Source organism: Podarcis raffonei, chromosome 3 (genome assembly GCF_027172205.1).
Source record: "Podarcis raffonei isolate rPodRaf1 chromosome 3, rPodRaf1.pri, whole genome shotgun sequence".
NCBI lineage: Eukaryota > Metazoa > Chordata > Lepidosauria > Squamata > Lacertidae > Podarcis > Podarcis raffonei.
This window is the reverse complement of record NC_070604.1, coordinates 48,822,154-48,955,039: the sequence shown is the minus strand read 5'-3', so window position 1 is coordinate 48,955,039 and position 132,886 is coordinate 48,822,154. Positions and strand designations below refer to the sequence as shown.

Genomic DNA, 132,886 nt, shown 5'->3' with positions numbered 1-132,886 from the left:
TAGCTGGAGTATACCATATGTTCAGGAAGGGCTTTGGAGAGGGTTATCGTCATTCTCAGTTCTAACTGATTCTCCTTTTTAAAAGCATATTCTGTTTGCTAGGTTAACACAATGAAAGTTGGAAATGGCAAGAAATAGTTAGATGTAGGATCCTCTATTTCTTTTAAAATGTCCATCAGGCTTTAACACAAGTTCACAGTGAATGTGTCACTGAAAAGCAAGGTCTTCTTCTTCTTCTTCTTCTTCTTCTTCTTCTTCTTCTTCTTCTTCTTCGCCACTCCACTTTCAAAGCTCTTCTATACATACATACATGCAGCTTGTCAAGTGCTTTAGATTGCTGTGTTCATGTCCCAGCTAAGACCAAATACCTGTTTACATGTACTTGAAGGGGTGTGACAGTTGGCTCTACTCTGTTGCTTCTACACCAGGCTTCCTCAACCTTGGCCCTATAGATGTTTTTGGCCTACAACTCCCATGATCCATAGCTAGCAGGACCAGTGGTCAGGGATGGTGGGAATTGTAGTCTCAAAACATCTGGAGGGCCGAGATGAAGGAAGCCTGTTCTACACCATTCCCAACAACATCATCTACATCCATGTGACCGAAACAGATTATGCTTTCTTACTGAGCAATCTACACAGGCAGGAAAGGGAGACCAGGAGCAACATGGGAACAACCATAGAGATGGCAGCAAATATGCTGCACCAAATCATGCATAAATCAGGCAAGAGTGGCAGGATCCAGTCTCAATTTTTCCTGCCCACCATCCCCCCTCTCTCATTATTACTGAGAATGCAAATCATCAGTAAACAATCATGTGAGATCTGGTGTAATTATCTGTATGAATATAGTTAGATAATACCAGAATCCACAAGAAACTTAAGGAGGAGGAGGAGGAGGAGGAGGAGGTAGGAATATGGTTGAAGGTGTGCAGTCCATTCACACCAAAAATGCTACAGATAAGGGTGAGATCAGAGTAATTTTCTATTCATGATCCCTTTTTTTTAGGGACATGAGACCTGGGAAGAAAAACCCCTCTCTCTATTTTTGGGGGGAAGGACAATGATAATATATATAAACAATATATAATATTTGTACCTTCTTAACTTAAGTGACCTCTCCGTTTGGTGCTTTCTTCCTTTGCTGTGTCATTCATTGCATTTCCGCTTCTTTCATGAACTTGGCCTTGTTAAAAGCCATACAACGAAACTAGCTACCATCATTATGTTCACTCAGACTGATAGTTGTGATAGCCAGCACTTACACTGTTCATAATAACTGCCACTTAGACATTGCAGGGCCCCTACTGGCACCATGGTGGGTTTGTGTATATGTGCCTGTGTTTCTCTCTCCCGTACTTTTGAAATTTACATGTCTTCAGAACAACTAAAATTCACAAGAACAAACTAATTAATGGATTGCAGTTTTGACAGCTACAAGAAGACAGATGAGAAAGTAACATGCTTCTGGCAGCGTGTTATCAATTGGGAGGCAACAGTGCATTGCCTCTATGTGGTACAGTGAGCTGGAACAGACACTGACAGATGACACAGTCCTTGACAGTGAAGTCTGTACAAGCTGACAGCTCCACTTGCAGTCAGTCAAGTCCACATTTTGCACTGGAAGTGAACCAACTTGATTTGCAGAATATGCTTTTCTTTATCTGCCTTTCTCAAGGCCTGCTTTAGGGAGAAGGATGCCATTTTTGAGGCATTTGCATTTAGCACTGGATCCCGGTATGCACTGCAGTATGTTAAATACACCCACTTAGCGCCGAGTCGCTGTGAAAGGACTCACAATGAAATGCAATTCATAAGCACTCCAGATTTTGTAAGGTGAGCCTTGATTTCATTTGTCACTTTGTTCCACTTTGGAAAATGAAGGGAAAGCCTTAACCCTTTCCACATCGGATGCTCTTTTATATAAGGGGGAGTAAAAAACAGCAATGTTGTTTTGAAATCTAGCCCTGGTGCACAGCACTGGGATTATATCTTCAGGGGATAAGAAACAGCATGGTGGTTTTTGAAAAGCAGCCCTCGCCAAATCCCTGTCCAAATAAAAATATTTCTTCTTTCTGAAATTTATAAAACTATTTTCTCTTTTTAAAAAGATCACTGTGGTATACAATAAATGAAATATAACAATAGCATAAAATACAACAGAAACAGTCAATGCCCGTTTAATACCTAGGGGACGAGTGTTTTATAAAGACAACGCTATAACCCTGAAGCTGCTACCCATGTGACCACAAGCATGCACCACTATTAAGAAGGTGTCATGGGCTGGCTGGAGGCCAAGGAGAAGAAGAAGAAGAGTTTGGATTTGATATCCCGCTTTATCACTACCCGAAGGAGTCTCAAAGCGGCTGACAGTCTCCTTTCCCTTCCTCCCCCACGACAAACACTCTGTGAGGTGAGTGGGGCTGAGAGACTTCAGAGAAGTGTGACTAGCCCAAGGTCACCCAGCAGCTGCATGTGGAGGACCGGGGACGCGAACCCGGTTCCCCAAATTACGAGTCTACCGCTCTTAACCACTACACCACACTGGCTCCAAAGGAAGAAAGCTCAGAGCCTGGGATTGGTGGTAGGACAATTTATGAGTGGTCAGAGGGAGAAGAGGGAGCAGACTGAGAGGAGGAGGAGTTGGAAGCTGAAGAGGTAACAAGGTTTAGTGAGCAGGAAAAGTCTGTGGCAGAGAGTAGTCCAGAAGCAGAGACAGAAGTGGAGAATGGGGGTGGGGGCAAGAGGCAGAGATGAGTCAGGCTGCTGAAGAAGCCAGGGTTTCTCCTTCTGCTGCTGTGACCAGCTCCCCCCCACCCGCTCTCCCAGAAACAGAAGAGGTATGAAGAGGGAGGGAGCAAAGACAGGCACGGTGATGGAGCCTCATATTGCTTGGGAAGAACCTGGGGAAGGAGGAAACTTAGATAACGGTGGGAAGGTGGTGTCCTTCAGTCTCCACAACTGCTTCATAGGGGCAAGCTCTACTGAGACAATTTGCGGTGCTCACTAGGCCTGGCTTTCTGAGTCAACTTCTTTCCTTGAATAAAGAGTTAACTACACTGATGCCATGTGATGTCCTGCTGCCCTGCTCCTGGCACCTCTTCCTGGCAGAAGGCTTCTTCTGTTGACTTCAGTGACTGAATGGGAAAAAGGTGGTCTTTTATGTATCCTGGTCATGAGTTGTTTAGGACTTTATAACCTAATAAAATAACCTTAAACTTGGCAAGTTCACATCTGTTTGTTGACTCGTGTATCACTTGCAAGAGAAGGAAAAAGCTGACCTCCTTCCTCCTTCATGAAACTGAAAACCTCTCTAGTGTTATCTGCCAGTCTGGAGAAAACCTTCATAGTTCTAAATATGCAGTTTGAATAGTACAACTAAGCATAATGTGTCAGTTCGGTCCCAGTACCTCCCATCAGTCACATACAAGGAATAGATGGCTAGAGAATGGAAGCTATGCTGCTGCCCTCCCCTTTTAAAAAAATGACAAGCTTTGTACTCTCATGCAGGAGCTACCAAGAAAACACTGCATCTAAATATAAAATAAAGGTTTGTTTGTTTTTTTAAAAGGGTTCATAAAAAAGGCAGGTCACAGCCATAGGAAGGGAGCAGCTATTCTGGTGTTTGGTATTTTAGAAAGATATTACTGTATGAAGTGCTCTTACACTGGCCTTCTAGAGTAGAAGACTCCAGAGACTTCACAGAACCTCCCATTCATAAAATAGTGCAGTTGTGTACAGAGAAGTTGTGACAACCATCATTAACGATGTCGCAATGTCTAATACATGCCAGTGACACTTCCACCATGATGTTCCACAAAGTAGTCACGAGAGGAACAAATGCTTCCCCATCTGGGTGAAACTTTGCATTTTTTGATACAAAATGTTGCAGTTTGATTTCTTTGAATATGTGAAATGCCTGCAGTGCAAACGAAGCCTTGATGGAGAATGTGAGATCTGTGTGAAACAATAAGAAACGGGATGTAGAGCTTATGCAGAGCCAACTGGCACAGAGCGTAATGCACGTCTGCAAAGCATTTTGAGGATGAAATCACTTGCATTTGCTGGGACCTTGATGCTACTGTTACAGCAGATGAATCTCAAGAGGTGTCCAGAGCACTGTCTAGTCCTGTTATGTTGGATAAGTTTCAGTTAATAAGGCTTGAGGATGTGGATGTGCTTGGATCAGTCAAGGTGACCACTTGCGCTCTGAACTCTTGCCCCTCTTGGGTAATAGAAACTAGTAGGGAAGGGACAGCTGGCTAGGCCAGAGAGGTGATTAACGCCTCATTTCAACAGTAGGTTAGTCCCTGCCTGCTTGAAGAAGGCAGTGGTAACATCACTCCTCAGAAAACCCTCCCTGGATTCGGAAAATCTAAGTAATTACTAGCAAGTGGCCAACCTCCCTTTCTTGAGCAAGGTTCTTGAGTGGGTGGTTGTGGACCAGATCCAGGTGCTCTTGGAGGAAACTGATTTTCTAGATCCATTTCAATAGGGGTTAAGACCCAGTTTTGGCACAGAAACTGTTTTGATCAAACTGTATGATGACCTCTATCAGGAGAGATACAAGGGCCTTCTATACCATCAACCATGGTATCCTTCTGGAGTGGCTTTCTGAGATGAGGGTGGGTGGCACCATTTTGCAGTGGTTCTGGTCTTATTTGGTTGGTAGTTCCAGAGAGTGGTGCTTAGGAACCTTCAATGTGGGGTTCCTCAGGGTTCAATTTTATCCCCCACGCTATTTAACATCTACACGAAACTGCTGAGTGGGGTCATCTGGAGTTTGGGAGTATGATGTCAGCAATATGCTGATGAGACACAGCTCCTTTACATCTGCAGGTATAACAGTGGATGTACTGGACCACTCTCTTTCCTTGGTAATGGACTAGATGAGAGCCAATAAACTGAAGCTCAATACAGATAAACTGAGACATGGTTAGTGGGTGGTTCCCTAACCTGCTCACGCTGAGGTTACACTCCCTTTGAAGAAGCGGGTCTGCAGCTTGGGAGTCTTTCTGGGTCCATTATTGTTGTTTGAGACTAAGGTGGCCTTGGTAGCAAGGAGTGCCTTCCGGCAGCTTAGGCTGTTGGCTCAGCTGTGCCCCTATCTGGACACAAGCAAACATAATTCACAATTGGTGGTTTTGTACATATATTTTGCCTTTAAACCTGCGCACTTTTTGCCCTACAGTTCAAGAAACGTGAACTGTCTCTTCTTTAAATATTCTGGTGGATCTGTATGTCAAATTGAGAGCATAAACGAACACATCAGAGGTAGGGTTCCATTGGTGTAAATGGTCCAGGATCATTCAATGCACAGTGGTGTGCTCACAGCTTTTCTGTAGCAAAGCTATGTGTTTAGGATGAGAATAGGAGGCAAAATAGGGTTTGGGCTCACTTGTCACAGGGCCTTTGTTGAAATTAGTCAATGTACCCAGTTTACAATTGTAAAGCAGGAATCACACACACACACACACACACACACACACACACCTCTCTTCTGAATGTTGCTCCAATCTTTTGCTTTCATTCAATAGGACCTCCTGAAACTAAATCAGAACACAGCTACAGGTCCTAGTGATGAGTATAATACAGGGTGAATTCCTCCCACGGACTCAAAATGGGGTGGGTGGGTTTTGAGTCCGATACCAGAAAAACTGCCAATATAGTTAAATAGATTTTGAAAAAATTAGAAAGAGGGGGAATGTAGCAGGAGGAAGATTAGTTTTTATATAAATCATGTGAGTCACTTACCTGCATACAGACACACAAAATTGATCAAGGTCACTCACTGAGCATGCAATTTGTAAACTCTGCCATGTAAGTTAAGAAGCTGAATCCCAATTCATGTGCGGGCACAATGAAATATTTATAAGGGTGAGCAGACAAATATTCATGTAGGGAACACATGGGGTATAGACTAATGTTGATATTCAGATTGTGTGTGTGTGTTTCTTATGGTCAGATTCTACTTGGGTTTTTCCACTTGGACTTATTTTAAATGGCTCATATTTATACGTAACAGCTTTATATTTATGTTCTGCCTGGTTTGCAGCTGAATTTAAAATGTCATCTTGAATTTTCAACACATGCTGATTGAGTCAGGTGGCAATCTTTCCCTAAGAAAATCCCATTCTGAGTAACACTAAGACTACTGAGAATGTTGTTCTAACTTTTTAATATGTAACACTGTGTTGTCAGTTCCCCCCTGCCCCCCCGTAGTGTGTACCCTAATATATTTCAATAACTTCACTGGTAATGTGGTTTATCAAGAGAATTTCAATGAATATCCTGCCCAGATTTTCTGCTCATGTTATGTGTGATGCTCCAGTAACTTTAATAGAGTTATGCATTTTTCACCCAATACTAGCGCTCTGGCCTTTGCTCCCTTCCTGATCCTTCAGATTACAGAGACTGAAATAAATCTGTGCCTCGCAGCGCCATGTATCATGAAGCGAAGTGAGGCAAACAGTAGAAGAAGTAGCCAAAAAAAGAGTTGCGTTCTTTTGAATGTTGTATAGTTTTGTAAAGCAACAAACCAAAATACATAGGCAGCCTGCTGTATGGATTTGTGCAGCAACAGCTACAGGGACTTCTTACGCAAATCAAGAAGGGCACAGATCTGATCAGCTCCCATAATCAGACCTTTCACCTGCTGCAAGTGTTTGCACTGATGCCATTCGCCGCTACATGTAGCGCTGGGGTCAAAGCTCAGTGGTAGATAAAGGGAACCGCCAATTGTGATGCTGTCTGTGAGGCAGAGGGAATGGCTGCAGTGGTTGGAAGGGAAGGCAGCACTTTCCACTCAGTGTCCTGTGCTCCTAGAGAGCTTCTTGGACATTGCTGGACTTGTGGGCAAAGTGTGAGGCCAGGATTTCTGGCCATTGCATGGCGCTGTGTCAGATTTGTAGCCTTTTTCTGCACTGGTGAGCAGTGTGTTCTACCAACAACATATGGTAACCCAAGACTGAGGCTCATTGCTCTCTTGGATTTCTTTCACATCCTCCTCAGTAATCGGAGAATAGGCATGTTTTTCACCCTTATTGGACCTAACATTTCTACATCTCAGTAGTCATTTGCATATAATAACCCTCAAGACTTGGCTAGTGGGACAGAGCGGGAGGTAGAGAAGTAAGCCCCATAGCTGATGAGTTTAGCCAATTGTGTGAATGCTATAAGCACAGGGACTGAACAATTTCCCAAGGGCTGGGAGATTCCTATATTCTGTCTACTGGTAGGGCAGGGTAGGAGGTGCCCAGAAGATCTGGGGGGCTGTTGGAGAAGGGGCATGCCCTCAGACTATCCAATGCCTCAAAAACCAATGCTTACATTTCACTGGTCACTTCCACATGAAACATTTAAAGCACAATTAACACACATGGCTTCCCCTTAAGAATCCTGGGGACAATCATTTCTCCCCACAGTTCCCAGCACCCTGAACAAACTACAGTCCCCTGGATTCTTTGGGAATAGTCATGTGCTTTAAATGTGCTTTAAATGTATGGTGTGGATCTGCCCTCAGTGCATTGTTCCTACAATGGAAAGGTGGGCTATATATAATTGAAATAATTAAATACAATTTCTCCTCTATGCTTCAGTTATTGGACTGAAACTTCAAATCCATTTAAAACCTAACAGGGAATATACTATTGTGTTTTATATGAATCAAGTGGCAGGCAAAATAAATACTGGCAATTTCCCCATCATTCTTAGGGATATTCCCCCCCCCCCCACATTGTGCCCTGAATTGCATTCAAAATATTGAATGCAACTTGAGGTTTTTGTAACAATTTGGGCTTAATGATCTCAAAATGTAGTTCATATAATAGTGTTCCATCGTTCAAGAACAAGGTAAAGTGATGCAGTTCCTACTGACTTTGGCAATGGTGGGTTCAAAAGAGACATTTGCACAAATCCTTGAATCTTTGTTCCAGTTCATAAAGTTGGCCTGCCTCCATGTCTGCTCCAGACAGTGAGATCATACAGTTTATTGTCTGAACATCCTCCCACATTAATATTACGTTGTTCGTTCTCACTATAGTACTTGATCTACGATGAATTTTTAAGTGTTCTATGCATTAGCCACAACAAAGGATGTATATATTATGGACTGTAAAATTGCACATCAGCAAACTTGAGTGCTACTTAACCAAAGAAAGGTGAAAGAAGAAAATATAACATACTTATTTACCTAACTTCCTAGTGAATTTAGTGCTATGAGTTTGGGTTTTTAAGCTGGGTGCCAGACCCTTCTAAACCCTGGATCCAGCAAGTGTCAGAATTAAATCAAGGCTTCTAATTCTTGGAATAGCCAGGCTAGCCTTCTGGTGAGCTGATAACTTAATGGGGATTAAGGGGCTCAGTGCTAGACGGCAAATGGGTAGGGCCCCTTCCCTCCACAGATAAAGCCAGAGTTTAGAGCAGAAGGTTTGGGGGAGTGTTGTGACCTAGAGGTGGGGCAGCAAGTTGGAGAGAGAGTCAGAGCAACATTTGAAAGCAATGTTTGATTTCTGTTTGAATCCAAGGCTGCAGCTATGGGAGAAATAAGACACTTTTGGGGGTGCCAATACTGTGAATCTATTCATTGTAGGCTCAGGTTGTAGATATGTGTAAAGAAACCATAAAGCCATCACAGTCTCCGCTGTCCCTCCTTCCAGACACAAATCCTGGATAAGCTCCTGGAGCCCCTGGAATCTGACACTGCTTAAAGATTAGGGTGGTGTGCAACATTTTAAGATAATGGTTGATATCTACAAATTATGTTAAAGAGTATTTAGATATTGGTGGGGCTTGGATAAGTATTAGCAAGAAGACTTTTTGGTCATTTAGCATTCTATTTACGTGTAAGTGGACAACGTTCTCTTTCTAAGCATTTGAAATAATAGAGATGCATTCAGAGGTCCAAAACCTACTTAGAAGCCCTTGAAACAAAGAAGTGGACTTTAACATATTGTGGCAGAATTGAACTGCATAACTACAAGGCAGTAAATGGTCTTAAGTGGAACATAAATAAATAAAGCCACAGCATACAGCTCATGTTGGTTTTTTGCTTAAGGATGGATTTCACCTTGAGTGAGCATTAAATACAAGCAAAGAAATTTAGGCAGCTGAACACACTTGAATACATCCTAGTTTCAGCAGATTCCAGCTAAACTCTCTCGACATTCTTTTTAAATCCAAACAGTATCCTCACAAACCCCTTGCAGGGCCCTGCTGGCATTTTACAGCACAATCCTATGCATATTGGCTCGGAAGTAAGTTCTGGTGAGATCCATAAGGCTTATACTCAAGTAAGGCTGCAATCCTAATGCCATTTACCTAGGAGGTCGCTCCATGGGACTTTCTTCTGAGTAGACCAGGCTAGGAGAATATCAAGATCCCCACTTTATTAGACAAAAACCTTATTCATCCAGTATCATGTTTTCTACATTGGCCAACCAGATATCTACGTGAAGCCCACAAGCAAGGCATGAATTGCCCCAAATATTACTTTGTTAAGTCTCTAACTACTGTGAGGTACCACTTTAGGCATATCATCAGAGTGATAAAGGTAAAGGTAAAGGTACCCCTGCCCGTCCGGGCCAGTCGTGTCCGACTCTGGGGTTTTGTGCTCATCTCGCTCTAGAGGCCGTGAGCCGGCGCTGTCCGAAGACACTTCCGGGTCACGTGGCCAGCGTGATGAAGCTACAGCTGGCGAGCCTGCACCAGCGCAGCACACGGAAACGCCATTTACCTTCCCGCTATAAAGCGGTCCCTATTTATCTACTTGCACTTAAGAGTGCTTTCGAACTGCTAGGTGGGCAGGAGCTGAGACCGAACGACGGGAGCTCACCCCGCCGTGGGGATTCGAACCGCCAACCATACGATCGGCAAGTCCTAGGCACTGAGGTTTTACCCACAGCGCCACCTGCGTCCCATCAGAGTGATGGGCCTGGCCATATAAATCAAGATGGCCAAACTCATGGCAAAATAATCTGTACTGTTGAAGAAAGACTTGGGTAATATCATGCTAACCCTTGGGCTTAACGGCACCTTTGTCTTTCTTCAACCAGAAGGGCATTCCCCAGGAGATTTGTGTGTGCTCAGTGACACTTACATCCAAAGAAACATGCTAAGGATAAGATTTAGAGTATTTTCCCACCAGCTATTTTTCATGCTATAAGTGATGAACTATTAGCATCAGAGGGTGGTTTTGAAAGAAGTGGAATGGTTTCAAGGTGGGAAGAAAGAAGGCCAGGATTTCAGGTAGGATTCTCTCCCACACCTTCCTGGAGCTACTGGGGATTGAACCTGGAAACTTCAGCATGCAAAGGCAGGTGTTCTACCACTGAGCAACAGCCCTTCCTCAGTTACAGTAACTATGAAGAGTTGTATTCAAGGTGAATGTTCCATCAGTGCAAGGGTTTCTCCTTGTGCAGTGAAACATTCTCCTCCTCCACCTGTGCAACCCTACACTTGTTCTGGGTATCCTCCCAACCGTCTGAACCAGATGTGAAGATGGTGTGGGGAACGAGAGTAGGGGAAATAAAACAATAGGATCTTGGGTTTCTTCTGGGTGCCATGCACCACATTGAAATAGAAGTGGTTGTTAATAATAAAACTTTTACTGTATGTTCATTTAAGCAGTGTTCAATATGGGGTGGTATGCCGTACAGCTGCTTCTTAGGTGAATCTATAACCGTCCCACTTCTTTTCAAGCCTAGATAGCTGTGTCTGGCCTATCTGTCTTCTTTCTTCCCACCTTGAAACCATTTCACTTCTTTCAAAACTACCCCAATTACTTCCTCCCCCAGCTCATTTTGGACACTGCATATAATTGCTTATTACTGTCTAGTACCTTTGAGGGGCTATGTAGAAAATTCAGCTTAGATCACATGCACCTCAAATTCATTTTTTATTGAGAGGGAACTGTAATTCAATGTAAACCATTTTGTCTTGGACAATACATAAGTAATCCTTGACATGGCTAAGAACAGGCAATATAAGTTCTGCAAATATACATGAGCACTGTTTAGATATTTTGCACAGTGTCCTAATAACAAAAAACTTATTTTATTGTACATCCAGTGTTGACTGTTATCTGTACTCCCTTTGTGGCCTTTAAACTTCTCAGAAGAATTTTTTTCCATAATGAAAAATAACCAAAAGGCCTTTCATTCATGAAAATATGAGCGGCATCTGAAAGTCTGGAATATGTAGGAGTAATGTCCTGTTGCTCTATTTTGCTTTTTGAAATATCCCATTTAACCCATTTTCCTACTGAATAGAAGGAAGCATGTCCAGAAAACCATGGAAGATGTGGAGCCATATTTTGAATGCCTGAGCAACTAAGCACTGGATGTCAACGATTCAATGATAACTTTAGAGTTTAAGTTATTACACTAGGTGTAAGTTATTAAACACTAGGCAAACACATAGACTTGCTCACATTTTACTAATCTGATGTGTCATGTATTGCCCTGACATTGCATATTAAATAGACATGGGACAAGATGGGGATAGGCTGGGAGGGCTACTGAACATATACAATCAATTTGGACAGAAAAAATGAATATCAGATACTGCAGAAGATATCATTGCATCCCACTTTTTGTAAACGTTAGTTGCGGTTTTATAATTATATATATATTAGGTAAAGGTAAAGGGACCCCTGACCGTTAGGTCCAGTCGCGGACGACTCTGGGGTTGCGGCGCTCATCTTGCTTTATTGGCCGAGGGAGCCGGCGTGCATGTGGCCAGCATGACTAAGCCGCTTCTGGTAAACCAGAGCAGCGCACGAAAACGCTGTTTACCTTCCCGCCGGAGCGGTACCTATTTATCTACTTGCACTTTGATGTGCTTTCGAACTGCTAGGTTGGCAGGAGCTGGGACTGAGCAACGGGAGTCGTCCCCCCCCCCCCGTCGTGGGGATTCGAACTGCCAACCTTCTGATCAGCAAGCCCTAGGCTCTGTGGTTTAGTTAATGCAATTAATTAGTATATATTAATTAACTGTTTGTATTGCAAATATTACCCCTACATATAAGAAGCACTGACTGAAAACTGTTGCCTTCAGGTAAGTCATGTGTTAAAAATCTTGGCACATTGGATATTTGATTAATTGATATTTGATTTGGTATTGTGATTTCCTATGGATATAATGAGGTGTATTTTGGATTTTTGTAATTGGAAACTAATAAAAATTATTGTAAAATAAAATAAAATCTTGGCACAGGATATATAAAGTAAATATAAATTTGATCATAATATTAATTGGCCCAGTAACTGAAGAAGTTGGTCTATATCAACTTTTTGGAGTAGATTTTAGAGAATAGCCTACCACCGTTCCAACAAGACAGATAGTTTCAAATGAAATTCAGTGACAGAAATTCATGAAAGATACCAGCTTTGCACTAGTGCAAAACACTTTCACTTGCACAAGAGCACAGCACCTGATTTTGCTGGTTTTGCACTATACAGCCTTATGTGGTTCAGGATCCAAATAACTCAAGGACCACCTTTCCCCACATGAGCCAACATGAACCTGGAACTTCTCACTTGACACTGTCCTCTGTGTGCCCCCTCTGAGGGAGTCTGAAGGGTTTCAGCACAAGAATGGGCCTTTTCATTGGTGGATCCCCACTTGTAGAATACCCTACTCATGGAGGCATGCCTGGTGCCAAATCAACAATTTTTAGGCAAGAGCTTTTCTTTTTACGCAAGCTTTTGGCCCAACTTTCGTGGGGGTTTGTTGTTGTAGACTTTCCTTTTTTATATATATACTGTGGATGTGTTTTTAGGTTTTTGATCTTGGTTTGGTTTTTTTATAGTTGGCTTTAATGTCTGTATGATCTTGTAAGTCGCTTTGGGTCACGTTTTGTGTGGAGGATAAGGCTACTAAAAATGCAGTAAAGCAACAGTGGCCCTTCAAAAGTACAAGGAGGAAGATGACATCTGGGCTGTGTGAGGAGAATTCCATTTTATTCTGCAGTGGAGGCAGCAATGGTACATAGTTAAGAAATGCTACCTCCTGTTCAAAGGCAGTCCCTGTCTCAAAATCTTTGAATTGCAAAGATTGGCCTCCTGACAGATCAGTTTGGGGGCAATATTGTGTACACCCAAAGCATCACTGCTGGTATGTATATTTTATTTGCCTTGACTGACACCTGCAGTTTGGCATCTGGGGTCTTCATGACTGTACTCTTCTCTCTCCATCCCTCCTGCCCAGAAATGCTGCAAAGTCATTCCTTAAAGGTATTGTGTTAAGATCAAGATGCTATGGGCCATGATGGAAAAGTTGTGTTGCCTGCACAGAGACATGTTGTGTAGTTATTTCTTTCAAGTGTCAGCATGTAGAACTTTTGCACTGCTTAATTCCACTTTGGGGGTACACCAACTTTGTTTCACAAGTACATTGCCTGACATATAATCATTTGCCAGGATAACATTTGGTGGAGGATTATCGACTTTGACTCTCCATTCCAGTCTTAGCAACAAAACCCCAGCTTATGTTTAAACTGTGGTGAGTATCAATCCCTCTTTGCAGGGGCTCTGAAGTAGAAATGTGCAGCTGCGCTCCAGGCCCCCAAACCCCAGCATAACCTTTGGCATTCCAAGGTATCTCTGCATATGTGGAGTTCCACAGCTGTTACTGAGGTTCTTTCACAAGGGCAAGCCTTAAGGGCTGGAAGACACATTGACCAATCCCATCTCACAACAAGCACAGGATTTCAGAACCTAGCAACTCCCTATGCTGCAGATTACCCAGCCACTGGAACATGTACAAAACCCACATTGGTATGCATACCCAGCATAGATCTCCCCAGAGGACGTCCATCTTCACAGTGCTCCCTGTACATCAGTTTTGCTCCAGGTGGACCCTCCTCATGGTCACGCTGTGTGTCTGCCTGAGCTCATCTGGTCTTGATGGCTGGTTGCATAAAAGGTTCCCTTCTACAGTATAGAATGTGATGGCAGTGTGTTGGGGAGGGTGGGTGCGGGTATCGGCAGTACTGCATACCTAGTCCTGTGTCTGCTTGTCTGCATGGAGACCACATGGAGACCCTTGCCTTCACATGCATGTCAAACCATTCTTCCTAAATCACATCACATGTACTATGAAGATTCATCTATTGTTAGGTTGATAGTAAGTGAATAACCATCTTCTCAGTTTCCTTTGTTAGTCCACTTCTGCGCTGGACTCCATTGGACCAAGCCATCTTGCTTGCTCATTGACTTTCTGAAGTCCAACCTGTCCTCACAAAGTGTCCCTGGACTGTCACATTTGTTCATATGAAAAGCCTTGCATATTTTGAGGCTCGCCGTCAGTTGTATAGTCTGAGCACTGAGAGGCGCAGCCAGTTCTATTTGTCACATAATTTCACAAACACCAAATTGGATGAGACATTTAAAATATATATCTGCCAAATCTGAACTATTAATGGGATTTTTCATCTCCTCCTGATGTTGGTCTTGACAAGCCAAAGAATTAAATGAAAAATAGACTTGGCACTGACAAAGAGTTAGAAAAGACAATGTTTTTTGGTGGTTTTTTTTTAAGAGTTAAAGGGAAAATATTAGATTGAGCTTTATTCCTTTGACTGTAGGGGGGAAATTTTGATATTGCATTTCCCCACCCTTTACTGGGATTGATTATCACTTTTGCTATGGTTGTTTTGAACAGTTCCCTCAGACCCATACTACATATTACACCTAGAGCTCTGCAACTGATACTCTCCTTCTGAGTGCAGCTGTAAGAAAGATAAGTCTGATAATTTGATCAGGAAAATGGTGAAGGGGTGAGTGGCATTAAACCAGTTTTCCCCTGCACAATTTTCTTGACCTAAATTATCCCCAACGAGCTGCTATTTGCTGTGTGTTTGTTTGTTTGTGTATGTAACACAGGGACTTGATAATGGAGCAAGTAGGTGTTGGAGAAGGTGGCAAATAGATTGGAAATATAGTGTTCGTTGCTGCTTTCCATATTAAATTAGCGTCCCTTTCCCAAGGCTGCAATTTTTGTGTGTGGGGGGAACCCATTTGAAGATAAGTCCTGGATTTCTCAGGGCAATATGTAGCTTGGCCCACAATGCCAATAATGTCATTTGTAAGATCATTATAAATTCACAGTGCTCCTCCCATTGCTCTATGGGATTGACATATGTATTTTTTACAATGTAATATCTCTTATTTTCCAGGACTTACAATATTTTTTTCACTGAGCAAACATGACTCTCAGTATTTTGTGGTTATGCCCATATCAGATCTGGCTCTGGTGCACCCAAAGCTGAACAAGTCATTTTGCCATCTGAGGTAGAAAATGTTACAGGTGCCTTAGAATGTTACAGGTCCATGGAAGTAAAGATGCAACAGTAAATGGAAGGTATGGATTTGCTGAGCTTTCATGACATCCAAAACCATCAGCTTCCTAATCAGCCATCACTTTCTGCCTAATGGTAGGACTGGCCCTGCTCTTCTTTCTGTATCTTGTTCTCCATTTGCACAATAATTTCTGTTTAATAATAACAGTAATATGTAAAAATCAGCATACCTGAGTAGATCAATGAAGTTTCGATATATTGGTTGCTTTAGTAATCCACTGCCATTGCTATTTTGTTTGTGCTGGAATTTTATAATGTTTTGGTTTTACTATATGATTTTTAAATTTTTGCTTTGTATTTCTGCTCTGGAACTTTTTGGTGAAGGTAAAAAGAGTAATCACTCTTGAAATTGCTGACACATTGAATACAACCAGATTTCAAAGTGGGTGCAAAGCAAAGAGGAAATGTACGACATGACAGAGAAATCCTTGCCCTTTCTTTGCTTAATGCTTTTCCTCACAGCTGCGGAAGACTTAAATTAACACCATCCTGTTTTGTCCTGATTAAGCAGTCCTTCTGGTACATTTCAGGTATTTTCACACTTACATTTACACACAATAATGAAGGGTTAGGCAAGTTCATGAATACTCTCTCGCCACCTAAAGAAGCTTCAGCTTAATAACACTTTCAAAATTACGTGCGGCAGAGTGGATGTTAAAAAGATGGTAACAGGAACTGATAGCGTGCTGCTATTATGCCATTGCCATGGACTAGCAAAGATTATAACAAGGTATAATTGTTGCTTGCTCATTTGTTTGAACTCAAGCAAACTATATCAAATGGCATCTAATTATACCCATCGAATACCATTACAGAAGGCAGCATACGCAGCGGTTGCTCAGTGTAAACAAAGGCCCATATTCGAGGTGTAAACAGACAAGAAGTTGTTGCTGCTGCTAATTAGCTTGGCATTTTGGTGCTTACAACATCAGAAGCAAATTGCACGAAAATTTGTTTGGAGCCCGAGCACACAGTTTACCGCAGCTCCATCTGGTGCATGCCCTCTGATTACCCAGAGTGTTTGGCTGGTGGACTGAAGGACCCCATTTGATAGTGGGCCAAGTTGAAAGGTCTACTGGTGGTAAAACAATGGCCAGCCTTTTACAAGTGGGTCATTGTTGCCAAACAATAAAGCTTTCTGGCTGTTTTGAATGTCAACAATTCAGAAAAGTTGATGTTTTGGAGCCATCAAATAAAATGTTTTTTGTGAAACAGTTTATTATTTCAGGGGTAATTATTTGAATCATTCATGGCAAAGGATGTTTACTAATGAGAGCTTGGCGGCTGCAAATTCCAAAGAGACTGAATGCTCTTTGTGCTGACAAAGAGGCCCAAATCACAAGAGAGCAACTGACTGGACAAATCATTCATCTATGCAAATGCCAGCTGAAATGGTCAGATGCATTTATTACCCTCCTCATTATAGTAAACAAGGCAGGAATCGTGACTGGCAGTTATCAACTTGCCCTGAAGTATGATTTGTTCTCCTACTACTATTTAAATGAGAGGAAAAAAGGCAGGCCACCAGGGACTTTGTCGGTGTATAAAAGAGTAAATGTCACATAGCCCAGTGCTTAAAGACTCTTGATTGACAAATGTTTTATTTGACATATCAAACAATGATGGTTTTCATATCAAACAGCCCACATTTCTGAGCCAGAACTTAACCCCTTGCAGGGTGATCTAATGCCAAAGTGGGGCCTACAAAGTAGGGAGTTACAATCAAAATAGATGCAAACAACTCCACTCCTAAGGAACTAAAAATATATTGTACATCAAGTGACAGGAAGGACAAAATGTTTTTATCAAAGCGCGTGCACACACACATCACACAAACTACAGTGCAAAATATTGGATTTTTTTCTCTCCCAGTGGCTCTGAGTGACCTACTTGCATTCTGTCGCTGTGATGTTGCTATTTAATGGTGGAAGAGCTAACTAGTAAAGAACTGATAAAGTCAGAATAAAAATATGCTCCTTTGGGAGAAAGGGTGGGAAAGAAATAGAATAAAAATAAACATTCAAATTAAAGTCTAATGCAACTCGTATTATCTCAAGGTGAAATTGCTTTTTCAAGCAAGGCTAAGGCTCCCATGTGTGAAGATTAAGGCCCTTGCAGCCAGTTCAGCACTTCATTTATGAAGCATACAGGATTTGGCCTAAAAGCCCCTCTGCTGGTGCCATGTTACAAGTGGCTGACTCCCTTGACAAAGACATTGCCAAAACAGATGCCGTTTGTGTCACTGCTCTTGTGTGTCTTCCCAGCCCTTGCTTGGCATACCACTGCTATGAAAAACCGTAAATCCCGTCCTGCCTCCTGCTATGGCTTCTTATTGGCCATTCTAGCTCACTGAGGCTAGCTCCCCCCCCCCCCCCCAAAAAGGGAAAGATTTGGAGGGTGTGGATGTCATGTGTGATTCAAATCACATCTTCCAGTAATCATGTTCTAGCACTTTACCTCCTGGTTCAGCAGAGCTCTGGTTTTTCTGCAAGCTTATCCAACAGACACGGGTGGCGCTGTGGGACACGGGTGGCGCTGTGGGTAAAACCTCAGCGCCTAGGACTTGCCGATCGCCAGGTCGGCGGTTCGAATCCCCGCGGCGGGGTGCGCTCCCGCTGCTCGGTCCCAGCGCCTGCCAACCTAGCGGGAAGGTAAACGGCGTTTCCGTGTGCTGCGCTGGCTCACCAGATGCAGCTTGTCACGCTGGCCACGTGACCCGGAAGTGTCTTCGGACAGCGCTGGCCCCCGGCCTCTTAAGCGAGATGGGCGCGCAACCTCAGAGTCGGACACGACTGGCCCGTACGGGCAGGGGTACCTTTACCTTTATCCAACAGAGTGGGATAGCATCTGCAATTCAAAGATGCTACTTAGGCTGCAGTTCTCCTGGACCATTGTCAGATGACCTTCTTGTCCACTAAGTGCTAACTGTAAAACTTGCTCCTGTCTGAATACATTGTCTCTAGAATGATGATGCTAAGCCCCTGCTTCCTTTTTCTTGACTGCTGCCTAGGATCTTGGTGTGTGCCTGGTTCTGACTCCCTGATCTGACCCCTCTAAGCCTTGTTTGCTGCTCTGGAACCCAACCCCTGCATCTTTTGCATTATATTTCTGCCTCTGTTCCTCTCAGACAGCCTGCTCTACGCAGTCTCAGCCCTGAAACCTTTCCTCTGATGAGACCTGACAGGAGGACATAGGGTGTAGAGTTATGCTTCAGTTGTATACGTCAATGCTTGTGTGTCTTGCAGCTTAAAATAGCTCTTTGCCATGTCAGACTTGGCAATTTTCAATGCTAAGTAACACGAACCATTTTAGGAAATGTGACACAGCAGATAAGAGCCTGGACCTCTTTTTGCCTGCCTTATGAAGGAAACAAAGCTGGAAAAAACGGAATTGCTATGAAGCTAGTGAGGCTGCACTTATTACATCAAAATATTTAGCTGATGGGTTAATACAGAGGTGTGGAACTGTTATTTCTATCAAGGCCCAAGAAAGAAAGAAAAACAGTCAGGCCCTGCACAGTGTTGTTACTTAATTGTATAAATTATTTTTTACAATCCATAAATAAATAATAAATATTTGTATTGTCTCGGAAGCTAGTGTTGCCATCTCCTGAAACTCTGCAAACTCAGAGCTTCTGCGATTCACTGACCAAGAGGAACAATTCTATGGCTATCCCTGGAGAGCAAAGTGAGTGAAGACACATCTGCTTCTGCTTTCAAGGAGAGTGAGAAAGATGGGTAGGGGAGGGTTGGACACTGTTGCTGAAAACTGTACGGATAGCCTTCCAGCAACAGCACCCAGCCATCTCCACCTCTGATCACTGCGGTGGATACACAACCTGACTGCGGGTGTCTGCAAGGGATTCTCATATGGTGGAGTTAATGTTGTCAGCCTTCATGTCATGTTTCTTCTTTGTAATGCAGAGTTGGTCTGCCAGTGGGTCTGGTGCCTGAATCTAGCTCCCCACAGAGCACATCCTTGGGGATCCTGCCATCTTCCATTCTGTGCACATGACCAGGGCAGTGTGGATGTCACTGAAACAGGAGTGCAAACATGCTGGGAATGAGAGCACATCTTTGTCTGAGACTCTGTCCTGCCATGTGATGCCCAAAATCTTCCTGACAGAGCGCATGTGAAAGGTGTTGTGAATCCCACCATGTGGAACTGAGGAGAACCTATGAAAGCTTGCCTGCCTTCAGTCCCCTCATCACAGCCTTTTTCCTGGCTGTACCCAGTTAACAAGAGCTTCTGCATACCCAAAAGTGTGCACTGAAAAGTGAAAAGGACACATTCCAGCCAGGCAAAAACACCTGTAACCTGGGGAGAGGCCTAAGGTTCCCTCCCTCCCTGCACCAATACCAACAACCATGGCTTCCAAATGTCCAGAAATCTTATAATTCTAATTCTGGATATTGTGCTGTTAAAGTTACTGCACACACGAACTATTACCACAGCTATGATAGCCCAGTCACACTTTGGCTTTCTCCTTCAGCTCCATATCTCTCAGGGAACCTGAGTTCCCTGAGTGGTGAAGGAAGATGCAAGCAAACTGGCCAAGCTGTCTGCCATTGATGCTCCTCCATGGGGGTTGAGAACAAGGGTAGAAGATGTGCTTGGCCGGGGATGGCTTCAGAGCCCAGAGCATCTGAGTGCCAGGAGAGCCAGTGTGGTGTAGTGGTTAAGAGTGGTAGATTTGTAATCTGGGGAACCGGGTTCGCGTCTCTGCTCCTCCACATGCAGCTACTGGGTGACCTTGGGCTAGTCACGCTTCTTTGAAGTCTCTCAGCCCCACTCACCTCACAGAGTGTTTGTTGTGGGGGAGGAAGGGAAAGGAGATTGTTAGCCGCTTTGAGACTCCTTCGGGTAGTGATAAAGCGGGATATCAAATCCAAATCCAGACCCCTTCTGGATGTTGCTTCAACAAAGTTGGAGAAGCCAGAAGTGGGAAATGTGAGTGAGCAAGCCCTGTGACTCCTCTAAGGGAGGAAGGGAAGAGGAGCAAAAGGCTCATTTCCCAAGCAGCATCCAGAGAGCAGCACCTAAGCAGACCAAAAAGCAATAGGAGAGCTAAGTTGCTTTTCTTGCTCCTTCAGTAGTATGCTTTTGAAAGAAAGGTGGGGGGTATATATTGTATAAGGACAGACCACGTTTAATGGTTTTAAGAAGGCAGCTGCTTAATCTTGGACTAAGAACCAAGTAAGGCTAAGTAATAAGCGTTATTAATAGCCCTAATTGCAGTTCATTAGTATATACCAAATCAAAACCAGTGACAAGAAGAAATGAACATTTAAAGACCTATTACTCCAGACAAGATTAATAACTCGGTCTCTTAGTTAATGGGTTTATAATGATTTGATTGGGATAAAAGTTAAACTCAATCAAACAGGAATCTATAACGATGCTGAAGTTGGTTACTAGTTTCCAGTTCTGTACTGCTCAGAAGTTCCAAACCCTAAGAAAGTTCATGTATCCATGAACTCAGAAGTTTATATGTCCCCAAATCCTAAACTAATTGTTGGGGTGCCCTATCTCATATATCTTTATGATCAGAAGATATTTGATCCCAATGATAATGTTACTTACTCAGAATTAACACCTGTGCTAGACAGGATCCAGTGGCATCTCACAGAGGACACTGCCCCCTTTGCTTGAGTGTATGATTTGCTGTGGTCCTGATATAATTGGTGTGGGCACCCCACAATTACTATTTTTGTCAACATATTTTGACATATTTGGTGTGCTTAGATACACCTTGAATGTGCCATGCATCCACAAGATTCAGCAAAACAGCTCCCTAGTCATAAAGGCTGCCTTTGAATTATCACCAACTAATGATATGCCCACTGCTATGAAGCAAAAGGTAAATATGAAAGTCTCTCTCATAGAGCCCAGGAAAACGAAGTGTGTCACTGAACAAAGTGTAATACAAAGATGAGCCTGCTGGATCAGGCCATTGGTCCATCCAGTCCAGCATCCTGGTGGCCAACCAGATGCCCATGGGAAGCCTGGAAGCTGGACATTAGTGCAACAACAGCACAATTAGAGTGCTGCCCACCTCTAATTCCCAGCAACTGGTATTCAGAGACATAATGCTTCTGGCAGTGGGTGCAGAATATAGCCATCATGGCTCATAGCTGTTGTATAGTTCTTATCACCTTTTTCTTCCTAAAATTCCTGTGAGGTAGGTGAGACTTTGAGACAGTTACCTGTACAAACCCATTCAGAAAGATTCACAGGTGAGTAGGAATTCTGGATTTAGGCCTAACTGATCCCAAACCAACATTTAAACCAGTGGACCATGCTAGCTTTGCTCACAGTATTTGCAGGGGATGGGGGTATTGTGTGATTTGTGTTTTTATCTTGTATTTTTATGCTGTGAGCCACCCTGAGATCTTCAAATAAAGGGTGGCATACAAATTTAATAAATAATAAATAAATGCTATTTTTATATGGACTTTGATTTTCTTATTTGTTCAATCACCTGAAACAGAAGGGACAATTAAGTAGAAAGGAGAAACCCTTCAAATACCCCTCAGACTCGAGTCAAGCTCTCCATCCATGCATCATTTAGATGTTTTAGATTACAAGTCTCACCAGCCCTGGCTAACATGGTATATAGTCCAAAACATCTAAAGCCTGGGAAGACTACCTTAAACAATCTAAAACTGTAGCCAACGTGAAGATATTAATGCCAGACTTTATATTATTCTAAAATGTTCCAGGAACAGCATCCAAATTTACATAGCCATTTATTTCTATGGTAGCTGGAATTCATGCTAATTGTACATTAATTCCTGGGATGAATAATTGAGATATCAGACGCAACACCTCAAAAACAAAACAAAAAAACCACCCCTTAAATCTTGTTTAGTACTCAAAGTAACAAGTTCTAAGCCATGAGTTAATCAAGAAAACTATACATAGGTCTTCATTAGCATACCAGGAATCAATCCACAAATGATAAAATCACAGAACATGCAGACTTAATGGTGCATAATTCAATCATGCTTAACTCATTCTGAACACATCAGTATCTTCAGGTTTCATAGAAATGGTAATTTTGTAGATGGGGTATAACAATCATCTGCCTCAGGGAAAACATTCCATATACTTATGTTTTGAGAAGGTTTGTTTTAATTTTCTTGATATTTATAGGGTATGAGTGGATGTGTACATTCAGTCCATAGGAGCCAACTTCCAGGGGCTGTGGGGGCTTCAACCCCCACAATAAAATATTTGAGGGGGCCACAAAGTTGATGGGCATTTCCATTCAAATGGTATGTGTGCACTGTGTCATGTGATCAATTATGTGGGATGGGGCTTCCCTGGGCTCCCACAATATTTTATTCAAGTTGGCACCCCTGATTCCGCCTAAGGCCTTCCATAGTTCTGTTACAAAGACAAGTTAACAACTACTAATTGGAACATATTATTATTATGACTCATGTTAAGTAAGACAGAACCAGGGAGTCAATCTGACTTAGAATAGGACATGTAAACTCAGTCTGAACCTTTATTTCCCCTCCCTCTCAAAAATTGGAACAGAAACTGATCTGAAGTTCTAGGTTGAACTGAAATAAGAATTGAACTTAAAATGAATAATTCAGGATACCCCTTCATAAGAATATAATTGGGGGGAAACTGACACAGTAATTCAGTGACTAGGTCCAATAATAATGAATCGAGCCAATGGCTGGGAATTTTGCCCAGACTTCTGCACTTCCCTGTTTGATGACTGTAGGAAATTCCAGGTATTTAATTCCCCAAAGGATGGTTGTGCAGGCTACTTGTTCTTTGTTCTACTCCTGTGCTCTCCCTCTGGGCTGCATGTAGCCTGAATCCCTTTTACCACACCTTTGAAAGGCAGAGAATAAGCAAACTATTGATTTCAGTGGTGGCTGTTTCTTGCAACTACCAGTCTCCTGGAGGCACTGGAGCATCAGCAGTTTCTGGACAGAATGAACGCCTGTTGCTGGTCTGCTGGAGGACTGCATAAAGGTAAAGGTAAAGGGACCCCTGACCATTAGGTCCAGTCGTGACCAACTCTGGTGTTGCGGCGCTGATCTCGCTTTATTGGCCGAGGGAGCTGGTGTACAGCTTCCGGGTCATGTGGCCAGCATGACTAAGCCACTTCTGGCGAACCAGAGCAGCACACGGAAATGCCGTTTACCTTCCCGCCGGAGCGGTACCTATTTATTTACTTGCACTTTGACGTGCTTTTGAACTGCTAGGTTGGCAGGAGCAGGGACCGAGCAACGGGAGCTCACCCCGTCACGGGGATTCAAACCGCCGACCTTCTGATCAGCAAGTCCTAGGTTCTGTGGTTTAACTCACAGCACCACCCGTGTCCCTTGGAGGACTACATACCTGCCACCAAAAAGCTGAGTTGTCATTAGTCAAGCATGGCCATATCCTGCAGCTGTCTGCCTGACGGATGGCCATGACACCCTCCCCATCAGACATTTGGCCATTAAACTGAACTTGATAACTAGTGGCTTATCTACCACTAGTTTTGTACCTGGCATAAAGCCTTGTGCCAAGCTGCAAATGTTATGTCAGGCCGTTGGCACGTGGGCAGTGTCCCTTGCCACTCAGAAATAGTGCCTATTTTCGCTCTCTAAAAGCTAGGCCCGTTTGGACTCTGTTTTGTGTCAAGTTGCTTTATATAATTCAATCCTTTTTTACGGTTGCGCCGTTGCTGATATCAACATTATCCACAGCTAAGGATGAATCAAGGCTCTGGGTATGGGCAGTCAAAAAGAACAGGGTGCCTTCTGAGGCCTGGAGGCACAGAACCGAAGATCACACAAAATGTGGATTTCAAAATAAATTGCAGTGGCAATGCAACATGAAGCGTAGCTGAGGAAATAGTTGAATGGCTGCTTAATGTAGTTACGAAATCCAATATTTGGATTGTGCAGAATTGGGGAGCAAGGGCAAACTATCCCGAAAGCAGCCCAGAAAAGGCGATAAAAGGCCAAGGGAAAAACTTAAATTTCCTAGGAAAGGGTGTGTGTGCATTGCCACGGCTGCCCAAGCATGGCAAAACCGGTCACAAAACGTTTAAGAAACGCTGCTTGAGAGAGCGCTGCAAACGTAGCCCAGCTAGGGCTCCCGCTGCCAGCAGATGAACTGAGCGGGAAGGAGGAGCGAGCGAGCAAAACCCCGCCCGGCGTCATGGCGCGTCGCGTGAGCTGCGCCCGCCAGCTTCAAAGATGGCGGCGGTAGCTTCGGCGCCGGTCGCGAATACGTCCCGCTGCCCAGAGCTGGCTCGGGCAGCGGAGCGAAGATTATCTGAACAGTAAGCATGAAAATGGGTGGGCAGCCTTTTCCTTTCTGGCCGAGGGCGAGGCCGGAGCCAGCACCTGGCGGCCGCCCCCTGTTGCTCAGAGGTCTGCCCTGGTAGCTTGCATGGGGGTTTTGGAAGCCAGGGGCGAGGGCTTCGAGGCCACTAGTTGTCTTATCTCTGGCCGCATCAGAAGACTTGAGAAAAGGCCAACGGATGGCAGAGTCCCCTTCTCCCCTCCCTCCTTTCTTTTGCAAATAATGCAGTGTTTTCCCCTTGGCGGAATAAAGCCCTTTTGCGAAGGAGCTCTTTTTAATTCCACAGCGGGCAAGATCTTGGCGAAGGAATAAGTTATTTGTGATGGTTAACACGTGTCTCCAAACTACCTTGTGATTAGGTTTTTAATAAGGCCTACCCTTGAATCCTCATGATTTAAAAATTGCGTGTAGTTTTTCCCTATTGGAGGTCATTCCTGCGTTTACTTTAAATGATGTGGCAATGCTTTTTTTTTATTATTGAGCTGCAAGTGTGTGTGAGAGGGAGAGAGGTTAGGCTAGTAATAAAACAGGTTTCCGGGAAAGCAATAGAGTAGGAGTGGTTAGAAGCAGATCGGGATCTACACGCAGCGTTTAGGGGTGGTGATTTATAGTAGATCACCAAAGGTTACCTACTTGGCATTTGGCAACAGCAAGAAGATTTTCAATAGGCTGCTGTACTGAAGAAAACATAAGGTAGCCAGGAGTAGACTGTGTGTTAAAAGGACTGCTAGCTTTATTCAGTTCTGATACTGTAAATGAACCCCTAGTTTCCAGATGTGCTCAAAAGACACCCTGTTCTTTAATTCTAATGGTGTGCCATTTGCACTTTACTGGTTGAATTTCTAGTAAACAACAACAACCAACAAACCCAAACTACTGTAGATCCAAGAAGCCTGAAAACCTGCCCCACCCTGCAATAGCTTGAGTGAGATGGTTGTGCAAAGCCTTGAATTTGATGAGGTTTGGAATGAATGCAGGGAGTGAGAGGATACCAATGGAGAGAAGTGGAAAAGGCAGTGACAAAGTGGTGGGAGGCAGTTACCATATTTTTCGCTCTATAAGACGCACCAGACCACAAACCGCACCTAGTTTTTGGAGGAGGAAAACAAGAAAAAAAATATTCTGAATCTCAGAAGCCAGAACAGCAAGAGGGATCACTGCGCAGTGAAATCAGCAATCCCTCTTGCTGTTCTGGCTTCTGGGATAGCTGCACAGCCTGCATTCGCTCCATAAGACGCACACACATTTCCCCTTTTTAGGAGGGAAAAAGTGAGTCTTATAGAGCAAAAAATATGGTATTTTGTACGGTGTGGAGAACAAGGACATGGTGAAAGGTCTATGAAGAAGAGGTTGAAGTTGTGCAAATGACACATGTTAGGGACAATTCTACAGGACCTGAACGTACAGGAATGTTTTGAATTGTTAAAATTGAGAACAAACTAATGTCTTGGGGTGGGGGGAAGAGATATAGTGAGGATTTAGTATCCTTTAATTTAGATTGATTGGGGAATTTATAAGGAGAAACAGGGGAAGTTCAGGCTCTTCTTATTTGATCCTCGCAACAACCCCTTCAAGTTGGTCTGGCTGAGAGACAGTGACTGTCCCAAAGTCAACCACTGAGTTTTATAACTGAATTGGGGTTTTGAACTCGAGTATCATAGGTTCCAGTCTGACACCTTAACCACTATACCGTACCTTATTACAAGTAATCAAATAACATCCACTGGGTTGAATCTGAACTCTTGGGCGGTGTCCAACTCACTTTCTCTATAGCATGTTTTGGAGGGGAAAACAAGGTGCAAATGAGAAACATTTGTGGCAGTCATTTTGGAGGCTTTGACATTTCCTAGTAGAAGTGGCCCTCCAGCAGAGTGGGTTGCTGGCAAGTGTACTGTTTTGCATGATGCACGTTATGTAAAATAAATAAAGCATCTAATTTGAAGCAGAAGATGATGGAGTAGACTGTTGGCACTGGTGAAATCTCTGCTCAGCTTCTGAATGGAGTGCAAGCATCCCTGTTTCTGGATATCAGAGGTGGGAGAGTGCTCTTGCACTCATGTCTGGATTGTGAAGTTTGCACCGGGGTTTTGCTTGGCTACTGTGAAAACAGAAAATACCCTGAACTACATAGGTTTTGGGTGCAGTAGGCTCACCTTATGTTCTTGAGCATGAACAGATAAATCTGTAGAACAGTGGAGTTTTATTCGTAATTCTGGAGCTGTCAAAACAAAAAAAGTTCTCTCTGAGAAGATAGATTAAATATCTTTTAAAAATTTATAGCGTTGAAATGAATTAAGCTATCGCTACCTTCTTGGCTTTGTTTTCCAGCAAAATAAATAGTTTGCCTTTGAAATGCAGGCAACATTTAGGCTTGTGTTGTGCATGTTCGAGTAAATGTCTGTTACACAAATACTGCATCTATTTTAAGAGCTATTTCATCATCTGTGTTGCAGATTCAACAGGTTATAGGCACTTCTCTTTGCCGCTGAAGATAAACAGCTAAGAGCAGAGACAAGAAGATTAATTTGGGGGTCATCTTGGCTCATAAGTCTGTACAGAAGTGTATTTGTCAAGGTTAATACAATTCTGGGATTACTAAGGCACTTTGAACACATAACTTTCTGTTCTTCTTATTAAAATGTAGCTTCATTCCCTCCTTATGTTAATGTAGTAATTATGTATTTGAAACTAATATTATGTATAAATTATCTTTTTTAAGTGCGTCAATTATATTAATATTGCTTTAAGTTAATATTTCTGGGCAATGGCAAAGCAATTTTTATTCATTTATCTTTTATACTTTTATTTTGGGGTACAAAATTTTAATTAAATAGATTTATTGTATATTGAATTTATAAAATGTTTCTTAATTTTTTATAGGTTTTGATTTACTAAGTGTGACTCTATTGGGTGTTTGAAACGTGTGACAACTTGATATATTTGTTCAGTATGGCCTCCATTCTGTGCATCTCATATTTATATACTTTGCCTGCTTTCAGATGCAAATTCTTCTTCCCCTCCTCCTTCTGCTTCTGCTCCTTCTAATAACCCACACTTCACCCTAAGGTCCCAAGGTGGACTACAATATGAAAACACAATATTGAAAACAGCTTTTAAAAACTGACAATTACAAAATTAAGGTGAATCCTTAAAATATAGACCTCATGTGTCAAAACATGGTGTGTGACATTGGGGATGCACTGCAAGATCTGGTTAGCACAGAAGATGCTTTCAAAATTAAAGTTACCCATGAAAGGAACTCTTGCAGAACATGTTAACTAATGCCATCAGTAGGGTGTATTTGGTCAGCTGCATTATTCTTACCTCAAAAGATGCTGATTTCTAATATAAGACATTTACGTTAGCAAAGAGATTCATGCGGAACAATAGACTTGCTTGCTTTAATTCAATAATGTGTAGAGAATAGTTATTTCTAGAGTCAGACATAAATAAAAAGAGGATGGGGTTTCTGTACCTTTTAATAGTTACATAGAAGGGGGATTTCAGCAGATGTAGCTTGCCGTGAAGCCTGTTAGCATTTACTGCAACAATTATAGCATCTCTGTAATTTGGGGGATTTTATTCATGCTTTTGGCAGATTTGATCAATGTAGCTACTGTTATTTGGACCACAGTGATCTTCTACTCCATATGGTGAATGAGGTGTGAGATTGCAGGGCAGCATAGCTATATAACCTGTCCATGTTCAGTGATGCTGCCTTTTCATGCAAAATGATGTTATTTTGAGTACAGCGTCCAAGGTTATGATTCTGAAATTAATTGGATGCCTTTTCACTATTGCTATTGCAAAAAATGAAGTGAAAACTAAGATTTGTCTGCAAGCTTTGTTTTTAAGGCAATATGAGACATTTTGTTACACAATAATATTTTTATTAAACTTTTACTAACTTGTTTTTCTCAAATGTTGCAGTGGCAACTTAAGGCTGGCCAACTAAAACTAGTAAAAGCATTTTTGTTTCTTGAATCGTTTTCGTATTAACTGTGCTTTGTTTTTGTTTTGGTTTAGGTGCCTGTTGGTTTTTCCAAACGTCCCACAAAGAAGCAATGCATGTCTCTTGAGGATCCCTGACCTTTAGCAACTTGATAATAGCTATCTGGATATCACCAGCATTTCCCATGTTAACAGTTCTGAGCATGTTTTACTACATTTGCCTTCGACGCCGAGCCAGGACAGCTACAAGGGGCGAACCTATGAACAATCGGAGAGCTATTGAATCAAACAGAGCCTTACCTATCAATGTCGAAGTGGTCCAATATGCCAAAGAAGTGTTGGATTTCAGTTCCCATTATGGTAGTGAAAACAGCATGTCATACACCATGTGGAATTTGGCTGGAACTCCTAATGTGTACCCTAGCTCTGGTGACTTCACACAGACTGCTGTATTTCGAACTTATGGAACGTGGTGGGAAGTCTGTCCTAGCGCACGGTCACCTTTCACAAGGACACCACCCAATTTCCATAGTCACGACTATGTAGAGCTTGCGTTTGATGAACCAGTTTATCCCACAGCAATACATGTCCTGGAAACCTATCACCCTGGTGCTGTCGTTAGGATTTTGGCATGTTCTGCAAGTCCTTATTCCCAAACGCTGCCTGCTGAAGTAAGGTAATTCATCTTATTAATTTACTTTTCATTTCCTTGATATGAGATGTGATTGATTATATATATATATATATATATATATATATATATATATATATATGGTAAAGGTAAAGGTACCCCTGCCCGTACGGGCCAGTCTTGACAGACTCTGGGGTTGTGCGCCCATCTCACTCAAGAGGCCGGGGGCCAGCGCTGTCCGGAGACACTTCCGGGTCACGTGGCCAGCATGACAAGCTGCATGTGGCGAGCCAGCGCAGCACACGGAACGCCGTTTACCTTCCCGCTGGTAAGCGGTCCCTATTTATCTACTTGCACCCAGGGGTGCTTTCGAACTGCTAGGTTGGCAGGCGCTGGGACCGAGCAGCGGGAGCGCACCCCGCCGCGGGGATTCGAACCGCCGACCTTTTGATCGGCAAGCCCTAGGCGCTGAGGCTTTTACCCACAGCGCCACCCGCGTCCCATATATATATATATATATATATATATATATATATATGCAAATTTATTAATGAAAGAGTAGGGGGAACACAACACAAAGAGAGTGGGGGAAGAAAACAAAACAGTCAGCTCATATTCACAATACAATAAACATCAATACATCAATCTTAATTTACACATACAGTTCAACATATGCCCTCCAAATGTCCGAATAGGTATCCAGACAAAGTTGATGTTTAGTCACAATGCTTTGAAGGGTTGTTGTTTTTTAAGCAATATGTGTGTAGACGTGTTTCATACTGGGTTCTGAGACCCACCAACAAGGTGTGGGGTTGGAGGCACAGAGGACACAACCCCTTGCTTGGCTGGTCTTCAACGGGTCCTGACGATTATAAGAAGAACTCTGTAGGAAGATCCACCTACTCCCTCTTCTTTATTTCCCCAGTGACTAACCAGTTGCCTCCATAAAGCCCACCATCAGGACTTTAAGGCAATAAACTTTTCCAGCAAATGATATTCAGTGTGCCATACCATATCTGAACATGGAGCTTCCATATAGCCATTATCCCAAATAGCTTTTGGGGCCAGGGTAGAATTAGGCAATGGCACCCTGTAATCTTCTGTCTTTATAGGATGGTGTTGTGCTGTAAAAACTTCTCTGCTGCTATAGGTGATAAGGAGCTGAACAGTAGCTCTTAAGAATGACAATATTTCATCACATGTTATTATTCATCATTATTTATTAAATTTGAACACCATCCTTCATCCATAGATCTCAAGGCAGAAGAACTTTGGATTTCAACATAATCTTCTCAACGTAATGGTGGGCATTTGTGGGTTACCATAGTGGACTACTAATGGCTTCTTCATTATAAAGCCAGTCCTTGGACAAAATAGCTCTTGGAAATGACTTCAGAATTCCATCTTTTTGAGCTATTTCAACAACAACATCAAAATATCTTTAATGTTTTATTTCCAAAATATTGGATTGCATAAACTGGGCATGTACTAGTTGGCATCCCAAGGAGACTATTTTTTCTGCATCAAGGCTCAGAAAAATCTTCTGCCATAAAATGTGTGCTGTCTGTACAGCCACTGTCTGGAAAAACACTCACATAGCCACATATGTTGGTTATCACTTCATCTGCAATTACCTGCAATTTTTTTAATAGCCCCTTTAATTGTTCACTTATTGAAATGCATGTACACTGTGCATTCTCAGTTTTCCCTCCTAAACCTGTGTAAATTGTGCTATATTAAGAAGAAATCAACATCGGAGTCAGTGAATAATGTTAGTATATTATCTAACCTTTTTATTTTGTGAGATATTTATTAAGTTTTATGAGATAGAAGAGTTAAGTGTTTTATATCAGCCCCCTTTTAGTATTCTTCATGCTGTATTTTTTATCAACTTGAACTTATTTTCATTACCAATACAGTGGTGCCTCGCAAGACGAAAAGAATCCGTTCTGCGAGTCTCTTCGTCTTGCGGTTTTTTCGTCTTGCGAAGCAAGCCCATTAGCGGATTAGCGCTATTAGCGGGCTTAGCGGATCAGCCGATAAGCGGCTTAGCGGATCAGCTGATAAGTGGCTTAGCGGATCAGCTGATTAGCGGCTTAGCGGATCAGCTGTTAAGCGGCTTAGCGGATCAGCTGATAAGCGGCTTAGTGATCAGCTGTTAAGCGGCTTAGCGGATCAGCTGATAAGCAGCTTAGCGGCTTGGGAAAAAGGGGAGGAAAAGGAAAAAAACCCCGCAGGAACTCGCAAGACATTTTCGTCTTGCGAAGCAAGCCCATAGGAAATTCGTTTTGCGAAGCACCTCCAAAACGGAAAACCCTTTCGTCTAGCGGGTTTTCCGTCTTGCGAGGCATTCGTCTTGCGGGGCACCACTACTAAAAAACATTTTTTTGTCTAATAATGGTGTTACGTGTATACTTTTATTTTTGTAGATGGGAAATCCTTTGGTCAGAGCCACCCACCAAGGTAAATTCACCTCAGGCACGTCGGTTTGCACCTAGTATCAAACGGATAAACTTTCCTACAAACCTAATTCGTCTAGAAGTGAATAGTTCTCTTCTGGATTACTACACCGAGTTGGATGCAGTAGTACTACATGGTTTGAGAGAGAGGCCTGTGCTTTCTCTTAATACTTCATTGATTGATATGAATGATCTGGATGATGATGATGAAGAAGAAGAAGATGGAGAGCAAGACAGCTGCAGCATGGACATCCTTAATAAGCAGTTTAGTGCTGCTGCCTTCAAGGAATGGACAACTAATGGATACTTTGATAAATTGCCTTATGAGGTAAAGGAGTGGGAATTCTTACTTTAAAGCAGAATTGCCATAACTAATTAGGATACAAGGGTTCAAGATAGCTTCATATCCATGAGTAGGAATGGCTTCACTCATAGTCCTTTTAAATCTGCCCATAATTTTTAAAAACAAAATTCCCATTTTCTTGATATGTTTTAAATAAACCATGAGTTCTTCTCGAAGTGGTATTAAACAAATCCAAATAATATTTTGTAAAAATACCAAAATCCAAAAAAAATGCTAGCTGAAATTCTGTTATTAATGGAACTCCACCCCCCCCCATGAAAATAGCTTGCTTCTTTTGTTCTGTTATGGAAAATAACCTTTGCAAGCATAGTTTATCATTGCTGGTTATACTATGCAAAATAATTTTTGAAATGATTCAAATACAATGTTTGTTGTATACAATGTTTGTTGTATAGTATTGATTATGGAGGAAACTGATTGATACTAATTGATTCATACTATACCAAATCAAGGGGATATATATTTTCCCCTCTTGTAAAAAGAAAAGGGGTCACTCTAAATCAAGGGTCACCGAGGTTTACCTCGCCTGGGCCAGTTCACTCCAGCAGAGATCCCTCCATGGTCCGGATTGCGTGCAGTCACGATTTTCGGCACCTGCACATGTGCAGATGTGATTTCTGGTTTAGCGCAGCGCACGGGGGCTCGCTGAGCGAGCGACTCAGTTCGGGGGCAGCTCGTGGGCCAGTTAAACGACCTCCTTGGGCCGCTTGTGGCCCACAGGCCTTCCTGCCATTTGTTAAGGCTATAACACCAGTCTCAATTTGGGAACTATTAAAGGTAAAGGTACCCCTGCCCGTAAGGGGCAGTCTTGACAGACTCTGGGGTTGTGCGCCCATCTCACTCAAGAGGCCGGGGGCCAGCGCTGTCCGGAGACACTTCCGGGTCACGTGGCCAGCGTGACAAAGCTGCATCTGGCGAGCCAGCGCAGCACACGGAAACGCCGTTTACCTTCCCGCCAGTAAGCGGTCCCTATTTATCTACTTGCACCCGGGGGTGCTTTCGAACTGCTAGGTTGGCAGGCGCTGGGACCGAGCAGCGGGAGCGCACCCCGCCGCGGGGATTCGAACCGCCGACCTTTCGATCGGCAAGCCCTAGGCGCTGAGGCTTTTACCCACAGCGCCACCCGCGTCCCGTTTGGGAACTATTACTCCTCTTTAATTTCTTCCTTTTTTAATACAAGTCTTAGAAATATTTCAAAATTCCCTCCACAGTTCTTTTCTTTTATGTAAACTGACTTTTAAAAGAAAAGCCGTCGGAAACGGACAACAGCTGCCATTTTTCTTCAGTAATGCATAATAACCACAGTGGTTTGAAAGAGACTCTGCATGTTATAGGATTAGTTTTTAAAAGCGGATATTCAACAGCATTCTGGGAGTCGTTCTGAACACATCATGTCTCCTCACTTATTCATTATAGTATCAAATTGTGCTTTATGCTAGGGCGCGCGTGCACACACTCTCACACACAGACACAGCAAATTTCTGACAAGACACCAGACTCTAAAGTAGTAATGATTAATGGCTATTAGCCTGTAGGCTTGGAAGCTGTTATCTTTGTTTAATCAAAAGCAAAAAAAGTACTTCAGTTACATCTTAATGTCATAATCTTACTGACATTTCATTATACCCTTTTCATTTCAGGTATCATGAAGTGTAATTTTAGTCTAAAGTGGGATTAACTTTTCTGGTGTTGATACTGACATGTTAAAAGATTTTTTTATCTCTAATGCAGAGTTAGTGATGTGTAGATTATCAGATACATTTAAAATGAAATTAGTTAAAGGGGACATTATTGAGTTTTTCATATCCTTATTAACCATGTTATAGTAGAGAAATATGAGAAGCATAATTTTGTTCTCTTTAAAAGAACACTATTTTCCTTTTAAACCTTCCTTTACAATTTTCACTGCAATGGCAAGGAATGTCATCAATTTAACAGTCTGAAAATTCACTTTGTACTTCTTTGACTAGATGATGTGTGGGCTCACAAATAACAGCATACAAAGCATTTCAGCCTCATCCTATTTTTGTAACAAACAAAAAATACTAACAGTGCAATTTACATGAACCACAATAACACATAGTATGGAAGAAAACTTGCCTCTTGCACAGGACTGACTTGATTCCTACTCTATCACCAGCGCAGCTATTGGTATTGTGGTGTCATTGTAAAATAAGTCAGTCTGCAATTCTGAAAATCCTATATTTCTGTTTTGCTTACAATAAAACAAAAACCATCATGTATCTCTGACAGCATTTGGAGTATACAGTTCAGTGTGGATTTTGGTTCTTTTAGATTAATGTCAAACTTGATTTTTCTGTTCATATGAACTTGAGTTGTGATACTTGACTCTTGTTTTGGCTATGTGACAAGATATAAGTCATATGGCTAAATTCTGAATAACTAGTAGAATATTTCTAATATTTATATTATATATAATTTTTATTATATATTCAATGGAAGGGAGTTAATAATGTGCTTTACTCTCTGATAGAAATTAATGGAACTTAAAAAGAACATAATCATGCCAAATAATGAAATAGCTGATTTTGTATTTTTGTGTTGGGCAAGCTGTGTGTGTGTGTGTGTGTGTGTGTGTGTGTGAGAGAGAGAGAGAGAGAGAGAGAGAGAGAGAGAGAAGGACTCAACTGGTGTTGTTTTTTAATCTTGAAAGCAGAAATACCTTCTGTTATGCTAATGCATGGTTTTAAAAATCCTTAAAGAGAGAAAAGCAGGTGTGTGTTTTTTAAATGAAGTTTAATTATGTAAAGTATTTTAAAAAGCAAGGTAGAGAGGAACAAAAGAAGCACTAAATAGAAAAATGACTAGGAACAGAAAATGTTTTTCCCCTTAAGTGTATTCACTTTTTAAAAATCAGTGAACTAATGGGATATATTATCAAATGCAGTGGAAATTGTAATTTTAAGGACAGTGGTGTGATGTTCTTTTCTGTGTTTTCAATTCAGCTTATCCAGTTGATTTTGAGTCACCTTGCAGTCCCAGATCTGTGTAGACTATCGCAGACATGTAAGCTACTTTATCAGCACTGCTGTGATCCTCTACAGTACATTCACCTCAGTTTGCAACCTTATTGGGCAAGAATAAACGACACAGCTCTAGAATACCTACAGTCTCGCTGTATCCTTGTCCAGTGGCTGAATTTATCTTGGACTGGAAACAGAGGAACCATTTCTCTATCTGCTTTTAGCAGGTCAGTGCTCTGAATCATGATGTACTAAATATTTGAGAATCATCCCCATACCCCTGCTTCCCACCCCTTTCAGGTAGGACAGGTATGGGTTTCTACAGCAGCAGCAGCAGCAGAGGGGAATGGAATTTGACACATAACTACATTTCTAACAACTGGCTTTTGTGTGTGTCAGAGGCAGTGCTGCTCTCTCCTTGGAGTGAAGCTTGAGGGTAAGTTCAGCCTAATTCTCTGTGGTCTCTGCCATTTTATCCCATGCCATTGTCGGTTTCAAGCCAAAAGTCAGAGGAATTGGCCACCCTCCAGGTGCCCGGCTTGAATCCTTGTTGACCTCCCCTGTCTGCGACTCCCGGCAAGATAAGGCGAGAATACTCCTCCCATGTACTTCCAGTACGGATCATGTGACACTCTGAGCTAACATCCGGTGCTCAGTACACTGAATAGACTGTCCTTTGTTCCCGTGGTACAGTCCCAAAACATCAACATCCTGTTTGGCATTCCAGCCACCTGGAGCTCGTAACAGCCATTTCCCTTCCACCTGTCAAACAGTTGGCCACTAAAGCCGTATTTGACAGTGGTAGAGATGGAAGTGGATCCATAACTAAAGCAGCGAGGCCTGTGACTTGCCACTGCTTTGTTTATGGATCCCTATTTCATGGCAATAATTACCTATCTGAGAGAAATGAGGAATGCTTATTGGGTCAGAGAAGGTAGGCTTCACTGAAGAATTGGGAACATAATGCCATTTCTAAAAGGTTAGCAGTAACAGAGAAGCTAGCAAGAAGAGTTCCAGAATGTTGCAGTTCCACATATTAGTGCCAGGGTTTCGGTAGGTTTTGATCTTGCTCAGCCTTTCGATTTTGTGATAGGCAATCTAGCCAGGACAGCAGAACTTGAGTTCCCAACCTTTAACCAGGTTAAGCGAAATACTGGCTTTCGTATTAGTTTTGATTCATATATTTTATTACTTGCTTTATTTACAGATATTCAACATCATATATACAACATCCTCATGGTTAGTTCAATAATAGTAGTAACCTCGCGCCCATGGAGCTTCTCTACTAGATTGGGAAGTCAGGTTAAGGAATTATGATGACCCAAGATGCTTATAGACAGAGCAGAAAAATATTATTTGATGCTTAGTGGAGAATGGAGATTCTGGAACTCATGAAAGACTGGGCTACAATTGTTTGTATGGTACTGATTTAAAAGTGTGGTTTGCTATTTTTAACCAAATTTTTTAATATTAGCAAATTTTATGTCAGACATTATATTTTTTTAAAAAAGTAATTGTCCATCGAGAAGTTATTGGGCTGGATGTAGACCTACCTTTTGCAAATGAAAGACACGTGGAAGGACTCAGTGGGAGAAGGGAGCAGAAGCAATTCCCTCTCCCTTTCCCCTGCAGTTCCCCACATCACCTCCCATATGGTTTCTGAAGGTCCCTCAGCCTACTGGTCCAGGTTTTCAAGGGCTATATAATAATAATAATAATATTATAATAATTTATTATTTATACCCCGCCCATCTGGCTGGGCTTCCCCAGCCACTCTGGGCGGCTTTGAAAAAAATATTAAAATACTGTAATACATCAAAAATTAAAAGCTTCCCTAAACAGGGCTGCCTTCAGATGTCTTCTAAAAGTCTGGTAGTTGTTGTTCTCTTTGACATCTGGTGGGAGGGCGTTCCACAGGGAGGGCGCCACTACCGAGAAGGCCCTCTGCCTGGTTTCTCACAGTGAGGGAACCGCCAGAAGGCCCTTGGTGCTGGACCTCAGTGTCCGGGTAGGATGATGGGGGTGGAGACGCTCCTTCAGATATACTGGACCGAGGCCGTTTAGGGCTTTAAAGGTCAGCACCAACACTTTGAATTGTGCTCGGAAACGTACTGGGAGCCAATGTAGGTCTTTCAAGACCGGTGTTATATGGTCTCGGCGGCCGCTCCCAATCACCAGTCTGGCTGCCGCGTTCTGGATTAGTTGTAGTTTCTGGGTCACCCTCAAAGGTAGCCCCACGTAGAGCGCATTGCAGTAGTCCAAGCAGGAGATAACCAGAGCATGCACCACTCTGGCGAGGCAGTCTGCAGGCAGATAGGGTCTCAACCTGCGTACCAGATGGAGCTGGTAAACAGCTGCCCTGGACACAGATTTGACCTGTGCCTCCATGGACAGCTGTGAGTCCAAAATGACTCCCAGGTTGCGCACCTGGTCCTTCAGGGCACTATATGGGCAGAGCTCCTCTTGTGGTTAGCCTAGATCCAGCCCATTGCTTGAACACTGTTAGGCTGCAATCCTCAGCCCATCCTATTACAGTATATTGATGCTTTGGGGGCCAAACTTTAGATTATGTTTATAGTCCTTTAAAGTTTAGCTAGCTAGCTATTTGTTTATATTTCTGAAAATGTTGAGTATCGGTAGAATATGTATTAACTCCAAGGAAATAGAACAAATTAGAATAGTGATCTAAGAAATCTGACAAGCAAAGGATATATTACCATGAGAGGACAGAATGCTTCAGGCATGTGAACATCCTGAGGCAAAGCTGAAGGTAATTTAACTTATTGATAATGTCCATCTCCTTAGGGCTATATAAGAATGTCATCATGTTTTACTTTTGAGAATTACTAAGTTTGCTAAACTTCTGTGCTTGAGCTAAAAAGGGAGTTTGGGAAATACTGATTGGGACAATAAATCAAATTTAGTAATATATATTTGAATAATTTTATATTGCTCTGTCAGTGAAAGAATGGCATGTGAATCGAGAAAATGGTGCGCATAATCATATTACATACGGATAATTCAGATTTGGCATCAGAAGTGCAGTAGAGTTTTTAACACTGCTTGCTAATGTCAATTGTAGCAGGATAAAGTTTGTGCTGCTGCAAAATATTTGAGTGTTTTGGGAGCAAGAAATTATATTTTAAAGAAATTATACTTTAAAAGTTGAGATTTCAATCCCTTTATTACATGTAAGATTGTAAATTGTGAAGACAATGAAACAAATCTATTTACATTTATTCTGCATGGGGTTTTTTGGGGGGGAAGTGAAAATTAAAGGAATGCTTATGTAAGAATTTGTCTAGGATGTTCACATTACTTGAATAAAGTTGGCTTGGTGTCTTATGGTCTTAAATTTCTCAATACAATAATGTTACAAAAATTAGCCTCTACAGTATGCTTCTTATGTATGTAAAATGTGTATGAAATAATGTGATGCCAAAATTCTAGGGCTTGATGTGTTTCAAAATTTCAATTGCATGGTATAATTGATATTTAATGAAACAAAATCCATGGTAGCACTTCTAGAGGATTCTTCTTCTGATTAATGGAAAACTGCATTAGAATAAGTTCAGTAATAAATACAGATCCTAAGAAAGTTTGCTTTTACTCTGTTGGACTTTGTGAATGTGATCTGGTCTGCAAATAAGCTTAGATGTGCCTTGTGCCTGTACTCACTTATCCCGACACTGTCCCTTCCTTACTGTCTTCTTGGTGTGTCACATTTAATCTAGAGACAGTAGTTTCTGCTATCATCATTCTCTTGTTTCCTGGGTTGTGTACACACCATATTTTAAGGCACATTTTCCTCCAAAACACCCTGGGAACTGTAGCTTACCTTTCACAGAACTACAGTTCCCAAAACACATTTTAAAAAACTACAGTTCCCAGGATTCTTGAGGGGGATGCTTTAAATGTATGGTGTGCATGCTGTTCGGGTCTCCCTGACACTACTGTCCCTCGCAGCGGCAAGCATATCTATGCTGTGAGGATATATGGGAAACCTTTGGAACACAAATAACTGCTTCACAAGTTACAAAATGCTTTCAGAAGAGACATTTCGGTGTAGAAATTAACTTAAAATCCAAGCATGAACCCAGTGATCTGTAATGTGTGGTGATACATGTCTGTGTGGTTATTTGCATATACAGTCAAACCTCGGCTGTCGAACGTAATCCGTTCAGGAAGACCGACAACTGAGGCGCGGCTTCTGATTGGTTGCAAGAGTTTATTGTACTCACACAGAAGCCATCTCGGATGTTCGGGTTCCGAAAGACGTTCGAAAACCGGAGCATTTACTTCCGGGTTTTCAGCGTTTGGGAGCCGGAACGTTCGAAAACGGAGCCATTCGAGAACCGAGGCTTGACTGTACGTACATCAGAAGCTACAATTGAATTCCCACAGTATGCACACATTGCAGCATTTCTGAGTACCAATTTTGTAATTTATAAAATGGGCTCTAGCTTTCTGGTTTAGGTGTATCATGATGCTTCCATGGTAGAATTTTCCTTCTTGCAGCTGTGAGGAAACTTCTCTTGGCTGGTTAAACTGCTTTCTCTTGATCCCTGGTGTTGATTATGCTCCCCCCTCAGTTCTGTATTTAAGCTGTTGCTTTACTAATAAGGCTTCTTATTAGGCATGCGTAGCATTGTTCTCGAGCTTCTAAGACATGGCAAGAGAAATAACTGGGCTTTATCCAGGTGGTACCCCCCCCCAATTTAAACTACTGTAACCAACAACGCTTCTTTTTGAATTAACCCACATGACAATGTGCTTTTTACAGATTCTTGAAGGTTTGTGGTTCAGAACTAGTGCGCCTGGAGTTGTCTTGTGGTCATTTCCTCAATGAGGCTTGCTTGGAGGTCATTGCTGAGACGTGTCTGAATCTTCAAGAATTAAATCTCTCCTCCTGTGATAAGCTACCACCTCAGGCTTTCAATCACATTGCCAAGTTGTGCAACCTTACCCGTCTAATTCTCTACCGAACGAAAGTAGAGGTAAAGTTTTTCTTCTTTTATCAGTGATGATAAGACTTAAGCCTCAGAAGCAGAATAGTGTAACTTCTGTGAAGTACTCATGTTTGAAAAATTCAGGAAAAAAATGTATCTTAGGGCAATATCCAGCAATCCAATATCACACATAGGATTTCCCCTCCCCCCTCCCAGATCTGTCCCAAGGATCCCTCAGTGCTCCAGAGCAGATTTTGAGGGAACACGAAGCAAAATTTGTTCTATCAACATTGTCAGTTCTGTTGGTTGACAGCCATCACTGGATTTCGTACTTAAGACTGTAGCTAATAAATACAGCTTGCATCTGCTAGTATAGATATATTCCTAGTTTACTGCATTTCTCTGCTCCCTAATCCCTCAGGATTTTTAATGTGTCTGGTGGGAATTCAATACCATCCATTCTATCATGTGTAACTTAACTTGCTCTCTCCTGGAATGCTGATTGCTACTATGATGTCCTGAGAGTCATCTAAGCGAAAGTCGGGGGGGGGGAATGCCGTAAGTTTCCTCCATCCTGAGTCAGTGACTGCCAAAGCATCAGTCACAATAATTTTGTTCAAAGTTTCAACTTCAGCAATAGCACATCTTTCTGTTACTAACCAAAGGTTAGTAAATTTAAGGTTAGTAAAATAATTTTTTCCTGATCTGTTTTGGGAGTTACTTACACACAGATATAATGACAGCTTGCGTTCTGCAAGCGTAAATACCTTCCTTGCTGCCAATGGAAAATACACCTGTTGTAGTCTATGGGTTATTAAAGTATGTGCAGACAGAAGATTCACATGTACACATGTTTCATTTTCAGGCTTAAATTATTGGCTGCAATTGCAGCCAGTTTTATTGCAAACCTACGTCACCCCATGTTTATTCAATGCACATGGCTAGTTATCTCTGTGTTGGGCCAATAGTGGAACAATTTTACCATTTGAAAATGCCTTTTAGAGACCTAGCCTTCTGCTTAAACAATCCAGCGGTAGTTTCCCTTCATGAAATGCAACCAACTGTGTACAAAACCAAGATGTAATAAATTTTCTAATTATAAATAATTACAACTTAAATATTCTTACTTTTTGAAAGCACTTATTACAAGTTATAATTTTGCTTCAGTCATCTAAGTAATCTTTAAGTTATACTAAATTAAGACTGCAGTTATACTCAAAAAAGTTTTGTGCTGGTGGTCTTAGTATTTGCTGACTCTTTAATCCTTTATTCATTGAATATGCATTCACAGCATACTTCCAGAATTTGTTGGCATTGATGCATTTGAGGTGCACAATGGACAATAAAAGTACTTTGTTCATAGTAACTTGACAATACACATCATTATTTTGGCTTGTATATGTATGTTATCTTGATTTGATTCTTATCTTGATTTTCTGTTTCCACTTCTGTGTTGGAGCCAACATGATATCTTGATGAAGCTATCAAATCTATGATCCTAGTGCTTTTACATTCAAAAGCATCAGGATGTCATGTTTTTAAAAATAAAGTATCAATTCATATGTTGTGTAACTAACTACCCGACCATTTCAAACTTTTTTATGCTGTTGTTGCATTTGAATGTACATAATAGGAATTATAATTTAGAACTTGTTGCAAACCTATGTTTGTATAATTATAGATTTTGTACAACATGGTAACATCTTAGAACTGGCATTGAACAGTGTTTAATGGGGAATAGATTTGCAGTCTATTTGCAATCTAGTATCTTAAGGAATCTGGAATCTGGGTACATACTCATCTTCTCCCTGCCACCTTTAAAGTCCTTCTAGCTGCACCCAAAAAAGGTGGTACAGTGGTACCTCAGGTTAAGTACTTAATTCGTTCCGGAGGTCCGTACTTAACCTGAAACTGTTCTTAATCTGAAGCACCACTTTAGCTAATGGGGCCTCCTGCTGCCCCGCCGCCAGAGCACAATTTCTGTTCTCATCCTGAAGCAAAGTTCTTAACCTGAAGCACTATTTCTGGGTTAGCGGAGTCTGTAACCTGAAGCGTATGTAACCCAAGGTACCACTGTATATCCCCTGTAGTATAAAAGTTGCCTGAAGCAACAAAATACTTCTTTTAGTTTTCCGAACATGCATGTAATCCCCCCCCCCAAAGCACACTACATTTTGTCCTAATTTGCACCAAAAAACTCACTTCTAAATATGTCTTAAAGTGGCCCTGTTTAAATAGAATCATACAACTTGTTTATTTTCATTTCAATTGCATGTCCAGGCATTGTGCTCCCCAGTCCCCAACCCGCAGACAAATAAAGGACCACATAGACTGGTTTGGATCGAAACAGGCCACAACTGTATTTAACGCAGATGAAAGAGGTTTGGCACGTAGGTCAGGGGCTTCCCAAGAATTATATCAAATAGGGTGAAGCCTGCGGGGACTGCCATCTGGGGGGAATTCCCTTGGCCCTGGCCACACCAGGGCACGTGGACATGGCCACTCTCCCTAGATCACTTTAACAGGATATGTTTGGAGGGGCAGGCAGAGACTACGACCTCCCCTCCATCCAAGACAAAGGATTGCCCCAATGCCCAAGGGAGTTGTAACAGTTGCTATGAGGTAGGCAAAACAAAGAATGGAAATATATTTGAAGCCTAACCAAGGCAGAGCGTACAATATTAAAATAAATACTGTAAAACACATGCAAGCAATAAGCAAACATCCTGAAGTGCAAAAAGCTATATTTATGATAATCCCAATATATCTCCAGTAGATCGGGGGGTCAGGCAGGGGAGCGGCGGCGTGAGTGTTTTCAAACAATACATACAATATAAGTAAAAATGTGAAAGTCACAACATATCACTCCATTTGAAAATTCAAATAAAATAATTACAGGAGCCAGGTTTGAGGAGGAACATGGGATTTTTTTTTATGTTGGCTAAGGGGGCGTGTGTTACAAAAGCTTGATAAATACTTCAGTAGAATAAGGCATGTCCAACTATATTTGATTAGTCTGGCTTTCATTTTCTTTCACCATTAAATAAATGGACTTGTGCAGCATTGTGAAAGCTGCATTTTGCCCTTTCCATTCTTTTCTCCATCTCCCCTTATGTTGTAGAAATATTCCTTTGAAGACTAAACCTATTGAGTCATCATGTCTGTATATTAAAGTAAGCCTGATTAGAACTCATTTGTGCCTTTAATAATTGATAATAATCAATTGTCCATAAAGACTACAGTACTAATTTGGAAAACCGTTATAAGGATACAGTACTAATTTGAAAAACCGTTATAAGGATATGCAATGAAATTCAACTAAGGGGAAACGAGGAAGTCGTTTTACAAAGTAAATAACTGTTATTTTCAATAAGGGTATGATTTATGTTTGTTATGTTTTGTTTGTTTTGTGTTTTTCTTTGTCGTTGATATTGTAAAAACTAATAAAATTTTTGCAAAAAAAAAGACTACAGTACTAAAGAGGTTATCAAACATATGTTTGAATACTGAAAATCAGTATTTGCTTACAGAAATATTAAAAGTTATTTAGCAGTTTACTAACATTAAACGTATCAACCACTGTGGCGGTTACATTTTAATAGTAACTAACTTTTGCACAATATTGCCAATTGTTACATTAATCTGACATTGCAGGCAGATAATTAGTGATTAGATAAGACTTACTCACTATTCATCAATGCTTAACTGTGATATGTATTTATGCATTTTTTTTCCTTCAGTAAAAATCCTGAAAAAGTATTTTTCAAGCCTCAAAGAAATACACCAAACTTATAAAAATATAACATTTTTAATGTTTTTACTCTAGTAGAAGTAAATCATTCAGAATTTTTATTTAATCATGTTGGTCCCCAGTTTATTTTCCTGTGAAGCCTATTTCTAAACTAAATATCGCACTTCAGACTAAGATACGAAATACAGAAAACTATGTCTCAGGACAACTTGGACTACTAATTTGGAATATGTGTTTGTGATTATTTTGTGTGAGATGTGTATTATATGCCTAAAGTTGTAATGCTTACTGCAACCTCAAAAAAAAAAATTTCGCAAGGTGCATCTGATATTCTAGTGGAGTCCCTCTTGCTGTGTTTTAATGATGTGGCACCTCACCATAAGCATGTTTAAAATAGCAGCAACATGACTGTAAAGTGCACATTGTATTTGTTTCCATCTGTATGTTGCTAGTGACAGGAGCTCAATGATTGTCAGTACCCTTGTCAGCAAGAGCATCCTGTGACATTAAAGTCACCAGCTCGGTCCTGATGCTGTGTGACTCTATTGGCAGTTCCATCAGGCTGCAGCCGATCAGTGAATGTCAGAGATGCTGTACTTTTCTGGGATGTCACCAGCCCTCTGTGTTTTTGGTGTGGCCTTGCTTGTTGTTTGAATTTGCCAGACTTCTAAGAGCTTTCCTAAGGGAAAGGAACTGATAGGTCATGGGAATAAAGGTGTCTTCAGGGCATGCAAAACCACATCCAGAGTGACTTATTATATAAAGGCTTGTAATGATTACCTTGACTCTAAGCCAATCAATGGTTAGAGCATCTGGGGACTCATTAAATGGCATTTGTGGTGTCTGTTACCTAGGTTTTGAGCTGAATTTCAGGGAAAGTGGTGACAGCCTTTAATGTCTAATTGACCCTTTCTCTTTGTGTTTGCTTTCTATATTTGCTTCTGATGTGTTCCCCAATGGCAGCAAACAGCACTGCTCAGCATTCTGAACTTCTGTTCAGATCTTCAGCACCTCAGCCTGGGTAGCTGTGTAATGGTAAGTTTTAAAAGTCCAGGCTCAGTGTATGTTATCAGCATTTAGACTTCCCAGCTCACTTGCAGAAAAATCTAACCGCCTGTTTTCATCCTTTCATCTAATACCTATGCACTTCTTATAAAAAGATAAAATAAATGTTTGCTTGAATTTACATCTGTCCATCTGCCAAGCTTCTATTTCATCACTTGGGCTACTTTGTAGGAATTGCAGAAATCCTCCTGTGTATAGCCATAGGTGGGTAGAATTAATTTATGTATTTAGTTCAAGTCATGGAAATCCCTGTTGTGGTGTTTCCCATACGATGATGTCGCTTGTCACGTGCATGTGTATATTCAAATATATAGCTTCCAGATTTTTAAACGTTCATTTCCTTCTACTTATGCACCTTTAGGATTATGAGCTAGACTTCATATGTTTTTGAGTTGTATATTCCCCCCTCCCAAGCTCAAATTATAATTATTCATCAGATTCCACTGCAGAAGCCGAAATCTGCCATGGAAAACCATTTTGTGTGTGGAGTGGAGTGGACATTATATAGTTTACATCCCAGCCCTATTTCGCCCTCTGCTTTCCAGTGTCACACACAGCCAGATTGCAGCAGCCATGACTGCGTTTTGCAAGTACTCCCTACCCCCCCAAAAAAGTATAGGAAATAACTATACAGTGTTATCGGTGATTGGTCCATGATCTGCAGCTTCCCTGCTCCTATGTATCACAATTCTTATGCAGAACAGACATTGTATTATTACTACTATTCATTGATTTATATACCACTTCCATGCCAAAATGGCTTCTAAGCAGTTTGCAAGTATAAAATCAATTATAAAGTGTCTACACTTAATTCAAATACACAATAAAACAATTCTGTCAAAACATTAAAAATGCAATATATATATATATATATATATATATATATATATATATCCCATTAAAATATTATATATATATAAAACAAACCCATTAAAAAGCATAACACTTAAAGCAAAGCATTTAAAAATAGGAGCATGCTTAATTTTGTGGCAGAGTAATAAAACAGATAGTTTCATTTGAGTAATAATCCTCTATAGTTGAAGAATATTCATGGTGCCACTCATGACTGACTCATAGCCTGACATTATCAAGATGGTTGCCACCCATATACTCTGCCATGAAACAGGTTTTTAAACATTGTGTTCCCTGAGTATATGGAATTGCTTCAATACAGAATTTACCACATGGTGTATCCCAAATAGTCACAAAATGAAGGTGAGGGGGTCCCTGGGGGCCACCCATGACCTCTTGGCAAACTGGCCATCCCTATTTAGGAGACCTGAAGTGTGTGATGTTGCACAGAATAATGTTTGCAGGCTGCATATGGGTATTAAAGACAATTTGCTTATAAACACGCTTGAAATTTGTGGTACTTGTGTCCAACCTGCAACTAACAGGTTCATAATTTTAAATGCAAGATTGAGGGTATAAATACCAGTATCCTCCAAATGAGTGTTATTTCTTCACAGATTGAAGACTATGACACAATAGCTAGCATGATGGGAGCCAAGTGCAAAAAACTTCGTACACTGGACTTATGGCGATGTAAAAACATTACTGAAAATGGAATAGCAGAGCTAGCTTCTGGCTGTCCACTGTTGGAGGAGCTGGATCTTGGCTGGTGCCCAACCCTTCAGAGCAGCACCGGCTGCTTTGCGCACCTTGCGCGTAAACTCCCAAACTTGCAAAAGCTCTTTCTGACAGCCAACAGGTCTGTGTGTGACTCTGACATAGATGAACTTGCTGCAAATTGTACTAATCTCCGGCAGCTTGATATTTTGGGTGAGTAGCCATAAAAACACTTGGATCTTCTTTAAATCGATCGGTTGTATCAACAGCAGAAGATAAACTGTATGTGTTGTATAAAAGAAGATGTGGTCTTGAAAGTAAATACTGGGTTCATGATTCACATATAAAAAGTTTCCGTGAGAATGCTCTCACGGGTTCAAAGCGTAATGGATTATGGGGTTAGACCAGTTTAATTCCAGATTCTTTGATTTACTGGATTGTGAAGCAGGCAGCAAATTTGTTTAATCGTTTATCCTTTGCTGCTAAAGGGACTAGTTTTCTGATGATTTCCCGAAAATGTTTTAACTGCAATTGCCGGTTTTCAAAAGCTCTTGGAATTTGAATAGCGTGTGACAGGATATATTTATAAAGTGTGAACCTTATGATCAAACAGTTTCTTGCAGAGCACATAATAGAGTGCTCTGTTGGGCTTCTTTCTTCAAAAAGAAACCAAATTTTTATTTTTTGAAAAAGAAATCAGCATAATTTTTCATTTCCTATTGCAATTGGTATAAGAGATTGTCTCTGCACCCCCCCAGCCCCAAAAGCTTAAAACTTAAACTACAGCTTAAAACCATAGAAAGCTTTTGCTAGTCAAAATGAAAGCTTTTTCATTTTCATTTTTCATTTTCAAAGGAGTTGTTTTTATAGGTTACACATCATGTTAACTATCTTAGCCAAAAGTACAATAATAATGGAAAGCTTTGTGTTCTGATACACAGTCTTGAAATATCCATACTAAATAGTTCATATGAATGTTCCTGTGTTTGTGGCATGTAAAGAGGAAGCCAAAAGAAGCTAATTCATTGACACATAAAATCAAAGCACTAGTTCTGGGTATTCCAGGCCTAGAAAAAATGCTGCTCCAGTGTAATGTGGTAAGAAGGGCGTTGTTCATTTACACAAGTGTCATGCTGTGTGACTGCATAGACAGCAGGATTCTTCCATCTTTGCTGGTGTTACAGAAGCCCATCTATACAGATGGATTGATCTCAAACTTCCATACAGCAAAAGAAAACAATACACCAAACCCCTTGTATAAAGTTAAAATATATGCTTCCACCAATTTTTCCATGGCAGTGGTTAATAAAGCCTCCCCAGTTCTATGTATTTCCTCATAAATAAATCCCATTGTGTTCAAGCGTGTGTTTAGGATCGAAGCCCGAGGCATTTTTCTATTTAGTCATGCAGTTTAGCATTCCAATAGAATATGGATTTGAAATTTTGTTTCCAAAGAAAGGATTCCTTTGCACATTTCAGGAGATCAATCAAGACCTTACTTTTTAGAACGGATATGGTTTGTTGGATTAGTGATGCTTTGGGTGTTTTCTAAGCTGTGTGGTAAATGTTAGGTAAAGGTAAAGGGACCCCTGACCATTAGGTCCAGTTGCGGACAACTCTGGGGTTTTGGCGCTCATCTCGCTTTATTGGCTGAAGGAGCCGGCGTACAGCTTCCTGGTCATGTGCCCAGCATGACTAAGCCACTCTTGGTGAACCAGAGCAGTGCACAGAAACGAGCAGGGACTGAGCAACGGGAGCTCACCCCATCGTGGGGATTCGAACCGCCGACCTTCTGATCGGCAAGCCCTAGGCTCTGTGGTTTAACCCACAGCGCCACCGGTGTCCCATGGTAAATCCTGGGCTTTAACATATTGTTTTTATTCATCTTAAAATGTTTGTTGCAAGCTGCTTCTACTACTACTGAGGTGCTTGGGAGGCAGGCCTGGGATATAAGTATTTTTTAAATTTTAAATTCCAAACTCTTCAAGGCTGAAGACGTCTTACAACAATAACTGAATCCATAAAAATGCAGATAGATTTGCCTTCGCTACTTTTGAGTGACTCAGTGCACTCCCGTCTCCCACACCTGAATGTACTTCCTTCTTGAGCACAGTCTCTGCCTAAATCTCTGCAATCTCTTCCATAGGGAGAACTTTAATCCCTTCTTTTGGAAAGTTAGTTTTGCCCCCTTTCCCATCTAGCTCTCTTGTTGGCACTAATAACAAAAAATTAAGAACAGACAAAGATGTCACAGCAAAATGTCTAGTTTCTCTACTGTAGAAATTTTGATTCAGGAATCAGTGCAGTTACTGAATTTGATAGGCACAACTAAAAGGACTTAGGTATTTGCAAGTCTGCAACTTGGTCACCCTGTTGGATGATGTTGTGTAGGTTCCTGTAATATTTGCCCCTTGCATTCCTTCCTGTTTGTTAATCCTGAAATGCCAGGTTTAGTGGACTGATTAAAGTATGAAAATGGGTAATATGTGAAAGTGGAATGCATAGTTTTGTTCCTTGCCTGCAGGGCACCATATGCAGTGCCATTGTGTGATCACATAAACTGCAGCATATGTGTGGATTATGCTTAAATAAGGGCAAAGAACATGCTCCAGAAAAACAAACTCCCTTTGATATTTTGACTGCAGCCAGGCAGCATAAAGTACAGCTTAGAAGAATGTGGTGGGTTTAAGCCATCTGTATGCACAATACATCAGTTGCTATCCAAACTCGCTGAATTAAAATTTGTAATTCTAGGTAAGTTCACACAAATTTAAAAGCTCTATTTTCAAATATGTAAAACCACCCGGGCATGAAAGGAGGAATAACAATGTGTTTCCCCCTTGTACAAGAATATTTCACTACCTCATACATGCTGTAAACCCCCCCCCCAAAAAAAAAAACCTCCCACATCTTCCTAGAATGCCAAAAGCTCCAACTGTCCCCTTCATGGCTGTCAAAATCATCAGCTTTCCTTGACAGTTTCAAAATGCAGTTACTCAGTTTCTGTACAGAAATAAGCAGCACATTAAAAACATAGTCCCCTCTCCAGAAAGGCATCTTGCGCCTGAATTTCTAAGAGCTTCCCTTCCAAAGGTCTCCACAGAACTCCCAGGCCACTCTTTAACCCTTCCACCACCAATTCAATGCAGTATTCCCTGTCTTGGGAGCTGTCGGATTCCAAGAACATTTTAGAGAACAATCTGAAGATACTTGTTCTAACTTCTTTCCGCACCGGGTAGTAATCAATGCTAGTCCTACTCCTGTGCAAACCTATTGGAAGTTAATGGGCATGATTAGGGTTTATTCATTTCTGTGGGTCTACTCTGAATAGGACTTAGCCAAATACAACCCACTGTTCAGATTTTTTAATAGATATATGCTTGTTGGCAGCAAGGTGGTCTTAAGCAGACCTTAACATGCCTGTATCAAATAATTCGTACACGGAAAAAATTGACTGTTTTTATCTGTGATTATTTAAAACTAATTGTGGGTAGGTAGCCCAATGAGAGCAACTATCAAAAATTCAGAACGAGTCCTGTGAAATGTTATATTAATACCTTTTGATGGTTAATGCCATGAAGCTTGGAGGAAAGTATATGATGTATGATTTCTTCTGACCTGTTTTCTAAGTGATGTCCCTCTCTAAATATTCACAAGAACACAGCGGGTGCATCTGGGGAGTTGTGGATGGAACACAGAATGACAAGGCATGCTTTTGTTTTAATTAAACCACATTTCTGCACACTGCAAAGATTGTTCAGAGCGTGTTTTGATTTCTGTAGTTAGTGCTTTGGGCTAGTCTCAACTGGGCCATTTTACTGATAGAAGACTTATCGAGTACGGTACATAGAACTGGTTTTCCAGTATGTGTCAGAGAGGATAATAGGAAAGGAGGCAGTTAGTGTGAAACTAATGACTATTATGTGACTTTCTGCTAATTCCCCACCATCACACCTTTTATTCTACCTTTCTCAAAGAAGATGAGTAGCCCTTTTATCATTACAGCAACCTTATAGAGACCATCCAGTGAGTTTCAGGGGTGAACAAAGTCTTCTGGGTTCACTATGCCACACTGCCCTTTAAGCCTGTGTTTGGATGTCAGAGAGGCTTCAGTTTGTTCTATTGATTTGGATAAGGGAAAGCCCCCTTAAAATGAAATCTTTTTACTGACAATAAACATTGCACTTCCTCACCTTCTCAATAGCACATTGTACTCTGTTTATTTATTTAACTTTCAACTGGTTTCTTTTCCCTTTTGTCCCCTCCCTTTATTTTCTAGGCACAAGAATGGTGAGCCCTGCTTCTTTAAGAAAATTGCTGGAGTCTTGCAAAGATCTTTCCTTACTTGACGTGTCCTTCTGTTCACAAATTGATAATAGAGTTGTCCTAGAACTGAATGCCAATTTTCCTAATGTGCTCATCAAGAAGAGTTTCACTCAGTGACTCACTTCATATGCTGCTATATGGAATTGATTTGACAATTCCGTTTCCTGTGAATTTGTGCTGACTTTTTTCAAAGAAAAATATTCTGTGAATAATGGGGAAAAGTTAACTCTTCTTGACATGAAGGTTAAACGTCAAATCAAAGATTTAAAATGTGATAAGCCATTATTCCGTGTACAGTTTCCAGTTACTGTACTTCACAAGTGGACCTCCATATTTGAACTAGAAAGAATCATGTGAATATAAGGTGGCATACGTTTAAATGCATATTATGGAGCATTCAAGACTGCTTGGATTTTAACAGTGAAATAAGCTTGTAGCAAAAACTAAGCAAGAAATAAAAGAGAGACCTCAATTTTTAAGTTTTAGCATTAGTCTTTTAAGTTGTCTCTCATTGCTTCTACCTTCATTCTTGCTACAAGAAAGTTCTATGGTACCCAGGGACTGTAGGATTGCACCCTAATAAACTAAACGTTTAGTTACACATAAAAATCTGTGACCTTCTTAGTTAATCAAAGAGCTGACAGACACTAAAGACCCTGCATTACATGATACAAGTTCTATGGGTGTCTCTTGCTTTTAGGAATCCTAGCAACTTAAGCCTCGGGCTATTGCCAGCCTTCCTCATTGATGGTTTCTCTCTCCACTTACACTACTAGGTTGAGCCTAAGGATGGGGGAACCAGTGATGGTGCAGAAGAAAAGACTTTGAAAGACAAAGTAGATACAAAGCAAGCCAGGAGAAGTTGACCCATCACTAATTGTCAATCCTATATTTACATATCTGATTTTCAGATGTACAATTAAGCTATTTCTGTAGCTATATAAGAATCCCTTTCAAGTAGACAAAGACTTCCAAGTTTAAAAACACAAGTATTAATCTGATAGATTATGATTGAAACAATGATAGTAAAATATTACAATTTAAGAGGAGACAAAGGAGAAACCCCATGCACCGATTCAACCTTGTTTTTTTCAGTTTCTGCATGTTTTATGCACCCAGCAAGCGCATCTCATTTGGATTTATTGCAAAGTGGGGGGACATTTCATGTTACAGAGTTCCATGTGATTTCAAGCAAAGGTTCCTTCCTTGGTAGGATTATTCGGTTGGAGTAAGCCAACTTTTTGGAAGCAAATGAATATGAATATGATTTATTAGTGTAGCTGAAGCCATTACAAAAAACAAAATTTGTAAAACATATCACGCAGTTAAAACAATGATTTAAACCAGAACTGAAATCAGTAAGTGTGAGATGGTATAAAATAGTTCTATCTCTTTTATTTTAATGAGTCTTTAGCATGTGTAAGTTTCTCTGGATTGCTTGCTTATTCTGCTGATGTTGCTTCTTATAGAAAATAAGACAACAGACAGGATTTCTATTCCAAGAAGTCTGCTGCAGCAGTGAGTAGTACTCAAAAACCCACTGAAATTTAAACTGAAAAAGGAGGGACTCTTGGAGAAGGACATGATTTCAACCAGAAATAAATCTCAGCTGTCAGTTCAGTCATAAATTAAGGCTCATATTTTTACTCAACTATTTTTACTAAAAATGGGCAGGTGGAACCACTTGGTTCATTTCTACCACTTTTCCTGAAACTTTTCTACAAGCCTGCAGAAAATGCTAAGTAGGGTGTGTTGGTCTGCACTCCTACACAGAGATCACCATTTCTTTTAGGGAATTGGAGATAGCAGGATTGCTTAGCTGATGAAATCCTTGGTTGTGTCTCTTCCCCCAACCCCGTTGTGAGGTCAAGTATGTGACTACACAATCATGTGTACCTGCCTATAGAGGAATGTTACTGATATCCAAGAGGTATATAAAGATAACTACAGCATTCTTTGTGATCATGGTAGCTGGAGAATTTGTTGCCACAATCATAGAAATCGCCGCTGGCTGCTTTACGTGCTATGCAGCTCACATTAAAGTTCCTTCATGTGTTGGTTTACCAACATATATAGTCACACGTGGATACAATAAATACGCCATGCATGTGTGAACCAGGCTTTAAAACATTGTACTTTGCTGACAGATAGCTATCCTAAAGTTGTTCTGTAAAGATATTTTTTATTTTGCATTTTTAAAAATGTAACTTTATAAATTATATCCAGTGTAATTAAGAATTATATATGTACATACCTGTGACAGAAGAGTGCTTCTTTGGACTCTGTATATTTGCAGATGTTAACCTTCTAAAATAAGCCTTGTTTTATGTAGTTCAGGATATGCATGTTTATGTTTTCTTTGCAGTTAGATAAACACAGTTTTGTTTAAATATTGTTATCACTATAGTGTTTAAAACGTGTGCCTTCTGTTTTTACAATCAGTAATATGTCTAAAGACAACGGATTATTTTCTTCATGAAAATTAGGCTAGGAACGCAAGACTTGTCCAATAAAAAATTAAACTCTTTATTCAGACTTCCACAGCCTTGTCAGATAATATTCACTGGTACCGTTCAAATGATTCATAAACTGGCATTAACTGGAATGTTCAGAGAAGACTAAGGGTGCCACCAGACTGCCACCATTTTGCTCAAGGGAACTTTGTGAAGCTAAAGTGGATTAAAAGGCTCTGTTACCCTAGTGCAACTTATCCACTGTAAAAAATAATAATAATATGACATTTTGTAGCTTGAAAAGTATCAAGGAAATGCAATGAAAGTGTAGGGTGATGCTTGTTATATAACTGCTCCTCAAACAAATCAGAATGAATTCACAGCAAAGACTAGATGCAGTCTAACCTCTGCATAAGCTTTGTGCAAGCAAACTAGGATGAATAAACAGGTTGTCTGGAGGTGACTTGAGGTTCAAATTAGATCCTACATTGGCTTCACATCTGTGCTCTTCTAAGTGTAGGTTTTTACAACTCAAATTGCCAGCACAGAAATCCTGGCTACACTCATGGAAACCATCTAAGATAACATTTATAAGCGTAGCCTAGAGGAATTTTACAACACAGTTGAACTGTTAATTGATTGATTGATGATTGATTATTAGGCAGCATCCCTTCTATCACCATTAGGTTTTTTGAAAGACTAATTTGTCCATATTCTTCTAACTCAAAAAAGAAAGGAAAAAGTATTCCGCATCCGTTGAGGATAATGTTTTGCTTCAGAGTATTGGAGAGTAGAAAGCGGTGGTAGAGAAGTGTTCATGTATTTTCAGTTTGGTCCTATCTCATATAAAAGATCTAGTGCTTTAGAGGGATTTTTTTGAAATGAAAAAGCATTAGGTCTTAAAGTAAAATATGGTGTTTGTAAAGAAGATTTTTTTCTGTAAATTTGAACACTCTAATCCTTACAGAAATACAAGATTGGTAATTTCTGAAAGAAGTGCAATCACACCAGTATGCAATAAGAATCGCAAGAATTGAAGAAGAAAAAATTAGTTATCTTTTTACTGGTCCGAAAACTAAAGGTTTAGACAGAGTGCTACCACAGCATATATTTTTCCTGGATCCTCCCCAAAGCCTCATGTTATATCCATTTCCCACAGAGCAATATGTTTTTAGATCAGAATGCCCACTGCAGATCTTCACCTATTTTCACCAAATGGAGAAAACCTTCATAAAAATAAATATTTTAAAAAAGTTTTATGACATACAGTACATAGTAGCAGGGAACAGCTTTATTAGTATACACCATTTATTATCCCAAAAAGTTAGATGAGTGCTTTGGGGCTTAAGCGGTGCACTTGGCCTTGAACCTCTTCCTAAAAAGGACAAATGTCTCTAAAGCTGGATGGAGAACATTCTTCAGCTGGATGGCCACATTGCCTTCAAAGAACCTTTCAAGAACCACATACTAGTGGGCAGAGTCAGGAGTGAAAGTGTGTGGAACAATGGAAGTGACTCTTACCGTAGTTATATGTGGCGGAAATGTGGTCTACTGTAAGTCAGAAGTTTCTACACACACACGTTTTTCATTTCTCCATGCAAGCAAGAGGCATCATTTATGGTTCAGGGACACAGTTCACCTGGGCAAAAGCACTCTGTGAAGGACTGGAGAAGGGCTAGTGAGAGACATGGCTTGGAGAGGGGACGGGAGAAGTCTGAAGACTGCATTTGGCCCCTGGATCAGAAGTTCCTCATCCCTGTTTTGAGGAAGCCCAAATGCCACAGACACAAGAGAAAGGCATACCATGAATAAGGGACAGGACGTAGTAGCAGCTACTGTCTTTTTCTTGCTTACATGATTCTCTATCCCCCATCACCAGAAATGGTAGCCCTCAGACAATATGCCTCGGAAGGAGGTTGGGAGGCTTCTTGACTGCGGCTGCACTCACATGACTGCTTATTCCATTTCCACAACCTTTCTCTAGCTGTTAAGTTATGCATTCTATACAGTGGTACCCCGGGTTACATACGCTTCGGGTTACATATGCTTCAGGTTACAGACTCCGCTAACCCAGAAATAGTACCTCAGGTTAAGAACTTAACTTCAGGATGAGAAAAGAAATTGTGCTCCAGCGGCGCGGCGGCAGCGGGAGGCCCCATTAGCTAAAGTGGTGCTTCAGGTTAAGAACAGTTTCAGGTGAAAGCTACTTCTGGAACAGTGGAAGTTTAGTGCTCATTTTTGTGTTCTTTGCTTCCAGAAAACAAAAAAAACAAATCTGTTTGCAAATAATAATTGAAATGAGTGCTAAACTTGTGCAGTATTTCACTCCAGGCCCACTAAAGCTCACTATAGTTCCGGAAGTGACTTTTATATCATGTGGAAGCTCCAACTAACAGCAGGGGTTGTGTGAATACGTGGAAGCAAACAACAGAAAGTGATGAAGAGAACTTGAAGAGGCGTATATCCCAAGATGGATGGCAGATGGGAGAAAAAGAGAGATCAAACACAATGCAGAAATTAACAGGGAAATATGAAAATGGAATTAACTGCCATGGGAATGGAGCTTGGGTGTCCCTCTGCTACCCACATTTCTAGCCTCAGCTGCAAGGCAGGAGAAAGGCAGAGAAATTACTATTTATGGCTTACTGCATGATCACAACTCACCAGCAACAGCTATTAATTGGCAGCTTTCCCTTCAAAATAAAAATGGCAATGTTGGAGCACACTTTGTTTTGAAGTGCGCTTAACAGAAACACTGGCACCACCTTGCTGCTTTCCTGTGAACCCATTCCGATGTGTCTTCAGTCTCTCCAGTGTCTTCTGGGTTTCTGCATCACTTTCCCAGGACCCTTGGTCATTACTGAAGTTTGGGGGGGAGAGGGCAACAGAGAAGTTTTCAACAACAACAAAAGTTTGGATAGAATATTTGTTCTTCAGGTAAAGGTTGGGTTCTTTATGTTGTACGCTTCTATTTGTGGCCTTTTTTTGCATAATAGAAGCTGGAAAATGTTAAAACTATCATCAGAATCATTAGCATTTCAAGGGCTTGTATTGCATAAAAGACAAAAGAACAGCAATAATAAAAAACACATGAAGTGCATGTTTAAGGGCTAAAAAAGCAGAGTTGATATCAATGAGTGGAAAAGTGAAATTGAACTGAAATTTTGTTTCGTGCAATTGATAGCCACAATAAAATTCAAAGTTAAGCACTCTTGAGCCGTTTAATTTGAGAGGCTTAAAATATGTTTACTTCTGAGTTGGGTTGTGGCCATTTCTATGGAAAGACTGAAGAAAATAAAATTTATTTTGGAATAGTTTCTAAGCAAGAAAGTATTTCAGTGTTCAAGTTTTAAAGCAGTATTAGTTTTCCCGCCTGCTGACCAGCTTGGGGGGAAATGATTAAAATCTATATTTTTATTTGATTGTGGGTTTCATTTTTTTTTATTGAGATAAGTAACATGGGAAAGTGCCTGTAAATGCAGCACTAAGAACATTTTTTTTTTCATATTCCCTAGGAAATTATAGGTATCTCAGATAATATTGTAAATGTTTCAGTTTCATTACTAATTGTTTCACCATTTTGGTCTCTCTGCTGCTTGTGTAAGATAACTATTGAAATATTATTCTGACTGGCTGGTTTGGGGTGGGTTTTTTTGCTAAATTAATTCATCTTTCTCTTTTGACTGAATTTATTGTGAAGTGCTTAGTGTGCAGATCAGAATAAATGGTGTGCCTCTGTACACTAGCCCCTCTTACATGTTTTTAGAAACACTTAATAAAGCCAAACTGTGGTGCAGAATTGTGATTACAGAATGGTTTGAACTTAATTGCTATTACATAATGCCTTTTTATTAGTTGCTGGTTTGTGTTTTATACACACACACACACATTCCTTCAAAGAGAGTTTGTGAAGCAGAATATGGAAATAGCCAAGATAGCTTAAGGATTCCTTTGAAGAAAAAGCCAGTGGTGAAGTACTTGGAAAAGTTAGATGTAATGGCTGTTGTAGTTTGCACACAGCCTATAAAATCATTATTGCTAATATATTCTTAAAAAAATTAAGGGGGTAGGCAATTTTATTTTGTTAAAAGATGATGAGAAAACTCAAACAACTCCATTTTATTATTATTGTTAGGTCATATCCTAACAACGAGGGAGGCCTGGAAATGAGGTCTCTAGAGGGATGCTCAACAGCCCTCTCTCCCTATGCAAAGAGCCTGTCCAAGACTCTTATATCCATTGGTAATACCTTTTCTACCCCTGGGTGATTTGCTGGGCATGGGAGAAGAAAATGAAATATTGAACTAAGGCTTTCTTTTTTAAAAATTAAAAAGTCAGATGCTTTGTGAGAAAATTAGGTATGTGTTGAATTGATGCAGGGACCCCTGAAGTATTTCAGGACACCTTGGCAATTCAGGCATTTTATTTAATGCAGAATACAAGTGTATTCTGAAAGCAAAGAGAGTATCTCTAAGGTGGCCATAACACTACTGGACAAGGGTGGGTTGATGGGAGAAGGGCAAGCAAACACCAGAGAGGGAAGAGAACACGTAGGAAGACCTCTTCTGTGACTCACAGATCCTGTAATCCTGTAATCCTGTAATCAAGGCCAGCCCTCCCATGAGGCAAAGTGAGAAGACCACCTCAGGCAGCAGGATCCACAGGGATGGCAGATCCAACTCCAATGAATGCATCACTTGCTGCTGCCGCCATCACTGCAATGTCAGCAATGGCTGTGATGTGCTCATTGGAGGCTAGATCCGCCTCCTCCTTAGTAGCCTTACCCCCATACTCTCTACAGCGGTCTCTTGGCTGCTGGTCTCCTCCCACCCTTGCTCCAAATGTAGTTTTGGGTTCCTGGTGTAGATCTTCACTCACCCCTTCTTCCCTGGTGGGTGGTTCGCCTCAGGTCTTGGACTGGCCCTGCCTGTAATCCAGGGTAATCCAGGGAAGCCATCCCTTCAAGAGCCACATGGCAGTGCACCTGTGCATGCACACACAGAATAGTCATACAAACCATACACACATACACAGATTCGCTACATCAAACAGAACACAAGCACATATTTAGCACATACGCAGACATACAGGCACACATACACTTGCACAAACACACAAGCAGCATTTCAGCAATGCCACTGACAAAGAAAGCATGTTGTCTGTTCTTTAGCAATCACTCTCTAAAGTGATAAAATCACTTTATCTTCTGATCAGATCAAGAGATAAAGTTCCAGGGGGCTGAAAGGCCACTTCCTGCAGCTTGATAGATCAGATCCAACCAATGGGCTGTGGTTAGCCTGTAAGTAGAATGAATTAAGGGACGCGGGTGGCGCTGTGGGTTAAACCACAGAGCCTAGGACTTGCCAATCAGAAGGTCGGCGGTTCGAATCCCCGCAACGGGGTGAGCTCCCATTGTTCGGTCCCTGCTCCTGCCAACCCAGCAGTTCAAAAGCACGTCAAAGTGCAAGTAGATAAATAGGAACCGCTCTGGCGGGAAGGTAAATGGTGTTTCCGTGTGCTGCTCTGGTTCGCCAGAAGTGGCTTAGTCATGCTGGCCACATGAACTGGAAGCTGTACGCCGGCTCCCTCGGCCAATAAAGCGAGATGAGCGCCACAACCCCAGAGTCGGTCACGACTGGACCTAATGGTCAGGGGTCCCTTTACCTTTACCTAGAATGAATTATTTTACTTGGAAAGTGGATCCCTTAGTTCTTCCCTTTCCAAAATCAACCTTAAAGGTGTCTAGCACAAACACCCCAGAGCTATTTGCATTTGGCAGGTTTTCCTAGGGGCACCTCTCTCACATTTGCAATTTTCACACTACTTACCCATGATACACTAGGAGAGATTTAAGTAGTTCTCATCCTAAAATGGTAATGGCTGCCCTTGCAAGAAAACCACTGCATCTATTATTCTGAGATTTAACAGGATTCATACCCTCAGAATGTGCATCCTTGCCTTCAAATTTATCTATTCTGCCACTAAATCTAAATTTTATGTTTCCTTTAAAAAGAAAACAAACTTTTAAAATGGCTCTATCAACCTTTGAGAATCTACTTTACCTGCAAATTTCATCCATTTCTGTCAAAAGAGAAAGGTTATAGCTAATTTTTGATATCCCAATAATAAATGTGGGTAGGGAGGATGAAACGGACTTGGACACCTAGGGGAAACTGAGGAGCCTCTGAATTGTTCTGGGCCAAATCAGGTGGTTTTACAAAGCATCAAATCTGGATCTGAACCAAATCTTATGGTTGGTGCATACTTTTACCTAGGTAGCCAGACACTTGCATTCAACCTGTGGTTAACAGTTTCTTATGCACTTTCCCAGACAGCAAAGGCAACCAAGTTACTTATTAACTAGAAATAAATGGTGAATCCATCATAGCTTGCAAGTCCACAATAAGACTTGATGCACCTGCTTCCATTAATTATTCAAAGAATTTCAAGAGCAGTTTAAAGTTAAGCTTTGCATTGTTTTGTTTTATCTCAAAGGAGGCATTTTAAAACAAAATTTTAATTGCTAATGTGCTACAATCATGTTGAGCTTGGCTTGTGTGCTTTTTTCTCAGTATTTGGCCTCAGGCCAACATCTTTTCAAAGATCATCTAAAATGTATTGTCCTGTTTCTATTGTTTCCAATGGGGGTAGTTTTTATGCAATATCAACCTATGTCTCTGTGTGTGTTACTCAGGCAAGATCATGTCTCTGATATCCTTAAAACTGCAGTAGAATGGTAAGGACAATTAGTTTTCTGCAATGCAAATTATACAATATAATGAATTGTATCTTGGGGGGGGGGAAATATTTCAAGGTATATTTGTATGTTCCTTTTCTGTGTTGGGGTTTTTGGGGGAGTGTGTGTGTGTGTGTGGGATTCTGCCAAAAGGGAAAGATACAAATGGAACTGAGAAGAATAAAACATTTCTGTCCAGTGTTTAACACTGCATGAATAGCGGGAACAAAAGTCACTTAAACTGATGCTGTTACATTGATTATAGTTAGAAAATACCCAAGTCCAGGGTGATTTAATCTAGCCCACAAAAATGAAGGGAAACTAGCAATCTATCTATGTTTATGTTCATGGCATCATTTGTGTACACACTACAGTTTAGTGTGTGTTCAGTGTGCTCCATGTGCTGTTTTTGTTTGTTTATTTGTTATTTGTTTGTTTGTTTTAGCACTGTACATACAATGTCAGCCCTGATTCAGACGTACTGTTTCTTTCAATTAGTTAATCTATATTTTTCACAAGCTTCTTTTGATGCAAAAAGATATCTTAAAACTGAATAAATTCGCACTTCAGCACAAATGAAAGGTGTGAATATTACCTTTCTTGCAGGGATGGTTCCCCCCCCCCCAGTGATGTTTCAGTGGGTGTGTACCACAGCAGAGCATCTGCTCTGAGTAAAACTTGGTTGAATACCACCAAATAATAATGATGTGATCAGTGCAATTAATCGTGATTTTATCATTTGGCTCCTTTAACACTCTTAGACACCTTTCATTCTACCTGGAAAGCTTCCCTGTTTGAAAAGATAAGAAGCTTGGGCTTCTCCCCGCAGATCTTGATAGTGGCAGGATATGAGAGAGCCAGAAGTCAAGTGCTTCAACGCATTAGGGACATAGAGCTGCAATGTCATATGGGCAAAATGGATAAATATGCCACCATTAGAGACTTTGGGAGAGGGTTCTCACCCGCAAATTATCTGGCTGATTTACAAATACCTAAGTACAGACACTCCTTTACCCTGGCCAGATTTAACGTTTTGCCCTCTGCCCTGCTGCTAGGCAGATATGAGGGCAAACCATATGAGTCACGTGTTTGCCCATGTGGCTCATCGGAAGTGGAAACAAGTCTGCATGTATTGCTGCACTGTAGTTACTACGAGGATCTACGCCTGACCCTTATTGCCCCAGTTCTACAAAAGCTTAAAAATGAACCAGAACTCCAACGTATGAGAGCCTTGGTAGAAGATAAGGTTCCTGAAATTACGATCAATGTTGCCAAATTCTGTGTAGCCGCTATTAGGCGCAGGAAACAAGAGCTTTCCAATGCCAATATGCAGTCGAAGGCAAATACTTAATTTTATTTATGCTGTCAAATTTTAAATTGCTGTTATGGCCTAATCTGTATTGAAATTGTGATTTGTTTTTTCCGGTGTTATGCTTTGCTGACTAGCTGTACGAGTTAATCTGGTCTGTGACCGTTTAATAAAATTTGAATTAAAATTTGAATTTATCATTTCAGTTTCTGGTTGCAGAATTTGAAGGTTTTAAATACCGGAGATGTAGAAAAACATTATTTATATAGTACAATTCAAGTACATGGCCTCTTACAGAACAACGTAAGAAAAGAAAAAAAGAATACTGTATCTGTGCATTTTCCTAATGACCACAATTTATTATTACAGTACTCTGAAGCTGACTACCCTTAATGCAGAAATTTGTATCTTCCCCCTTTGTGTGTGTGAATGTACTGTGTCTAATAGAAAGTACACAACACTTGGCATTTAACTTTTTATTGACTTGTGCACACACACACACACACACACACACATCCTTAGGTGCTTCTGAAAGACCAAGTCCTTGCTGGGAAACAATGACCATGGTGGGGATATGAGACAAATCTGTTTCCACCTCCTAGGTAGCTGTGTTGAGAGATGCTGTAGCTGAGCTGTAGTCGTACTGCACTTGGGGCAGAAACTGCTTGCTTGTTTATAGGAGTGATGTAAAAGAACCTAGACATAAATTAGGTCATTGCTTACTTCAAGTGTCAGTTTCTCATGTTGTTGAGGGAAGAGAGAGAGTGTGTGTAACTAATATAGTACTATTACAGCTCATATCATAGGATGCCGTAGAGCACTGGTCTTCTACTGGTGGGTCACAGCAGCAGGAGGGCTATTGCCATGCAAGTATGTGGTAAAAGATTAAGAAATGGGTTCCTAAATACATGTCCTGGTTGAAAGTGGGTTCGACGTCTCAAAAGGTTGAATATACCTGCTGTTGACAATGGATAGAAGAACTACATTTCAGGAGGAACATTCCTAACAGGTCGAGGGACAGTGTTCGCTAACTGAAAGGTGGTTGTTTCATCTACCTAGTTTGCATGTCCTCCCCTTTGTGGGAGGATTATCAGGCTAAATATGTTATAGAAACATTTGGCACAGCTAAACTGAGATGTAAATTGCTGTGTAGTACAAACCAGGAACTCTACTTACCCTACGGTGAAGCAATCCTCAAACTCTTCCATATGGCGCAGTCGATGCTAATATTTGTGCTGGTCTTAGCACATGATTAGGCCCGCCTGTAACATTTCTTTGCCACCCAAGGCTTACATGGATTCTAGAAAGGTTTGGAATATCTCTTTCACGTGTGTGTGTAAGATAACATGTTGATCCATATCAAGAATAAGTGATACCATAAAGAAAGGTGATATCTTTTTATTGGACAAATTTCTGAAGTTCAAGAGGGTCCCATTAAAAAGAAGAAGAAGAGTCGGCATCTTTTTGGCCATTATACATTTCACATTTTCCGATGCCTCCTTCAGGACAGATGGCATCACCTTGAACACTTATACTGGTTAATCCAGAGCAGTTTCAGAGCACACCATACATTTCCATGGAAATTTATTATCTCGAAAAAGTTGTCCCCAACTTCAGAGGCCGGCCACAGTTAGCCTCTAGCGAATCACCTTTGCCTACTGACACTGCTTTAGAAACAGGCTTGCAGCTACATGGTGGCAGATGTGCCCTTGCCTCTTTCTGCAGCAACCAGGCAAAAAAAGAAAAGAGAAGGTGATTTGTACACATAAGCTCAGTGAACATAGGAAACACTTTGAGAATTGAATGGGTCATAGCCCTTTGAGCAATTACTTTAGGGCGGCTCCACATAATTCAATTGGGTTCTTCGGGGCGGGGGGAGGTATTTGAAGGAGCCCGTGTGTTTTCTAGGTGTCACCAACTTGCGATTGTTCAAGGAAATGTATTTTAAAGTATTAAAAATTGTTTAGATGTCTGCTGGTAGTTTGTCTTCTTTGTGGAAGATTTCGTTAGGTGTTGGCTGCTTAACTGTTTAATAGTTCTTAGCTGAAAGTGCATTCCTGCCAAGTTCTTGTTATAAGAGTTTTAGGAAAGTGGAGCCAGAAATGATAGCGATCCTGCTTATTAGCAGCATTTCCCCCTACTGTGTCTTAAACAGGAATGATTCACTCCATGGAGAAAACTGTACACCACCACTACCAGCAGTAACAACAATGAAAGAGAGAGAGAGAGAGAGATAAAGACATGATGTGGTGAGCAAAAACCCCACATAATCCAGAACCACCCCAGAGATAATAATAATAATAATATTATGAGAAAGCTAAAGCCCATTAGGGCTAGTTGAATAGATAGGGGAGCATGTGGAATTTGGATGCCTTGTGAAGGGAAGGCCGCATTCTTCTATCCGACTATCAAGCAAGTTGTTCCGTAATTAAAGGCAGCTTTGAAGCAACGTTGTCAGGGGGTGGTTGGAAGGGAGGGGAAGAGCATCTCCCCAGTCTTCTTCCTGTAACAAGAAGGAAGAAACACAGGCTGCCTCTGAACCTTCATATGCTGCCAAAGATTTCCAACAAAGAGCATGTTTGTGAGAGGTTTGTTTTTTTAAAAGAAAACAAAAACATGTACCCCATCAAGAGAAAGACAGACATACTGGCTGGCTAGGTACGCAATCATCAAACCACTTACACCAAAGTATCCCTGTGAGCCCATTCCTAGGACGAATGGTATAAGAACAGCAGCAATTAGGTGCATGTTTAGTCATGTAGATTTGAGCATGTGTCTGTATTGGAAACACTTGTGTGTGTATATGTGTGCACACTGATACACACATGCGTTATACTTCTTTGCTTATACCCAAAATGCTGGATGTACTTCACACACATAGTGTGTTTTGTAAGCCGTGCTGGAAAAAATGTAGAGCGGGATATAATTTATTAATAAAAATAAAAATAATAAAAATAAATTATTTAAATAATCGCCACCACAAGATGAAAATACTCGGGCCAGTATTTTCATCTCTGTTTTACTGATGGTGAGCTGAGTCTGAATCACAGCAATTCGCCTAAGACAACTCTGAAGCTGGGTCTTGAACAGAAGGCATCTTTGCTTATAGTTTATGCTCTTATCCATCATGCTGCAGCTGCTAGATGAATGTGAATAAGTAACATCCAATATGTGCATAATGTGTACATTACTGGGATAAAATGGGAACTACCCAGAGAAAATGGCTAAAGTCAGAAAAGGCTTGGTTCTCCTTAGACCATATATGGTTTACGTAAAGATTCTCTAAAGAAAAAAAACAGTACAGGTGAAGAACGTGCCCATTACTTTGAAGGGTGCAGACAGACATACACATAGTGTGTGCTATTTGGTGAGCTGGGTAGGGTTCCAATCTACTGCTGTCGTACTGTATCTCAGATATAACAGACATTTTTTAAAAAACTTTTTTCCCCCAGAGGCCGGACTTAAACACTGTTTTTTTTAAAAAAAGTGATTTCTCCGGGCCCCGAGTTTGTGTCTGAGCGTGTTCATACGCATATGAAGAAGACAGCATAGGTGATAAGAGAGCTATATTTCGCCAGTCCTGAAAACAAAGTCAACATTTCTGGGCACCTTCCTGATTATCAAGATAAGAAGGATAAGCATCACAACTTGAAACGGGCGTTTCTGTGCTTAGAAAATCTGTTTCACGCCAATTCTGAATCCTAAATTATCTGGGTAACATCCCCACCTTTTCATCCTGTGAACTCTTCCATTCTTAATGTATTTTTAAACACAGATTGCATAATACAGTGAAGTCATCATCAGTGATATGGAGAACAGGAAAATAGGAGGAAACACACACAATTTATGTGTGAAGTTTTTTTAAAGAACCTGGAGCTGTTTCTGATGCAAACATTTGTGATCTTTGTTGAATCTGGGAGGCTTGCTGTGCAATCCTAGGCATATTTACTCTGAAGAAAGTTCCAGTATGTCTAGTGGGGTTTGCTTTAAAGTAAGTGTGCGTAGGATTGCAGCCTTAGATTCTGATTACTACAGCTCTCATTTGAACTGTACTGAATCTTGATAGAGATTGTAGCAATTTTCAAGGATGGTAGAATTAGAATATCTCTCCAAAAAGAAGTAGTGGAACAAAGCATGCACGATCCGAGATAAGTGAATATCAGTGCAGCAAATGCCTCATCATGGAAATGAGAGCAAACTTGGATTTAAAAAATAGATTAGACTATAAATATCAACATAGGGACATGCCACTTGAAAATTCTTATTTAAGTTGAAACCTAGACAGCTGTTGTTCATATACTACATCAACCTCCCTAAGGCGACAACTCAGTCTCATATGCCAAAGGAGCATCAACACATCTCAAAGGCTACAATATTCTTTTTAAGCTACACCAACTGGAAAGTCACTACAACAGTTCTTTTGCTGGATGAGGATCAGGGAAGGATTTTTGGGAGCTGTAAAATGATAGAAATAGCTACTGTGGGACAGGCACACACAGCTCCTATTTCGGGGACTTGATTGTTTCAAGGCAGTACTTCAGCCTCTGCTGATCCCCAGGTATCAACTTTGTGGACAGGTATCATTGCAGAGATGTGGGTGGCGCTGTGGTCTAAACCACTGAGCCTTGGGCTTGCAGATCAAAAGGTCGGCGGTTCAAATTCCCACGACATGGTGAGCTCCCGTTGCTCGGTCCCAGCTCCTGCCAACCTAGCAGTTTGAAAGCATGGCAAAAGTGCAAGTAGATTAATAGGTACCACTCTGGCGGGAAGGTAAATGGTGTTTCTGTGCACTACTCTGGTGTCAGTGTTCCATTGCGCTAGAAGCGGCTTAGTCATGCTGGCCACATGACCCGGAAAAACTGTTTGTGGAAGCGGACAAACGCCAGCTGCCTCGGCCTGTAAAGCGAGATAAGCGCTGCAACCCCAGAGTTGTCGGCAACTGGACTTAATGGTCGGGGGTCCCTTTACCTTTTTTATCATTGCAGAGCAGCTGAGTGAGGTTGTGGCGGCTAGAATACCAGAAGCTGCTTTGTGGAGGTATGCAGAGGCTGAGAAGAAAAGGAAACACATGCTGGGAAACTGGCTTGAGCTCCGATTCATGCATCAGGAACACTGATTGCGGAATGACCCAACACCAATACTCTTCCTGACTCCGCTGCAGACAGCGGAACAGCAAACTCGCTTATCTACTGTGCACGCTATGTGATATGCAAACTTGGATGAATAGTAACTTCTCCCACTGCTGGTTTAGAAGATTGGGGCAAACTACCTAATAGGTAACACAAGGCATAGGAGAATTCCCACACCTGCTTGCACCGCACAGCTTTCTGTGCTTAATGTATGTATGATTTCAAGGGTTGGTCTGTCTGACTACCTGAAAAAAAGCTATCTGCAAGTGAGCTCTATTTAGAAATGGGCACACATCTGCTGTGTATGTTTCTGTCTTACGTTGTGAGTACATTGTGCTTTCGTAGGGCATATCTGCTGTCAGGTTCAGACATAGCTGCCTTGGATAAACTTCAGCATTAAAAAATGGGATATAAATTATTTAAGTAAACTACAAAATCCCTACATGGAATCAGCATCCATACAGGAAATTGTACAACCCTGATAGGTGAATCATAGCACATGTAGAAATGACTGCATGCAGGCATTGTGTGTACAAGCTGAAGCACAACTGACTGCCAACTATGGCTTCTTAGGGCACATAGGATCATGCATCATACTTCAGAAATAGGATCTGAATTACACTTCTCTGTGGGCATTTGGTGATGTGTAAAATGGTGCCATGAAAGCCTGAACATTACTATAAAGGCTTTTGCATATTTTCCTATATTGCCTGTTAAAGTAGCTAGTCTAGTTCCGTCCAAATGTTTTAGACTACAACTTCCACCATAGTCATGCTGGCAGGGGCTGATTGGAGTTGTGGTCCAAAACATCTGGAAAGAACCCAGCTGACGAAGGTTGTCTTGTGTCATTAACACGTGCAGCCATAAAACAAAGAGCTGTGCTATGCAATCTTATCTATCCTTACTCTGAATTTTTTGTGTTGTTTTTTTTTTTGTATTTAACAAAATCGATATGCTGCTTGATTGTAGGTGAAAACTTTAAGTGGTCTATAATAAATTATTTCAAAACAAGTCCTGTTGTATTAAATGGTCAGCATATGTAGGATTGAAACCTTAACAGGGGAAATGATTGTTTTCTGTTGCAGGCCCAAATACATCGCATGACCCTCCAATGTGTGGCAGGGCTCGATGCTGGGACATATTAAGTTAAAAAAAAAAGTGTATAAAAGTGATCCAGAATATGAGTTGAGGAACATTGCCCTCACCACTGAATAACTGCAGACAGTTTCTATATCTACCTTGAACAAATTAACAAATAATTAACTTATGGAATCTGCTGCCGCAATATGTAGTGATGACCTCTGGCTTAGGCAGCTTTCCTATACAGGATAAGACTGTCAACAGTTTCAACAGCTATTAGTTAGGATAACTAAATGGAACATTCCTGTTCAGAGCCAGTATACCTCTGAATAATGCCATTTGCAGGCACCCAGCAACAGTAACAGTTTGGGTTTTGGGGTGGGGGTGGGGGTGGGGTGGGGATGGCAATTCTGGAAGTATCTGTCTGGTCCATGCTGCAAAGAGGATGCTTGCCTTGCTGAACCCTTGGTCCAATCCAGCACAGGTTTTTCTCTTGTTGTTAAGGGGTGGGGAGCTTTCAGATTTGAGAGTATTTCTAGATATAAATGAGACTCAGTTTGAAAGAAAGAAGAAGGAAAAGGCACTGCATTGCGAAGGCTTCCACTGGAAGACTTTGGCCCAGATTCTAACACCCACTGCAGAAAGCTATAGGGATGAAAATCAGAAGAGCTCTGTTTTGAAAACGAATATACCTTCCAGCCAATGTCACGATTTTGAATTACAAATGTGTGGGAATGCAAAGTCGAAAACAAAAAGAAGCTAAGAACTACTACATCTCTGAAAGCATTTTGAATTTGGACTTAAAAACAAAACAAAAACAACCTTTGACCTTGCTGGCTGTATTTTAAAATTATACCAGATTTATAGGCAATTCAAATGAAACCAAAGGACTGAACCAATATCCTGCCCCACTGCAATGTGAACTATGGAGGATACATATGGCCTTAAAACAACAACAGAAATCCCTGATCTGTTCCAGATCTGTGGAGAGAAGCAAGAAATAAACAAGAGAAGGTGATGACGGGAGGGAGACGCTCTCCCCTCCCCCCCTTCTTTTTAAAAACCACCTCATGTTTCTTCTCCTTTTAACCTTTCTGCTACAGGCTGGCTTCAGACATGAGCGGGCTTGTCTTGAAAAGCGATTATTCAAACCGACATATCCTAATCGGCAAGTTTATTTCCGAACTGGACAAGGCGCGGGAGGTTAGACGCCTGGATTTTTATATATATTTTCTCTCCCCCCGCCCTCTCGGCCGCTGCCTCTGTTTGTTACAGCCAGTTACGCTCGTGTCCGCTGTGGGGCGCCCGAGTTCCACTCTTTTATTTCCCTGCAGTTAAGGAAGAGAAGAGCGCTCCCGGAACAGATGCTGTAGTGAAGGGAAAGAGGGGAGGGGGGCGTGAATCAAAAGGATGGGGAGGGGGGTGGGGAGAAAGAGGGCAGGGACGGGGTGGGGGGGGGAGGGAAGCGAGGCTTTATTCTCTAATACACTCGCTGGGGAGACTTTGTTACAAAACAGATTCATGCGAGAAGGGCAGGCGGGCTGTGTTGTACAATGAACTCCCCAGGGAAGGATAAATCCAGGGACGCAGAGAATGGTTATGGCAGAGAGGGGCATTTGGCTGGCTCAAAGCCTCCCACCCGCCCCTTCCTCCCGCCCTCGTCCTTTCCAGGCGCTCTCCCGCTCGCGATTCTGCTGGAGGAATATTTGATCTCCTCTGGAAAGTAGCCGCCAGACGGGCAAGCCACCCCAGCCGAATTCTCCCTTCCCTGCAACCCGGGGCCTCGCCTTGGCCGTCCTCTTCCCCTCGGCTGGGCTGCAACGACTTCTACAAGGCCATCCCGCCCCCCACCCCTTTTTGCCTGGCGCTGCAAGCCTCTGGATCCCTTTCAGCGCAAACCCTCCCCTCTGTCTCCCTCCGCTCCCTCTCTTTGTGGGCCCGGTGGGATGAATGGGGAGGGTGGGGGTGGACCAGAAGCTGAGAGGATGTGGCTTGAGCTTCTCAAACCGTGGAGGGTCCACCTGGCTTTCAAAGCAACCAAGAGCTGCAGAATAAACCCCAAGCAGGCCCGAGCAAGCTTGAAAGGGAGTTCTCAGAGAACTCAAGGCTCCAGCCGCCTCCACACGCCTTCTCCTCCTCAGCCAAAGCCTCACAAAGGAGCTTAGGCGGGTGGTTTTTCCTGGTGTGCATTAAACACACGCACGCACGCACACACTCACACTCACGGCCGTTTATCCCTCACCTTTAGGTACAATCAGCGAAAGTGGGGGGGGGGGTCAGTTTTTCATTAGGCTTCCCAGCTGATGGAAGGGATGGGGGTGAGGGGGGTGGGCACGCTTGTAAGACACATGAGCAACTGGGTGATCTGCAAAAGTCAACCAGGAACTCTCTCCCTTTGCTCCACTGTAGAGAGGCGATGTAAGGGACAGAGAGTTAGCTAAAGTCTGGGTATGAGAAGCACATCTACAAGATCGTTGCAAATCCACAGTTTTAAGAACTGTTGGAAGCACAAGCGGGCTAAGGAGAACATTTTTACTCGCCTAACCGCAAGCGCTTCTTTCAGGCAAGTTCCCCCAAGGTGGAGATGGATGTAAGAATCAGCCGGATTTCCCAGGGAAAAAGACAGACGAACACAGAAGGAAAGAATGTTTCTGCTGAATGAGAAGTATAAGCTTCGCAACAGTCCTGTTTTAAGAGAACCCTGTATTCGGCTGGTTAGTTAGACAACAAATTCATGCCTCCTCCGCAAAGACATTTTTCAACGCTGCTCATTTAAAAAAGAAAAACAGGGAAAGAAGAAATATATTTTAAAAATGTAAAATCTCTTTCCCAGACTCGGCTGTTGGCTTTTTTTGTGGGGGGGGGGGGGAGAGAGATGCATGGGCAGGGAGAAGTCTCAAACAGGATTAAGAATTTAATTATAAGTCCCCTATAGATGTAACACGTTTAATGAACTGATATCAGATAATAATCACATTCATTTCAAGCTTATGAAACAGATTTCCAGAAATATATATACTTAAGATAGCTCTTTCTAAAGTGAGCGTTACAATAGCTGAGAGGAGAGGAGAGACCTTGGGGAGGGGAGCAGGTAGGAGAAGCTGCAGATTGTTGGTCTGGAGGTTGGTTGAAATAATAATAATAATAATAATAATAATAATAATAATAATAATAATAATAATAATAATAATGTAGAGGGATGGGACACGCACATACTGTCTCTCTTGAGACTAGACTCCGTATCCTTAAACATCCTACTGTATTCTGATGTCTCCTAAGGTTCTTTATGAATTTGGCCCATAATGTGATGCATTTTGAAGGCGTAAATGGAAGTAGTGAGAGAACCTGCTCACAGAGAGCGGTTTCCTTTTTTCCAAAAGGACTAGCACGAATCCATGCCTCCTCAAATCAAATCGAAACCATTGCAATGCCCTAATTAGAGTAATTAGAATAATAAGGCTGCCTATATGTGGTAAGACAATGTGTACAAACAACTTTATTTAATGTATACTGCTAATCAGCGGTGCGTGCGTGCTTGAATGCTTTAGTGTAATAAAACTCACCCTCGTCCGCCCAAACAATCAAATACAAATTAGTTTAATGATTGTGCCTGCTTGAATGTCTTCGAAATCCACAGGCGGAGGGAAATAAATAGCACCATCCTTGTTTGTGCGTCTCCCCTACTGACCAAGGAGCTGGTGCCTCCGTGGACTTGGCAATGAATGACTGGAGGAGCCATGAATGAAGCGAGCAGGGACGGGCAATTAATGAATGAGACGGGCTGCCGAAAACTTTCGCTTAGAAGTTCCTTGGGCCGGCTAGACTTGGAAACCAAGCCTGGAGGGTGGGGAGAGGCTGGGCCAGAATGGGTCTGTTCTCTTGGCAGGGGCGCGAGGGGGATAAAAGAAAGATCTGCAATCGGGTGCACACTTTCTGGGGAGTAAGTGCCACTGAATAACATGGGACTGGCTTCGCAGTAAACTGGCAACAAGACCAGACTCGACCGTCGAGTCACTGGCAGGCGGACGTTGCATTAGGAATTTAGGAGACAATTTCTTTCCGGCCACAAAAGCCCAGCGATGCCTACACTTGTTTCTCCCTTGGTCCTAGATCCTGGCAACCAGTGGGCGCCCCCCACTCTCCTTCGCATGATTCAGTGCAGTTTTAGATCTAGCCAGTTCCTCGGGGTTGGCGCAAAAGCAGTGATAAGGACGACAACACGGTTATCGTGCACATTCTTGGCGCTCAAGACTGCAATCCTAAGCACACCTACTCGACAGTAAGGACCAGTGGCCCAAAACGCATTAATTAAAACATGGCCTGATTTTTAAGTTGGTCCTCTGTATTCACCCAGCGAGATCTGTGGGACGACCTATAACTCCCACCCCTTTTGCTGGTATCCTGCTAAATCCAGCAGTCAAGGCAAAGTATTTGGATGTCTACCACCCAAAAATGGATTCAGAGGAGTAGCAATTCAAAGAGTATTTACTTAGCAGTCATGTCCGTAAGAATCCACGAGAATCGCTTTCTAGTAGAATTCCAAATCCCATATTAGAATTCCAAATCCCACATTTATTACGTTAATAATTTTACTTCCCAATAAGTTTATGGGTCCAGGCGTCAGTTTTAACAGCTTTGCAGAAAAGTGTTCTGAAAGTATTTTTGAAAGACCCATTTCCACTCGTCTAGTCTTCATTGACTGACATTCAAGTTAAATTCGAAAGATATTTGCTTGGTACAACTAACCAGAGACATTAAGGTGCCTATGGTGGTCTCATACACAAGAGCAGAGGTGTTTTGTTTATTGGCGATGCCATTAATAAACTCGTTGGGAGCTCAACAACGTCTTCCCTGTTCAGAACTGCTAGTTAGCCTACGATGAGGAACTAGTTTCAAGACAGTGTTCAAAAACTATTCCCACGCGGGAGAAAGAAAGGAGGCCGTGACATTTTAAGAGGTCCCCTTTAGAGATCTCCTTCACGATCCTTTCAGCTATTCCGCTTTTCTTTTCTTTTTTTAAAGCATAATTTCTTTGCTCACTTATTTCTCCCTATGGTTTTATGTTTCAGCTTTTCGCTTTGGCAAAACACATTACTCAAATGTGGCACCATATGAAGCTAGCTAAAACTCCAGATATTAGACACGCATTTGCTGAAAGAAATTCTCTTTGCCATTCAATGGTTTGTTGTTCCTCCCCCCCCCCGCCTTTGCAAGTGGAGAACAGGGTGTCAGAAGATAAAATACAATCATTCTGAAAGACTTAGGAGTTCCGTAAGGATAGGTGAATCCTGCAAGGATGCCAATATAAGGAAAAGAAGCTGTTGCAAATCGACCTTTATCGTTCTAAGATACCCAGAGTGTATGGAAATCACCATGGTTTGCTGATTTGTGGCCGAGCCAGCACTGAGCTGGAATGTAACATAACAACTAAACGGCCAATAGACTTTAATGTTATTTACACTAATATTCCAGTTCTAAATTAGACAGAAATTCCATTGATTTAAAAAACCCTTTCTTTTCCAGCTGTGGCTTCGATCCAAGCCCTGTTTACTGTAATGGGACTTTCCCTCAAAAAGTGGGTTGAATCGCCAGTTACATTAATAGGAATTTAATTTTTTTAACGGTTTCTTGATACTTAAGTATCAAGCATATTTTTTAAAATCATATAAAGAATAAGCTGTCAAGCTAAAGTTTTTTTTTAAGTGTGCTACAGACAAGGTGATTGTGGGTTTTTAAACATAAACATCTGCACACGTGTGTGTATTCGACCTTCAAGCTGGTTCACAAGCAGCCGAGTGCTATTCTGCTGGCGTTTGATCCAGCTGCTTAATTCTGTCTGAAGCATATTATTCTCTCAACTGTATCAACTCTCACCACAGAACTTTGTTTCCAATAAAAATGTGCTTTGCAGCACGGTCCTATGCATGTTTATTTGTAAATGACTCCTACTGAGTTCAGTGAGATTTATTTCATTCGTGGGATTTTAAATCCTGCATCTTAAACCTGATTTTCATAGAATTTGCATGTGATTGTAGTATTTCTGCCCGATACTATGCATTTTCCCTAGAAGTAAAGCCCTACTGCGTTCAATGGGGCTTACACTCAAGTAAGGAGTGTAGTCTTAAAAATTCGAACACAATCTAGGGATTGAGAAACAAACTAAAATGCGGCCATTGTTACCTGCCCAGGAATGAGAAGCCTCTATCTTCCTCAAGCCTGCATTTAATTGCAAATTATGTTCATTTCAGTGCAATCCTAAGAGTTTTATTTTTTATTTAATTATTAGATTTATATACCGCCCTTTAACCAAGATCTCAGGGCGCTTCACACGAAGTAGGACCTATTGATCTCAATGGGACTTATATCCAGAAAAATATGGATTTGACTGCAGCCTTTATACTGAAATGCCATGGCATTCTCCTTGCCTGGGTGATTTGTCATCGCTTGAGACATAATTACAGTATCCTGTTTAAAACTTTAAAATAAAAATATAAAATTCTGCATTCATAAAGGATATTTTACAAGGAAGTTGTTTTCTCCAGTAACATGCAGTTAACTTACTGTTGTATGGTACACATAATGTAGCATACACACACCTGCTAACTCTGAGTTATCACTTTCGTTAACGCTTTGGTGTCTGCCACATTTGACAAGTGAAAGTTACACCCTCGCTCCAAAATCCCCTCGTTCACTTCCTGCAATCTTTCCCAGTTTCAAGATCCGTATCTATACCGCGTAACCTTTCTACTTTTACCAGGTGGGTAAAAGGCTGCAATCCTAAGCTTACCTACCAGGAAGTAAAACCCTGGAGCTCTGTGGGTCGTACTTCCAAAGAAGCAAGTCTAAGATCCGAGCGGGGTGGGGAATTGTATTGAAAGACACTGGATAAAGTTTAAGAAAAGAGGCGGGTTTCTATTTGTCTGTGAGATGGCCTTTCTGTTCTCTTGTATTCAGAGAGGTCAGAGCAAATCCAATAGGATTTAGCTGAAAAATTCAAGTCAGGCTAGGAAGTTTAGAAACGGTGAGCCGTTTTTGTTGTTGTTGTTATTATTATTCTAAAGTTGTGCCAAATTATTGCCAATATTCTTGCCTTCCAGGATTTATAGGTAAGTCAGAACCAGCAAATGGGAGAGGGGGCAGGAGGCAAGCAGCGGTAAGCGTCCGCGTTGCTTTCGACTCCGGATCGCAAGCAAATGAAGTGGGAGTATTTTTGACGGCAAGGAAGCTGAAATCCGCATGGAATGACAAGCAAGCAAATTGGCTTAATTAGTTTGTGGATCGCGGTGGTCAGTAGTCAGAAACAGGCTGCCTCCATACAAAGGCCTCGCGGGGGAAAAAACCCTTTCTTTTTTAAAAAAATCAGCAACGTTTACATATGCATTTATCACATGGCCCAGAAAATGTAAACATCAACCGTGGAACTTAGAGAAAGAAAGAAAGAAAGAAAGGAAGGAAGGAAGGAAGGAAGGAAGGAAGGAAGGAAGGAAAGACCATCTTGACGGAAAAGTTTCTCATTTGAACAACTAAAAACACTAGAATAAAAGAAACACTGGGAGAACATCTCCTTTTTTCTGCTATCCAAAAGAAAAGAAAGCAAAATATAAATACATCTCTTGTTCGCCACTACTCCTAGCACCTCCTTATTAGGCAAGGCATTGAAGCCAAACTGAAGCTCCGTCGAAGAATGAATCGATTTTCAACTATTATTGTTTGTAGAAAAGATTGTTATCACTGCAACTTCCCCATGCCTCTCTTTATTCAGATAAACTCTCTTCCTCTCTCTCAAGCCACTTTTGAAATTAGGATTTCAATCCCAAACACTGGGCCTTCTCGTCCACAGTTTGATACCAGATCTAACATCCTCGCGTCTCTGTCAATTCCTGCAAGAGATGAGGGCATGGCCTTATTTTGCTATTGTCTAGAGATGCTCAGAAGCTGTTCAGAAGCGTCGCTCACACCTTGACTAGCACCCAATACTTCCCACCGCTCTCCTGGTATTTATTGCTATTATTGGGACACCAGCTCCTCTTTCCACAAAACCTTGGTGACAGTCTTTTAGGAGGGGAGGGGGGAGCACAAAAGCAGAAAGTAACAACAGGACTTCCCTTGTTGACAGTTAAAAAAGGTGACGGTGAAAGGGAACCTCGACGGTACCTGACCAGTTTCCTTCTCCTCGATTAAAGATATGCCCCTCAATATCCCTAATGCTAAGTCCTTGGTTGAAGCGCCCTGGGTGAGCTCCTCTCCCAAAGTAGTTTCTCTCTGTCCCAACGCTGTAACCATCACCCAGCAGTTCTATCAATATAGGCAGGAGACTCAAATTCTTTAGCCGGGGAGGAAGGGAAAGGCTTCTTTCCAAACTAATCCTCCTTTCAGATATGAAAGCCAGGCGCTCAACTAAAAATCACACCTGGCCCAACCAAGCGTCGCGCACGTGATCCCACCACCACTCCAAAGGCACACACAAACTCGGGTGGCGCGCGCGCGCAGGGGGAAGAAGGAAAAGATTCCATTTCCAAGACCACTGAAATGTCCTGCAGAGGGCAGATGCTGCCCAGCTTTCCACTCCTCAAACAACCCCCCCTCCACTATTACAAAAAAATACAGACAATTCAGCGAGCTATTGACCAAGGGACATTCAATCTATACCCAGCTTAAACATTTTACCCATCAGCATATCTGCGGTCACAGAACACTCCTTCTTTCTGTCACTTCGTTTCCAGACTATTGATAAGATCATTTAGCTGAATCTGTTTGGGACGCGTGTAATATTGACTAGGAGTTAGAAAAGATGATTAAATCTAATAAGCCTGGAAACTATCGTTAAAAGGGGAAAGGCGGCGGTGGGAAGACTTAGGGCGGAGTTGCTGTGGCGTTGGTGGAGTTTTCTTCTAAAAACGCAAGAAACTAGGCAAGAAGGTGTTAGTATCCAAAACATGCTAACGCTGAAGATGCCATTCCCAGGAAATGGGCTATTGACGGGGATAGCACCCAGTAACCTAGTCATGTCCACAAGGACCTAAACCGAAGCTCCACAGATATGTATAGCGGAAGTATAGCCGCCCCCTGTAATGTTGTTCGTGTGCACACACTTTAGCAATCTGAACCACACCCAGCTTGGGCGAAAGCAATTTGATTTGAGCTGGCGTGCAATCTATCCAGTCTATGCATTGCTTAGTTGGAAAGTCCAGGTTCCATTGGAACTAAACTTCCAGTTCCTGTATTCACTTTCCTGAGGGTAAAGTTCCATTGATTTCAAAGGAACTCACCTCCAAGAGACAACCTTTAGGGCCGCGGGTCCAGTTAGATTATAGCACTTCAGCTGAGCTGTTCCTCAGTTGGGGATCTGGCTGCATCTCTATTGTAGAACCTACACTGCAGCGTAGCGATTACTTCAAAAAATAGTTTATTTGTTACTTGAAAGAACGAAAGCGTCGCATAGCCCACGGAAGCCTTTCAAATGTCTAAAGAAGAACTGGCAATCTACCTGACAAAACTTTGATTTGGAAGGAGACAAAATGCACATGGCTAAGCTAAGTCCAAGATAAACAATCGCATGTTTAGCGTTAAAAGAGCTTGATTAAAAATAGTAACAATGCCCTGTTTCTTTAAAAACAAAACACTTAGGCGTTGGGCTGCAGTTATCCATCCACCGTGGCGATAGTGCTGCAGTGAATCCCATGGACTGCAATGGGAAATCAACGAGCCTACTCTAGAGAAAGTGATTTGCCCTTCAACTTAATATAGTCTTGGTGGTTTGAATGGAACTTTTTACTGCCAAGTAAGTGTAAGAGCTTATGATCGCAGCCCAAAGCGGCACACGCTACATCGAAAACCACAGCCCAGCGATTGACAATGAGAACATGTAGATGCTTAGATTTTGTGTAGCTTCCAACCAGCTATATATTTCTTCGCACACGCGTTCCAAGAGAAACTGTTTCCCAGAGCATCAAAATATACACACTGCGGTGGCTTCCAGCATTAAAGGCCGAACCTTGGAAAGACAATTGTGCCTACCTAACAGTGTTCCTTCCCGGCCCACATTCCTCCTGCACTCTACCAGCTGCCAGAATTATACCAGCGAAATCTGTCAATAGATTAGGCATACATTTTATTCCAAAATGTCATGGAGTAAGAAGGAAGGACAGAGAATGCAAGGCAATAGAAAGGCTAGATTCTATTTCTTCCCACATATTTCCCATTTCCAAAGAACTATGTCGCCACTCTCAGTACTATTTTTTTTTTTAAAAAAGGGAAATAAAAGATATGCCAAGAACTCGAACAAACTATAAAGGTCTTGTGTATTTCTGTTTTATGTAGATAATAAAATATTACTTTAACATAAATATATAAGGATCTCTGCGCTTTTATTTTTCCCCACAAGCACATCCAAATGTACCAAAAAACAAAGTATTTCTTTAAAGAGACTGAACCAAAAAAAAAATTACATCCCATATAGATTTTGTTTGTTTGTTCACCTACTCATTTAAAGCTACAGAAAAAACAGTTTCCAGAACCTGTTTGCCTTAAAAGAAATAAATATACATTGAGGCAGCCCACTTAAAAATGATATGAAAATATTTCCCTGGGTAGCATTAAAAAAAAGGAAAAAAAGAAAAATAGACAAAGAAAACATTTAAACTATTTCTGCATTTCAAAGGACAAATATTAAACATATATACAGAGTGGTAAGGTTTGTGTGGTAACTTTGTTTTAAAATTTTAAGTAAACTTATTGGAGGGTTTAGAGGATCTGCTTCCCCCAAACTCCTTCTTTTGACCTTACCCAGATATTAATAAGTGTCACTGCCCCCCCCATTTTGCCACTTCCACTGCCCCAACCTGAATATTTTTAAAGAAGTTTGTCCCCATACAATAATCAACAGCAGCTCAATACCATTAAAGAGAAACCAGTGTCCATATAGTTTTTTTAAGGGGGGGAACACTGTTGCAAAAATAGAATAAAGGCCCAATGAATAGGCTTCTCAGAAAGCTGTATTTGTCTTCTCAAGGGGAAGTGGGGAGGGGGAAAAAATCTGATGCCAGACACTGGCGCTTAGAAAAACAGTTGAAGAATATAGTATTATTAAATCCCACCTACTTCCTCCAATGTTTATCTGCAAGTTTCTCTGAGAGAATATTTCATTGGCCTCAGAATTCTCAAACACTCCACTAGGCAAACTTTGTAAATATTATTTTTTAAAAAGTTATACAGACCACCCCCTTTTTGTGCTGAGTAGATGTTTCAAAATATGAATATGTCACTCTCACAGTTTCATGGGTTACCCCCTCCCCCTTTGCCCCAATATAGAATATAATATACAATTTCAACTTCCCCTTCCTGTCTTCCCTCTCTAGAGCCTTTTGCTTTTTGGAAAGTTAACCATTTTCTACCAAGCAAAATGCAGCTATTAAATGACTAACACAAAGGGGACAGGAAAAAGACAAATTGAAAAATGGCATTTTGGTTGCTTTGTTTTCCCTTCATTTGGCTCCCTTTGGAGAAAAGAGAAAAGGCCGACAAAGTTAAACCGGTCCTTTTCATGCCACATGTTATGCTGAAGTCTCAAGAAAGGACGTGGGATGGATCTAAAATGTGAGAATAAACCTTAAAGAGAAATTCACCCAGCTGCATGTGGCCACAACTCCCACATACTGACCACTGAAAACCAAGTACAGTACTTGGATTTTTAAAGCAATCCCCATAGAAACATTTACTTGGAAATAAGTCCCATTGATTACAATGGGGGAAATCCTGGCTTCCTTCTTAGTCTTAACCTCACTGATTTCAATGGGTTTAATCATTGCTTAAAATTCCTCCACTCTCTTGTCCAGAGCGTACTTCATACAATCCCACATCTTTGCTGAAGTAAGTTGGAAACCTCCCATTGAGATGAATGGGACTGCAGTTCTTAGTCCACTTACATTAAATCCTGATTTTTTTCAGCACATGATGTGAAAGCAAATCCCACCTAAAGTGGGTGTCACTCTGGAACTGAGTGTTATCTTCTCCCAAATGGAAATGATGCATCTCAAGATCACAGCCCAGAGCTGCAACCTTGAGCACCTTTGCTTAGATCAGTGGAACTTACTTCCAAGTGACGATCTTAAGGATCAGAATGAATGTTCTTGAGCTGAATTTCTACCCCCACCCCATTCCAAATTTAAAAGCAGATGTCAGCATAGGGCAGGGGCAGCGCTGGACAAGTCATACAGAGAACTTTCTGTACAGGATCTGTGAAGCTAAGCATTAGTCTCTCTTTCTCTCTCTTTCTCCCATCTGACACTCCACCCCCCCAAAAAAAACCTTGTTAGTTTCTTTCAAAGTGCCACTTTCTGCTGGAAAAGCATGAATGGGTCTCTCTCTCTCTCTCTCTCTCTCTCTCTCTCTCTCTCTCTCACACACACACACACACACACACTTATAATCTTATTTCTGCGAGTTTCTAATTCTTCACGTCCCTTCCCCCAATCCTGCCCCCTTCTCCGTTTCACTCACTCATTCACACAAACACCTACCTTGCCTTGCATCTGGGAAAAAAATACATATCCACAGCCACATTTCTCTGTGTGGGAAGTGGCAGTTGTTTCTTCCCCCACCTCCTTCTCGTCTCTGTCCTTTTCTTAACGCTTTCCCTCAAGATCTACTTAACCCTAAGGAGAGCCCAGCTTCCCCCACTCCGGAGGTTAAGGATGGCAGAAAAAGCAAATTAAACATGACCTCCGCCGAAGGCTGACTCCAAAACTTCGCGTCCAACAACACAAAGAGGAAAGGCAAAGGCTTACACGGATTTTTGTACATTGTCCCACCGCTGGCCAGCAAACACATACACACAGAGAGCAAAATGCAAGTCACCTCCAGACAGAGGCAGGAAAGGGAGAGATCTGTAAACTTCTGTTTCCTTGCAGTGCAAATTCAGACGGTTTCCTCTCTCTCTCTCTCACTCTCTCTCTACAAGAACGGCATAACCCTTCTAATGACACCTGCCTACCACATTTGCCTTTGTATCCGCGCCCCCCACCCCCACCCCCAGCCAAAGCAACCCAACCTAAAGCGCTCTGCAGAGCATCGAAGCAGCATCTTCCCTGCTTTCCTTCTAGGCGCCTTTGGCGAAGATCCCACCAAGTATTTAACGGGCAAGGCCGCCTGCTACAAAAGGCCGGCCGGCTTTCGCCTATACCCAGAGGGGGGAAGGTTTTGTGCAGCGCCTTGACATTTGCAATGGGGCGTCTCTCTTATCTGCCTGCGCCTGGATGCAAGGAAGAGAGAGAGAGAGAAAGAGAGAGCGGGGGAGAGGTGGAAGGGGCAAACATGCACTCGCTTCTCTGACACACACATCCATATACTCACTGCACTTCATTGCCTGGTTACTCGCCTGTAAAGGTCAGAAACACACCATTCATTACACACTTTGCTACCGTTTCAAGGATAGTTCAGTGCATTCGCCTTCCTTCCTTTTTTTGTTTTGTCTGCTTTTTTTTTTAAGGGGAATAGGGAGAAAACAATCGAAAGAGTTGGAGGAGTAAGGGGTTCGAGGGAAGGGGCCAGGCTCGGCCCCCCCCAGTTCCCCCCTGCTCCTCCTCCCCCGCCGACGGCGGAGTTCACTGCACAGGAGTCTGTACCCCGTGGTGTGGCGGCGGCGTGTCCCTGCTGGCCCCATACACGTCCTCGGCTCCCGGCAGAGTCCCTCCCGGGGGAGTCATGCGTTTCTCTTTCTGTCTCCTGTTACAAAACCACACGCGGACCACCTCTTTCTCGAGCTGGAGGCTGTCCGCCAGCGAGGTGATCTCCTGGGCGGAAGGCTTGGGGCACTTGAGGAAATGGCTCTCGAGGGCGCCCTTGACGCTCACCTCGATGGAGGTGCGCTTTTTCCGCTTGCGCCCCTGCGCCGCGATCTTGTCTATGCTGGTGGGGCTGCCCGACGACGAGTCCGCCTCCTCCAGCCACTTGTTCAACAAAGGCTTCAACTTGCACATGTTCTTGAAGCTCAGCTGCAGGGCCTCGAACCTGCAGATCGTCGTCTGCGAGAAGACGTTGCCGTAGAGCGTGCCCAAGGCCAAGCCCACGTCCGCTTGGGTAAATCCCAGTTTGATCCGCCGCTGCTTGAACTGCTTGGCGAACTGCTCCAGGTCGTCCGAGGTCGGCGTGTCCTCGTCCGAGTGCGCCTCGTGGTGGTGGTGCGGGTGGTGGTGCTGCTGCTGCTGCTGCTGCCCGTGCGGGTGCTGCTGCTGCGGCTGCTGCTGGGGGAGGTGGTCGGGGTGGTGAGGGGGCTGCTGCTGCTGCGGCGGCTCCTCGTGGGCGTCCCGCAGGCCGTGGTGGTGTATGCCCGGCTGCCCGGAGCCCAGCATGCCGTTGACCGTGAAGCCCGGCGGCTGCGAGTACAGGAGCCCGCCCTGGCCGCCGCCGTTGGACGCGGCCATGCCGGGCGGCAGGTGAGCCGCGCCGCCAGTCCTCCACGCCACGGCCGCGGCCACGGCGGCGTGGTGGCTCCCGGCGTGGTGCACCAGGTGCGGCGGTCTGCCTTGCTGCTGCTGCTGCTGCTGCTGCTGCTGGTGATGCTGCTGCTGCAGCTCGTCCCCCCGGCCGCTGGCCTGCACCACCGAGGGCTTGATGTCCTGCTGGCCCAGCGGGCTGGTGGACCAGGGCGAGTCCCCTCCGCCGCCGCCGCCGCCTCCTCCGCCGCCTCCCCCTCCGCCGCCGCCGTGGGACAGCGCCGTGATCCACTGGTGAGCGTGGCTGAGCGGGTGCCCGTTGCTCTGCAGCGCGTAGTCCGCCTGCACCAGCGCCTGGGCGTCCCTGTAGCCGGCGCCCGGCTGCATGCTCCCCGGCGGCTCGGCGTGCACCATGGGCGAGCTGGAGGTGAGCAGGCTGTAGTGGTTAGACGCTGTGGTCGCCATGACTCTCCGAGCCGGACTGAGGGCTCCGCTTAAAGGAGCCGCGCATTTGACAGCTACTTTTTCGCCTCGGGCTCCTCTCGCCGCTCGCTTCCCCCGCAAGTCCGCTTGGCAGAGCCCACTGCAAAGGCACGCGTCCCCGCTCCTCCCTCCCTCCGGCCCCCATTGGCTCCCTGCGCTTTGATTTACGTGGAGACCTCTAGCAACCGGCGCAGGGGGAGCCTCCCATTGGCCCCGGCCCTGGCGCTGACACCACGCCCCCCGCACAGCCTCCCTCTCGCTCGCTTTGTAATCAAACTCGGAGCAGGGAGAGAGGGAAGGAAGGAAGGGGAAGGAACAGAAAAGAAGTGGCGGCGGGGGCGGGGAAGAGACACAAACACACACACGGAAGAAGGGGAATAATGATGATGATGATGATGATGATGATGATGAAAAGTGTAGCTCCTCTGCTTGTAGCCACATGGGCTGAGTCCGGATAACGGGGGCTGTGTGTGAGACCCGATGATGCTCACCTCCTCTGTAAAACAGCAAGAACAACTGCAACAAGAAGAAGACACATAGGAAAACCACCTTTGTCTATGTTTACTGGAAAAGCAAGCAGGGCACAAACTGACCCTAGGCGCGCCGTGGTTAAGGCTACTGGTGGGGATGCTCTCCTGTTGCTCGCATTGTTTCCGAAACTTGGTTGGGTTCTTTTCAGGCGCAGGACGGCTTCGCTCTTTCGTTCCGCATCCCAACCCGCGCCCTCCCTTCCCCCTCACTCCGCCCCCGTCTGCTAGGCTACAAAGGAGGACTCGTCCTTTCAGTGGAAGGTATTCTTTGAAGGAAGCGGCAAGCAGCAGACTGGACGGGATCGGCCGAATCACGCCCTGCCAGAATCACAGGTTTCGTTGCGGGAGCCTCCCCTGTAAACTCCCGTCCAATGCCTTTCTTGACTTGGCTGACAGGCGGACTGGGTGCATCCACGCACACACAGGCACGCACCGCTTCGTCACGTCCGTAGACCGACTCCCAACATTTCCCAGATACTGTTTATCAGGAAAGGGGAACTTTATATATTAAACAAGTACTTATTGTAAATATCAGCCTGCCAACTTTGCAGGGACTCTTGCTTTCCAGTTACTCAGTCTACATCATCAGAAAGAGAGGGAGGGCCTCGCTTCCTCCATGCGCGCATGTTTACATGTTTACAGTAAGCCCCACTGGTGTCAGTGGGACCTGGTCCTAAAGAAGTGCATTTATAGAATTGCAGCCAGTGAAGGGGCTTCTAGCTTTCAATATCTCTTCTCTCCCAAACGTGTCTCTCTCTCTCTCCCCCCCCCCCGCCCGCTTGCGCTTCTCCTTGTGTTTGCACCCAGTAATCCGAGATAAACCTGCTGCTCCCTTCTCCACAATGGCTGGAAAAGAAAGATGACTGCATGGAGAAAGGGGCGAGGAGGGGAGGGCTGTATGTTGCTGCTGCTGCTGCTTCGGGAGAGAGGCTCTGTCAAGTCCCCAAACTGTCCCAGAAGCAGGTGCTGCCTGAGAACAAAACTAGGATTCGCTAAGAATTCCAAGGCTTAACACTTTGCAAATCGCGGAGGCAAAGCCAACTGCTATTGTTCGCAGAATCGCCGAGGCTCTCACTCCCTGGGGATCACCAGTATGTTTACAGACCTGCAACTTTTCTCTTTCCTTTCTTTCTTTCTGTTGTTCGGGCAGGAGCTTACGAAAAGGCGAGAGGGAATGGGACAACCCCCGCCCCGCTATCGCCCCCTCCCCAGTTAAGCACATTTATGGAAACAAAACAAAATCCCATAAGTCCATCGATGTAGGTCTTAAGCCCATGTGTCGCCCCACAACTTTAGATGCATCGTGATGCTGATTGGCCCATCCTCCAGTGTGGTTCTCTTAAGAGTAAATAACATCCTTGCCAACATTTGCAAAAGCATTTTGCTAAAGCTATGCTGCAGCTTCTGAGCTGAGGTCTAAGGGGCCGGAATGTTTAGCAACGACAGAACCATACGTGGTGTTCTGTGACCACGCTGGGTTTCGCCTTAAAATAAGGGGCACTTGGCACCAGACTTCGCTGGAACTCCAAGTTAGAGCCCCAATTTGAGAAGCCAGAGCTTTGCTGTGCTACGACCAAACTCAACCAGGTCAGAGAATGGACTCAATGTACACTCTTACCCGAAATACCACACCAGGGCAGGAAGGGGAGGAGATTTACTAGCATCACTAGCGAGAAGTAGCTTTTCTCAGAAGGTTTTTCTATTCATGATTCATTATCCTAGCGAAGGCTATTTGGCTGGAAACATTTCTCTGCGCGAGAGAGGCGTCTGCACAGGCAAGCAAGAGGTTCCACAAACAGGATACACACGGACAGGAAGAGAGAGGTTCTGGACACAGCAAGGGCTGTAGGAAGGCTTCAGTACTTTCAGACCAACTAGCTGCCAGTTCACCTGGAAGCCAGTCAGTCATACTTTGTGTCAATGCAACATTGAATCATATAATTGTAGAGTGGGAAGGGGTCCCAAGTGTCATCTAGTCCAACCTCTTTTAATGCAAGAATCTCAACTTGAACATAAATGACGGGATGGCCATCCAACCTTTGATTAAAAACATTCAAGGAAGGAGAGTCCGCCACCTCTCCTGAGAGTCCGTTCCACTGTAGAACGTCTCACACTTTCGAGGAAGTGTGCACAGGATCATAACTGACTACCACGCTCCTGAATTTGGAAGCAAGTCTCCTTCAATTTATGTATGTCTTAGGTAAGTCACCTTATACAAGTCAACGTACATAAATTACTCAAGGGGTTAGCTTGTTGCAGGAGTGAGCAAACTTTTTCAGCAGGGGGCCAGTCCACTGTCCCTCAGACCTTGTGGGGGGGGGGCGGACTATATTTTTTTGGGGGGGGAAATGAACGAATTCCTATGCCCCACAAATAACCCAGAAATGCATTTTAAATAAAAGCACACATTCTACTCATGTAACACCAGGCAGGCCCCACAAATAACCCAGAGATACATTTTAAATACTACTCATGTTGATTCTACTCATTCTACTCATGCTGATTCCCGGACCGTTCGCGGGCCGGATTTAGAAGGCGATTGGACCGGATCTGCCCCCCGGGCCTTAGTTTGCCTACCCATGTTGTAAGGGGTGCACATCACGGCTGTGGCCTGGCCTGGCCTGGCCACTTTGCTAGATTCTAAGAAAGGGGAAGAAAAGAACTTACGCGGGTTGGCGTCTTTATATGCAAGTTATATGGGAGAAAGTCTTTACTCGAGACTTTTCAGGATTGCAAACATTTGGTTTTCTTCGAACAAATTTAATGCAATCATATCTATACAATACCATAACTTTCACCGCAGCCTTTCCACAGAATAGCAGTCTGTGCTACATCAACAACCAGATTAACCAGGCTGCAGTCCTCTACACATTCAGCTGAGATTAAGTCCAACTGAACTGAAGGGCATTCAGACTGGACATGTATAGGATTGCGCTGCAGCAGATTTATTATAGCATAAGCTTTCCTGGACCACTTTCATCCGGGATCGGGAGGCATATCTCGCCCCACTCCATTGTGTGTATAGCTGCCTGCCAATTTAGGGTTGTACTCTATGCATCTGATGAAGTGGAATCTAGCACAGGAAAGCTTATGCCATAGCCTTTTAGGCTACCTTAACGCTCCTTGCTGTTTCAGGAGCAATAGTTCGGAGCTGCGGTAGAATTTGACCGTATAGTTTAGGGGGGTTTAACAAGAATACACCGAAGTTCTCCCCCTCCCCCAGCTCGCCCCAGTTTACTTTGTTAACACTTATGTACTGTTTCTCATCAGCCCAAAGCAGCTGGACGCTGTGAACAACATACAGGAACAATGCAGTTGGGCCAGTGTCCCTCCCAAACACCATACTGAAGTGCTTTTAAGTGAACACGATGTGCAGTCTTGAACCACTGAAAGTCAGTGGAAACAAGCAAAGTGTGTTTGCGCAATTAAAGGAGTTTTGGAATAGGGAAGCACTCTTCTCAGTTCTGCCCGGTGTTTGCAAGGATTTCTTTCAGGAGTGCGGGTTGAAAGCCAAGATGGTGTGGGGGGTGAGTTTCTCCTTCCATGGCCTCTTATTAGGCGCATCTCCCACCGAGTTCTCTGACAGTCTACTTGAATAGAGAGATCTCCCAACAGGCCAACCCACCCCTGGCATTAGTGGAAAGCGGCCAGCGGCACCCCTCCCCCCCCCTATTCCCGGTCAACACTTTAACTAGCCACGTGAAATTAGTCCTCCTCTTCCCGCTGAGGAGGAGGGAAGTCAGTCGTGTGCGTGCGTGTGCACATTTGTCTGCGTTGGAAGCAAAGAGGCAGCTGTTGCTGTTAGGAAGCTGGGCAAGCTGGGATGCTCGGGCAACAGGATCTTGTTTTCGTCCCAGGACAGGACGACTAAATTGTCAGGCTTAACTTTTCCGCCCCCCTCCTGGAACAGCCCAGCTGCTGCAAATCCTTGGACGAGGCCACTGCGTGCCACACACACATACACACGTTAGAAAGAGCAGCTTAACACGGAATGGTAAAAATAAGTAAATAAAACAAGAGTATGTTGCCCTAAAAAAAAAGGGCGGGCGAAGAAAAAGGTTAGTTTCCTTTTCCTTCATGCATCGTTATCCCCTCTTAGCCCCTTCCTGCCTTCCCCCACCCTACAGTACACCGACGAAATCAACATCTTCTATGAATTTCCCCAGCGGGGAAGTGCTCAGAGCGCAAGTGGGTGAAATTCGGGAGGCGCCAGAAGCAGAAGTCCCGCCTCCTCGTCTCCATCATTCTGCTTATCCCGGTCATGAATATTGTTTCTTATAAGCATCCTTCGCTCGCTTTTCCCTCTCCCTCCCTTCCCTCCCTCTCTCTGTGTCCGCGGAGGAAGAAGCCGCCGCCGCTGGAAGCAGCAAAGGAGCTTCGGTTGTCTGACTGCAGGGCGGGGGAGGGCGCAGCAGCCGAGGGAGCACAGAGCGCGGGCGGCGGGCAGGCGGGGAGGGGGCGGTTTCAAGAACCGGAGACTCCGTCGTTCAGTTCGGAACGGGCCGAGCGGGTCCTTGGAAGCGGTTTGGGTCCACGCGCTGGGAGTGTGAAAGAGACATTCATGTGCCTGTCCCTTTTGTCTCTGCGCTGACCCTGGATGGATTAGAGGTCCCCGGAGCCTTTATTTCCTTTTCTCTGCCCACAGAAAAGCAGGTTGAAGGTGAGGCGATGTCTTGGGCAGAGACGCTGCAATGGGTTTCTCTCTCTCTCTCTCTCCCTTTTCCCCCTCTTTCTTTCTTTCTTTCTTTCTTTCTTTCTTTCTTTCTTCATTCAGCTCAGTCCTTCTTCTCCTTCCCGCCCATCACTGTTCAAAGCAGCTGTTCAAATACTAGGGCTGCTTACTTTGACGGGAAGAGGATTTTCAAACAAACCTTAAAAAGCTTTGAACTGACAGGCCTCCTTGATATCTCCTTCATTCCAGTATAGCTCCCTGAGAATATTCTCCATAGGAGGGGGAAAAAAGGACATACACAGAAAGATAGAGAGGGGGACGACGTCGAATGGTGTGTGTGTGTCTGCGCGCGTAGAAGGTCCCGTTCAAAGGTGGGCTCCAGGGGCTGATCCTACCGGGAGCGCAGGATCAAAATCAAAGCAGTTCCAGAGGTGGACCTTGTGTGAATTTCAGGCTTCTGTTGTCAGCTGGGGTTGTGAAATCTCCCATTGGTTAAGTGGGCAAACACTGAATCACTCACAGCAAACCCTAAATTTCTCTTGCAGGGAGAAGGAAGACACAGGATACAAAATGATTTGAAACAACCAACCAACCAACAAACAGAAAACACTCGAGACATTTCGAGCAAGATTTTGTGGTGGCTCAGGCACCCACGAACAGATTGGGATCCAACACGGTTCCCCTGCTCACTTGTCAACCATCCCAACAGGACACCGACAATGAGTTTGTTAAGCTTTATCGATTCATCTGCTGATCACAGATAAATGCCATGAAAACTTTAATTGTACTTCTGGACTAACAGAAAACAAAAACAGCAATCCACTTGGGTTCAGGCAGTGCAATTTCCTAAGCAACACACAGATTGAATTGATCCAGTTAGACCTTACCATCTTAAAAAGTCTTCCATATTGAGGCAGGCTGCCCCCTCAACCCTTCCCCCCTTCTCACAGCCCTTTCCTTCCACTAATGCATAGAAATGAAAACTTTGCAGCTGACACATGCCTCTTAGGGGGAAATGTATGAAATTCTGTGTCTACTTGCTTGGCGACTAAGCCCCGCTGAACTCCGTAGGACTAGCGCCCATTCGAACCTGCATAGGATCGTGCGACCTCCCCACTCTCCCACGCCCCTTGCCCTGCCGCTTTTACCCCTTGATCCTAAAATACATGGACATAGCACCCATACCATGGGCTTAAGGTGTGAAGAAGCTGTAATACAGCCCAGTACGGATGGACGCACACAGGCACTGCTGCTGCTGCTCCTCCCTCCCCTCCCTTCTCCCCTCCCCCCTCCAATTCAAAGGCCGAGCCTGGAGATGTGTGCACGCACATGTGCTAGCCTAGGACGCATTTAATGTAACTATTGTGAGCCTGGGCTGTTTTGATCTTGTTCCCTTTTAACCTTTCGATACGAGGAACCATTCAATCCTGCGCTTTGGCGGAGCTTTTTCCACTGGGGCTCGAATGAGCCTGATTTAGTGGAGAGCGAGAGACCCCAACAACACATGAATGAAACTTCAACTTTTAAGGGCCTACGCAGAAGGACCAGAAAAAGAAACGCGGGGGGCGGAGGGGGGGGTGAAGAGGAGGAAGGAAGGGGGAAGGGGAAAAAAGCGCCCCTCTCCGAAGCCGGGGCTTCACAAGTGATCGCTTGAAGAATCCGATCTGGCACAAAGAGGCAGCTGGGCTGTTTTAATGAAATCTGCCTTCAAGCCGCAAGAGCTGCAGCCTCAGGGATGCATTTATAAGATGACTGAAAAGCTACACTTTCAAGTCGGGGCTCCTTCGGGTGGCTGTAACAAACACATGATTTAACTAAGAAGCCTAAACAGAATGGACAGAAATTGATAACTCTGATTGCGCGCGGTCACACTTCCCACGCTCACCATTTGAACGGGCTTCTCCCTCCCTCAGACAAAAAGGCCAACTTACTTGCCACAGTATCGATATCCCCAGAAGACAGAAAAGAGAAGGATTCTTCCCCCTCCCACCCAGCCCATGAAAAGTTTGAGAGGGGGAACGCTGAAGATTTATCACTTTCCCTCCTCCAACTAGTATTCCGCTGACAACTCCTAAGCTGACTGCCAAATTTTATCTGCCTCGCTGTTTCAAACAAGCAGGATAGAATGTTCTGCGTTCAGTACTTGAAATTAGTGATTTGAATTCCAGGATATTAGTCTCTTTTCCCCACCCTCCTCACCCCATCCCTGCTTCATCCTCCGGTTCTGAATCTTGTCATTAAAAATGATCCACCCTTTGTAGTCCGCAAGTGAATATTTTATAGGCAGATACCACTACGAACACTTCTAACAGAACGTCAACCAGTCAGACTTTAGCTGTTTCAGGGATTACTTTGAGTAATTTATCAAAGGAATGCTGCTAAATTTGGAGTGGTGAATATGAGGCCTTGGGGGGGGGAGCGAAGGGAAGGGGGAAAATGAAGGGGGACAATTTCCATCAGGCTGGGAGGCGAATCCTGTACTCAGAACTAATGTCGCTTGTTTGTACTGAAATTTCAGACAGAAGACAAGATGCTATTTATTGGTGGAGAAGAGTTTATTTGTATGCGATGTCGTTTCCAAAGGCTTTGTTGTTAAAGTGACTCTTCCCTCTCCCCTTTAACAATGTGAGTTAAAGGGGATTTCTTTTGGCAGGCAAGTAGGTGAATAATCTATAGAGGGACTGCAACGATCACTCAAAGCTTCTGTTTAAGCTGGTGTAGGAAGATTTTCACGAGAAACCTTATTCTTTTTTAACAGACTGTTTGAAGATGCATGCCTCACACATCCATCTTCGGGTTTCATGAATCTTATTTCAAATTACCTGTGGCCCTTAAATTACCCGCGGAAACTTTCCCTAAAATTTGGAATGTTATAGATTGCATCTGTCCCTAAAATTACTGGATGTATCCCAAATACTTCTGACAAAAGCAGATCTCAGTATATTCTGCCATTAGCAGAGTCTACCCAAGGCATTTGTGAAATCTACCCCGCTGCACATGCACTTTTAAAAGGTTATAGTATAAAAACTTTATGCATTGTATTTAGGACGTCCTCCTTTCCACTCCTGATCGTGTGCGATGTGTGGTGGTGTGGGTGGGTGTGGGGGAGACTATTCCATCATGCCGGCTTCCCCCTGACAACTAAAGAAGTTGTTATTTTCCTAAGAGAGGATTAAAGGAGGAGGGGGGGATACATGCAGCTCAGAAAGGATTTCTTTCTTATTCTACATGACTCAGGGAAATTATTCTTCCTTGAACAGGTTACATGTTCTTATGTTTCCGTGAATGGCGAGTTGGGGGAAGGACGAAGATGCACAGAGAGACAAAATAAAGCAGCACTCAAGTGACTTGTTCTGTTTCCTGTGCTTCACTTTATCCAAGGGGAAAGGAGAAAGCAGTGGATTCCATGCCAGTGGTGATAGGATTCCTCCCCAGAAAAGAACCGGGGCTTGGTCAGGTTATGCTTGGAAGGGGGGTGAGGGGAAGGACGAGGAAGGCCCAAAGCCAGCGACACTGAAACTTACGCATATTTGGCCGTATAATAAGCATATTTGGCCGTATAATAACGATAATGATGATGTTAGGAATTCAAAAAGAAGATGCTGGCTACTCTTTTCTTGGGAGTGGGGCAAAATCTTGAACAGAAATGCAACCCACCGCACTTCTGTGATAGTGCAGCAGAAGTTAAATGCAAAAGCCAAGACGGGGCTACCGCACTCAAAGCTTTTAATGAACAGTGGCAGCCCAGACAGCCCTAAACACGCTCACTGCGAAGACAGTTCCAATGAACTCGGTGGTGGGCGTCATTTATTTCTCCTCTCGCGCTCTCTCTGGCTTTTTTTTTTATGGCATGTGCCCCCTCGATCTCCTTTGTGAACCAAACAAAACAGAGACCGATGCGTAAATCATGTCACGTTAAAAGGAGGGGACGGCTCTGATCCTCTTGCAGCGCCCAAGTTTTTAAATGCAAACAGGACTGCGGCCCTTGTGCTTTCCATATAAACGCAAAACTCAGTGACTGGGCCAGTGGCCTACTTGAAGTCATATTATGCACGTAGAAGACTGGGAGAGATGCACAAAGTTGTCAAGTACAGCTAACTAGAACCGGTTAAACTGACTTTACCCTGCTGAGTATTACAGGAGGAACCAGCCTCATCTGGTCTGCGCACTGCGATTCTAAGCGTGGCTTCTCGAAGTTACTTTTCAGTACTGAACAGGACTGCAGCCTTAAGCACGTTTCGAGCCCGTTCAGTGTAAGGAAGGGTCGAGGTTGCAAATCGCCGCAAAAGCCAACTGTACATTGCCTGAGTGTGTTACTCGCGGGTACTTTGCCACGGGTGTGCATCTCAGGTAGTGGGTGTGTTGATGATGAGAAAGAGACAGCCTGTAAAATTAGGAACACCCCCCCTTCCTCCCCTGCTCTGTTTCAGGAGCGCTGTGAAGATTGTTAAAATGGCTCGGGGACTGAGCGGAGGCAGGGGGGGAGTGTGTTTCTTCTTTGCTAGGATTTGGAAGAGGAGGAGGAGGACGCCGACGAAGGGAAGGGAGGCAAACACGGAGGCCGGCCCATTGTCCAGAGAGGGTGCATTTTTGTCAGCCCACTGTTGGTTGCTATAGTGAGGACGCAAAACCAAACAGAAGAGCACACACAGTTCGCCTCGCTCAGCTCTCCCCAGCTTCCGTGAGAGGGAGTCCACCCGCCCCCCACAACATAGTCCCAACCAAAATAAAAGCGCCAGCACTGACCCTAGAGGGGTCCGTGTCCTCAAACTAGAGATGGAGGAGAGGGCGCAGGTCAGGATTAGGGAAAAGCAGGAACCCGGCCAGCGGGGAGGATAAGTCATAAACCGGCTACATAAACCCACAACCCGGTTAAAGCTGGTCACGCCAACACAATCCTATACATGTCAACTCAGAAGGAAGACCCAGGGGGCTTACTCCCAATAAAATGGGCATAGGATTGCAGCATCACCACCGACTAGTTTTAGAGGTCGAGGCTATCATCCGCTTTGCGTCAAGCGTATCATCTCAAAGTGGACTGGCGTTGTCCTCTGCAACAAATAAATAAAGCCTTGTTTCAACCTTCGTTCTTACTCCAAGCCACCAAACGAAATGCACTATTAACTGTCTACCTGGAAGCAATATTACTATATCGATCTTGTCTGAGTTCCGTGGAACTCAGCGAGACTTACTTCTTTGAAAACATACTAGGGATTGTGTTGCCAGAAGCAAGCTAGAGAGCGCTACTTCTGGGCAGACAACAGTAGATGCCATAGAAACTTCCTCTTCCTCTCCCGAACTTGTACTGTCTCTGTTCCAGAGGCATACCTCTTTGTCTTTTTATTATCTAATTAAGGAAAACAACAATAACACAACCCAGCAATCCTTTTCTTCTGGGGTAAGGATGAGAGCGGGAGAGCAGCAGAGCTCTTTACAGTTTTTTTTTAAAAATAAGAGACTCTTATTTTGCAGAGGTGGGTTCTTTTCTTTCCCCTTTCCCTTTCTGTAGTTCTTGCCTTGCTATTCAGCTTCGAAAAATAGCGAGGAGGGAGAAGGCAATATAATGAAGGTTCTTGGCTCAAGATTTTTTAGTGAAGCGCGTGGTTCGAGGTGACAAGAAAGTTAGTTACTTAGTTAATTGGGAATTAGTTCACTGAGAATCTGTCCTGGTCCTTGCAGCAGTTTGTTTTAATGGCGTGCGTTTTTTTGTTTTGGTAGCTTCCTTCTCCCTATATGTCACCCCCTCCCCAGGAGAATTAAAGAAAAGAGGTCAGTATGTTTTCAAATGGATCTGTCTGTCTGTCTGTCTATCCTCCCCTGAAAAAGGAGGATGGGTCTGTCATAACTTGCTTCCCCCTCCCCTTCATCTGCTCTGTGTGATCTAAACCCGACAAGGTTTAGAATTCTGTAGATGTGAAACTTTATAGCTAGAAACCCGAGGCACTTGAAACGAGAAATAAAGAACTCTTAATTAATTATACTGGACAGTCATTATCTTATCCAATGCGGTGCGTGTGTGTGTGTGAGAGAGAGTACACGTGTATGCGGGCGCGCGCATGCATCTAGTCTGTGTAGTTTTCCAACGGCAGTTGACGAATGTTATTGGTACAGAGGGTGGGGGGGGGATTTTTACAGGCCGTCATTTAATGCATTATTCACATTTTAATAAAAACGCTTGAAAGAAATCATCTTAATGAAGAGAACATTTGTAGTAATTTGGTGATAATTATCAGAATCACCCAATATTCGCAGAGGCTGTATCATTACGTGTTGGGAGAAAAGCAAAGCACATTATTTTAATAGTCTGATATGCAAACTATGGACCATTCAATTACATGGCTTAATAATGCATACATGATGTGATCTTGTTATTGGGATAGGGAGGTCTGCGGTAATACACTCCAAAGACCAAGTTGTGCTCTTACATCCAGTAAAATCCATTGCTATGGATCAGGGGGCCTTGCCAAACTACATTTAAGAGAATAAAAATTAATGACTGAGAATCTGAGCGTTAAATTAACATTAATTATATGACCTGCTTGCTGGAAAGATTAAATTTCTTACGCCCTAATTAGATAACATCTTCTAGTACATCAAACAATTTCCTTTCCCAGATTTTGGTGTTAGGGAAAAAAAACACCCCACCCAAAAGAAACAAACAGGCAGAATGAATCAGGGAGGGGTGTGGGCATGCTGTTCTTTCCTCTGAGCCTTGGCAAGATCTAGCAGTCCCCAGGCTGCCTTCCTTTGCTTCTTCCGGAGTTTGTCGTGGTGGGCGGTGGGGGCGGGGAGTGGGCGCGCGGCAGGGAACGGGAGTCCAGGGAATACTCTCGGGTCAACCTGTTCCTACAGCTGGATTTCTTTAAGCAATTCCACTGCAAGTGCCTGGCAAATTAGCAGATGCAAGCTGCCAGCCCAAGGTAATAATCAAAACGCAGAAGGCTCTCTTCCCAGTACCAAATCACTCCGCTAGGTGCCGAGAGTCTCTCCCCTTCTTTATGAAACGGCTCTCGCAGGGAGCAAGTTGTCAGGTTCAGGCTTACGGGGCAGCCGAATATCTCGGGCCCTCCTCCTCTTCCCCTCCCCCCCAGCTCCATTCTCCTCCTCAGGGACACACAAACTGTCTATGGGGGCAGAGACGCGGAGCAACCCCCATCCCCCGACCCTCCCGGGCTCCTCCGCAAACAGTTTGTTTACAATGACACTTCAAAGAATCCGGCAGGACGGCGACCTCCCCTATGCCAGCCCGCTCGTAAAACCCGCAGACAATCTTGCCGGCCTTTCGCAGCGGTGGCGATTGAGACACGCTCCTTGCCCTGCACCGCCCCCCCCCACCAGAGGAGCCTCGGCCCATCCCTCTCTCTCTCTCTCTCTCTCTCTCTCTCTCTCTGCCCTCAGGCGGTTTGAACAACGCGCGCAGAACTCTCCGCTCCTCCAGACGGAGTTTTCCCTCCAGTCCGTCGCAAAAGCCTCGGAGGCACAGGCGACCACTGATTTTGCCAAGCGCTGTGGCAAATTGGGAATATTGAATAAAATATTGGTGGTGGTGAGATAAGCCCCGCCCCGCATAATCGATCACGTGGCACAGCGCGCGCGCACTCTTTGAATGGCGATGCCCTCAACTTTGGGGAGACAAAGATTTGGGGGCAGGAAGGAGAAGGCGCTTGTGGGGAGGAAATGACGGGGCTCTCTCTCACACACCCAACTCAAAGGGACTCGTCCTCTTGTGTTTTTAACTCCTTCAGTTCGGGTGAAGGTTTCTAGTCCTCATGGTAGGACTGGCTCTCGCCCAGCCCGCTCTCCTAAATTCGTGACTCCTTCACTCCAGATAACTGCGGGGAAAACGCAGTAAGACTTTCGTTCCGGTTACTCCACACAGCATTCAACGGACCTATATTTGACCCTTTGATCCAGTTCACCTCTAGAAAACATACTTTACATCCATCTCTCGCCTTTAGCGAGGTTGCTGCCTAAAGCTCCTTCGGGCTACGTCCTGAGCGCATTATATGCTACATATACATGTTTTTTAACCCAAACAAACCTTTCTAACAAAGGTTCGGCAAGCAGGCTGTCATTGACGAGTTTTAGGGACCGCGCTGTGACCGCCTTCGGCTTTGGCAGCCACAAGGATAGCAGCCTCCTCCTCAGGGAAGGCGGGAAAGACCACGTGGGTTCGCGCGCTCCCGCAGGACAACAGGTGCGGAGTTTCCCAGGGCCTCGTGGCGGGGGGCGGGGCGTGCCCTGTCACGTGGGCTCAGCGGACAGCGAAGAGGGGTTTGCGCAGGCCAGAGTCAGCCCCGCTTCCCAGTGACTGAGCCTCCAGAGAGGCCAAGGAACAGGAGCTTAATTTAGCCTCGTCGTATTATTTCCACAACAACCTGCCTAGGGTAGCTTAGCTGAGTGATAGGGGCTGGTCGGAAGTTTATACCTCAGCCCCTTCTCCGATTCCACGTTCCCTCTCTTCACACAGGTTTTTTTTGGGGGGGGGGGCGGGAAATGCGGTGAATATGGCCACAAGTTCAGACGACTTGAAAAGTGGCTCAGTAAATCCATGGTGCTGGAGGAGACTCTTGAGAGTCCCATGGACTGCAAGAAGATCAAACTTGTCCATTCTTAAGGAAATCAGCCCTGAGTGCTCACTGGAAGGACAGATCGTGAAGCTGAGGCTCCAATACTTTGGCCACCTCATGAGAAGAGAAGACTCCCTGGAAAAGACCCTGATGTTGGGAAAGGTGGAGGGCACAAGGAGAAGGGGACAACAGAGGACGAGATGGCTGGACAGTGTTCTCGAAGCTACCAGCATGAGTTTGACCAAACTGCGGGAGGCAGTGGAAGACAGGAGTGCCTGGCGTGCTCTGGTCCATGGGGTCATGAAGAGTCGGACGTGACTAAACGACTAAACAACAACAACAAATCCATGGAGAAGAAGCCTACCACTTGCTCTTAATCGCGGGAGCCATTGTGGTTATAGGGTTTAGAGTGCTGGATTAGGACCCGGCCAGGGTTGAAATCCCCACTTCTGCAGTGAAACTCACTTGGGTGACCTTGGGCCAGTCACAGTTTCTCAGCCTAACCTACCTCACAGGGTTGTTGTGAGGAAAACAACATGGGGAGGAAGAGAACCACGTACACCACCTTGCGCTGCCTGGAGGAGAGGCGGAAGAGAAATGCAATAAAACAAAATACCATCCAGGTTCAGAGGTGGTATGCTACTGAATGATGCCAGTTATTGGGCAGCAACAAGGGCAGAGGGCTGTTGTCTTCTTGCCCTGCCTGTGGGGACATCTGGTTGGCCTTTGGTTTGTTTCAGCAGGCCCCCCTCTACTGCGTATGGGAAAATAAGGTGCAGTCAAAACCAACACTTTTGCTAGATAGGCACATGATAGGAGCTGAAGCTCACAGCTTTCCTGTAAACTTGCTAGAGAGAACTCTCTAAGAGACATTCCCACTGTACTTTGACAGGGGGAGGGAGTAGCCATATAAATTCTCCTACCTGCCTGAGCACACTCTCTTCCTCTTCCCATCTCTTTCACTCTTCCAGCAATGTGAGAACATTTGCTAAGTCTGAGCTCCCATGCTCAAACTTCATGTTAAGCTAGACCTAAGTATGTCTTTGCAACAAAATTACAAAATACAGCAAAGCTGCTGTATCTGTTACTCTTCAACAAGTATTCTTAGTGGGTAAATGTCATTTTTACCTTTTATATGACTGTTTGTGTAATTGTTATTTTAAGGGGAGAAAGGGGGGAAATACTAGGAGAATCCAGTCTACCTTAAAGCATCCTGGATTACTTAAATGAAAAGGTTAAAACTAGCCTATCTGAGCTTCCTTTTAAGTTGCAAATGGGTGGCACTCTGTTGAAGTCACAAACGTGAGAAAGGAAGGATAATATCTAATAAATGTATCATCTGCTAGCATCTACTCACATTCCAACACTTGGGGGGTACCTGGATGTGCTTGATTTCTGGACTTTGTCCTATGCTTACACACTGCTAAAGCTTTCCCACTCTTCTTCTGTGAAGGTCTTCTGTCCATGAGATGTCTAGAGTTTTGCACTCTGGTCACACAACAGATTCCAGGATTCCTTGGAGGAATCTGTTGTGACAGCTAAACTAGTTGTAAACAGGGTAATGGTGCCTTACCTAACCTGGTACCCACCAGATGGTTTGGGCCACCATTCCTGATCTTTGGCCAAACTGGCTGGGCCTGAAACATGTTGTAGCCAAAAAACATATGGAGAACACCAGATTGTGGTAAGCATCACAGTTACAGGTTTTTACAGTGCACAGGGCAACATATACAGTTACTATGCATCAGTATTTCTGTTTGAATTCCTTGGTGAATACGTAGACAGAGTAAGAGATGATCATCCTATACATGCATAATTTGGGCTGGAGTAAGCAGAACCGAAGTCTGTGGGTCTCAGTGGGGGCAGTACAAAAATATTGGGGGGGCGACAAAGTGCATTTCTTGGAGGACAACCTCTCTGAAAAGCACTTTTTCAAAAAAGTGGACAAGGGTCCAGCATGTGGAGTGGAGTAGACAGCTACTTGGCTGAGGAAGGACTTGCCTCTCTTCCCTCTGGGGACTCCAACTGGGATTTACCGCCACACAAAGATCAAATGCTTCCAGGTTAAGCAATGGATGTGAAGGGAAAGGCGTGATGAGAGAGCAATGTTTGCACAGGAAGAGCATTTTATTGAAAATATTTTGTTATACCTCCATGAGAATTTGATTCCTGCAGCAGCAGCAAGATATGAAACAAATCACAAATAAAAATAATTAAAAGATCAGAAACGCGGGGTTGGGGGCATGAGTGTGTGGACGAAGTGAAGAGTTTCAGCATGCACTTTGGGTGAGAACAATAAGGAACAGAGAAAAGGAGTGAGGTGGACTCAGGTCAGGACCTGAGGACACACGTGCACAGAGATACTAGGCAGATGCTGGGGAAAGCAGAAGGAAGCTCGAGAAACAACAGTGTAGCTGCAATGCTTGCTGGGAAACACGGAGTCTATTGCCACCGTCGTAGATCTGCACTGCAAGCATAAATCAGTCCAAGCTGGTCTCTCCGGGAAAGCTGTGATTTAAGTGGCATTCCTCCTTAGGAAAACCTACTTATTCCTTGCTGTTCAGCACGCATTTAAACCACGGGACTTACTCACAAGAAAGACTGCATAGGTTTTTTCCCTAGCTTTTAAGACTTCCGGAGAATGGGCAACCACGTTTTGTCTAAAAAAGAAAGTTATACAGCGCAACCCGCTAGGTATTTGCCTAGGAACCCCTCCTTCAGAGGAGTTTACTTTTGAGGAAGCGAGGGCAAGGACTGTGCTGTTAATGATGGCGTGAACTTTTCCAAGCATGGGGCATTCTGGTACAAAAAGATGCCCTCTGAATGAATTTGGCTGTAGCTGTCTTCTTCACTAAGACCTACTGGCACGGTGGGCGGGGGAGCCCCAAAACAAGGAAGGCTAAGTCAGGGGCTTAGAAAACATTTGAGGTTGGGTCTACACGTGCACCGGACAGGTGAAGTGGACAGCAGGTGGGAGTGGGAAATCGTACTTTTGAACACTTCTCAGGTGAAAAAAAGCGCCCTGCAAGTAACAGCATAGCCTTATCAGGAGGAAAGATTCTAGCCTAACCCTTTCCTGGCTGGGGTCTCAACTAGGAGAACATTCAAAAATGTGATTCCTTCCTCCACTCGGAGTAAAAAGTGGTGCGGTCCATTCTAACCCGCCCCCCATCCCAAAAGTGGCCTAGGCGACCTACGTTACAGAGCGCGAGGTGCTGGATAGAAAGCACAGGCAGCAGGGCACATGTTGGAGACGCGGCTGCCTGGTTTGCGGACACTGCCGAGGTTTGATCGCCACAGGAAGGAGTTCCTACGGCAGCTCCATTTGGAAGCCCCCGCGCCATGTGCCCTTCCAGCCAATGGACTTCAGGCTTCCTCGAAAGCAGCTTCTCTGGGTGGGTCCTCGTTTTCTTCACCCACGTGACTTCGGGCGCTGCGCAGACTCTGCGCTGCTGGTCAATTAAATACGTTGCTCACGGTCAGCGGGAGTTTCTGAGGACTAGGCGCGCGTAGAATCGAGGTGCACAAGGGCACCCTTGATTTCCAAGAAGCCATTTCTCCTCTTCTGCCTGCGCGGTTCAGCTCGTCTTCCCAGGCGAGGCAGGCACCCATTGTGTGCAGCGGGCTATGGCGCCTCCCGCTAGCTAGCGCTGCTGCTTTGATTTATTACAGGGAACCTTGCCGTGAAGTCGGAGACACTCGAGGCTTAAGAGCGCGTTTCCTGTGCGCATCCGCTGTAGAGTTTACTTCCCTGTCGTACTTGTGGTTTGAGGATCGAAATGCAAACGAGAAACCAAACTTTTCGCCGGCGGTTAAGCCCGTTCTTAGAAATGCTTTCTCTGGAGTAAATGCCAGTGACTGTGTTCAGGGTGAGATACAGGAACCGCACCTTTAGCTATAGGCATCCTGGAGGGGCGGGGAGGCAGATAACTTCTTTCACGCATAAGGTAGACTACCCTGCCCCCATTCCCCTCCCCCAGTGCCCGTCAGAGATTCTTCATATATCGATCTTTACCTCGATTACTGACAACGAGAGTGCAATCTTGTACCCATTTTCCTGGGAGTAAGCACCGTTGTGGGACTGGCTTCCTAGTAGTTATGCTGAACATTGTACCGAAAGTCTCCTATTCATAAAACACTAACCACACAGACGGTGCAATCCTATGCAAATTTATTGGAAACGATAACCTATTGTATTCAATAGGGCTTTGTCCCAGGTAAGAGTCCATAGGATCGCATTGTTAGGTAATCAACAAAGGTTTGGATGTCCCTTAGACAAAATAACTGCCAAGGTAAAGCTCATCATCGCATGTGAAGGACAGCTGTGTGTCTCTCCCCCCTCCCCCTGTTCTAAAGTGCCATTCTCCAATCACCTGATTCCACCCATAAATCTTCACTATAATTTATTTTCGAAGGTGCATATAACACTCGCTGGTATTTCTGCCACGTCTTAGGTTTCATCTGATCTGCGTTGATAACTCTCCAGCCTTTTGGTTCGATGCTCGCTGGAGTAATTTGCCTCGAAGGTGAAAAGCGCTCCCAGGAGGGTAGGGATTGCTCAGGTGAATAACATTTTGTAGGACTGGTTGGTTCCTCTTCAGTTTCCATTTGTACAGAAACTATGGAATATTGTAGTTGAAAATATGAAATAAGCAAGCACATTAACACGATGCTATTGCACAAGCCATCTTTGAAACAAGAGCACTGCCACATGTTTAAAGGAACACCTAGTCTCACTCCATGTACACTGTCTTCAGGAGTGGGAATCTTATGCTCCCGCCATGCTGTTGCTCCAGCTCTCATTATCCTGCTGACTATGCTGATGGGGACTGGACTCTAGAAACATCTGGAGGGCCACAGGTCCCTGCTGTACCCCTTTTGAGACCTCATGTCTCAAAATGAGTCCCAGAGGTAGAGCATATTACCGGTACTCATAATCCTCTTACTTCAAGGCAGTCCCCCTACTACTACTACTAAGATTCCTCTGGAGCAAAGAAGACCAGGCTCAGTTCTGGAGCTGTAGTTCATGGATAGGGAATGTGTGACCCTCTACATGTTGATGGACTACAGCTCCCATCACCCCTGAATATTGACTCTGCTGGCTAGGGCTGAGGGGGTAGCAAACTATCTGGATGGCCACAGCTTTCCAACCCCTGCTGTCACTCAACCAGGCTGCAATTGTATACCCACTCAACTGGGAATGAGCCCCATTGAGCTCAGAGGGTGGTACTTCTGAGCAGACACATAGAGGACTGAGCTGTGAGTTTTGTTAACTGCAGTTTCCATTGATTTCTCAAAACTCCCTGCTACTTCTTTCCTTTATATCTGGCAACACACTTCTGTAGTGGTCTTTATGTAAAGAAGAAGCTGTTCAGAAGGTAAGCAGGTATGGATAAACTATCACTAAGCAAATAGGCATGATAACTACATCCCATAAAGTCCTTATATCAATACTAAAATTTAACTCTACCTACCTGCCCAACCTTTGGCTGCAGTTCTGTGGACTCTTGCTGGGAAGTAAGTCTTATTAACATAGTTCTGAGTAACCATGCACAAGGTTGCACTGTTAACATCCGACTTCTGCCTTAGTCTAGAAAAACAGCCCTTGACTTCAAGTGTAAAACACCAACCATGGCAAAGTCCTTGGTTTTTTTCTTTTTCTTTTGGTGTGCATTGAACTCCTTGCCACATATAAAACTGCATGCTCAAGGCATTTGTTTCAAGTATAACCCTATGCATCATTATGCAGGAGAAATTCAATTTTGTTCTGTCAGGCTTATTCCCAAGTAAGAAATACAAAAGGAATGGATTCTTAATACCATAGAGGGCTATTGTAACATTGAAAGCTAAGGTGAGAGGCAGTGATGGTCCATTGTGGGACATCAGGATATTAAAGTACCGCAGTCAAGGAAGCATTGTTGCAAGAAGGGTCATGTGCCTTTTTACGGTCTGCTAAAACCAGACCCACCATCCAGGCAGGATCAAGCACAGAGCAGGAGCAGCTATAATGTAATGTATAAGCAGTTCCTGCAGGGCAAGAAAATTAATGAAATTAACAGAGGGCATTAGGGAAACTCTCATCCTCAGGGATGAGCTGGTTCCCCTTTAAAATTTCCAGGTTTCCAGTTTTAGATTGGGGTTCAACCCTATTGACTTCAGTGATTTTTAGTTCCAAGTAGTATTTGGGATCACACACCGTAGATAACAAAATATACACAGAAATCCTGACCATTTTTACTAAGAAGTTTGTCACTGAGGTCCATGAGACTCATAGGAGTTATGCTATGGAATTCTGCCTTTGTCCTCTGCTTTTGTTGGTCCATAAAATGGAAATTGCTAAAGCAAAGCATCCAAAATACAAAAGTGAATAAAATAGCTCTAAAATAACATTCATTCAAAGATGTTGTTGAGGATATTTGCATCCTTTGTGAAAGTGCTGATTTTTTGATCAATTAATCACCTCTCCCCATTTCTAGCACTGGAACTACGTGCATGTGAGTAGGGCGGCAGAAATCAATTAGAAATCCTCCAATTTCTGCAATAAACAACACATTGTTTATGTATGCCTGGGGGTTAAGTTTCAAATCAGCACATGATTCCTCTTTAACTCCAAGCTGGCTCCTCCTGTCCTTCAGACCCTTAGATTTCTGCTAATTAATTACCGGTACTCCTCAGCACCATAGAGGTGGTGTGTATGATAGGCACCCTATTACTTAAAAATATGTTTGGGAACACTTTTAAGCATGTTGGCCTCTTCCAGCCACTCTTTTGTTCCTGGCCCAGAGTACGTCATTGTGATGAGAGCAGCTGTGTGGTTGCTTCACCATGTGTCCAGCTCAGATTGCCACTCACTTTTACAGCAGTGCTGTAAAGTAAAGTGGGGTAGAATTGCAAGCTGGTTGCATGGTGAAGCTGTCACAGATCTACCCAGTTCCATTAAATGCAACTTAATTATCCAGCAACGTGGTTCTACAAAAATTACTCTGAGATTCTGTGGTATAATGGAATCTGATCTAGATGATGTACAGCAACTGAAACAGCTGTTTCACTCCATGAGGACCACAGTGTTTGTGTGTGCTGGTGGGGGTGGGGGAAGCATGCCTAGAGCACCTCTGCATTCCTGTTATGTAGAAGGCTCTCTGACTCTAGATTGCTTGGCATGTCATTATTTGAATGTGCTCCAATTCATTCAAGGAAATATATATTTGTTAAATTTCCAGTTATTTCGGTGGTTTGGAAGAATGCAGTGTACAGTGTTATAAATTGTATGCAAGGCATACAAAGTATGCAAAGCATCGAATGCACAGTTGTATAAAACCATCGTTCCTATGCTCAAAATTAATCAAAAAATCAGCATTTCAGGAAATAGCAGGAACAACGTCTTTCAGTGGCAAGGAAATGATATTTCTCATTATGAAGCCAGTGGAAATTTGGAGCTCTTATTCATTCAATTTATGGGCTGCTCATTAGCATAGTTATCTGAGGGGTTTACAATAAATAACATAAAGAAATAACAAAGCATCATCATACCAATCTTATCACTAAAACCGATAAGATCAGATTTTCACATTTCGTAGATAATGGTAGGAAAAAAGATGTCCCAGAATACACACACACACACACACACACACACTGTTCCAGTTAGGACAACCACCAAGAAGGAATTATGGTATGACATGTGGAGGTTATCTCTTTTCAACAGTGTCTTGCTCCACTTGGCTTAAATAATTCAGGTTGCAAAAGTAAAAAGTAGATAGTGGCAAATTTCTTGCAATTATGTTGGTGAAGTGAAGTGAAAAGTGCATGACACGCTTGACTTCCATTTGAGGTAGGCCAACCAAGATGTACCATGCTACAAATTAGCTCAGGTGGGACGGAAACAACAGCGAGGTTTTGTGGATTATTCACAAACTGGGTGGAACCCATTATCAGCCTGCCATGCATTGACATGTCAGTATCCCCAGATGCAGGACATAAAGAAAGCACTACCTTACCCTCTCTAAAACCTGTAGGAGACCAGTGCTAATATCATTCGGATTTTCATTACATTTTATTTTTTCAGGAGATAATAAATTGTCATATGTGTTTTCTTCTTGAGGCAGAAAAAGTTTCCACATGGGTAAGGGCCAAACACCCACATTTCTCCACTCTGTACTTTTTCTGGGCTCTATATACCCTGCATTTTCAAAAGCAAAAACAAAGCTAAACAAAACTCTGTAGCAAGGCAACAATTAATACTGCGCCAAGAAAGGCTGAATATATTATAAATATTGAAGTAGCTTGAATGAGGAAGAAGGAAACTGTGGACAGCTGTTGCCCCAGCACTCCCTAAGAATCAGGAGTCATTTATGGGTCCAGTAATGGTGTAATAATTCATCTTATGCTTGAGTAGAACACATAGCGTTGGATTCACACTGGAAGTTAGTTGTGCTTGGGTCTAACTGAAATCAGTGACATGCATCTTATGAGAAGTCAATTGATGGAAGCTCATGCGTGATTCTTAAGAATTCCTTGAGAGCCCCTCTGTGCTACATCACACATTGTTCAGAAGTCCACCCACCCCCAGTCCTCTGAAGAAGCAGTTTGGGGAGTATGGGAATCCAACCCGCTATCTGTTAACAAGGAGCATTTCTGTTATTTATCTTTCTGAAGAGCTATCTACTGAACTCCTTTGTAATATTCATGTAATGTCAAATTTTGTGAATCATAATTGCTACTAATGTTGGGCCAGGTTCTGAATTTATTTGCTGTGGACAACAAAGAAGATCTAGTTGAATGAGCTTTACTTAAGAGGTATACATCAGATTCAGACAAATCTTGAATCCCAAAGCAAAGCAGGAGTTCTCAGAGGTATTTTGGTTTGTCAGAGGTGAAGTGGGGTTTCTAATATGTGGCACAAGTTGAATATAAAGTTAAATACTTTGTAGCAACCTTAGTTCTGCAGAACCTGGCCCAACATTCAGCATCTGCTGAAAGTGAAAGTAATGCCTCTAAGCTTACCATATCACTATAAATTCAGAATAGGATGGTGGTGAAAGGAGAGCAAACTTCAGAGTGGGGAGAGGGACTGTTGCGATTGATCGGTCTAGCTTGTAATCAGAGGGAATGATTTCACCAGCTCTCTTCAGAGGGAGTAGTTCTGCAATAATAAGGAATGCTTTTACTCAGAAAGCAAACACCTTTTAGTTCTTCCCACCCCAACAGCAACTTTAAAGATGGATAGCCCCAAACCCTTAGACCTATTTGTATAGACCAGGGGTGACTCTTCATTGTGTGCAATTTCAAGACCAACTGCCCACACACCCTGCACTAGGAGCAATTACCTTATTCCTTTTTCACCCCTCCCAAAATCTTGCAGGAAAACAGCTTTCTAATATTGATGATTTCAACTGAACAATTTATCCAATTCCAGTCAAAAATCTAAAAAAGGCAATTCAATAATAATAGTAGTAGTAGTAGTAGTAGTAGTAATGGTATCTAACACAAAGCCCTTACAGTTATTTGCCTGTAATTAGAGAGGTTTTATCCTCTCTGGAGGGTTTATTATGCCTGCAAATTTCATCCACTTTTGTTAAAAGGAAAGATATAGTCATTTGTTAGTAATGAATGAACATGGAGAAATGAAGCTGACTTGGACCCCTGTGCTGAACTGAAAGCCTGTGAATTGGTCTGAAAAGAACTGGCTATTATATAAATCTCCAAATTAGGTTCCAAACAAAATCTTGTTGTCAGTGCACAGCCCAACTTTAAATCTATTCCAAATAATCCTTTCCTTCAATAATAGTCTAATACCTCTGTGGTTCCACCATCATTTCTATTGTAATTTTGATCTCTTTTCTTTAGCATTGCTGTTCTTTTTCTGTATTTCTGATGCCTACATCCATAGCTTTCATGCATTTTCTGATACGTTGCCACAATAAAAAAGGATTTGCTTTTATGGGGCCAGGGGATTTTTGTTGTTATAGCTTACCAGGACCCTAGACACCTGGATTTTTAAATATAATATTTTGTAACTATATATTAGTCTTGGAGTGTTTGCTCATACATGTGAAAATACATATTTTAAATAGCTGTCCATGCACCTTGCATATACACCCAAGAGCTACATCTGTCTGAAAACTCATGAGATCATCTGTTAGCAAGTTGTATGGGCAACATATTTGGATCATATATAAATAGAAAAAGGACCACAACTTTGGTTTGCTGAGGTCTCCTGTTATAATCTCTCTTTCTTCATCCTAGCAAGTTGCTTGAATAAACATAATCTAGAGTGGCAAGAGATACTGAAAGCCATCTGTATAAGGAACAAAAATCACACTAGTTTGAGATACTTGCTGCTTGAGTTTCTGCAGAAAGCATCTGGTTTTCTATAAGGCTAGAGTAATCTGTAGTGATTATAATTTCCATACCACATTACCCTCTAATATCCACTGTCACTAAATACAATTAGAAAACTAGTTATCCTGTTAGAGGTCATAAAGCTAAAGTTAATTGCTAACCTGTTTATCATACTCAAGGGAAAAAGCATATAAATACAGTGAGAATCAGCTTAAAACTTAACAGGCACATTACTGAAAATCTATCACAGGGCTAGTTTTTGCATCATAGCAGTTCAGGGACCTGACCTGCCAACCCTCTGTGTCCCTGAGTATTAGGTTGTGATCCTAAGCACAGTTCCTTGGATGTAAGTTCTTCTAAAGTCAGTTGAACTTTCCTACATGTTAAAAAGGTCTGGAATTGGAAAGGAACATATATACTGGGTTTGCCAAGTCCCTTAAAAACAAAATGGCATCATGTTTTTAATGACCAAAGCAGACTACAGAGAATATGATGCCAAAATGAATCATTAAGGCACACTGTAGAAACCTAGGCATGTCCACTCAGAAGTAAGCCCTGTTGAGTTCAGTGGTTCTTTGTCCCAAGTTAGTGTAAACTTAGAAGGCTTACGTTGTTTAGTTCCACTCCCTTATATTCTTCTATGTTGTATATACCTGATATCTTCATATATTCTTTTTAATAGAATCATAGAACTGTAGAGTTGGGAGAGGCCCTGAGGGCCATCGAGTCCAACCCTCTGCAATGCAGGACTCTCAACTAAAGCATTCATGACAGATGGTCATCCAAACCTTGCTTAAAAACCTCCAGTGAAGAAGGGCCCACCACCACCTGAGGGAATCCATTCCACAGTTGAACAGCTCTTACCATCAGGAAGGTCTACCTGATGTTTAGCTGGAATCTCCTTTATTGTAACTTGAAGCCATTTGTTCAAGTCCTACACTCCTGTTGGGTGAAGACTGAGGCAAAGTAGGAGTTGAGTAGTTCCACCTCTTCTGTCACCCAGTAGCATTTCTCCGTCTTCTCCATGCAGAGGAACTACTACTTGCTTATTCTTCCTCTTGCTTCAAATATAGTCAAATAAACCTTTTAAAAATTACAGTAGTACCTCGGGTTAAGAACTTAATTTGTTCTGGAGGTCCATTCTTAACCTGAAACTGTTCTTAACCTGAGGTACCACTTTAGCTAATGGGGCCTCCTGCTGCCGCCACGTCATTGGTGCACAATTTCTGTTCTCATCCTGAGGTAAAGTTCTTAACCCGAGGTACTATTTCTGGGTTAGCAGAGGCTGTAACCTGAAGCGTCTGTAACCTGAAGTGTCTGTAACCTGAGGTACCACTGTATTTTTAACTTCTCTTGCAAGCCTGAGTTTATTCTGAGCTTTGGCCCACATGACCTTCTCCCTGTAATCGTTGGCTATACTCTTCCTTCATGATTTCTCCTTTCTTCTTTTTCTTATACATGCCCTTTTAAAATCTCAGCTCGCCTGTTAGCTCCCTATGCAGCCACACTGGTTTCTTTAGATGCCTCCCACTTTCCTTTGTTGCTGGAATTGTCTGCATTTGTGCCTTCAATATTTCACCTTTATGAAACTCCCATCCACCTTGGATTCTCTTCTCTTTGAGTATTACCGAGCATGGGATCTTTTATAAGTCTTCTGATAAACTTCACGCTTCTGGAGCTACCATCTACTCCCAGGTGGATTCTGAAGAGAAAAATTGTACATACAAACTTTGTCTTTCAATTCATGTTTGTGAAATCTTTCCCCAAGAGAGGAAATCTGGATAATTGCCATTTTTTATCCTTGTGTTGTTTGCATGTGTTATTTTTGAGCCACATCATGTGATTTTTTAAAAAGCACAGTTTAACAAAATACATTTTTAAAAAATTTAAATATTTATTTTCCTACTTTTCACTATCAAGCCTTCTAGGCAGCATACAAAAGCAAAACACAACCATTAAGAATAAAACCCTATTGAAAACTAAGTAGCTATTGGGCAATGTGCTCCTAAATAAATAGGGTAGGGAAGTAAAGTGATGGATATTCTGCTGCTTCTAAAGCCCTGCCAGCTTGCAGGTATACTGGGTTGAGGCCATTTAGGGCTTCAAAGGTCAGCACCAATTGTGCTCAGAAACATACTGGGAGCCAATGAAGATCTTTCAGGACCGGTGTTATATGGTCTCGGCGGCCGCTCCCAGTCACCAGTGTAGCTGCCGCATTCTGGATTAATTGCAGTTTCCAAGTCACCTTCAAAGGTAGGCCCACGTAGAACGCATTGCAGTAGTCCAAGCAGGAGATAACTAGAGCATGCACCACTCTGGCACTCTGGTTTGGAGTTAACCTCTTTCACCAGGTGTTTTGATCTACAACTCCTTATTAGCTCCAGCCAGAATGCGGAGTAAGGTGGGACAAGTACTAGATGAAGCATGAAGTATTCTGGCCAGCCAAACCCTTTCCACTGGCACAATGATATGAGCATGCTATGTAGTAATAATCCTTTTAAATGGCTTTGCAAAAGTCATGTCAAGCAGTACAGCCTACATGGACAGATTTTTGTCTACTTGCCAAGGTTGCAACAGGCCCAGAGTTGCATCGAAGCAAGTCATTATGCATGACTTCACAACTATGCACATCTGTGTGCTTGGAGTTCCAGGCTACTGCTTACACCAGGGGTAGCCAGCATGGAGCCTCAGATGTTTTGGACTACAAGTCATGCTGGTTGAGGATGATGGGAGTTGTCCACAACATCTGGAAGATACCACATTGGCTTTCCCTGGCTTACATTATCCATCTCTTACATGGAATAGTGTTATTGCCAGTACGTCCAATAGATGAAGTGTGGTATAGATTGCATTAACTAAGGGCAATATTTCATTCTTGCGAGTGAATTATTTATCTAGGCCTTAATTTTTTTTAAAAATACAAAATTTAAGATGATTAAAATTGCCCATTAAATCCTATTTGTTAGTGTAGATTATATAAAACAATCCCATATTGCCAAGTCTATAATGGAGTGTTAAAACTACAGAAGGATTCCAGAATGCTAGGCAAGAGGGCAAAAATTGACAGATGAAATGCAGTGTTAATTAGCATAAAGATATGCATGTGGTAAAAATAACCATAATGCACATATATATTTATTTGGTTTAACTCCAAAAATTCAACTTGACTCTCTGAAAATATAGGGCATGAAACAGCCGCACTTAAGCATTTTTAAGTCTCATCAATTTGAAGGGTGAGTCATGGCTGCAATCTTACATGCTTACCTTGGAGTAAGCCCCATTAAACCCAATGGGGCTTACTCCTGAGTACACATGTATAGGTTGCACAGTAATCTCTTCCACTGAAATGGACTTAAAAACTTAAAGCCGCTCTATTTTCCATCCACACATCCTTCCGCAATCCCTTTCAGTGTAGAAAGAGTCTTAGATGCTTTCCCGTCACTCTTCTATCTTCTGGCCAACCAGCTCTCTGTCTTCAGGCAGAAAAACCAAAATTTTAATCTTTCCAAAGAGTCTTGCTATTTGCCCTGGTCATGTAGTTTCTCCTTACCTCCTGTTGTCAATATCTCGATGCAGTGAAATGTATCTAATGCTAACTGGTCTACTTTTTGGATTAGACCCGGGAGCTGTTCTGAGCATGCTCAGAGTTCTTTCCTTTTAAGACCATATCTCCAAACAGACTGAAGCACACTCTTTGCAGGCAGACAGCAGAAGGGAAGAATGGAGTGGCAGCTGCCAGTGGAAGCCACACAATTTTTCTCTCAGTGGAGGAACAATTGTGACATCAATAACCCCTTGTGAACCAATGCAAGACATTATTAAGTTTAGTTAGGTGAAGTTTGCAAAAGCCCAGTGCTTAAGTGTCCAAAAGCCCAGTGCTTAAGTGCTTAAGTGCAAAGGAGGAGGATTGAGAGAAAACTTGGCCACACACTCGTGATATCTTAGTAGCACCCACCCCCATCTAGTAGGCACCAGCTGCTGATGGCTGCTTGCATCTGTAGTTTTGTCTTGAGCTTATTTTATAGACAATATGGCAGGAGGTTTGGCTTAATACCATCAGGGCCATTAATCAACATATTATCTGAAGTGCTAGCAAGGTGGGTGTTTGTGACACTTCCTCTCCACTGGTTTCGGTTTGTTTTTATATTAACCACCCCCTTTTATGTTCAAAATGGCATTTCCATATTTGAGTGGAACTTTTTAACCATTTGAAATCTCTGCATATAACTGAAACCATGAAATAGATGTTCATTATTAACCCCACATTTGAGCTTGCTTTTCTTGATTTTAAATCAACCCTTTGATATAAAACTAATCAGGATAAAGATGAATAGTAATCATGCTCTCGTAAGCCAGCCTGTTCTTTTGCATGGATATTTCTGCATCACAGTGGGGGGGGGGGGGTTTCGCTGCTTGAAATGTCTGTCTAGAGGAAGAAAATTCATCTCTTCCACCAGCATTTCAGTTGCCCTTTATGACTGGAGCATACATCATTAACACTGAAAGCACTGGAAGATTCTTATATTCACACTGGTTTAGCAAAATACAGCACTGAGGAATTTCCTATTATTTCAGAGTGATAAAAACGTGACACAGAATAACAAAATGTATGGTGATTTTAAAATGACTGTTACTACCAAGGTTTCAGAATTTTGAGCTTTAGGGAAAAAAAGTTCTGAAACAGGAATATTAAGGTTTTGCCACTGGAATAGAGTATGCAAAATGACAAATAGTATAGATGTAGGGATATTTTGTTGTAGCCCAGGGTGCTTCAGTGAAGCAAGTTTGCAGCATATTTTTGGGGAAGGAACTTGAGTTGCTAGAGAGAAGGCTGTGATGGAGAAGAAAGTACCCTGGTAATGAAAAAGCCTGGAAGACACAAATGTTTGAGGTGCCCAGGGTCTTTCCAGACTGTTGCTGTTTGGGGATTCAATCACATACTGGCAAATTCAGTTTGCAATCATGCAGTTAAAGATGATTTAGAGCTCTTGTGTGACAAACCTACTTCCTTCCCCAAGCTGGGCTTTATGCAGGAAGAAAAGTGATGGGGAATTGCACAGGAATGTGTGGGACAGCATGTGCTTGTTGTAGCATTGTTTAACTTCCCTGGAAATGAATCAGGATACATGCTCAGTAAATAGCTAAAGATGTCTAACCCCTCCACCAATTTTGTGCAAACAAGTCAGGATGAATTTTCAATAAATGGGTCACCTGGAAGCAGCCTTAGTGTGTCTGCCAGTAGAGTCACAAATCCATCAGTAGATAACAACTCCCGAAGTGTCTGTTCCTTGCAACAATGTGGTACAAATACCTTCCTTTCTTTTAACATAAATGGTGGACATCATTTGAGTTCTGTCAAGGCATCATCTGAAAGGCTCTATCCATAATAATCACCTAAGGAGTTCACTGCAATAAAATGATCACAGGCAAAATATTAGCTTTCTCTGCAGGAGTATGAGCAGATCAATAGTAGGCAAGGAATGGGAAGTATGGGGTCAGAGTCTAGACACCAGACAAGGCTGCAAAGCAGAATAGAGGGAAGAAAGCAAGTTGATAAAATATGGCAGGAGGGCAAAACATGAAGCAGCATATTTCTGTCTGCTTAGAGGAGGGATAGACAGACTTTAGACTTGTGAGAATTTTTTTCCTGGAACCACAAGGTCTACCCATTGGAACCAGATGCAAAACCGTGACTCGGGAGACAGAGTCAATAACTCACTGCACCCCATGAGCTGGGATAACCTGCACACACAGACAAATTGAGTTACTACAGATTAGAGATTGTACTATAGCAATGCTTTCAGTGGCAGAACTGAGTTCACAAAGAAACAACTCCTGATTCCTGTCTCTCTTCCACTTTCTTTGTTTCAACAGTTTACCGTATTTTTCGCCCTATAGGATGCACTTTTTCCCCTCCAAAAATGAAGGGGAAATGTGTGTGCGTCCTATGGGGCGAATGCAGGCTTTCACTGAAGCCTGGAGAGCGAGAGGCATCGGTGCGCACCGACTCCTCTCGCTCTCCAGGCTTCAGGAAGCTATCCGCAAGCCTTGTGAGCCCAGGGGAGTTCCCGCCGGGCGCGCGAGGCTTGGGGCGGCAGCCTGCATCCCGAAGCATGGGACGCCCTCCGGAGGAGGCTTGGGGTGGCAGCCTGTTCTGGGGGCTGGGGTCGGGGGAAGCTTGGGCTTCCCCCGCGCCAGCCCCGTGCCTGGGGGGGGGAAAAATACATTTTTTTCTTTATTCCCCCCCAAAAAGCTAGGTGCGTCCTATGGGGCGAAAAATACGGTAATTTAGAATCTTGTCGTTAAAGGGGAGTCAGAAATCTTTGCAGATGTACTGCAACTCATCTAGAAGTTTATTGTGATTCGAGGACCCACCACCCACTGTTAGGATATTTCTGTTCCACCTTAAAAGGGAGCAGGCTTTGTGAGTCACAGAGTCTGGGTATTTCCTGTTCACAGGATGTTTCTGTTTTGATAGAGCTGTTGTCTCTCTGTGTGCCTGAGCAGACCGAAGCAGGCAGTCATGTTTTTTCTTTGTTCTGACCAACGCTGAATAAACTTGTAAATATGCTCTCCTGCGTGCATCTTTCGCTGTGCATTATCTGCTGATAGAGTGTGCATCAGCTCTGGAATGTCACAAGCTATTTTCTGGAGCTCGTGTCGCTAATTGCTGATACTGTATCTATGGGAGATCGATGGACGTCCGGAGGCGACGTGGGGGCCATGATGGGCTTTATCTCCCTGGCAGTATCCCAACACCCACTTGGGGATAAGAAAGACACATGGACACAGTATATTAGGTTAATGGGCTAAAAAAGGCCACAACTTTATTGATTACAGCATGTGAGAGGTATTGGCTTAGGCAATGGATAAAACAACAGAGCGTGACTCCATCCCCTCAGGGAGGGGTGCCAGGCCAGCTGGGCAGGGAGCTGGAACGCCCCCTGCCAACGCGGGAAACGGCTCCTGCTCACAACTCCTCTCCTCTGTAAGGAGGAGAGGCTTTAGTAGACTTATACTAATATCTACCTATCCTCAGGTAGAAGACCAGTCAGCAGAAAAATAGTTTGGAAAGTGAGAGCCAATGTCACTAATACAGGCAAACAGAAATGAAGATCTACCTTGCTTCTTCAAATGATGAGCCTAGTCTTGGTCCATTCTTTGTCTTTGGTTCAAGACTGGCAGAGTATATAGAACACTGCATTTGACTGCAATTCATTTTAGAGCTGATAATTATCCAAAAGTGTACAATGGATGCTCGGGTTGCGAATGTGATCCGTGTGGGAAGCACGTTCACAACCTGCAATGTTCGCAACCCGCAGCGCTGCATCTGCGCAAGCGTGGGTTGCGATTCGGTGCTTCTGCACATGCGCAAGTGCCGAAACCCGGAGGTAACCCGTTCTGGTACTTCCGGGTTCTGCACGGTACGCAACCCGAAATTGCGCAACCCGAAGCATCTGTAACCCAAGGTATGACTGTATTGTGATAGTGACATGTGTCATATCACATAAATCTTGCCAAATCAGCTATAACAAAGATATGTAACATGGAAACATAGTTAAATATCTATCAATTTACCTAAATTTAGACATCTCTAAGGATTCAGTTTTGCATCCTTCATCCAACAAAAGCTGCCATTCAGCCATTTATCTCCAACACTTCAGTTGCCATACTGCTTCAGTCTTGAAAATGCACTCGTGTAAGATTTTAGCAAATCAATACTTCTGTATCAATAAAGCTAATTCCATTAGCTTGATATTAGATAGCAATCAGTATATTATCAGTATGGCAAAATATTTTCATTATCTCCTGACATGATACTGAAATGAAAAGTATTTTCTTAGTGTCAGTCAAAATGTTTCAAGCTGTTGGAAGTCACAGAACAGGGAGACTGCCACACATATAATGACATTTAAAACAATATTAAATGCAAGGGTTCTTTTATTTGCTTTGTTGGTTCTGGCCCCTTATGATATGCTGCAAGCACCAGTTAAAGCATTCATTCTTCTTGAGTTATTCAGCATTCTTTGGGTCCATTGAATATACTCTAACAATGTAGAGTTAGATTAAGTGGAACTTTTTATTTATTTAAACAGAATGGCCATCTAATATGACAGATGTAAGTGTAATAGTACAGACCTTCCAAGTGCCCCTGTTTTCCAGGTGCCATCCTGGTTTCTGATTTGATCCTGGAATGTCCCACTTTCCATTAGGACTTTCCTATTTTCATCGGAGAAATGTTGGAGGGTATGATAATTATGTTTCCTCTATTTTCCTTTTTCTCCCGTCTGGACTTGCTCATCTCGGAATCAAGTTTGTTTGTTTGTTTGTTTATTAGGCTTGTATTCTTCCCTTCCTCCAAGGAACTGAAGGAGCTGACCCTGTTTTTATTCCAGTGATGTAGTACCCAGTGAGGTAGGTAAGGCAGAGAGATAGGGATTGCCCCAAGAGCACCAAGTGAGCTTCGTCTGCATAGGCTGAGAGGGCTTTTGTGTGCAGGCCTCCCTAACCATAGCTTCATAGTCTGACTGCTATACCACACTGGCTCCCGTGACCTGCTCCTTAAATCTCCCTCTTTCAAGAATGTTGTGTGTGGATGGGAAACCCACATTCATATTCTCCTTCAAGACACAGTAAGTCACTCTCAACAGGATTGTCATGAGACTAGAACACTGCCCTGAACTTCCTGTTTAATGGGAAGGGACCTATAGCTCCATGGCTGAGCATATGGTTGGCATGTAGAAGGTCTTAGGTTGAATTCCTTGCATGTTCAGGTAGGGTTGGGGAAAACATCAGCCTAAAAGCCCATAAGAGATGCTGTCAGTCATTGTAGACAATACTGAACTAAATAGACCAAAAGTCTGATTCTGCATAAGGCAGCTTCCAATGAAGGAATGGGAGGGACACAATAATATGCGTGGATGAAATTCCAATCTGATGTGTAGTGCACTGATTGTCATCAAGACTACACTATTGTATTACAGGAGAATGCTTCAATTTCAGAGGAATTTTATACATATATATAGCCGCCTATCAATAAAATTCTCTAGGCAGCTTACAAAGCAGAAAGCAGGAAACATTGCATTAGCACTTAATCCTTCTCCTTAAGCCCCTGCACTTGGCTCCTTGTCGTTTTTTTCTCCACAGACTTGGAACTCAAGCTGAGAGGGGGGATTTGGGGTGGAAAATTGGTGCGAAGGGAAAAGGTTAAGAAGCCCCATGACTTCTTCCCTGTAAAGTTGAAGCCTCAACAGCTGTGGAATGTAAAAGACAAAATAAGTTTGCAAAAAGAACCACAAAACTACATGTAATGTGTACTTCCATCCATCTGCTGGTGGTGTGGTACTCTTCCTATAGTCAAATGAAGCTCTTCCTACATTTGAGCAGTTGTTAAACACGATGGTTGCCACATGGGCCTGTGGGCATGCAGAAAAGTCATATAAACCAGTCATATATTCTTACAGAGACAGGGACCTTGTGGATCTCCAGATGTTGCTGGACTACAGTTCCAGTCATCAGTTGACGGAGGTGATGGTGTCCAACAACATCTGGAGGACTGCAGATTCTACACCCCTGCTTAAAAATATTGACAAAGGGAGGCAACAGTGCCAGAACTTACAATCTCCACTGTTTATTCTTATGATATTTATTTTTTTAATGGTTTTTTTAAAAAAAGCATTGCAGGTCAATTTGTGTGTGTTTACCATTGCAGGTCAAAGAGCACCCCCAGGAAGCTCATATATGTAATACACTACCAGGATATTGTTGTCTCTCCTAAAGTTAGTCAAACAGATTGAATGACTGGAGACATTTTCCTGGCACAGACGTATAGTTATAGTGCAATATTGTGTGATGGTTAGAGTGTTATGCTAGGACCAGGAAGACTGTTTCAAAACCCCACATAGCCATGCAGCTCACTGGGTGACCCTCGCTCAGTCATTATTTCTCAACTGAACCTGAACAGGATTCAGGAACCTGAACCTGAACTTCACAGGATTATTGTGAGCCTAAAACAGATAGCGGTGGGTGGTGAAATAATACTGTATACTTCTTCAAGCTCCTTGGAGAGTAGGTGGGATATACAAATAACCAGTGCTATTTTTCTATAAAAAGAGGTGCTGGAATTCACCATGAACACTTCCCTCCCTCTCTTAGAATAGCAATGGCACCCACTCAAGAGGTGCTGGAACTGAGTTCTGGTGAGTTCTGGATGAAGAAAAGCCCTGCAAATAACAAATGAAATAGAATGATAGGAAAAGCTTCAGCCTTTCCCCCTCTCCTTATACAGCTGGCTAAAGCACAAAGCCTTTGTCCTACAAGGTGACAAGACAATCCTTCAATAATGAAAATCATAGTTATCATCATCTCTTGGGAAAAATTCTGAGGTTTTGGAAATACTGGAATTCTGGTGGACCCTAACCTTAGAATTCAAATTGCAATGCAATAAAATGCAATATAAGAAATAAAAGAAACAATTAAATTTGCAATTTAAAAAACAACGTGAATCTTTAATGTGGACACAGCGTGGCCTACCTGAAGGAAGGTCTTGGATCATTTGTGGTCTGCAGATCCAAGTTTGGGAACCTTTGCTTTAGACTCCTTACTTACAACTCTGGTGAAATAAGTCTGATTATATTCTATGTGTATGTTATAAGTTCAGTTGAAGGGCTATTCTTTATTAAAGGAGGTGTTGAACTGCGCCAGAGTAATAGCAGAAAGTGGCAGTAATTAGTTTTATGTGGAATTAGCAGGAAAGGGGAAACTATTGCTGTGTGTGGATAATTCTGATTTTGTCTCAGTGTTCAAGATTTACAGCTGAGCATAAAATAAGCCTGACAGTAATTTTATTAAGTTGAACCCCATAAAGGATTTTTAAAATACATGGTTATTGCTAGTCCTGAAAACTGTCAGCCTATAACTTTGAAATGGTCTCTCTCTCTCTCTCTCTCTCTCTCTCTCTCTCTCTCTCTCTCTCTGTGTGTGTGTGTCTGTCTGTCTGTGTGTGTGTGTGTGTGTGAGAGAGAGAGTGAGAGTGAGAGTGAGAGAGAGAGAATGTTGAGGCTCAATGATAAGTTAATTTGAATAGAAATGCTTTATAAATATATCAATATTCTGTGTTGTTTGATCTGTAATTTGCACACTCTATCCAACATCCATTTTTATAAACTGAAATGCTCACACTGGTCTCCCTTTAAGGTGAGATGGCTAATTTGTGGCCATCCATATGTTATTGGACCATAGCTCCAATAATCCTTGACCCTTATCCATGCTGACTAGGGCTGATGAAGTCTCACAAGGTCTGGAGGGCCACGGGTAAGTGTTTTCACAGGTAAGTGAAAACTCATCAGCATGTTAGTGCAGCTTTATCCTATACATAGGTTTGTATGCAGTATTGCCTAAAAAACACATTTTTACAAAGCAATGTCCCCTAAAATAATGCATGATATATGATTCTTTTGGGGATGATGTTTACCCCAGTATATGCATTTTTGTACATATGACTTGGCTGGGAATTGCTTTGCAAAACTTGGAAAAGTATGACATTTGGAACATGGATATGGTTTGGTTTTTGTGTTGTTTCAGAAATTAGGTTCCCCTCAAAATGAGATCTGTATTGAGTTTCTCCCCCTTCCTTAGCTACAGATTAGACCCTCGTTTTAAACCTGGGTTGGTTTTATAGCATTGCAACCATCATGGTTTCTTCTAATGAATCCAGAGTATTGTAATTTGGGCATGCTGAAGATTGTCTGTTAGGCATCTCTTGCCTCTCTGAGAACCACAGTTCCCTGGACTACTTTGCACAGGAATAATGACTACTTGATAAATATGACTGGAATATATATGCCCTGAGTCATAAGACACTCTGTGTGGAGGAACTGATTGACACCTTACTGACCAGTGAGTTTTGGATCATTTTGTCCACAGATCCTTGGCATGGGATTCGCCACCAAGGAAAGGATGACAAGCCAGAGAGTTGCTAATGGTTTTTTTTTTAAGGGAAGTTATTATATGATATATATTAAAATTCACTGAAAATCTACCTTTAAAAAAGACTGGATTTTTGGCTGGCATAATGCATTTCTTTGAGTCTCTGATATAGGCCAGTCGCCTCTTTATACAGGAAAACACAACTTACAATTGCGGCTTCCAGTTAGGAATCATTTCCAGAGAGAGGATAGAGAAAGTGAGCTCATTCTTTTTGTGGCACATCAGGGGGTTGATATATCTTTGAAGAAGCAGAAACCCTGTTGACTTTTGCCAAAAATAAGAGAAACTTTCACTGAGTGTTCAGTATTTTATAGAAAGCATGCCAGCATCCCATCAGGACTGTACAGTCGTTAGCCTAGTTGTAGAAAATGAGTGCATTGTAATAAAACTCAAAGGCTTTGAACTTCCTTCTATTGTCACTGGAGGTCTTTTCCTACCCATTTAGCAAAAGGAGAATGACTGTTACAATCAGATAATGCAAATCAAAGGAAACTTATCATGCAATTGCTCACCGGATAACTCTGCTAATATGATTTCCTCTCTTTAGCTATGTAACCAGAATCTACGATGACCTTTCCAGGGGAACGGAAAACCTACAATGTGTACTCTTACTAATGTATTCTAATGTGATTAGTTCACACGGAAAGCCTTGTTAAATGTGCAGTATCTGCTTTCACCTTTACAATAATTGCGGGTGATTCCAAACAAAAAGCCTGTCATTTTGCAGTTCTTTTCATACAGTAAACAACATGAAAATGAAGGATATAGATATAGATGATATAGATATAGATATAGGGTGTAATTATAAAGGCAGAGTTAGGTGTCCTCTGCATATGTTTTTGCCTACCCTGCAAACTTTGAATTCAGAATGGATGCTCCATGTTTACTGGTGTTTGATTTACATAAAAATGGAACCAGTTTTGAAGCTTTAAGTTTAAGAGTATCCAGAGTTGGGGTTTTTTGGTAGACTGAAATGAAGAGAACAAAGGCAGACCTCCATGGACACTGGGTCTAGGTGGTCAGGAAATTGGGAGGGTGGGAAACAGTTATCACAGTCACTGATGCACTATCCTGCTTTTGGCATCCCACAAAAAAGCTGTGACTAATTAGTTTTATAGGCATGGCAGACTCCCAGTTTTATGCTTCTCTTTCTCCCTTCTGTCTGAGAATTGCTAGGATAAAGTGAAAAATGATTGTGGGCCTAAAAGTACTTCAGCTGCAATTGCAAGTCCTCACTGCTCAAACAGGCTGGTGTGTGTATGTGTATGAAGTCCTGCTAGTAGCTTCAGCACTATGTTGTATGAGGTTTATTGAATTAGGATGAAGGCCTTGAACTATGGAGACTCTGTTGCAATGCCATTCTAATTGGCCTACTGCTATCATTAAGCATAAAAGCCAGAGATTATAAACTTTTCCTCTACATCCTGAACAGATATTCAATTATTCTGTTTTGGAATCATTAGTTACACTTCTGAGCATACCCATCGGTGTTCGTCAGTCTTCACTCTCCATATGTTTTTGGACTACACCTCCTACACTTCCCACACTGCTTAGCCAATGGTTAGGAGCGACAGGAGTAATAGCTCAGCAATACATGATGACATCTAAAGCAAAATCAGAGTGAAGGTGCGACGTTAACATATGAGAGTGCTGGAGGTGAAATAGTTAAACAGGTTACCCAATCAGGGCCCAGGGGGTGGAGTCAGAGGGACTATAAAACCAGCTCTGGGAGGGGCAAAGGGAGGAGTTCATTGAGTTGGGTGGGAGTTGGGTAGTTGGTTGGAGTGGGAGTGAACTGGGATAGAGTTTGTGGGTAGGTTGAGTTAGTGTAGCGAAATAAGCTGAGTCAGGAATAGTTAGGGGCTAGGAAGACAAGCAAATATCTGAGAGGTGGTTTAGTGAGTGAGAGCAGGTAGCAGAAGTTATAGATCTGGATAGGCACCCCATGATTGTAACTGACTGATACCGTTTATGAAACCACACACTTGTTAAACTGCCATAAATAAACAAAATTTATGTTCCAATTCAACCCTGACTGGACTCAGTATTGTACCATGTAGGGCCTGGGTGGTGGCAGCGAGAAATAAAGTGGTGGCACAGGGATCAATAGACAGCGAAATGTCCAGGGACCCTGTGTGATTGCCACAGAAGGTATTGCCTTCTGCCCTCACTCTGCCTTCTTGATATTATTTTAATTGAATATTTTGATTGATTTTAATTGTATTTAAATGATTGCTTTGCTTTTAAAATTGTTGTAAGCCACCTTGGGAGGGTTTCTTGCCCTAAAAGGCAGCACATACATTTATAAAATCAATAAATAAGTTGTGGTTTCTTAAAAACAGACAGACAGACAAACAAACAATAATAGTAGCAGCAGAAAAGAGTGACAATTGGGGACAGCATTCTGCCACTGTTTAATGTTTGTGATCTTATGTGGGCTGAGCATGCTGTTCATTTATGGGTCACACCTATCCAAGACCTGATTTAACTCAGAGTATATATCACATTGTCATGTATCAGACAATGAAACGATGTGCACACAATGGGGAGTGTACTATAAAATCATATGCGACTGCTTGCATCAGTTATGTTTAGGTTGTTTTAGGAAGAGCTCAGCCCTGAGACAGTATACTGGGGTTCAGCCACAATACTTTAATGGCTGGGTTCAGCCATGGAAAATGTAAAATAATTACTCAAACCAGGAAGACCCTGAGTAGGGTCAGTCAATCACCACTGAGTAACCATACTCTGTAGACCCAGAAAGCTTGGCTTATAGGACAGATGATGCGATGCCTTAGCCCCAACCCCTTTTCTCTTTTAAAATAAATTAAACACTACTTGTAATTTTTTTTAGTGAAACAGAATTGCTTTATTTCTTCTGAAAGTGAGTGCCTTCATAAACATTCCAACTACAATTACAAGAGTGAATAAACTTCTTGGTCTGAATTGCTACTATTATGCTAGTGTAATCTTCTTCTGTGAAAGTCACTTTTCCCACAGTAATTCTGCTCTAAGTAGTGCAGAATCACTATGAATAGCTATCTGAAAATCACTTAAATGACTCTAGATGCCTATTGTACACCCAAGGTTGTTTCTACCCTTGATACAAACCTTAAGTAATTTATTTTCTAACTGACCTGTTTGGACTGTATCACTTCTAGCTGGCCTGATTTTTTATCAGTGACCTATCAGGACAATTCTCATTTGAGTACTAATTTGGCAAAAGATGTACATACAATCTCTACTGTTGCCTGATAACCATAGCTGTCAACGTTTCCCTTTTTTTAAGGGAAATTCCCTTATTCTGAATAGGATTCCTCGCAAGAAAAGGAAAAAATTGACAGCTATGCTGATAACCCAATGAGCAGGACATTTGCTGGAAAGAAAATGCCATTGATGTAAGAAGTCTTTACCTAGGAGCAGTGGTGGAGCTTCATGCTCTGGCACTGGGGGGCAGAGAGCAGGCAGGGGCGGGGCTGCCATCCACCCCGGGGGTGGGGGGTGGCATGGCGGCCGCAGGGGCGTGGCATGCATCCTGGGGCATGGCGCCCAGCCGGGGGGGTAGCCGCGATGGCACCCTACCGGGATCGCGCTGCCGGGGGTGGTGCGCTCCCCCCCGCACTCCTCTTCCTCCGCCAGTGCCTAGGAGTAAATGTTCTTGGAGATAGGGCCAATATTTACTTATGTACATATTATGTACAATACGTATTTGGTTGTTCATGACAGCTGGGTTATAGGCAGTTAATTTCTTGTGATTCAGTCTTGATCCCATTTGTTTGAGTTCTACGCTGTCCAAATTTCAAGTGCTGCATGATTTTGTTCAGTCATCAGAAATACAAGTAGGCTCTGAAACAGGAGGCTTTTTCTAGACAAGTAAGGGGGATGTGATAGAGATATATAAAATTATGCATAATACTAGAATCTAGGGTCACTCGGAGAAACTGAATAGTGGGAGATTGTGGACAGACAAAGGAATTACTTTTTCACAAAATGTATAGCTAGAGTTCACTACCATGAGATGCAGTGATGGCTGCCAATTTGGACATCTTTGAAAGGTGATTCGACAGATTCATGGAGGATAAGGCTTTCTGTGGCTGCTTGCCATGATGCCTATATTATCCCAGTGTGACAAGTTGGCCACTGTAGAGAAAGAGTGCTGGACTAGATAGTTCTTTGGTCTGATCTAACAGAGCTCATCATATTTTCTTATTCTGAGCTATATTTTTTCTGTAGGGAATGCTGCTTTAGGTTTTCTTTGTACGTTTTGTTTTTTGCACTTCAAACATCAGGGTTCCCATGAGCAGGCTACTACCTTATTTTTGTCTCTTAGTAGCTCTGCTATAGCTCCAAATCCTGTTGGCACTCACCAGCTGAGTTTAGAACTACTTCTCCGTTTCCTCTCTCCATATGCCAGTTTTTCAGAAACAGGAAAGTACAACAAATACATCCAGTAAACTTGCTATGCAGGTTTCTCTCAGGGCTTTCCCTGAAACCAATTTTCAACTCTGCAGATACTAGGCATGATCCAAAGGGAGCCGAGTGCTTTCACATCCCATTTACTTCAGTAGGAGACATGAGACGTATATAGAGTCCAAGGCCTGCTCTTGGATACATTCACAATTAGATTGTGGATAAATGCCCGTATATTAAGAGCTTTTGCTCTGGTTACTTTTTAAATACTTCATAGCATAATTTATTCCACACAACTCAAAGAGACACACCTTTTTTTAAATAAGCAGTTACCTGTTTTACAGCATCCAGATGCTGTAAAAGTTGCCAATGCATGCCAAAGGCACCAGTATTATATTTTAAGTGAGCTGGGCCCTTTCCCAATATATATGAAACTGTCTGCTTATATGGGCGGATCTCCCTTGATGGATTAAGTGTGTAGAACCAGTGAGAATGTTAGGGACTTCAGAGAAATAATCACAAATGGACTGAAATGTGACAGCATATTGGAGGCAGATGACCCTCTGAAGGGGGTTCCCCTCTGCTGTTCCTCTACATGGCGCCTCAGGGTTTTGGTGGTACCATGACCCATGGAATACCTATTGTTTATATGGAATACCTATTGCATATATGGAATACCTATTTTCGTCAGCACATTGGGGATTAATGAATTCAATGAGCAAATAGAACAAAAACAGGACTAGGAAACTGATGAGCAGTGATTAAAGGAATTAGTCCTGGTTAGCTTATAAAGAGGATGCCAGGATATGATCTCTACAAGAATGTGATGGAAATTAACAAGATTCGCGGCAACTCTTTGAGTGAAACGCAGCAAATAAGGGCTGAGCAGGCCTCTCCTGTGAATGCCACACAAACCTCACAACGCAGGTACAAAACCCAAAAGCGGTGTTTCTGAGAAACAGGACTTATGCTGGCAGTTATAGACATTACGTCAAAACACTGGAATACATCTCCATCCTCGTAATGTAATGTGGCTAGGATTGTCATAGCTGGTATAAAATTGTCATTCCAATTTGCCCAAGTCATTAACTTTATGCAGTTGAATGGCCTTTACCCATTCTCATAACAGCAATGATGCTATCAGTGTGTGTGTGTGTGTGTGTGTGTGTGTGCGCGCGCGCACACTCTCTTTCTCTCTCTCTCACTGGTTTAGGATATAATAACCTTAGTCTTGACCCTGCAGGAAAATAAAATAAAATCCCTAGGTAGAGTGAAAAATACCTGCTTGTCCATGCAGAATGCATATAACGGGAAGGACTGTCTAGTAAGGCAGCAAGAAGAGTCCAAGATGAGGCTGAAGGTATGTGATTAGATAGGACCCTGGGGTAAGTCAACTCCTAGGGGACATTATAAGTGAGTGAGTACTGCTGAAGCAGCAGACACGTTGCTGCACTCCACCGTAGGGAAGCCTGGATTGGCATTACTACACACATGCCCTGTGTGGATGTTGCTCCAGGCGCATAAGTCTCTTTTCAAAGCTGAGGAGAAGAAAGCAGGTGAGGACAGCAGGGAAGAGAATCAGGAGGGAAGAGGGAAAGCCACATCAAAATGCATGACATAAATTAGATGTGCTTCATGCGAAAGCCAAGCTGCCAAGTTTTCTTTAGAATTGTACGGGTTTGTATTGTCTTCCTTTGCTAAATTCCTGAAGGAGTGATAGATACAAGCAAATGATCAAAAACGAATAAATATTCTTGTAAAGGTGAACAACAACAAAAAGATACAACTTGTCTGCAGGAAAAGGCTGAACGGTTCACCTTTGTTGATGAAAACAGAGTCTCTATACTCTGAGGCAGCTGCTAATTTGGGAGTTCCTGGGATGATGTTTTTGGAGAAATGCGTGTCATAAGTGGAGGAGATTGTCCCTATTGTCGTAGGCAGTTGAAGGCCAGAGGAACTGGCATGGATTACTCAGTGTCTAACGGTTTTGGCAGTGGCTTTGGGTGTTAAGTATCAGCTAACATGTTTACTCCTGGCCTTGAGATGTCCATTCACAAAGGCCCCTTTCTTTTCTTTCTGGCATGAATCCAGGACAACCTTGGAATATTCTCTCCCCTCCTCCCCTCCCTGCTCCTGACCCATCATTAGAGATAGGGGTTGTCTTGAAACTTCATCTGAGAAACAGCACAGCCCAAGAATGCTCACTGACCCATAACCTTCAGATGCTTATAAAATGGGACTTGTATCCCCATGAATGCAAGTCTTTCACAGCATAAATTAAATAGTAAAATAACTCCAGTTTACTTGTCACTTTGAAATACCTGGATTTGCAGGAACCCTGATGGGTAGGGTGGGGAGGGGGAGGAGAAACCCCCCAGTTATAACATTTCTTTTATAACTTTAAGAGAAAGATTCAAATGTTTTAGCTTCAAAATCAGATGGTACTTACTTCTCACTGATCACATGGGCATTAGTTTTGATTGATATTCAGAATGATTCTGAGTTGCACCTGCTACTGAATTAATGGAACATGGCACTTAACACAGAGAGAATAATATATATACTTTCATATATGAAAATATGTTTTACTGTTGCTTGCTTTTTAAAGAGGGGAATAGTGGTGATCATAAAAGGATTTTATGATGTTCTTTATTATAGGTCGTTACTCTTCTTTTCTGTTCAATTTCTGCTTCTGATGTTGCGGTGGCTTATACTTGTCTAGATGTGGTCCTGCTTATATGAATATTGCTCATATTCCTCCCCCCCCCGTGCTTTTCTTTTGCATGATCTTATAGTTCTGCTCACAAAAGCATTATAAGTTTTCTACTAGTTCCATAAATGTCACAGGACTCAAAGGTCTGGTTCTATATATAGTTGTAGATGTATATACAATTTGGTAAGAGATTTTTTTTAAAAAATAAAAAGATTGTTTAAAATCAGATTTTATTTTTTTTAAACAATAGGCTATGTTTTGAATTTTGATTGTCATTTTATTAGGTGAACATCTGGAGTATCATGTGACTCAGCCTGGTGGTCAGCTGACTACAGAAACTTCATGTGGATAGACTTGGAGCATAGCTGTGTGACAGGCTGGATAAATGATGGGAAAATGTTTGGGGCCAGGGGTGAATTTTGGTTGTAGCTGCTAGGATGATATATTCATTCAAGGGAGGAGAGATATGCCACTGCCGGACAGTGGCTAAGTAAAGAAGTGAGACTTTGCTTAACAACAACAAAAAACAGAGCTCTTCAGTGCTTTACAGACAACATATTGTACAGTCTCTCTTTAAGGCCTGTGGACCCAGAGAAACACAGAGATTAAGAAAAGTTAGCTATTTGGCATTTAAAGGACAGAAAAAGAGAGTGGAAGGATGCTCTGTGGCTTGTCCTGATCTGATTTGGGAGGGTTTCCTGACTGTGCTTTGACTTGGGGAGGGGGGAACCCCTAAATCACCCTGATTTTCCTCATTACTCAGCTCCCTATAGAGGCTGAAAAGGCACATATTTCTGGACTAAACAATAAAGAGAAACATAGACTGTGTGCATGTGCTTTTTATATATTTAACACTATAGGAAATAACCTGAGCTAATTGTAGGTTAAAGAAAAACCTCATCATACAAGCAAACCTGGATCACTGTTGAAAGAATGCAGCCTGTTAGCAGTATTTCAGGGCCTGCTGCTTCACTCATCAGTGTGAATAGCAAATTTCTTATTGACTTCAAGGAGAACAGGATTAGGCCCTTAGGCTGTACACAAGAGTCGATGTTGGCAAAAAGAATGCACAGCGCTAGAAAACACATGATTAGATAAATCCTTTTGCTGCCCTGAAGCCTTTTTACTTTAATGCTGTAGTATATATCCGTGGCAGATAGCAAGTTGATGTCTGTCAGTAAAGCTCATCCTTCCTTCCTTTAATAATGTGCACTTCTCCTCTGCTAACGCGTGTATGCTTTTCCCATAATGAAAGAGTGTTAAAAACTTAGAGTGTGATACCAAAGTTATAATAAGGATTGCATTTGCATCTTCTTGGGTGTTTGTTTGTGTGTGTGCCTAAAACACTGACCATAAATATATTGCTGGTTTATCCTCCTGTAGCATCAATAAAACATTTAATTTGTCAGGGGAGAAGCCAGTGCATACCTGCCTGCAGAAAGAACTCTTGTGGACCTGGCAAATCCGTTGCCTTAAAGCCAGGCTAAAAATGTCCACCCCAGCCTTTTGTTTTTGTTTTTAACAGCTAAAGAGAAATTTAACCTGCAACAAGTGACTTTTACTATCACTACCATCTCCATGCTGACAAAAGCCATTCCTGCTAATTCATTACCTGCCACTTAGCTCTTTAAAGTACGACATCCTTGTAAGAAATAAGGGTGGGAGGGGGAGTAGGGTGACGACTTTATATGTGTAGTTCATGATCAGGACAGGCTGCAATTTTGCGTACAAAACCCTTTCTAAAGTGGTTTGTGCTATGTCATGTACAATCAAAGTTTTTCTTGGGCTGAACCACTCATAAGATTAGTGTGAGCGCACTTTGAGCCTAAGCACTGCTTTGTTTCTTCCAGAGTGAGAGTGTGTGTTTGTGGAGGATGTGATGCTGGCCTAGAACTTCATACCCTGAAAACTCAAATGTGAATGTGGGAATATGGTTGAAGTTACCTAGTGGTACGAGGGAAAGGCCACTCTGCAGATACTCTTCAGTTATTATTGCACATATTCTAGAGTTTAGGTCTGCAGTTGAAAACCAGTTCAAAGCTAATTCCTCTGAGCTTGCACTGAAAGCAAGGAGCTTTCGCATAGAGTTATTGTGACCATCAGGGCAATGTGAACTTTTCTTGAAGATACACAGCTACTTTTCTGGCACAATATGGCACAGTACTGGTCTAGTAAGCACCACTTCAAAGCGACATATTCAGCTCATTATTGAGGAAGGATTTAATTCTTAGGAAATGTCAGCTGTGGTCAATATGCTGAAGGACATAAGAGAAAGAGGCGGTGTGGGTGTCCCATCTATATTTTTCAATATGCGCAGTAAGAGCAATATTACGAATATCAGCTATGATTACAATAACCACCTGCACAAAAGCATAATAGCATCAGAAAGCAGCAGTTGTAGCAATGGTTCTTCCAAAACATTAGGAAGATGAATATTTGGAATGGGTTGTGGATGTAGCTGCAGTGGATTATCTAATGATAGAAAAATTGCTTTTTTAGAATTTGAACATAAGACAGTTTCCTGTCTTTGTTTAGCATCAGCTCAGTAATTCACCAACATCTGGAAAAGATCAATCATCGCAGTGACTGTGACAATGCTGTTTGCCATCCATGTTCTCCATTAAGTCCAGTATCATCTAAACATAATTGTCTGTGTAGGTTTGCAGAGAAAGCACCAATCACACAAGACCAGAGTGGTGCACTCTGTGTAGAAAAGCTAATCACAACCTGAAAATTAAGGTTGCCCAAATGATGTTCTACAGTCATAGCTATTTTGTGATTCAGGGAATGGAATCTGATGGTGGTTTTTGCCAAACAAAAGTTGGGAGAGAGGCTGTTGTTCACCTTCTTTTATGACCACTGCATAAAAAGATGTGTTCCATAATAATTACAATTCCTGTTCTCTGTTTCCTTGAATATCAGCTGGCAGTAAGCTTTGCTCATTTCCCTAAGCATGTACGTTGGGGTTTTTCTTTTTGAGTTCCAGAGTTACAGCTTTGATCACTTCTTGATCGCTTAAAGGCTGTGAGTCAGTTATATTTCCCAGTTTAGTTGTCACTTCAAAGGCATTTGAGGGGGTTTCTCCAACAGAAGGCAGCCAAGGTTTTCTTCTGACACAGTTCAACAACATAACATAGATATTTCACATCCATGCAGAAAAAGGGAGGAGGAATAATGCACAATATTTATCCGTTTATATAATCATTCCAATAATAGGCACCAACTTTCTAGAAGGACAAGATGTTTTACAATATAATCTTTTCCTGTATAAATATTTGAAAACATAAAGGACCCAACACCAACCATGAAAAACAAAAACAAAAATATGGATATACAGAAAAATGAAAGCCAGCTTTTGCCACCCCTGTCTGCTGCCACCCATTTGCAGTTTCTCAGCTGCTTTGTCTGTTTTATGACAGATATAGTTCTGGCATGTACAAATTCATATTGTGAAGCAAAACTATATTTAATCAGTTAATATGCAAAGTGCAACAAAACTGTGACTAAAAAAAGAGTTTGTGCCATTCTGGTAACATCATTGTTAAGCGACAGCCAACCACGAAAGATTAAACTGGTACTCAGTCATAGGCGGCTGCTGTTTCTCATGAGAAATAATCCTTAAGTTAAGGACTTGTTAACAGAACAGAGGAGAGAGAGAGGGAGAGAGAGAGAGAGAGAGAGAGAAAGAAAGAAAGAAAGAAAGAAAGAAAGAAAGAAAGAAAGAGAGAAGGGGTGGCACAAAGTGAGAGAGTATGGGTGAGAGTGTAATAAAAGAGGTGACACTACCCATGTTTTACTCTTCTTCCTGCACACACCTGTCTCTCCTTCCTATACCCCACTCCTCAACAGCCCTGGATCATGCAACCTGACCCATTGCAATCTGTGGCTGCCTCAGCCCAACTGATGCCTGGATTCTCCTGAATCAACCCGATTTGGTTCTAGACTCAGCCAAATCCTCATGGAAGCTTATCTACCTGACCAGTGGCACATTAGGGTGTGAGATTTTTGATGGGCACCCGAAGAAAGGTTTAACATGATTGCTGTAAAGTGAAAATATAAGGAAAGGATCACATTTGCAACTGTCAGGGTCTGTCAGGGTCTATCGAACAATGTGGAGGGAGGGAGGAAAACAGCAGGCATCTAGCTGGCCACTGTGGAAATGGAATAGTCTGCTCCAGGAAGGGTCCTTTCCAATGAGAAGTGTTAGGCTGAAGATGTAGCTCTGAGGCTGGGCTATTCTAAGGCTCTGTGGAGCCAGACTGGTTGAAAGTGGTCAGTGGACAAGTCAGCTTGTCTTGCAGACTATGTGTCATCCTTGATGGACAGTCTGCAAGGCGTATTATAGAAATGCAGCTGTCGACAGGAGTGCCAAATTGGCCCTGTGACCATGGGTGCCCAGGGCAATGGGTGCCATTCAGCGTGCATGGCCCTGGCACTGAAATTTGTGGGTGCCCAGCCCCTTTATGGGGAATTATGTAGGTGCTTGGTGACCAGGGCCACAGGCAGTTGGCACCTATGCCCGTGGATGTGGTAGGGTGTCAGATCCTAGCTGCTGAAAACACACACACCTTCACATTTGCAAAAGCTTTATCCTTTAATATATGCCGTCAACCAGTGAGTAGAAAGTCAGAATAGGGATAAATTCAATTCAGTTGCATTTTAACCAACCTAATTTACACTTCCCCAAACCAATACATGGACTGAAACACATCTATCCTGCAAAATCTGTACTCCAAATTTTGTGATGCAGTTCGCCAACCATAAAATGCATACAGTAATACATATATTAAGGGGAAATTATATGTAAAAATGCATTATTGCATTATTGAAGGGAAAATTGCTTGCAAACATATTAGGGCACATTACATACAGAAATGTGCACTAGAATCCTGGCAAACTTTCATGGGATTTTTTAGAAAGAAAGAAAAAAATCTCCAACTGATGCAGAAATGTGGTAAACATACCTTAAGACCAGAAACATGAGAAATTGCTAGAAAAGGAAACTAATAGATTGGTGCATCCTGAGTGGAAAGGTCCCATGATTAGTATATTATATGGAATGTCTGATTGCAAGGAAAGCTGGTACAGGTGAATCTTGGATGATAATCATACTGTGTCAACAGCAGTGATAGAACAAAGAATAAATCAAATCTTGCTCAGAACTCATATCATTAATATAATTGCTATTATTTAATTAGACCAGGCTAGAACTTTGGGACAAGTGAGTATTCAAAGCAAGCATTGTGAGAGTGCCAACTAGCAATGTATTGAGTTCAGGTGTCTCATGAGTTTGTTAGAAGGATAAAAAGGTTCCTGTAGAAAGGGAGAGAGGGAGCAGGAGCGGGAGAGTGGGAAGGAGGGAAGGAGTTAGTTAATTAATGGATATTGCTAAATGACTACAGCAACACCAACATAATTCATTTTATTTTTAGCAAAAGAGCAAAGAGGGCTAAAACAGGAAATGTAAAAAGGATGCTATGAAATAGCAAGAGAGTCCATTTGGAAGACAAAAGGGGGAAAAATGACTTGTGGGGTGAGTTTGTCCATTGAAGAATGAAAGGAAATGCATTCCTGATCCTGTTTGCAAACCACTTTGCCTCCACTCAGAATTTCTCTCTTGTTCCTTTTCTTAGATCCAGAACAAGGGATGCTTCAGAAGAGCTTATAGATAGGTGACTGGGCTATTTCTTCTCTGTCCTGCTTAGAGTTCTCTGAAGACCTCTTATGACTTCACTTCCTTGCCCAGATTGGAGAACAAGTGGAGGATTGAAAAGAATAAAGAAGTATTGCTTCACTGATTGTCATTCCCAGTAGTGCCCAGCAAGCTCAGCAACCAGTGGTGACCCTTGGGACTGGTGAGGTGGAAGGCGGGGAGACCACCAGTAGGTGGAGCCAGAGCCAATGAGAGGCACAGCCACCCATTGACTGGTTGTAAGACTGAGATTGGTGGGGCAGTGCCCCATTCACCCCAACAGACCAGCTTCTACTGCTGACATTCCCACTTGGTGACAATCTTCCTTAGCAGCAGAGCAAAAGAAACGCTACTTTGACAAAGCTTCAAAGAAACCATGTTCATCAGAACCACAGCTGGGGAGGGAAAAGCTAATCTCCCTCTCCCGACTGCTGTGACCCAAATAATTGTCATCCCACCACCACTACCTGTGATTATAAAAGATGCTAGTGCTGCTGCATCACACATACTAAATGTTGAATGATCTCTAAGTTTTGCCTCTAGCAACCACAGTGAGCTGTCCCAGGTCCTGATGACTGACCACCACCAAATTCTACTCGATACTGGCTGCCCTCCTAGCTTTGCAGAGAGCCTGGTAAGGTAGGTAAGACATAATGAAAATGACCCCTCAAAAGTCTCCCCATTATTTGTATGTGGTGAAATTGTAGGGGTGGGGGGCATGTTCCTGCATATTCTGAAAGGGGAAAGTAAAATTCTCCAACATTTTTCCCCCTCTTTGAAGAAATTTCAGCACACTTTATGCTAAATGAAGTTCTGTTGTTAGTTCATATTGGTGTTGAAGGAATAGAAAGGCTAAGAGACTGGAAGGAAAAAGAGACTAAGCCCATTGATTCCTTAAACAGTACTAAAATATTTTGGGTTGGATCCACAGTGGATATTCTCTAGGGAAAGACTGACATTCTCCAGCCCAAGGAGTAGCTCAAGAAAGAAAAGAGGGGTGGGGAAGAATCAAACATTTGTCACAATAGAGATTTTATATCAATGACTTCAATGACCCACATTACTGGGCAGTGACCCCATGACCATCTTGTACCGACCTGTTCAGAATCTATACTTCAGTACTGAGCCCAGGAAGATGTCTTTTATAATAATAATAATAATAATAATAATAATAATAATAATAATAATAATATTTAAAATTATGTATACCCCACCCATCTGGCTGGGTTTCCCCAGCCACTCTGGGTGGCTTCCAACAAAATATTATAATACAATAGTCTGTCAAACATTAAAAGCTTCCCTAAAGAGGGCTGCCTTCAGATGTCTTCTAAAAGTCTGGTAGTTGTTTTTCTCGTTGACATCTGGTGGGAGGGTGTTCCACGGGGCTGGTGCCACTATCAAGAAGGGCCACTGCCTGGTTCCCTATAACTTGGTTTCTCGCAGCGAGGGAACCACTAGAAGGCCCTTGGCGCTGGACCTCAGTGTCCGGGCAGAACGATGGGGTGGAGACGCTCCTCTTTGGCTTAACACTACCACAGTGCTACCAAAGTGAGCCAGGGCTGGGTTAAGACATTTTGCTGCTTGAGGTGAAGGATGATGGTATCCCTTCCCTATTCCACTG

At 42.7% G+C, this 132,886-nt stretch overlaps 2 protein-coding genes across 11 annotated transcripts; one reads left to right on the top strand and one right to left on the bottom strand.

Moving 5' to 3' along the window:
* The first annotated feature begins 24,537 nt into the window (after window positions 1–24,537).
* FBXL4 (F-box and leucine rich repeat protein 4) lies at window positions 24,538–53,265 on the top strand. Of its 5 annotated transcripts, none has more exons than XM_053381516.1 (8): window positions 24,538–24,658; window positions 28,708–29,308; window positions 31,693–32,050; window positions 35,053–35,297; window positions 39,854–40,067; window positions 44,734–44,805; window positions 46,305–46,617; window positions 50,684–53,265. In XM_053381516.1, exons 2-8 carry the CDS (start codon window positions 28,818–28,820, stop codon window positions 50,845–50,847), a joined length of 1,857 nt encoding a protein of 618 aa, XP_053237491.1. In that variant the 5' UTR covers window positions 24,538–24,658; window positions 28,708–28,817; the 3' UTR covers window positions 50,848–53,265. The 5 variants fall into 5 exon arrangements, with proteins under 5 accessions (XP_053237491.1, XP_053237492.1, XP_053237495.1 ...); XM_053381517.1 differs by having other exon boundaries at window positions 24,545–24,674; XM_053381520.1 differs by lacking the exon at window positions 24,538–24,658 and adding an exon at window positions 24,702–24,749.
* Window positions 53,266–62,610: 9,345 nt separating this feature from the next.
* On the bottom strand, window positions 62,611–82,501 carry POU3F2 (POU class 3 homeobox 2). Of its 6 annotated transcripts, none has more exons than XR_008329471.1 (3): window positions 81,288–82,498; window positions 77,455–77,524; window positions 63,625–63,731 (listed from the first exon to the last, which is right to left on the bottom strand). XR_008329471.1 is itself a non-coding variant. In XM_053381514.1 (3 exons), the coding sequence occupies exons 1-2, from the start codon at window positions 82,332–82,334 to the stop codon at window positions 66,238–66,240; spliced, it is 1,086 nt and encodes a 361-aa protein (XP_053237489.1). In that variant the 5' UTR covers window positions 82,335–82,501; the 3' UTR covers window positions 63,660–63,731; window positions 66,197–66,237. The 6 variants fall into 6 exon arrangements, 3 of the variants coding, with proteins under 3 accessions (XP_053237488.1, XP_053237487.1, XP_053237489.1); XM_053381514.1 differs by lacking the exon at window positions 77,455–77,524 and adding an exon at window positions 66,197–66,276 and having other exon boundaries at window positions 63,660–63,731; window positions 81,288–82,501; XM_053381513.1 differs by lacking the exon at window positions 77,455–77,524 and having other exon boundaries at window positions 62,611–63,731; window positions 81,288–82,490.
* Between the last annotated feature and the right edge of the window lie 50,385 nt (window positions 82,502–132,886).

Coding starts and splice junctions, on each gene's coding strand:
- POU3F2 (XM_053381512.1), bottom strand. CDS start 82,334: ATGGCGACCACAGCGTCTAACCACTACAGCCTGCTCACCTCCAGCTCG. Junction 63,732..81,059: donor CGCCGCCGCCACACCACGGG/GTACAGACTCCT, acceptor TTCTTGTTACAG/GAAGAAGACTGGGGAGATGC.
- FBXL4 (XM_053381516.1), top strand. CDS start 28,818: ATGTTAACAGTTCTGAGCATGTTTTACTACATTTGCCTTCGACGCCGA. Junction 32,051..35,052: donor TTGATAAATTGCCTTATGAG/GTAAAGGAGTGG, acceptor TTTTCAATTCAG/CTTATCCAGTTGATTTTGAG. Junction 35,298..39,853: donor TCTCTATCTGCTTTTAGCAG/GTCAGTGCTCTG, acceptor TGCTTTTTACAG/ATTCTTGAAGGTTTGTGGTT.